Raw genomic sequence first — 144,179 nt, 5'->3', positions numbered from 1 at the left:
AAAAAAAATTGTTCTGTTACTCCAGGTGCTGACTGTTCAAGTCTCCAGGAAGAGCTCAGTTGATCATCTATTGAACATGGAATTAAACATTTTTGAATATTTTTATCCCCCCCCCCCCCAAAGGAAGCTATTGTTTTGCACCTGTCAGTTGGTAGACCATGTGTTGTCTGCTCATCATCTTGAGAACCCTTTGCCTGACAGCCAATAAACTTGGTACACTGGTACCCCTTGAAGTGTAGATGACACCTATTGATTTTGAGGTCACAAGGTCAAGGGTCAAATGAACATGGGAAGATATTGTCTGCTTTATATCTTGAGAACCCTTTGCTAAACATAACTTGATACACTGATAACTCCCTGAAAATTAGATAACCCCAGTGATTTCATCAATCTTGGAACCTTAGTTCCCTTTGAGGAGTAGATGACCACTGTTGATATTGAGATCAAAGGTCAAGGGCATATTCAAAATAGGAAAACTATTCATCATTCAATATCTTGAGAACCCATTGCTTGATAGATGCTGGCTACGATTGCTTCATAAATAAGTACTACAGATTTTGAGGTCACACAGGTCAAGGGTTTAATAACAGCAATAGGCATAGGAAGGTTTGTTTGTATGTTGTTTAACGTCCCTCTCGAGAATTTTTCACTCATATGGAGACGCCACCACTTGCCGGTGGAGAGCTGCAAATTTTGTCCTATACTCGGCACTTACGGCCATTGAGCAGTGAGGGATCTTTTTCGTGCCAGCACCTACTGCGACACGGGACCTCGGTTTATACGGTCTCATCCGAAGGACCGGTCTCCACGTCCCACAGTGGGATCAACTCCTTACTCCGCGACTCTAGAGCAGACGCTCTAACCACTGCGCCACGCGGGCGACGGCATAGGAAGGTATTGTCAGCTCAGTTTCTTGAAAACCATTTGTTTACAAACATCAATTTTTATATACTGGTGCCATCTAAGAAGTATTTTACACCTAATGATATTGAGGTTTGATTAAGGTCATATTTAGTATTATGTTTGCACCTGACTAGAAGATGATCAATTGTTTTCAGTAACATTACACACATTCCAAATTTAAAGTTGTTTCCTTTTCAGAATTGCCGCACGGGGGGGGGGGGGGGGGGGGGTATATATTTCTCAAACATTTATTGTTTTCTTTAACATTTAACAAACGACCAATTTAGTTAAGCTGAGGATGTACCTTCAGCTAAAATTGTGAAATTTATGTTCCATTGGTATATATAGATTAGTTTATCATAAAGAAAATGATTTTATTATTTTTTTTTTAAATCTGTTATTTTTCATCACTTCTAGAAGACACTGTCTACACAGCAATGTGTCTTATCCCAAATTATGAAATATGTTTTAATAAGGTCAGACGGCAGGGAGTGGCTAAATAATCGAAATACTGTATATGATCGAATTTACGCGACAACTTAGTTTTGCGAGATAGTTATTTTGGTATTTGATAGCGTCGAAAAATCAAGAATTTTGGTTGTTGTATATCATCTTTAATGATACAAACATATGCAAGATTAAAATTTTTCATAATTATGCGAAAATAAAGTTCTCTCGAACAAAAGGGATTTTGAATTCTTTGCTATTGGACATGTAACAGATATTACTGTACATGTAATTGTACAGGGAAATTAGGTTCCGTAGCTATATTTCATAAAAGTATTTTAAAAAATCATGTTTTTTTATCAATAACTCAGGGCGATATATCAATTAAAATCCATTTTAGTTATGGTATTCCTAAGTACCTTGCAGGCAAATTGTTCGGCATGTCTTCTAACAGTTAAAAATTCTCTCCAATTTTGTTAGGGGGCGTCTATACTGGAAATCGAAAAATAAAAGAATCAGTCAAATTGCCATAACCTCAGAAATCTGGTAAATGATAAAACCTATTCTATTCCCGGGCACTTGTTAATGACGATAAGAGATGTGAATATGTATGGCCGAGTTTGGGTGATGATTTAGAACTTTAGAGGTTTACATCACACTACTTAAGACCAAGGCTATGTATATGAGAGTCCTGACACAGCCATGATCGAGGTCATCGGAATAAAAAAAAGTACGACGATTTACTTAGTAACAGTGAAGCATTCAAAACTCATGCATGCATGCATGTGTGTGCACGTAATTCAATAAAATTTATCAATACCACTTTGAGAGAGATATGCTTTTTTTTCTGTACAACTAACAGAAAATGATTTGCAAGTCTTGTCTTGGAAATGCTAATTATTTTTCCACTAGTATGAAAGGTCAGTTACATGACATCAAGAAGCAAATCCGGAAGGAAAGTCCCTCCTAACATCTAGCATCTCGTTCAAAGGCACCACACTTTTTTTGTAATAAATTACATTCCGAAATACCTCGACATTTTCAAGAAGTTTTTCGTGTGATAAAAGGTAACTGTAAATTTCCAAGGACATAATAGGACCATGACACTATTGCATATCGAAAGCGTTACGCGTATTAAAGAATATGTTAAAATACTTTAGATATCATCGAGTGCAAAGGTATACAAAAGCTTATTCAATATTAAGTTCAAACTATGGGATTTTTTTTTGAAAGGTGTTATAATGCAAAGAACAGAGGAAAGGCGCCAAATAATGCCTAAATTTTCACTTTGCTTTATAAAGTCTTGTATTTCAGCGTTATAAAGTCTTGTATTTCAGCGTTATGAAGTCTTGTATTTCAAATATTTTCCCTGTAGTTTGATTCTAGTAGGATTTCGCACAAAGCGTTACATGTATCTATATGATTTGTCACTGGCAAGATTCAGTAGAAATATTCGGAAAAAAAAGTTTGGGCACACGCTTGGAAATTGGATGTAAACCTTGCACTATTTTAAATGTGAACATAAAACTGTGCAATTAAGAAAGAAAAACAAAAACAAAATAAATTGACGGTTATATCTGTTTAATTCGCTGAAAGTGACACAATTAATTTACGATATGGCAACCTATTTAAAGAACTGTCTAATGCAGATTGGTGTATTTTGATTGGTCATATTAGCATATATTATTGCGGCCTGTACAAGGCCGTACAACCTCTGGTTTCTTGGAAATGTTTTTAAAATTATTTTTCATCAAGTACAAAATCTAGCTTGAATTAGATGTTAGATTAGCTCGCATGCTCTCATATGATGTAATATTAAAAACAGTGTGATTTAAGGAGGCCGACTGGGGTTTTCATTGCGCAATACTTCGCGCAGCATAGTAAAATAAAGCGTATTTACTCTTTTAAAGCAACTAGTTTTACATAATTTATAAAAAATAACAAATTTAGGAAATATGAGGTCAAAAAATCTAATTACGTTTTTAATTAACTGATTTTTTTAACGATTTTTCAAATGATGGGTAGAAAGACGTCGTAATAGTGTGTTTTTGACGTTATGAATAACCAACAGTGGCTGTCAGCTATCATCCGCAACTGTACTCGGCAATGCTGGTACCGGACATCCATGACTGTACCTGCTCACTAATATCAAAAACGGAATGTCAGAGCAAGATTTTCCGGATTGTTCAACGTATTAAACTATATGTTGTTGATTAAGTATGGATTGTTTTTTAATGAAAAATACGAAATGTGTTAATATGGAGGAAAGAAAATTTCTGATTTTAAATAAATCTACTTTATGGAAGGCTGTAATCGCCAAAACGGTAACGATAACTGGCTTAGTGAATATATGTAAGCTTGACTATGCCTAAATCCATTGTATGAATCGCTATTATCTCTAAAAAGTAACATTTACTACAGCGTACATTTTGTATATCTATGACTGTATCCTGTGCCTGGTATACAACATCTGCAACTGTACCTGTGCCTTATAAACAGCATCCATGACTGTACCTGTGCCTTATAAACAACATCCATGACTGTACCTGTGCCTTATAAACAACATCCATGACTGTACCTGTGCCTTATAAACAACATCCATGACTGTACCTGTCCAGTACACACACTTTATTCTACATCCATGACTGTACCTGCGTCTTATAAACAACATCCCTGACTGTACCTGTGCCTTATAAACAACATCCCTGACTATACCTGTGCCTTATAAACAACATCCATGACTGTACCTGTGCCTTATAAACAGCATCCATGACTGTACCTGTGCCTTATAAACAACATCCCTGACTGTACCTGTGTCTTATAAACAACATCCACGACTGTACCTGTCCAGTACATACACTTTATACTACATCCCTGACTGTACCTGTGTCTTATAAACAACATCCCTGACTGTACCTGTGCATTATAAACAACATCCGTGACTGTTCCTGTGCCTTATAAACAGCATCCATGACTGTACCTGTGCCTTATAAACAACATCCATGACTGTACCTGTGCCTAATAAACAACATCCCTGACTGTACCTGTACCTTATAAACAACATCCATGACTGTACCTGTCCAGTACACACACTTTATTCTACATCCATGACTGTACCAGTGCTTATAAACTACATCCATGACTGTACCTGTGCCTTATAAACAGCATCCCTGACTGTACCTGTGCCTTATAAACAACATCCATGACTGTACATGTGCCTTATAAACAACATCCATGACTGTACCTGTGCCTTATAAACAACATCCATGACTGTACTTGTCCAGTACACACACACACACTTATTCTAGATCCATGACTGTACCTGTGTCTTATAAACAACATCCACGACTGTACCTGTCCAGTACATACACTTTATTCTACATCCCTGACTGTACCTGTGTCTTATAAACAACGTCCCTGACTGTACCTGTGCATTATAAACAACATCCATGACTGTACCTGTGCCTTATAAACAGCATCCATGAATGTACCTGTGCCTTATAAACAACATCCATGACTGTACCTGTGCCTAATAAACAACATCCCTGACTGTACCTGTGCCTTATAAACAACATCCATGACTGTACCTGTGTTTTATAAACAACATTCCTGACTGTACCTGTACAGTATACACATCTTACTCTACATCCGTGACTGTACCTGTGCTTATAAACAACATCCATGACTGTACCTGTGCAGTACACACACTTTATTCTACATCCCTGACTGTACCTGTGCCTTATAAACAACATCCCTGACTGTACCTGTGCCTTATAAACAACATCCCTGACTGTACCTGTGCCTTATAAACATCCATGACTGTACCTGTGCCTTATAAACAACATCCCTGACTGTACCTGTGCCTTATAAACAACATCCCTGACTGTACCTGTGCCTTATAAACAACATCCATGACTGTACCTGTGCAGTACACACACTATATTCTACATCCCTGACTGTACCTGTGCCTTATAAACAACATCTGTCCAGTACACACACATTATTCTACTTCCATGACTGCATCTTGCTTTATTAACAACATCCAAGAAAAGTTATTCAAGGTTCTACTTAAAGTTTGTTCTTTTTCGTTTGTGACCCGAACCCCCACCCCCAATGCAACCCCCACCCCGTCAAAAAAATTGAATCATATGCCTGCAAGAAAGCGTGGGATTTAGGCTTTTGTTTTTAAGAGGAAATACTCCTTCTTTCGATATACTCCATCCTCTCCTTCACAACTTTTGCCAAGTTTTATTATTATTGTAGAAGAGTTTATAAGTAATGGATTAATTATTTTAAAACCAGTGTCAAAAAGTTAACTGCTCATTTAAAACTCTTCTCATAAAGAGGGGGAAGGGTTAGACAATTTTATAAATTGAAATCGGGCTTTAAACATAACGAGTGAACCAGATTTTCAAATACTCATGGAAATGGATAAATAACCATCAAATCTCTCCGTATGTTTAACTTATGTAAAAGTCAACTGACATATTAGATTCATTGGCAATAAAATGACTATTTTTGCTGCTTTTAGACTGTAAATATATGTTCTACCCCCTCCCCCCCCCCCACCCCCAAATAACTCACTCCCCTGAAACAAAAAACAATTGGTATAAATTTGAAGTTGTGAAATAACAATTCATAATACTTGAAAAAGGAATTGTTGTTTCAGTGAGGGGGGGGGGGGTGGATAAAAATATTTTCCGTTGATTTCTATAGAGATGAAGTTTTACCAAAATTATAAACTTATCTCTCTTTGTTTTCCCAAATAAGTTATGTTTTCTGATAAAATTCACATAAATATTCGGTATATAAATATGAAAAAATCATTCCAATATGTTAACTTTCTAAATTAACTCTGCGATAGGTGGCAGAATTTTACTATCATTCTTGCTATCATAAGGTTTATTCAAGCATGCGTATTAAAGCTATTGAGACAAGCCTTCTGCATTAGCAATACTAGTCCCCTACCGGAAAGTGTAATTTGGTTCCCATTAAAAAATTGAAAATGCTGGAATTCTGTCAAAAAATCATTGAAGCGGAACATAATGCAAACTTGATCTATAACTCATCAAGATACACTGACATACCAAACATCAACACTCAATATCTGCAAACGTTTTTAAAAAAGTGTGGTAAACCCTTAAAAATTAAAAAGGTTGTAATTCCCTCAAAAATCAGTGAAGCGGAACGAAATTAAAAACTTGATCTGTAACTCATCAATACACACTAACATATCAAAATCAGCTTATCTGCAAGCGTTTAGAAAAAAAAAATGCGGAAAACCAAGTGGGACAGAGTGACAGCTAGGCGGACAGACAGACGGACGGACAGACTCAGAGGAAACCTATCGTCCCCCCGGTTTCAATTTATTTTATTAGTTGTTTATAGAAACCGGAGGGGACGATAGGTTTCCTCTGAGTCTGTCTGTCCGTCTGTCTGTCAGTCTGTCCCACTTGGTTTTTCCGCACTTTTTTCTAAACGCTTGCAGATATTGAGCTGATTTTCGGCATGTGAGTGTACCCTAACAAAAAAATACTATAGTAAACTATAGTTAACTATAGTTTACTATAGTTAACTATAGTACAAAAGTAAAAACTTTGGAACTTTGATTTACTATGGTGAAAACTTTGGAACTTTGATTTACTGTAGTAAAAACTTTGGAACTTTGATTTACTATAGTGAAAACTTTGGAACTTTGATTTACTATAGTGAAAACTTTGGAACTTTGATTTACTATAGTGAAAACTTTGAAACTTTGATTTACTATAGTAAAAACTTTGGAACTTTGATTTACTATAGTGAAAACTTTGGAACTTTGATTTACTATGGTGAAAACTTTGGAACTTTGATTTACTATAGTGAAAACTTTGGAACTTTGATTTACTATGGTGAAAACTTTGGAACTTTGATTTACTATAGTGAAAACTTTGGAACTTTGATTACTATGGTTAACTATAGTAAACTATAGTTAACTATAGATTACTATGGTATTTTTTTGTTAGGGTATCTTGATGAGTTACAGATCAAGTTTGCATTTTGTTACGCTTCAGTGCTTTTTGACGGAATTACGACCTTTTCATTTTTTCAGGGTTTTCCGCAATTTTTTTCTAAACGTTTGCAGATATTAAGCTGATTTTTGGTATGTGATTTACCATGATGAGTTATAGATGAAGTTTTTATTTCGTTCCGCTTCATTGATTTTTGACGGAATTGTGGCATTTTCAATTTTTAACGGGAACCAGATTACACTTGCCGGTAGGGGACTAGTATTGCTAATGCAATACTCTCAGAATGCTTGTTCTTGATGAAAGGGCAGATTAATTACTCTATTTGCATAAATGTACCACAAAATTAGAACTCTTTAGTGTGCAGTGTATAGAGGGCTCTTAAGCACATGAAAAAAAAATCCAACTTTTTTCCTCATTTTCCTCTCCTGTTTATGTCATGTTTCATCATTGGCTTATTTCTTAATTCTTTTGAATGCCATTTAAACATTGAATTGTGAAGTGTAGATACATGTAGCATTACATGTACTGCAATAATTATTTTCAATAGGTCTTTCTTTGTTAACACGATAAAATGCACTATTCCATCCTAAAATGTTTTCAACTATGAAAACATTTTTACACCTTCTTCTGTGCCAATCCCAAAGTTGCGGGGTATTATTATCATAGTTTACAACTGATTATACGTCAAACGTATACGACAAATGTTTATTAAAATTAATTAAAATTAATAATAGTAATTGGCTATGAGTTGACTTATAGCTTTGAGTTTTCCACCTGTACACTGATGATTATTCGTGTCTCGAACTTGATTCTAATTGATTTTCAAGGTCAAATTTTAAGAGTCAATGACACACTTAAAGATCAAAATTTGTGAGTGAAATAAAATGTTTAAATATTGTTGTTTTTATGGTAGGATGGTCCAAATACAGTATACAATACGTACCTCTTAAACCCTGAGAAGTTTATTGTGTGTAAATCTTGATTATAAGGCATAGGTACAGTCATAGATGTAGTGTGTGTCATACACAGGTACAGTTGTGGATGTTGTTTATAAGGCACAGGTACAGTCATGGATGTAGAATAAAGTGTGTGTACTGGACAGGTACAGTCGTGGATGTTGTTTATAAGGCACAGGTACAGTCAGGGATGTAGAATAAAGTATGTATATATGCACAGGTACAGTCGTGGATGTTGTTTATAAGGCACAGGTACAGTCATGGATGTAGAATAAAGTGTGTGTACTGCACAAGTACAGTCGTGGATGTTGTTTATAAGGCACAGGTACAGTCAGGGATGTAGAAAAAATTGTGTGTATTGGACAGGTACAGTCGTGGATGTTGTTTATAAGGCACAGGTACAGTCATGGATGTAGAGTAAGATGTGTATACTGCACAGGTACAGTCAGAGATGTTGTTTATAAGGCACAGGTACAGTCAGGGATGTAGAATAAAGTGTGTGTATTGGACAGGTAAAGTCGTGGATGTTGTTTATAAGACACGGGTACAGTCAGGGATGTAGAATAAAGTATGTATATATGCACAGGTACAGTCGTGGATGTTGTTTATAAGGCACAGGTACAGTCATGGATGTAGAATAAAGTGTGTGTACTGCACAGGTACAGTTGTGGATGTTGTTTATAAGGCACAGGTACAGTCAGGGATGTAGAGTTAGATGTGTATACTGCACAGGTACAGTCGTGGATGTTGTTTATAAGGCACAAGTACAGTGTTGGATGTAGAATAAAGTGTGTGTACTGCACAGGTACGGTCAGGGATGTTGTTTATGAGGCACAGGTACAGTCATGGATGTTGTTTATAAGGCACAGGTACAGTCGTGGATGTTGTTTATAAGACACAGGTACAGCCATGGATGTTGTTTATAAGGCACAGGTACAATCAGGGATGTAGAGTTAGATGTGTATACTGCACAGGTACAGTCAGGGATGCTGTTTATAAGGCACAAGTACAGTGTTGGATGTAGAATAAAGTGTGTGTACTGCACAGGTACAGTCGTGGATGTTGTTTATAAGGCACAGGTACAGTCATGGATGTTGTTTATAAGGCACAGGTACAGTCAGGGATGTAGAGTTAGATGTGTATACTGCACAGGTACAGTCGTGGATGTTGTTTATAAGGCACAAGTACAGTCATGGATGTAGAATAAAGTGTGTGTACTGGACAGGTACAGTCGTGGATGTTGTCAATCAGACACCGGTACAGTCATGGTGTAAAATTTCTAGAGTTGTCTGGACAGTACAGCAGAATCTTAGAGAGGTGGATCTAATAAAAATATTTACTTATACAAATATTTACTTTGGATGTTATCGATAATTTTAGCATAAATTTCCTTTAATATGATCAATTATTTTAATACCATACCCTGCATATTTCAGGTATCACACCACGGTTATCGACCAGTCAAGATGTTAATTGTTCCATGCATATAAAATTAATTTTTATTTCTTTTAAAATTTTTTTTTTTTGGGGGGGGGGGGTTCTTCCAGCCTATTTTTACAAGTTTGATGCCTGTGTCTAGTAAATTTTATGTACTTTGTAAATAAATAAAGGTGTTTTGTCAGGAACTATTCTTTTTCAGGGCATAGGAGGCTACTTCCTGGGGTGCACTTGAGAGGTTTATATATAACACATTGAAAACGGGTGGATCAGCCCATTCCACCCGTATATATCGTAAGACATACAAATGTATATTTAGGCCATTCCAAGTTTTTTCTATGTTTAGCGTCCGCGTGCGCCTTGGTTTTTGGCACCCAATTTCAAAAAAAAAAAAAACAAACAAACAAATTCTGGAGTCCTAAAATTGATTATTTTGGTCAAAATCTCGGAAATTTGTCAAGTTCTTTAAATATTTCTCTCTAGTATGTCATATTATGTATATTTTAAGCATTTAATACCTTAATTTTACAAAACAAAAGATATTTCTATGAGAAAAATAGATTCATGAAATCAAATTTTTTTAATGGTGTCATTTTTATTACTGTAAAGTCTGTGTTATATTTTTTGGCTTGTGTGTTTTTTGCGCATAGGTAGGTAGGTTTTTGAAAGATGGGTGGACGCTAAACAGAGAAGAAACTTGGAATGGCCTTATGGGAAATAAAACCTGTGTTTTTCATTGACACCACTTGCATGTGTGATCAATGAAATGGGTGAAATTAATAATATTGTGACGTACTTATACTTTCTAACATAAAATTAAGGATTACAAATTAATTCCGATATTTATTTTAATTTCCTTTTTTATTTTACTTTGTTTATTATTTACTCGTATTTTTTCTATAATTATACTAGCATGTTTCATTTTTAAATTCATCATTATTATTGAGCACGTGGGATATTGAAATCATGCCCCCAGCCCCCCCCCCCCCCCCCAAAAAAAAATAAATAAAGACCTGGTTCATATTGTTCTCTGAACATAAAGCTTTAAATTTAAATCTGTAAAAGTTTTGGATCTTTCCCTAATCACTGCTGACATCGTTTGTCTCGGTATCACTGTCATGGGTAATACAAAGATTAGCGTTAATTGCGCTTTGATTGAATTCAGTTTAAATCTAAATCGGAGAAAATCCACAGAATTTTTTGTTGTGGATGTTATTAATCAAGCGCGGGTTGAGCCAGTGGTAGTGTGTATGTACGGCACAGGTACACTCGCAGATGTTGTATACCAGGCAGAGGATACAGTCATAGATATACAAAATGTAGGCATAGTCAAGTTTACATATATTTTCCGCGATATATTCACTAAGCCAGTTATCGTTACCGTTTTGGCGATTACAGCTTTCCATAAAGTAGATTTATTTAAAATCAGAAATTTTCTTTCCTCCATATTAACACATTTCGTATTTTTCATTAAAAAACAATCCATACTTAATAAACAACATATAGTTTAATATGTTGAACAATCCGGAAAATCTTGCTCTGACATTCCGTTTTTGATATTAGTGAGCAGGTACAGTCATGGATGTCCGGTACCAGCACTGCCGAGTACAGTTGTGGATGTTAGCTGACAGACCCCACTCTGAATAACCGAAGTTCTTTAAAGCGACAGTACGGCTGCAAAATGTGTGCTATTTCATCCAAATTTACCCAATATGTCATTAAGAAATAAGGTATAAAGTTGATGTAAGCAGTTTGAGAAACAGAAATATTCTCTACTCAAACAAAATTAACGTAATTAGAATCTGCCGGAAAATCAAGGGTCGTACGAACTGGAGCAATCTTAGATCTGTTTATTTGTACCACGTGAATTCTAAAACGGCACGTGCCTACACTGTAGAGTTTACAGTTATAATGAATATTAGGTGAAAGCAATTTTCAAAAACACAAATTATCATAACTTTCTGATAAAATAATCTAAAATAATAATCGTAAAGATTTTAGTCTGCATTCAGGCGAATTTAACAGAATTAAAAGTACAAATGTTTACGTTTTGTGTATTGGGGTCCGAGAAAGGGAAAACCAACTAATCATACGTTATCGCGGCAAATGTCAAACAAAATATTTTTCTGCACAGTTAAAAAAATTAGCATTTCAAATGGCAACAATGTTTATAAGTCAAAGATGTATTTTTAATGTTGAGTTTACACTATTTTTTTTCTTTGAAAGTGACGGGAAAATGAGAAATGATAACAAGTATCAACAAACCTGTCGAATAGAACCTTCGAGAGCCCTGCGTGAGTGTCGCCGAGTTCCCGTTTCTTCCTTATCCAGCGATTTTATTAATCCCCAAACTAAATTTTAGTCATGAAAGTTGCTTTTTCAAGTTCTATTTTCAGTTCCTTTTTCTTTTTGGTCGACTTTGTCAATGTAGCAGGCCTACCGGGATTCCCTCTCTAACCATGCTGTTTTGTTTATGAAAACTACGCATGCGTGCATAGCATGGAATGTGGAACCCCGAACACGTTGCGATATATATATTTACGTCCCATAAATAACTATTAATTTTAATGAAATAATCCAAATTATTTAATTGTAAAAGTTGTAATTTTCTGAAAGTTTATACATTTATGAGTAGTAAAAAAAATTCCAAATCTTGTCGGAAAATTTTATCTAGTCAGTTTTTTGATGAGATGCGCCGTACTGTCACTTTAAGCGGGGTCATTAATTATGCCATAAAATAAAGAGTATAAAATGTATGCTCTTGGAATTTTAAACATAGGAAATTGAGAATATAGCAATCATTGTTACTATTTTTTATGTAAATCTGTGGTATCTCTCATGTTTTGTTTTACTCCGTAAAAACAGGAAAATATCATGAATTTTGACATTTTGAGATGCCCCCTTCTGGAAACCAGACGGTAGAATTTTGTGTTTCTTGCACAAAATGTACAATATAGTATTACCCATCAAATAGTAAAAATTGAGCAAAAAGTCTATAGTAGTATTTGTATAATTTGCTCCGAAGTGCGAAAAAATGGTATTTTCCTATATAATCCTATAGTAAATGTACCCGTATTTTGAGACGGTCCCTGAAAAATAAGCAGACGGTAGATTTTCACTAAACTTGGCATGTATACTGAAGTCAATGTAAGGTATATAGGGTATAAAACTAATGAGTTTCTCTATAGTAGTTTTAACACAATAAAACCCCAGTCGGCTCCCTTAAGTGATTCAACTGTTTGATTGCTTTACTTCGAAAAATAATGTACTAATATACATTGTACCGTGCATTTTTTTTTCAAGAGTTAACGTTTTTGGGTAATTGTGCACGTTACATTAGGTTAAAATTATTAAATATGTTGTAGGGCTGGTCTGGTAAAAAAATATTCAAATGCTGGAAATTAATGCTAATATACGTTTGTGCCTCCTCATCCTTTCAGTAATAATATGTCAATTGGTCAGGAGACTTTCTATTTTGCTTGTACAGGAAGCTCTGTTCGATTGCGCCCCCCCCCCTCCCGGGCTCCCAACAGAAATTTCTGAATCCATACATGCCTGTATCATGTTTATCCGTCTGTTAACAAAAGCAGCCAGACTGAGGTGTGATGAATTTTCTCTAGTCGTCCATCATCCTGGCATCCAGTCTCTAAATTGTGTGCACATATGCTGACATATTTATGCAATCAAGTTTTTTTTTCCGAGAAGTAATTTAAGATCTACATAAATTAATTATGTAAAATAGTAGCTAAAACAAGCTATGTTTTGTAAAGACGTTTCCACAAGTTTAATTTACTAAAATTAAAATATCAGAAAACTTTGTCTTGTACAGTTTTTGTTTCAACAGAGGAACCAACCGTACAATGAATGCTAATGACGGAACTATAATGCGTCTTGGTTTTTGAAACCCAATATCAGGGGGAAAAAACAACAAAAACAAAACAAAATATGGAGGCTTGAAATTGATTATTCTGGTCGAAATCTTTTAATTCTGTCATTTTTTAATTACCTTTCTACAATACATCATAATAGATGTATTTTAAGTATTTTTAAAATACCTTGATTTTCTAAAGAGTAGATTTTTCTATCAGAAAAGTATATATTGATGAAATCAGTCCTTTGAATGATGTCATTTTTATGACTATAAAGTCTGTGTTTTATTAATTTTGTTTTATTTTTTACTTGTGTGTGTGTGTGTGTGTGTGTGTGTGTGTGTGTGTGTGTGTGTGTGTGAGGGTGTGTGTGTGTGAGGGGTGTGTGAGGGTGTGTGTGTGTGTGAGGGTGTGTGTGTGTGTGTGTGCAAATAGGTAGGAGGGTTTTTGACAGATGTGAACGCTAAACAGATAAAAAGCTTGCAATGGCCTTACCAAACTCTACTATACTGTTTAAACATGTTGACGCAATTACCACACCTGTTTTCTTTTAAAAGTACACAAATTTTCATCTGTCAATACCACAGTCTGATTAAAACCAGATCCTCGGTGCTCCTTTTTTAACGACATGTTGCTTACGATATACACTTTTATTGAAATAATATGATTTCTTTTCTTTTTTTTAATTCTTAAAAAGAAATCCTATGTTCATTCAAATAATAAAATGCTTTCTGTGTTTGTTAATGCTGGGATAAAGGTTGCAAAAATGCGTATGTAAAATTTTCTTGCAATGTTTGCAACCACTTTATCCTTGCACTTACAAAGAAAGAAAGATATTTTATCGTTTAAAATGAAATATGGGGATAACAAACAGTATTCAAGCTCAAAGTCCATTAAAACAATACAAATGGGGAGCAAAGCAAACACGGACCTCCAAAAAAATCAGAAGTGGGATCAGGTGCCATGGAGGAGAGAACATCCTCTGCCGACCGGTCACACCTGTCATGATCGGGAAATAACGGAAAAATCCGTCGACAATTCAGTGTGTAAGTAATGGCCTAACAATTAGTATGAAAAACGTCAGTCAGAATATGACTTAATGATAGATTGTATTTGCTGACAAGGTCATTGTATCGACCATAGAACTTACGGAATGATGACTTTAAACGAGACTGCTGATATTCTTGTTTCATCAACTTGTTTGTCCATAACTTACCTCGTTTTAGAAATTGTTCATACGTAGAGCATGCTCTTGCGTATCGAATCAACTGAGAGATATACATCCCATTTGCAGGTGATAAGGGTATATTGCTGCATAAGTAAGGGAACTTGACGATTGAAAAGTTAAAGTCATCACGTATATCATTAAGCTTTGTTGTTTGATTACCATTAACGTTTTTTACTAGTAAAATATCCAAATATAAAGTGTATGTATTTGGCATGTTCTGTGGTATCTTTTATTTCAAGCTCAATGGGATATTAATTCATAATACGTCGTCGATATATCGAAATGTCGAGTTGAAGGCCACAGAAAGATATTTCTTTTTCTCATGTATAAGATTTTGAATAATTTATATCTGTATATTTCTATAAAATGGGTGAAAGTAAGTATATATATATATTTGGATATATATCTGATGAGGAATACCATTTGTATTACAGTCAGTTGAAACAAGTTTTAGCAAAAATGGGATAATAAACCCAAGACAGCCTCTCAACTTTTGTGTATTTCAAAGAAATAAACGAGTATTTAAATGTAAATACATGTATTAGTAATTGTATTCCATATTTGAAAGTTTATGTGGATATGACTTGAAACTTTTAAAGTTATACATTCATGAATGTTAAAAACTGAAATACATTTCTTAAATGACTGGGCGTGACGTCTACTTTGTACATAGGTAAAAACTTGATACTGAATTTCAAATGCTCTAGGTTCGAATCGTTTCCTGTCCCATTCCCTTCCAAATTACATGTATGTAATTGAATAAGCTTAAGAAATCAACAATCTCGAATTAAGCCACATACAGATCCGCTTTCCTTGCCGAGAAAGATTTCTTTGTAAAATGCAAAATGCATGAAACGCTTTTTAAGGGTTTTTGTGTAAGGTGATAAAAATTTGATTCAGAAAAAGATTGCTTGAAAGGTGAAGCAGTCTGATTAGTATTCCGATTAGCAATACCAATTAATTTTTGCATGGGTGCTTCATTATTGCGCAACTTGATAAAGAACGTGAAAAAGGAAAGATATTTAAAAAAAAAAACTATTGCAAAGCTAATTCAAGTCCCGCTTGGTACACAAGCATCCAATACTCAGAATTCTCCCTGTTATATCTCTAATTAATAAAGTAACAATTTCATCTTTTGTTGATAAACAAGAATAAAACAAATACTTTAAGGATATTTTTGCTGTCAATTAAACTATGAAATATCGAATATTGAAATATGTACGTATGTATTAATTTTTAGATATCAAGAACATTTTTTGATTCATTTTTGTACAGCAGAAAAAGATAACAACACATGTTCAACGACGGGATCGAACCGCATAATTTACAATGTATGAACACCTCATAGAGGTTTTGTAAACATAATCACCTATAATGTTCATATTTTTTAAAACAGAAATCCATATAATCATAACACATACAATACGGAAGTATCGCCATAAATATTTTCCTAGCAGTAACATTTAGTTATTATTATTTTTTTTATTATCATTACTTTTTTTTATATTTTCAATGGGTTTTTACAAAAGCTTAATCCTTGAATGCGTTATAATCATCCATTTGATGCAAGAACTTATGTTGCAGTTTGGTTGTTTTATCTTATCTAAAGAATGATAAAATACATGTAGCTGTTGCATTTATTGTACTTTCAAGTTTTTACCGGGAAAACAGAATCATTAAATTACACATATCTTGATTGTTCATACATCATGTAACACTCACATTTATATAACTTAATTTGATTGTACAATATAATTAAAAATACGCAGGGTGGTAAAAAGTACTAACTTGTAAATTGTTCTCAAATATAATTAATATACATGACATACAATAAAAATACAAATGAAGGAGACAAACATTTAAATCCGCATAAAAAAATTGAGATTCATGAAAATAAATGTTCACAGAAACTTATTGACTGAATGGCTAATCTCATTAGATACCCTTCGGCTGATTCAAAATATGTAAAACACGATGTATCAACACATGGTAGGACTGCAGGCAGTAATTCAAAATATTCAACACAAGTGTGAAGCTAAGATTTCATGACTAAACTTAAAATTTCTAACAGCAAAGTGATCAAACAGCAGAAGTGAAATATTGAGATAGGAGTAATTACTCATATAATGTATATATTCAGAGTCCAAATAGAAGTTTTCATTATTGGTAACATCTAACAACAGATTGGATGCATACTGCAGATGGACAATCCTTAGAATTAATGTACGTCTCGATAATGACTCAGAAAAAGTAAAAAATTCGATGACAGGTTATAGGTTCTAATGGTCACTGGAATCTTGTTATAACAGGTGAAAATGATGCCAGACGACGAGATAGCTCACCTGTCCTCAGAATGGACAGACTGACTTTTCTAACTTACGACCATTCAGTTAGTAATAATTCCATAGTATAAATGAACTTCAATTAAGTAAACAGGAGCATATACCGGTATTTAAGTATTTGTTCGATACGCAATGTTTTGAGCATGTAGAATATTAAAGCGATCATTTCATTCAGAGACAAGACACAAAAAACTTATCTCGTCCTGATTACATTGTTTGTATCACAAAAGTAAGCGTAACAACATATATAAAATTACAATAAATGATCAAATGGAACACTGGTGGTATGCTAGACTTTCTCCTTGTCTTCTATACTGTAGTTGATTGTCTGTGACGCACTAAGCCCTGGTCCATTTGAAGTCTCTGATTGCAACAAACTTTGTGCGTCCACGTGTGAAGTAACAACTTCCCCATTTGGTTGCACCTCTGACGTAACTACCGCCAAAACGAGGAATGGACTAACCTCTGAACTGTACCCTGAACTACCCGAAGAATTTCGACTGCGTGAACCCATCAATGATTCGATGTCCGATTCTAACTGTCTTTGTCCATGAACACCTGCTCGCATTTGGCGCTGGCGCCGTCTTTCACGCCTACGGCGTTCACGATCGGCTTCGGCGCGATCACTTGGAATATAATGTTGCGGAAGTTGGTTTGGCATACGACACATTTTCTTGATTTCGTCCGCAAAACAGCACACTATGAATAGCAACAGAAAACAAACACAGAATGGAATCAGTAAAATCAAGCCTACTGATTCCATCTCCCGATGACGAGGATGGCTAATCACTTGGATGGACAGATGATAATGGATTTCTTATTACGAAGTACGGGATTCCAAAATTGAATATACTTCTGTGCGACAACCTGAGAGAAACGATACATGATACTTATATGTATGACGCACTACCCGTCGGGTGCCTCAGATATATACATCTATACATTTAAGTACATTTAAAAACACCACACTGACTTCAAGTTTAGATTAGGCAATAACAATTAATAGCAACATTTTTTTTAGATAAATACTCAAAATTATATAATAAAAAAGTTTATATTATTATCAATTATGGATACAACCTTTTCTGCATCACATGGCTTGCATTGTTCAAGTTCGTTGATTTGGATCCAATTTATCTTCTACAATAGAAATGTCTTGCTATATTTTTGCAGTTTTCAATAGATCTAAAATACACCAGTTGATGTCGATCGTGGCTAGACTTTCGGGATAACTGTCACTTCACTGTACATTCCTTCAAAACATTCACTTACATGTTTACCGCTTGACTCTGTGGGTAAATTTCCATTGACCCGCCGATCACTTAATGATGTATCCTAAAAATAGACCTGGATGTAAACATTGAATGCTAACGCTGACGCTACGATAACCATTAAGTATGCAGTTACATCAATCTGTGTGAAGTCCAGCAACGTTGACTTTCTTTTTACTTTGTGTGCTTGTTTCATTGTCCTAACTGCACGCAACTCATTTAAATTGTTAAAGAATACGAGGGGGAATTCCAATTTGTTGAAGTGAGGTTACAAAGAGGGGATTTCAAAAATACGCAATCATACATCTCCTGAGTTGTCAAAATATAGCAAAACATGATCAACTTATATATTTTATATAAACTGCATATTAGTAATAAAAAAAAATTATGTATATTTCTAATTAATATTTATTAAGATTTTTCATTTTAGGAGATGTGCGCATGTGCATATATAGGTATATATATAGAGATCCTCAAATACTTCACGTTTTTTAAAAAATCGTATCACGCACTGATCACTTGGGGGTTTTTTTGTACGTCGATGTCGGTCAACCTCTGTAGGTCAAACTAAAAGGTGAGCTATACTTAAACTAATTAATTACACAACGAACCGAAAAACAATAGTAATAAATAATACAACAGGGACACGAGCACTAGCTATTCACTACATTGTTTAATATGTTGCAAGGAAAATTGGTTGTCTGGAAAAGGGAAGCGGGGATTTGAGCTTCCTCTTTCAAAAGAAAGGGGGGTGGGGGTGGGGCAGCACCCATACTTAATGGATTAAGGACCCTCTATACACTGCAAACTGAAGAGTTCCAATTCCACGGTAATTCTATGCAGTTAGAGTGCTCTGCCCTTTGATTTAAATACATCCCCCAATAAAGTATATCCCCCCGTAAGATTTACTTTATGTACATGTAGTTAACCTTCCCCCATTAGGGAAATAAAAATTTTCCGAATAGTAAACCTTCCCACATTGCCCTAAGCAGTTCGGATTTTACGTATTCTAATGGGGGAATAATTGTACAATTATAGCCTTTTGATAAGGTCAATCCCTAGATACATAGACCTAAGAGAAGGCATTGTTATGTCATTCGCATTATTACATCACAGTAACGAATAGCAGCTGCAGTATCTGTTTTTAGAAACGTCCAATTTAAAAAGACTATTGTGACGTCAGCACTATTGTTGCTTCACAGAAGAAGCAGGTTTATATATATATATTTACATTTGCAAATGTTTTCTTTTATATAACACTATTGAAGGCAACGCGTATCTATGTCCGTATAAACACGGGTTCCTCGCGTCATAAACGTTCGACGTAATTTCTCAGTGACGTCATAAAGAGTCGACGCGCAATCAGTGGATCAAACATGTGCCGTTGGGTTTGAAAAATAAAACGTTTCACGCGTTAAATATTATAATCAGGCAAATATAAAATATGAATAAGTCACAAATGTAAATATAAGTAATAAGGTATCATTTTAAAACATCTATCGGGCTATAAATACGGGTTGGTACGAGATCAAATTTACCATAAAGCCCTTCGGGCTTTATGGAATTTGATCTCGTGACCAACCCGTATTTATATCCCGATAGATGTTAAAAAATGATACCTTATTTCTTAAAATATATTTTAGAAGCTTAAAATGGAAACACCCAGTTTATAAGACTTTTTATACTTGATCATGTGATCTAGTTTGAGCCAATCAAATAACTGGCAACAAAAGAAAATAATAAAACCTTTTATAGTATGTTTATGTCGAATTCATGTATTAAATAAGTACTAGTGTTGTGAGTTTCATTTCTGTGAAATTAATAGTATTGCGAGTTTCATCTCTGTGAAATTACTGGTGATCAAAATCTATCGTGCTCAAGTCCAATTTAAAAATCTGTAATCAAATTTTAGTGAACATCCTTTTACTACCCAATTTTTATTCAAAACCCCAATTCATTATTCTACGATAGCATACATGATATTGATCTGACTATGAGGGGAAATATTAAAAGGCGTAAAAGGAGAAGTGAAAAGGCGTTAAAACACAACGATACGTTATTAAGACTTTCAAAAAGCATAATAACGCGAAGTAAAAAGGCGTTAGAAAGCAAATGAAATTGCGTTATTACGCCGCCTTTAACCCTTTCGACGCCGAATATAGTTACGTTTATAACGTCATGAATGCCGTACTATGACGTCAACTGAGACGTAAAATAATTTGCTTCAGAAAAAAGCGTCAAACTGATAATGAAACAAGCACCTGTTTAAGCAAAGTAATAGGATGTTCATAGTTTTCAAGGAAAATGTGCATAATATATAGTCATATTCATTCCCATAATTTTTAATCGCCATAAAGTAAATTTAGCATATATATATCCTGTAGCTAGAATTCACAAGGAAATTCTTTACATACATGTATAACAAAAGCGACGTTTAGTCTTTTTCAAATAATATTTTTAGTAAATGTTATAAATGTATGACTGCCGTCACGAGAAAAGGGGCCCTTAAATAGCCTGGCCCTTTCTGAGTGCAAATATATATAACTTTTAAAAATATCTGATTTTTTCAGTATTACATACGCATTTTAGAAAGGCACTTTAAAACAACGTTGACGTTAGTCATAGAAAACGTACTGATGTCGCGTTCAGCAATTTCTTTCTAAACATTCTTAAAATTATTTAATAATCCTAATCGTTTTGACACATAAAAACTTGAGAAAATATTTGATATCTTTTTCTAAGCTACTAGTATGTAATTATTCCTAAGAAAAGACGCCTTAGTTCATACTTCTAGAGGCAGACCCATTAATTAAGGAGGAGGGGGATCTAGACATTTAGGATCTGGGAACGGTTTATATTCAGTCGAAAAATATTACAATTTCACACAAAATATTCTTTTTATATTTTATAATCTAGCCCAATTAAAAATGGATATAAAGCAGGCGCACTTGAAACATTAACCCCCCCTCCCCCCAAAAAAAATCGCAGATGCCCCATAGAGAAAAAAAGAAATCCAACCCAAACAAGGGGTCTGCGCGTAAAGCGGGCCATCCCCTCGCAAAAAAGCAAATCGATCTCGATATAAAAAAATTATTACTTTCGGTTAAAAGCACGCATTCACTCTACCATCCACCCACCCACATCCACAAGCGCGTTACTTTTCCCCCCTCCAACTTTGTTTAAAAGAGAAGATAATAACACTCCAAGTATTTTATGTATCACCGATGAATTCTAACGGGAAATTGATTCAGATGCATGATGTGTAAAATACGGTAGTTGTTTGTTCGTTTGTTTTTTGGTTAAGTTTATTCCGTTCATAAAAAGTAATTAAAAAAGTCTGTTTTTCTACTTCCAAGCGGATTTTTTTTAATTTAATATTGACCATGTTGTTCATACAAACCAATTTCTTCCAAGGTATGGAATACAAACATAAAAAAAGAGGCACATAATGATTCAAAAGATTGTTTTGTGAAAGTTTATTTCATATACATGAAAATTGAAACTATTAGTCAATTTTTTAGTTTTTCCCAAGTAAATCAGGTTATATCCAAAGCTGTCTTCTGGTTATTTTTTTTAACCTGTGCTCTCGACGCTTATCACTTGGACACAGCAATCGTACAACATTTCTTAAAAGGGCCGAAACTGTAATCTCAAATGAAACACTAAGGAAATTGGTTTCTTTAAAATAGATTTCTAAGACCGCACGACATTAACTGGCAAGATTGGAAATATACAGCTTACATGTACCTCATTTCCATCTGTTACACTAAAAATATTTGATGATCGAGACGACACTGATATGGGCTGTCCAAACTCAAAAACTTTCTGCTTATTTCTAAGATCTAACCCCCCCCCCTTCTCAAGAAACAAATGTTCGTCCTCTTATTATTTCTTTTAAACAAAAACATTGGACAGAAAACTCTGATTATAAATTATTATATAATATAATTATTATATAATATATATCAATATATTATATTAATTATTTCGAAATTGGCATTATTTATCTTCTGGATCTATCACTAACACTGTGCGCACAAGAGAAGCTGAGGTGAATTTAAAATGAATTTCGAACTAGAATTTTAATCCATGTATTCTCAGACGCCCGCGCTAAATTATTATAATTACCCGCTCAAATGTTTTGACTCTAATACATGAAAATGACGTAATCTGCATATTTCCAAACCTTGACAGTAAGTGTTCCGCGGTCTTAATGTCGGAATGAATTGGAAATTCGCGATCATATTGCCATATACTTACTATCACCTGCTGGACATAGAAATATAGCCGTCAGTCACGTGTCATGTTTAAGCTTACTAAAGTTCGAAATTTCAATCCTAGGAAAAATAGAATTCCTTGTAGCATTGCGCTTGATCTGAAATAATGACCTTTCTGGATTCCTGGAATTAAAAAAAATCTCGCGAGAGATTTTATTGTCTGGTTTCCAACTCAGATTTACGGAAAGTTCTAAAATTATTTTTTTTAAGTAGAGTTTGATCAAAGAGATGGTTGTTCTGCTCTTGGAGCTTTTCTATATTATGCATATTTAACATAGCTGGACTTTTCTGAGCAAAGTGAGATACAGCTGCATTACAATTTTGACGAAATCTGAAATTGAAACTGAATATTTTGCAAGACTTGAATATATTTTTATGCAGTCATCTTCATCCGTGACATCAGCTAATCTGACATCTTAAAGCTTTTCATACTTCGATGCAATGAAATGCACATATAATTATGTCTCAAGCAATAATTAAATAATACGTTCAACACATGTTTATAACTTTTTGTATAAGGCGATGCAGGTAAGCAAAATCCATTTAATGTTTGAAACTCTCCTGCTCTACTCGACTCTCTTCATAGGCTAAGTTGAACCTTGAAATTACAGAACATGACGGGTATTTTTGCCTGTTACCACAGGACAGGATTAAAAACGTTTTTTTTTCCTTTAAAGGCAGAAAGGTGTGTGTATATACTTTTTCCTCAAAGTCGTATAATTCAACGGAACTTTCAGAAAATGTCGAGATATCCGGGGTGTCGAGATATCAGAGTTGAAACTTGACGTTCAAGTTTTCAATGCTAAACATGGCTAAATTATTACATACACGAATCAACAGTCAATTTTTAAAAAATGATTCCTGACATTTTTCACGTTCATCAAAGTTTTGAACGAATCTCAATTTTTATTTTGTTTATTCGTTTGTTTGTTTGTTTTTTTTTGGGGGGGAGGGGTGTTTTTGTTTTTTGTTTGTTTGTTTTTTTGTTTTTTTTTTTGTTTGTTTTTGCTCAAAACATCAACGTTGCTTTTATTTTTATTTTTCCCATAATGTACAATTTCCATACTAGTGTTTGGTTTATGATTTTGAACTTTTTCATATCATTTGAATGACATCCATAACCACTTGATATATGTAATAGTACATTTTTTCTTCTGTCACTGATTTATTCTCAATCGGTGTTGCCGTATAAACATTTGTCAGAAGTTTAATAATAATTTCTTTACAGCCTACTCTACTATTTAATCTACTGTTTGTTCTGTTTCATACATATTTTTAAAGCAAAAAAGTCACTGTCGATTTAATTCTTATTTTCTTCAACTCTGAGTATAATGCTCTTTGGAAAAGTCCACATCTATTTAGCTGTATTCAATTCCTAAACAAGTTGCAAGTTCATTTCAAACTGGCTTTTACCAGAACAATTTCATATTATTTTCAGGGACTAATATTCTTTAATGCATTTAATTCATTATTTCAATTTTTTATTTAAACAAAATTTAGATTTTTTGTACCCACTCCTCCGTTTTATTGTGTGTTTATTTAGACATAGTTGTGTGCCCCTCCTCTTTGTTGTTGTTTAATGTTTAAACGTAGGTTCAAGCATCCCATGTTACCGGTATTTACATTCAAACAACGATGATGTCTCTTTTTCAGTTTTAATTATTAGCGGTTGCCTTTTCATTCGGAGAATTTTTTTTTGCTTGTCAATTATCTCTGCATGCTTAACCCCCCCCCCCCCCCTCAACCAACACCCATCTGGAAATCGACGCTATACACCCTGAGCTTGTCTAATCGAGTATATCAATATGATTAACTATGGATTAAAATTAAAATGGTTAAAACATTTTATAAGGTGTTATTCATATTAAAAAACCACTTATATAAAAAAAAATGCTCATATATGTGCACAGAGCTCTCTCTCTCTTTCTCTCTCTGAAAAAAAAATATGTGCATGTAAATGTATATATTACCGGGGAAAATCAGTGTAAAACTTTCCGGCAACAATGAACCATAAGGATGCTAACGGAAAGTGCGCCATACTTTATTTACAGTTCTAGCGTACTCCTTAACTGACGTCATAATTTAACTTCAACGTAAGAAATATGACGTCATGTTTAGACCAGTACCTATGTACAAATAATGACCTATATTTTTGTCAAAATATAGATATTATTGTATTAAATTACACGTAAGGTATATGGTTAAGAAAAGAAAATGTAAAATTATTGCAAAACGACATTTTTGTCGGTTTGGCATTGACACAGTAAACGACATTTATGTCGCTTTGGCGTGGAAAGGGTTAAAAAGGCGTAATAATTCGAAAAAGGAAAAGATCTTTCAAAAAGTGAAAAATATGTAAAAATGTAAGTGTAAAAGTAAAAAATGCCTTTCAAAAAGGAGTTGTTACGCCTTTCAAAAATACGTTATCATGCCTTTTAAAAAGGCTTAATAACGCAAAATGGAACCGATATTGTAAATGTAGGAAGATCTTTCCTAAATACAGTAACTCCCACATGGGTCAGAATTTACTTTATAGCAATTTAAGAGGGGATGATTCTTTGCCATTGGGGAAGTTTTGCTCTACAACACCGGAAAAAGGGGAAATGTTTACTATGTAATAAAGAAGATCGGCGAACAAGGCGAGTGAAATGCCTATGGTGGGAAAAATATGAAGGTGAAAAATTTTAATTATAACAACTTCTTGGATATTGCATCAACAGCATGATTATTGGACACATTTTTATATATTTAAAAATATTAACGCACGCTGTCTACAGTATACATCTTTCAAAATGATGTGCGAGGTGCACTTGCCATTGATTGTGCTTTTTATCGTTCTAACTTTTCTCTTGCAATATGGCGACAGTGACCATAGATGTGAAAAAGTTTACTTACAGGTCGTCAGTCTATGTTAGGAAAAAAACTATGCATGAAATAAACATAAAATGTTTTGTTATAACAAGCTGGACATACCCGTCATATAAATAAAGTCATCTACGTAGCATTATTTATATTTATGTGTGCGTGACGGGTATTGAAACGTCCTTCTCGATTTAGGGAATAATCGCGAGTTTTTGCCACAGGTACTTGTGGACAGGAACCCCCCCCCCCCCTTTCCCGCTATTCAACCCCGGGGCTTGTTGGACATTTTTTTCACAAATTATATTTATTGCACTTATTTATCATGTGTACCAAAGGAAAAAATCGTGAAAACCCCAAAATAATCGTTCCACACAAAAAATACCCCACTATACATTATAAGAGAGAAAGGTATGCCACTCCGGTTTGTTTACGTTGTACCCCCACTGGTCTTTCTGGGTTTAAAAACACGTATTTATATTATTTTAACCTAAAATGTCGGTTCACACTGTCTCTACATATATTTCTGTCTTAGTTCATGCTGTCGGATTGACTCTGCATCTCGTAAGAATCCCACAATTTCTCCTTAAACAGCATTGAAGTCAGTGCGTTGAAAAATTAATCCTTAGGTAAACGCAACGGATGTTCAACAAGCCCCGGGGTTGAATATCGGGGGGGGGGGGGGGGGTCCTGTCCACAAGTACCTGTGGTTTTTGCAACACCCTCTTTACAATGGAATATGTCTGCCTTGAATTTAACAATAGAATATGTCCTCCCGGAATTATACAATGAAATACGTCAGAATTTTATAAATGAATACATACGCCTGGAATTTTACAACGGATTTACCCCTCCCTTGTTTTTTTTTTTTTTCACGTCAGGAATACACGTCAGGAAGTTTAATGCATATGTCTAGAATTTTTTCATGTAAAAGTCTGCCCGAAATTAAAAAATGGACTGTTTTTGCATGAAATTTTACAATGGAATACGTCTGTCCAGAATTTTACAATTTTATGACTGTCAACAATTTTACAATGGAATACATCTGCACGGAATCTACAATGGAGTACGTCCGCCCGAAATTTAACAATGGGATATACATGTATATCCGTACGGAATTTTACATTGAAATCTGACTGCTCGAATGTTTACAAAGGAATACAATCGTCCGTCCAGAATTTTACAATAGAGTACGCCCTTCATTGATTTTGCAATGGAATACGTCTGCTCGGCCTCGGAATCTGCAATGGAGAACGTCCGCCTGGAATTTAATAATGGTACATATAGCCGTACGGAATTTAACATTGAAATATGTCTGCTCGAAATTTTACAATGGATTGTTTACAATAGAATATATTTTTGTGGAATTTTACAATTAAATATGCCAGTACCTTATTTTACAATGTAAACATCCTCCGGAATTTTACAATGAAATATGTCTGTCCGGAATGTCAGCTGAATTACCTGTACGGAATCTTACAATGGAATACTTAAGCGGAATTTTACCAGGGGATTCGGCCGTACAGAATCTTAAAATGAGATTTGCAATTCAATTCGTCTCTACTGAATTTTAAAGTAGGATTCCTTCGCCTGAAATTTTACAATGGAATAAGTCCGTCCAGAATTATATAATGGGAAACGTTTGTCTTGAATTTTGCAATGGAATACGTCCGTAAGGAATTTTACAACGGAAAACGTTCGCCTGGAATGTTACAATGGAATATGTCCGTTCGAAATTTTAAAATAGAACAAGTTTGTTTTTACGACTTTTTACAATGAAATTGGTCCGTGCCTAATTTTACAATGGAATACATCCGTCCGGAATTTTACAATGAAATACGTTCGCCTGGAATGTTACAATGGAAAATTTCGTCCAAGATTTTGCAATGGAATACGTATGCCCGGAATTTAGCAATGGAATATGTCCGTCCAGAAGTTTACAATGGAATACGTTTGGCAAAAGTTTACAATAGTCTATCAGGAATTTAATAATGTAATACGTCCGCCGAAATCAATTTTTCAATGAAATATTTCTGTCCGGATTATTACAATGGAATACGTCCGACTCCGTCCGGAATTTTACAATGGAATACTTTTTAAACTAACTTTTAAAAATTCTTATGTTTCAAAAGGCAAGGTTAAATAATCTTACGCAGGCCTCGCAAGTTGCAAGATACAGTATAATCGGTATACGATTCGATTTACGCAAAGCCAATTAATTTCTAAAATTACAGAGATTTTAATGACTATTGTCGAAGTACAAGGAAAAATATATATTACATTTAAAAAAAAAACATTCTACAATTAAACAAAAACCAGCATAGCTTAACCCATATAAATATTGAAGGTTTCTTACACCAATTTTCTTCTATTTTATGCATTCAAAAGGTGCTGATTCGCATAATTTTGACGAAGAAACTGTCAGTTAAAAAAACCCATTAAATTTCAATTTCACTTGCACAGAAATCACAAAGTATCTCAGAGTTGAATAAGAAAGTGCTAGTCAAGATCTAAGATTAAATGAATTTATCAAAGCCAGAAAGAATACTCTACTTCCTTAACCATAACATTTTATTTAACCATATTCTTGGTATAAATATATAATTCCAGTTCTAGAATATTAATTTAATATCAGTACTACTAGTATATAAATCTAAATTTGATTACTATTGATTCAAATTTGATTATCAAGTACATATTCTAGTACTTATTACACTGTAAATATCATTTATTTTTTTTTTTAAATGTTTATTTATTTAAAAAAAAATCAAATATCAATATCATAAAATCTCTTTTACATTGATCAGTTTTTCTTGTGTAATTATCAATGTCGAACAACACCAGAAGTCTCTGATGAGACTGTAGCTCTACTGGTCTGTACATATACATGTAACAAAGAAAAAGTAGCACTTGGATTTGAAACTTTGCAACATGCAGCAATAAATAGAATTATGTATCTTAATGTTGTCTACCTGTGTGCCAAGTTATATTGAAATCAAACAAAAACTGTAGGAGGATTAGGTTTTAAAGGAATTTCACAGAAATTTCTATTTTTAGTAACCATGGCAACACCGTTCATCGAAATCAAAAACCGAGGCACTAAATTTTGTATCTTAGTCTAGTCTACTTTTGTGCCAAGTTATACTGAAATCAAATAAAAACTGTAGGAGGAGTAGCGTTTTAAAGGAATTTCACAGAAATTTCTATTTTTAGTAACCATGGCAACACCGTTCATCGAAATCAAAAACCGATGCATTAATTTATGTATCTTAGCGTAGTCTACCTGTGTGCCAAGTTATATTGAAATCAGACCAAAACTGTAGGAGGAGTAGTGTTTTAAAGGAATTTCACAGAAATTTCTATTTTTAGTAACCATGGCAACACTGTTTATCAAAATCAAAAACCGATGCACTAAATTATGTATCTTAGTGTAGTCTACTTGTGTGCCAAGTTATACTGAAATCAGACCAGAACTGTAGGAGGATTAGTGTTTTGAAAAATTGTTTACAGACAGACGGACGGACGACGGACACCTTACTATCACATAAGCTCTTCTGGTCTCTGACCAATAGAGCTAAAAAAGCAGAATCTCATTTCCTCATCTCTCCCCCTAGAAAAGGTTATAATTACAGACAAATTGAAAATCATTTTATCAAGACACTGCTTAACAAATATCCTCAGCAAGGGGGCGCAATGGTCAGAATGCATGTTCAAATCTTTCTTAAATAACATCCTCATCCAATCCAGTTGAAATGTTCTGATTTCATGTCCCAGGCAATCTTGAGCATACCAGCATTTATGTATGCATTGTTACTAATCTCATCCCAGAATTCATTGTCGGGCTATTTCAAGTATTACATCCTCCCCAACCCCAAAGACAAAATTTTACTATCTATAACTTTCAACATAGGCAGCCGACATGGATGCATCACGTTCAGGCGCGTAGCCAGAATGGAAGTGAAGTGTACGCAGAAAACGTCAGGGGTCTGGGCCCACAGTAGGTCTAGGGCGAAGCCCTGGTGGGCACCCAGGGGCGAAACCTCCGGAAGCTCCTTGGTTTTACCAAATATTTCAATTACTTTCTTGCAGAAAATATGCTATTTTGCTTTTCGTTAGAAATAAAACTAAGTAATAACTTCCACGGAAAGTTATTGTACTAGTACTTGAGGCTGAATATTTTACTGATATATTGGTATATCGTCTGCACCTTTATTTTTATAATATTATTTTCGGGGACAAGTATAACAAATTTTAGTAGAAAAATAAATATTGTATTTTAAATCATAAACTATTTGATTAAGCCATTCAACGACATGTTGAAATTTAATTCCTCAAAGATCTTTAAAAATTATCAATGTGTTATAGAACATTTACAGATTAAAGAATGATTTATATGGATTTGGAAATGATTTAAAAATAGATTTCAAACTTGATTGTATAAACACGATAATATAAAATCCGATTCGAAACAATATGACAAACAATAATTTGAAACAAAAATATTTGCTGGATGATATTGAGATTTTTTTTCTCTAAATAACTCTCTCTCCCTATATATATATATATATATATATATATATATATATATATATATATATATATATATATATATATATATATATATATATATATATTGAAAATGATGTGTACGCACTTGCGTATAGGCAGCTACGCGCCTGACGTTCAATAAGCCTTACTTCGTCTATTTGTACCACCTTTAGCACGACTGCATGACCCAAAAACTGGTGGTATTACCTTGCAGGACCTATAGTTCACCTTTTGAAATTCACCAGTTGCCATACTCTGTTTTGTAATTTTCAAGCGTTCCAACTTAGTCGCAGACCCTGCATGAAAGGGCTTTATATAGATTATTAGTACAATTATCAGTTAAGAAGAATGAAGGATGTCTCATATATCTTTAAGATATATATATATATATATATATATATATATATATATATATATAGATAGATAGATAGATAATATAATATATAAGTGCATGGCTATGATGAGAAAGGGTGCCTCTTTTAAAATTGTGAAGATTGATTGATTGATTGTACGTTGTTTTACGTCCCATTCGAGAATTTTTCACTCATATAGAGACGTCACCATATACCGGTGAAGGGCTTCAAATTTGGACCTTTACTCGGCACTTGGGGCCATTGAGCAGTGAGGAATCTTTATCGTGCCAACGCCAGCCGTGACACGGGGCCTCGGTTTTTAAGGTCTCATCCAAGGGACCCGCAACTTTCACTTCAAAGTGCCGAGCGCATGGCGAAGGATCAGTTGCTACCCATTTTTTATCGACTTAGGTCAGTCGCGGCCGCGATTCGAACTCACGGCCTCCCGATCACGGAGAAAATTGTGAAGAACTACGCATGCTAACTCTCTATTCCCGGCTACATTTTACGCCCATTTAATTCAGTACTAATGACAATTTGGCCATTAAAACTACTTTGAATGCAAAAAAGAGTTCAAGGGTAATTAATTAATAATTTTAATACCAGTGTCAAATAATTATTTACTCTTAATCACAATTCTTTTTATAATGGGGTAGACGATGTTTCCCATTGATTCAGGCTTTAAAACATCAGCAGATTTTAAAATATTCTTGGATATGAATATTAATATGTTCGTACGAATAACTCCTGTAAATTTAAACATATATGATTGAGAAAGTACAATTTCTTAGATGTGAAGCCCTTTGAAATTTGTGATGAAATAATCATTTTTTGCGTTTGTTATTTGTCTGTAAGTATATGGGAACCCCCCCCCCCCCGTGAAACAACAAAAGTTTTGGTATGAATATGCTAAATAACATTATTCTTAACATGTAAAACGGATTTTTTGTTTCACGGGGGTATGTTTTAAAAATATTTTCCGTTTTCCATTGATTTCTATAGTGAAAAACACAAGTTTTACCAAAATTATAGAGTTATCTTTCTGTGTGTTTCCAAATAATTTATGTTTTGTGAAAAAAAACCATATAAATATCTATATAAATATAAAAAATCATTCAAATATGTTGACTTTTGAAATTTGACTTGAAGGTAGGCGGGAGAACAATATTATCGTTCGCAGTTCTTTCACGGCCACCTTTCTCAGGGGTTAAGGTGTTAGGATGGGGCTGTATTGATTGTATATTGAAAATCCTTTATTTCTTTGAAAACCGTCTCTGCTTCTGGGTATTAAGCGAACAATTAAGTTTATGGTTATGATGAGCAAGGTAGCCTCTTCCAAACTTGTGAAATTCATGGCCCCTGGGTCAGGGTTAAGGTTTTAGGACAGGGCTCTGTAGAGTTCATAATGCACATACGTTATTTCTTTGAAAATCTTCTCTGCTCCTGGATATTAAGCAAACATATTAAGTGAATGTTTATGGTGAGCAAGGGCGTCTCTTTCAAAATTGTGAATTTAACGGTCGCTAGGCAGGGGTTCTGGTGTTAAGGGCGGTGCTCTATTGATTACATAGTGAAAATGCATTATTATTATTATTTTTTTTTTTTTTTGAAAATCTTATTCTCTGCTCCTGGATACTAAGCAATCAAACCAAGTGCATTGCTTTGATGAGCATTGGTGCCTTCTCCAAAATTGCTAATTTAACGGTCCCAGGTTTAGGGATTCTGGTGAGGGCGCGGCTCTATGGAGTAAATAGTGAACATACATTATTTCTTTGATTTTTTTCTCTGCTCCTGGGTATTAAGCAAAAATAACTAAGTGCATGGATATGATGAGCAATGTAGCCTCTTTCAAAATTATGAATTTCACGGCCCCTGGGTCCGGGGTTGTGGTGTTAGGGCTGTTCTTTTAGATTATATAGTGAAAAATCTTAGTTTCTTTCTAAATTTTCCCTGCCACTGGGTATTTAGCATATAATTGTTATGACGAGTAAGGCTCCTCTCCAAAAATTGCCCCTGGGACAGGATTTGAGGTATTAGGGTGTGGCTGTATTGATCACATATTAAAAATGCATGATTTCTTTAGAAAAATTTCTTCTCTGCTCCTGAGTAATAACCAAATAACTTAGTAAGCGGTTAAGATGAGCAAAGGTTTCTCTTCCAAAATTGTGAAATTTAAAGCCCTTGGCACAGGGGGTCTGAATTCATTGATTCATTGAAAATCTTTTCTTATCCTGGGTTATTAGCAAATAAACTAAGTGAATGATTGTGATGAGCAAGGGTTCCTAATCGAAAATTGTAAGTGCAAGGACGTTAGTCCTAGGTCGGGGGCTCTGGCGTTAAGTTGGGACTCTATGGATTCCATAGTGAAAATGCATTGATTCTTTGAAAATATTCTCTGCTCTTGTCATGTAGGAGGCAAACAGATTATAAAGTTGTAATTATTAAAGTGTTTTGTGAAATTATGGACAACTGGGTTAAGTGTTTTGGTCCTAGGCAGTGCTGTTTCGATCTTGTAGGAAAATTTGTACTGCACTGAGAGAAGTTATTCCCCTTTGCTATTCACCTATAATAATTAATCACTGAAAAATATGTAAATTATAGGAATAAAAGAATTACATAAGAATTTTTAATGTATTATATACAAAAGTTACTTTCATAGTTTTAATACCCATGTAGATTTGTAATTAATAGATATAAAAAATGGGATAAAATATCTTTGTAGACTAAATATTCTTTAAAGACTAAGGGAGAACAATGTTAGAAAATATGTTGAGCTACTATAAAGCACTATTGTAAGGTGATGGTGACAAATGGGAGTGTATTAGCACTGGAAAGTGCAGGCAAGTTAATTGATCTTATTTACGATTTGTTACTGAATGACTCTTTTCTTCATCCCTGATCATCCTATTTCTCTTGCTTTTTTTGGTAACGTATCTTCATCTATCAGTTTATTTTAATTTATACTTCTATGGATTTTCACAGTGTTGTATTATACACAGGTGACCGTTAAGGCCCTTGGACCTCTTGTTTTAGTATTGCTTGCACGGCAATAAGTCGCTACTTATATTCGAAGAGTTCATTGATATTGTGCTTTTTAAATGAAAGTTTTAAGTTCTCTGGAATTTTTCAAACATTTTATAAACATACAATCAGCCTAAAAGAAAGCATAATTTGATACAAAATTTAAGTAAAATATTTTCTAGAGAATGAAAAGAAAGTCATGCCGAAGGAACAGTCACACCTTTGTTTACTCCCCAGGTTTGACGCAACGCGGGCCTCCCGATTATAACTACTATGTGATATAAATGCATGTACTTTTGCATCAGCATTGTCTTCCATAAGAGACGAAGAGTTATAAAAAAATCTTTAGAATATATATATATATATATATATATATATATATATATATATATATATATATATATATATATATATATATATATATATATATATATATATATATATACAGTGTATATCATTGGGGTAAATCATAAAAAAAAAATCATTACAAGAAGCATAAGATGCTTTACAGATCATATAGCATTGTAAACGCAATGTATATTTTCTATCAAAGGTTCGCTCGAACGATAAGCGAGTGCGTCAGAGGTTAAAATATTTTCGGAGTCACGTGGTATTCATTTCCACTTCAACAGCAGCTTCTTGTTATTAAGGAAGATGGAGGTTTTCTTAAAGTTGTTTTTTGTGTGTTTAATGTTCGTATCCAGTATCTTTGGGGTAGAGATTATTGACGTAGTAGAACAATCAGTCTTTGGGCAGGGCAATGGTAAGTTGGAATAGAAAACAACAAATTCTTTTTAAAAGTTCTTTTTTGAAAGATGAGGTGAATGGGTTCCATTGAGCTATTTTTAGGACATTTGCGTACAGCAGGTTTTATTAAGTACACAATCATTTCATAGTTACTAATGTCCGATAAAAGACTTGAATTTAGTAAAATAAAATAGTTCTTTCGACATCTTGAATATCAAGTGTTAAATAAATTTTTGTAGTACAAAGCCTTGACTATAATGTTACATGATACGAAGACATTTAAATCCATTGTGTCTCTTCAAGATGTACGAGTATAATTTTTCAACTCTCTTTTTATAATAGATGTGTATTTTACCGGTAATTTAACTTCTCTCTGTTTTGTTTCCCGTTAATTACAGAGAAAACTTTTAGTCAAAGCTGTATTTCTATAGTACAACAAAGCTTTGTAAATGGCGAATGTTGGAACGGTATCGACCACATTGAACATATGTACATAAAAAAATAATAATACAGATTTCTTCAAAAGTTTTAAAAAAGAATCGACTGCTGTTGAAGATGATGAACTGTTTACTGGTTCTTGGCGGCTTTTTTGAAGAAAAAAAATCATAATGATCCGACATGTCACATGAGATACATGTGTGTAATTGAAAAGGTGGTCATTGTTAAAAGTCACGTAAGTTGGGTGGTTTAATTGTTATGTAGGGTGTTAGGGAAAAATATTTTTCGAATCCCATTCAGCAGGTCAAGGGCAACTTTAATGTTTTAAATGTGTCCTTGAACCCAACATGCATTCTGGAATATTCATAATTTTTTTAAAGGTGTAAATGAATGGGGAAAATATTGATGACGCCAACCGATCAGCACTGCTATTGTATTGCTTTATTATGCCCTTGAAAAAGATTTATGGGAGCATTGTACTTTATTGCCCCATATATGTCTGTTTGCGACCATACTGATCCTTTGGACTCGATATATAAAAGAGTATTTGACCATTTAATCCCAAGCTTACTACATAGATGTTGTCTGTGGGTTAATAAAGAAAGAATCTCGTTAAGAATTTGGTGAAGGAAAAAGCAGTGAGAGGTGTTAATAATTATATGGACAGTTTACAATTTAATCTCTGTACTTGCTACCTTCAGAAAGGCAGAGTCTGGGAAGAAGCCATAGAATGAAAAGGTCCATGCCAAACACGGCGATGAACAGTCTGAATAAAGTTTACAGTATAAAAGTTTAATCTTTTATTGTCAGGCAAACCCGTATTAGAAAGATGCTAGAGAAAAAAGCAAGAGGAACAACTGCTAAATACCAGGTCAAAAGTCAAGGTCCCAGGAAATTATTGCTGTCCGCAATACTTTTGGTCCAATTTAAAGAGCACCATTTGATTCTTTGAATTCATATTTTCTACAGAGACGTTAAATGAAGGACAAAAATTAAAATTACGTCAAAGACTCAATGCTAAAGAAAATGATCGGTGTTGACGATATAACATAAATTCTAAGATGTAAAGTTGCTAAGATTAATGGCAGTAATGATCATTGAGATATTACGAACACCGAAACCAGACTCGGAATGCTTCACTTTCCTGTGTCTTTGTTGTCAGTTTATGCCGATCCGCTAGAAATGAACTTTGTTGGACATTTCATTTAAAGCTCAACAGGACAGAAACATTTTAGTGAGATTGACGGCAATTTTTTAAAACTATTACAGTATCTGAAGCATACGGCTGAAGGTAACTGTTTTTGCTTGAGGGTTTAGACAAAGCAAAATCCCTTCTTCAATGTCTAACGTTAACTTCTTTCAAAAATATTTTGTACTTACAGAATGTTATGGCACCCATGTTGGTTTTGGTTACTCTGGAAGTGCTGAGTTCCACTATGAATCACTTTTAAGGCGGTACAGGGGATGTAAACATGTAGAGGGAAATCTAGAGATCACAAACCTCCAGTCCTCAGCCAAAATCTCGTATGACCTTTCCTTCCTTTCCCAGATCGAGGTTGTGACGGGTTACGTTCTGCTTGGTCTCTTGGACATGGAGTCCATACCCCTAACTAACTTAAAACTAATTCGCGGTGACAACATGTTCAATATCATGGGAGAGGATTATGGCCTCGTTGTGGCATTCACAGATTCCGCGGGAAAAGATAATCAGAAAGGACTAAGAGAGTTGCAGCTCCCAGCACTACGGGGTATGTTCTGTTGGCAGAACAAGATCGTTGTTCTGATGGTAGCTAGAGAATCAGAGACTAATGTTCTTAACAATGAAAGATAATGACGGAGACAAACTATCGTGTTCATTGAATCATTTTATCTACTTGAGAAATTCAGAATTAAATCGATGCTATAGACCAACTAATAGATTACAATTTAGAATTTTTTTTTCATAAAAAAGGTTTTAACGAACCAATCGATGTTTTGACAAAATTTTATTTACTACCACCAGGTATATATCTCTTAAAGCATTTGTTACATATTTGTTCATACTTTTGTCAAGTAATTTTCTTTTAAGATACATGTACCAAACATACCAAATCTGCTATTAAAACTGGAAAGTTATAGTTCTAAAAGCACCTTGAATGTTGGTCTTGAAATATTAATTTTGTAACAGTTTATCAGCAAGTATGCTGTGATCGTTTTATTTTTTTCTGCCTCAGAAATCTCTAGAGGACGCGTGTTGTTTCTGCAGAACCCACTACTGAACTTTGTGAATACTATTGCCTGGAATGTAATTGTCCCAGGGCTGAAAAACCCAGTTACGTACGGAGAAAGCGCCTACAATATGACAAGTAGGTGATTTAATATTATTTGAAATCTAATGTGCCACTATCATCTATACATGTAAGTGTGTGTCTTAATTGGAATTTGTAAAATGATGACCGCACTGCATCTTGGAATTTTATTAATTCTACAATGATTTCAAATTGTCGCACAATATATCAATAATAGTGGTTAATTTTAAGATGTTTTGGTCGCTTTATATAAATTATATAATAATGCAACATCTTTTTTTTTTTTTTTTTTTTTAAAAACTCATCTCGTATATAGTGGCACACTCATCTAAAAAAAAAAAAAGAGACCGGGTCAAATTCCTAAAATTACACATGGCATTAACAATAAGAAGCATTTGAAATCCTTAAAAAAATCTAATAATTCTTAGATATAACGACATACATGCGTATGTAATTGACAGGTCTTGAAGTGTGTGACCAGGCATGTGTAAAAGAAAACGAGGCTTACTGCTGGGGAAAGGGGCCTAATATGTGTCAAATCGGTACGTACCACAGCAGCCAACTTCCGACTTATATCAAACATGTACTTATATAATGTGCTAGTAACTTCCTTTTTATAAATTAGACTGAAATTTTTAAGAGGAACATTTGTTCATTTATCCGTAATAGTTTGCGCAGATCAGCATGTAATCTAATTTCTTTAGATATACTTTTTTTTTTTTTTTTTTTTTTTTTTTTTTTTTTTTTTTTTACAATTTACTGATTATTTTGAAATTCTCATCTGTAAATGGTATCTACCTTTTACAGTTTTAATGTTAATAACTTAAGTTTTTAAGTTCGTCATGACATTAGAACTTTGGATATACTCATGTATAGTCATATGTACATGTATACAAGGTATTACAGGGTGTGTGATATGCATTAAGAACTTAACAATTACAAAAAATGCAAAGTATGTCCATAAAAGACTTATAACTTAAACTTGAATCATTTCCTACAACCATTTAGTCCCTTTTAGTCCGTGTAAATTAAGGTGTTGTAGGACTTTAATTTTGAAGCTTTGTTGGTCTTTTTTCCTCCAAAGTATTACTAAGTACAGTTGAGCTTCGGTATCTTGAACACTGATATCTCGAATACCATGGATTTTTATGTCGAAGTGATTTGAAATTCTCAACCACATATGCTTTAAGTATTTTACCCTCGATATCTCGAATCCTCGGATATCTCAAAGGTTTTTTCTCTGTCCCGTCAAGTTCGAGATAACGAGGTTTGACTGTACTTTTAAGAACCTCTCCTGTTCAGAATGATTTGCCTTCAGTACAAGTATGTCCACAATACACTTAATAATGCTTATATATCTATATATAAATTTCCTTCACAAGTAAAACCCTATATATCACTATATACCGACAATATGGCACATGGCTTTTTATGCATTTCTTTGTGTTGCCCTCAATAAAATATTAGGTACTTGGAATCAGAAAGTAGTATTGTGTTGTCGAACGATTACACGGCTAACCGCCAAACGATGCGAGTATCTGTTGGTAAAACTGCTATTCAGCATCTCGTTTTTATGTATTATAAAGAAAAAAGGTACAGAATTATTGACTTCTTTAATCCCTGGTGTTTCACAGATGCATTTAATCGGCTTGATTCGATTAGTTTTCACAAATTATTTAATTGATGGCCTTGGTCCTTGTACAAGTACAGTTAGCTCTGCAGGGTATAAAAAAAAATACCGGCTTGGACATCACCAAAGTTAGCATTTTTTAAACATTTTTTTAATTACAAACAAATTGCCAGTGCTCAAGTGACGATCGAAGTGCGAAATAAAGTTTCATAACATGTTTACTCTATTTTGGACTATGATCAATTATGATTATACTCTTTGTTTAAAATAAATTGTGTGTTTGAGTTTAAATGCAAATAAAGTGTATACTATAATAATAAAAAGAATGTTACAAGAGATTAAATACAGTAATATTTGTTTCTGAAAAAAGGCCACGTATGCCGTGATTAAGATTAAGAATTCTTTAAAAACAAAAACAAAAAAAAAACAGCCGATTAATCGGGTACTCGATTGAAAAACTTAGCGATTAACCGGGTACTAAAAATTTTCCCATTTGACAATACAAAAAATGATATGAAATATTAATATCTAAAACGTAAATATAGAAATAATTGTCCCCGTGCTTCATTCTACTTAATACCTTATTAACCCCACCCACCCACCCCAAAAGAAATTCAACACAATCAGTAACAACTAGTGACATTTAGATTTTAAGAATTAAAGAACATCGTCAATATCATCACCCACCTGAAGCGGTTTTGGATACATTATCTTAGTATTATTTTTATTTTAGTGCACTTTCCAGTCTGTGATGAACTTTGTCCAGGGCGTTGCTATGACAGCACAATAGTGGGATGTTGCCATCCAGAATGCGCAGTGGGTTGCACGGGACCAAGCAACACTCAGTGTTTAGTAAGTTATTAATTAATACCCCAGGCCAGGAACATTAAAAGTACATGTAAATTTTTTTGAGCACCAGGTAAGCTCACCGAATACAAGTTTAAAACTAACACATCATTCACATGTAGTGAGTATTCCACTTTATGCCACAATATTAATTGTGATATATTTTCAGATGTGTAAATACTTTAAGTCTGGTGACTCCTGTGTGTCCAGCTGTCCTGGGGAAGTCTCAACACGCAATGGACAGGATTGTATCATGAAAGACCCTGACGCAACGCCATGGAGTCAAGACCTCAACGTGTAACACTACTCACGTGACAAGAATTGATAAAAAAAAAAAAACACTACTGTCATTTGCTGTACCTTTGTGACTTTTAATATTTTTTTGTATAAAAGATTCATTAATATTGTTTAAAGTCATTTTCCCACGTGCCAAATTTTATGTTTCTCATGATTGTACATTCCCCATGGATAGATGATTAATAGTTGCAATTATATATTGTTCGTAATTCTGTGTGTACGTCGATCAAGAAAAATAACTGGCATTAAAATTTATTTCCTATTCGTAGCTGAAGTTGTGGTAATATTGAAAACAGCAAAATTTAAAATTTCATTCATCTCCAAAGGGAACATTATGCTAATAAATGAACTACATGTATATAAACAGTACATTTATTGCTTACACTTATATTCAGAAGAAAATGATATCTCAGATATATGCCAGTTCAAAAGAATCGAGTTGATCATGAAAAATGGCATACACCAGAGGTCGGTAGTACCCCAGATCATTTCTGCAGCAAAAAGGTTTGGTAAAAGGATAAGATCTGTCAATGTTTTCTGGATTTATTGAAAGGTTCGTTTTTATATTACATTATGTAGAGAGAGCAAATGTTCTGTTTTCATGGCATAAAATCATTTCAGAAAAACTATCAGTTGTCACAAGAAAGAAAAAAAAAACTTTTATATCAAGTGGTTTAAAAAATGGAGAAAAAAAGCAACCGCAAAATTTGCTGCACATGAGAAAAGTAATTGTCTTAAAGATCTGAGGCAACAGAAAAAGAGTTGACAATTAAGGAGGAGGTTAAAGATTTTGGAGAAGCTCTTTTAAAGACGCGTGAAGTCTTGAAGATGTCTAACCGAGAGAACTTGCTTAAAATCACCGACATTCGACAGTTTCTTGCTGGACGGAAAATTTTGCTGTTCGCGGTAACAAAGACGAGAAAGATTCAAACTTTAATCAGTTTCTCTTGCTTAAGGCTAAATGCAAACCCAAGCTTCAGGTAAGGCTAAGAAGCAAGACAAATAAATACTGTAAATTAACTTCGAGACATCTTTCATTCGTGATTCTTCAGTTTGGAATCCATCCATAATTACTTATTTTCGCGACTGGGGCAAGATTCTGCATAAAACTGGTTTACGACGAGAAATATTCGCGAGTAAAATAAGATCACGAGACTCGCGAATAAAACTTAGTTATCAATATGTTGCTTAAGATATACAACATTAAATTCTGCAGGTGATGGGGTTGCAGGTTTTGCGATAAATTGTTGCCTGCATCAATTAATTTTTTAATCGACTGGGTTCTTTTCATTAATGGCAGACGAAACACGAGACATCTCCAACAATGAGCAACTTAATTTGTTCATTCGATGGATAAATAAAAAATTGAACGCTCATGGAGATTATATGTTAGGGGTGTATTGTCTTGCCGACATTGGAAGAAACGATTCAATAACCCAAGCATTAAAGACGCCCTCATGCAGTTCTATCTGCCTGTCAGCAAAGCACGAGGCCAGTGTTATGACATTGCTGTTCTATGGCAGGTTCTAAGACAGGTGTTGCAACACAAATTCATGCACATGAACTCTGAGCCCTTTACATACACTGTTATGGTCATGCTCTTAAACTAACTTGCAATGATTCTGTTTAAGGGTGTAAGTTGCTTAGAGAAACCCTGGACATTGCAAAGGATATACCAAAGTTGATTAAAGAATCTCCACGAAGAGAGATGATTTTCAATACATTGAAAATGCCCAAAAATCAAGAGAAAATCATCGGGAATAAGGGCATTTTTTCCCTCAAAATGAACAATAAAAAGCCGATAATTGTTTAGCAATTTGTCAAATTATGAAATTAAAGGAAATATATGGGATGAAAGCCTCAAATATGTGCGTGAGGTAGAATGAGAAACGGAATTAGAGGAGTGACTACTTATTTGGTTTGATTTCTTCTTTGGGTGTTTTCTGAGTGAAAAAAAATTACATTATGTAATTTGGCGAGGACTCCTGTCTCCAGAAGTCTCGGCAGCTGATAGTCAAAAACTGGCATTAAGACAATAAATACTTCAAAAGTCTTAAATGAATTATAGAGATAACGAACATGCAGTACTCAAGCTTGAAAGTCAATTCAAACAAAACAAAATCAGGAGCAGAGCAAACACGATCCTCTAAAACCTCAGAGGTGGGATCAGGTGCCATGGAGGAGTGAGCATCCCCTGTCGACCAGTCACCCACCATGTGCTCCTTGTCATGATCGGTAAAAACGGAAAAATCCTTACACAAATCAATGGCCTAACAATTAGTATGAAAATTTTCAGTCAGCATTTGACTTAATGATGGATTGTATTTGCTGACAAGGTTATTGTATCGACCACTTGCGAGATGATGACTTTAAATGAGACTGTTAATATTCTTGTTTCATTAACTTGTTTGTCAATAGCTTGTTTTGTTTTAGAAATTGTTCGTACGTAGAGCATGCTCTTGCGTATCGAATCAACTGGGTTTGTCAATAGCTTGTTTTGTTTTAGAAATTGTTCGTACGTAGAGCATGCTCTTGCGTATCGAATCAACTGAGAGACATAAACCCCACTAATTCTGGTACTTCCTGCATCTAACGCCACCAGCTCATTCAGATTGAAAACATCACTGAGATCAACAATGAGCCAAAAACGAACAAATAATTTGCTTCTGTTACATGCTTATAAAATTGAGACAGATGAAGTGAATCAAAAAATAGCTGATGAGTTCCGAAGTGAGAGTGAACACAGACTGGCGATTTTTGGAATGTTCACTCAGTCATTATCAATACCTTATGGTTCAGAAATGAAAGAAAAGAAAAAAAAAATGATAAAGAAAAAGCAAAGCAAAAACCCCAACAATCGTTTGTTGGTCTCGAGCACGGAGTTTCCGGAGTGTTCAGACAGAACTAATTAAATTATGTTTAGCTCTGACTCCGAGAAATAAACGTTAATGTTTATCCTTTTTTTTTTTACTTTTATTAGAATTTTCATTAAAATTAAATAAAATATGTTCAAAACAATCTTGATGATCCCACACAGCCAACAATACATATTAATCCCTTGAAATGTTCATGCAATCGATGATCGATGTCCTGTACACATCACTAAAGTACACACAAAAGTGTCCCTCCAATTACTACTGAATTTATTCTCTTTAGAGAAGGCGAAAGCCTGTCCACTTCTCTAAAGAGAATACTACCAAATGATGTTTTACTGAGCAAATTACAGAAAACTAGTAATCAGGTAACCTATCTGAAATATGTTAATTTAGAATTAAAGAAAAACTGGCACTTGCATTATTAATACACAATTTCCATGTTCAATGATAGCGGGGATGGATTGTGAAAAAAATAAATTTCATCGGGATCGATATTCAAAAACGTGAGGTCATGGTCAAAGACTTAGCAGAAGTGATTTTGTCGCTTTGAAGTTTGAGTTTGACACGAAAAGAAGACAGTTGGATATCCTTCTTTTCAAGTAAGTAATTATTTAATCATAATTCTAAATATTTTATGTTTATTTCTTGTACAGAAAGTTTTCTTTCCTTTTTGCCTCTGTCCCCGGATAGATGTAATAACGAGAATGTAGAGATAATTCTAACTGGAATAATTACCTTCGTCGACACACTGTTTGTCTGCTTCTTGTCTACTTGGATTAAGAATTAATCTTATTTTAGGAAACTTTCTTTTGATTGTATTTTTCTATAAAGCTTCGTCTCAATTGTTTTCCTTGCTGTCAAATTACATAATATTAATATAACATCAGTTGAAAAATATCCTGTTTATTTAGCACTGTGAAAACCGGAATTTGTAACTTAACCTGTTAACAGTGTTGTAAACGTTGAGTAATCCATGTCCTCTAGGTCCAACACTTGGGGTGGGGCTAAGCTCATCAGATACTGAAATTCATTTATATTTAAATATAAACATTGAAGCTGGTGAAACTGAGCATTCTTTGATGTAGGCAAAAGCCTGTCCACTTCTCTAAAGAGAATAGAGTTACTGGTGGAACTGAGTTGACTATAGCAAGAGAAGCTCATGATACTCTTGAGCTCAGATGACCATCAAGGCCCATGGGATTCTTGTTTTGAGAACATCCTCATTATTAAAACCTGAACATTTTTGACAATTGACACTTGATTGCTTCATGTCAAAATGACATTGCTTCAGAGGGCGGCCCTACTGTAGGGTCATCAAAACCAGGCTTATAAGTACAAACTCAATTGGAAGCAGAGTTCACTTTTGATTTCATGCTTTGGTAATTTGTCGTTGTTTACTAATCAATACACTTTCCTCCTAATTTTCTGTTTGTCTTCTAATTAAAAAAAAAGCTATGAAGATAATTCAAACTTCAGAAACAGTATCGGGAGATGGGTTTTCAGCAATGAACAATGTGGCTCAAAGGGGATTTGAGGTGGAATTGCTTAATTCAAATAAGGCCATTCCAAGTTTTTTCTATGTTTAGCGTCCACGTGCGCCTTGGTTTTTGACACCCCATATCACAAAAAAACAAAGTCATGAGTCCTCAAATTGAATATTCTGGTCAAAATCACCGAATTCTGTCAATTTCTTAAAATATTTGTCTACAGTATGACATATTAGGAATATTGTAAGCACTGAATACCTTAATTCTGCTGAAGAATAGGTTTTTTCTACGAGAAAAATAGATTAATGAAATCAAATCATTTGAGTTACGTCATTTTTATGACTATTAAGTCTGTGATTTATTTTTTGGTTTGTGTGTTTTTTGCGAATAGGTAGGTAGGTTTTTGAAAGATGGGTGGACGCTAAACAGAGAAAAAACTTGAAATGGCCTAATATTAAAAATGTTGACATGTGCTGGACAGGTATATATTATGTCTGCAAGCTTTTAATGCCTATGGAAGTCAGTACATGTATTTGGAATTAAGAGGTGGTTTAGGTATAAAAGATTATTGGAAATTTACATCATTTATATATATATATAGTTATAATTTACAGATATTTTTCTCAGTTTGTATTACAAATCTGTCAAATGCTCAAGGGATAAATAAAAACAGATTATAATAAATTTTCATTTCATGAAGTACCCTTTCTGCTTGACTTATTTTTCAGCGTTGACAAAAAGAAATGCACCGTTTTAGTAAGACATTGCGCAGGTTGGCAAAGTATGGCATTGTCATAGGAGGTGGAACATGTATCCTGGCTTGGGCTTCAATGTCAAGTCCTCAGGTTTGTAATACTTCAGACATAAAACTATTAATTTGTAATTCTTACCTTATCATTGTATATCATGTATTCAAATCTGTAACCTGTAATTTATTTAATTATATATATATATATAAAAAATGTTACCAAATTATAGTAAAAAATATGCATAAGTGTAAGATATATAAAAAATGTTACCAAATTATAGTAAAAAATATGCATAAGTGTAAGTGCTGGGACGATACAACTTTTTCTATATCGATACGTATCACCATATTTGAGCCACGATACGATATGTATCACGATATGTTGAATTGGTTATAAAATGTTTGTTTATATTGGAATGAATAAATGAATAATTTCTTCGCAAATAAGAATAATTTATTCAAAGTTGTACATGTATATCTGTTATAAAACAAAATAATTTTACAAAGTAGTGTTAATTATCATGTATTTCATAATTATATTCATATTTAGTATATTTATTTTATATAATTATTTATCCCAAAATGATAAGTAGACAAAGAAAAACATTAGCCAGAATTTTTTTTGCGATATTTCGATATTTCTTCATATGTATCGATATGGGTATCATCCTCACAATGAATCGATATTATCGATATCTCGATATATCGTCCAAGCCCTAATAAGTATTGTTGATGGCAGGGGCTGACAAATCCCTAGTGAATTTTAGGAGAGGGCAAGTGAAATTTTATCAACCACTTGCCCGTGGACAAATGACTTTAAAAAAAAATAAAAATGAATATTTAAGTCATAGATTTAATTTTGGGCATAGGGGATTGCATGTTCAACTCAGTGTTTTTCTTCCTATTTTTTGAAATGCATGTATATATAAATACAGTATTAGTTTATGGTTTGGCAAGCCAAAATTCAGGTAGGGCAAGTGAGATTTCACTTGGACAAGTGCCTAAAAAATCTATTTGTCAGCCCCTTTTGATGGCTTACTTACTGTCATCATCATTATCATCAGTGTGATTATGACCATCCCCCTTCTCCTGATGAGCAGAATTATAACTTTTTTGTGTATAATAATTTATTGAATCTGCTTTGTTGATAAAAGGCTCAAGAAATAGATGGAACTGCAATGAAGACATTTTGACATTTGAAATTATTTCCATTTATATTTATGTTTACAGGTGCCAAATGTACTAGCTGCAGAGGATCAGATGAAGTATGCGTGGTCCCCTCTCCCTACTCGCCAGAACATGATTGACTCGTTGAAAACGGAGGAGTTTGATGTTTTAGTTATTGGAGGGGGAGCAACAGGGTGTGGAGTGGCCTTAGATGCTGTCAGCAGAGGTAGTGTTTTTTGTTTAGTATCAAACAAAACAACTCTCTATAAATAACTTTTTCTGAAATACAGTTTATTAAATTTGGTTAACATGTCTCACTCATATTGTGAATTGATTTACAATGTACATGTATAAAGATATAATTGATAAATTTTAGCTGTTATTTTTTAGGTCTGAAGACAGCTTTAGTAGAAAAGTTTGACTTTTCCTCTGGAACCAGCAGCCGAAGCACCAAGTTGATACATGGAGGGGTCCGTTATCTACAAAAGGCTGTTTTTGGATTGGATATAGAACAGGTAGCACATCTTCAGTGATTGTTTTGGCAGAATTTAAACTGAAAAAGTTTCTTTTTTATTCATATTAGTTAATACTGTACATAATTTTGATCTGTGAAAACAAACCCTGATTAATTGCATTATTAACATGTGCTTTGTTTCTTATAGTATCGAATGGTCAAAGAGGCACTTTCAGAAAGAGCAAATTTGATCCAGATTGCCCCTCATCTAGCATATCCGTTTCCTATTATGCTACCCATTTACAAGTTAGTTTAATTATTGATAAACAAATTGCTCAGTACAAGAGTCAAGAGACCAGTAAACATTTGTTAATTTAAGGTATAATATTACCATTTTCAGCTGTTTTTTAGATGTTAGATACACTAAAAATGTTGCATGTATAAGTAATGAAATTTAAAGATTATGAATATACACCTTTAAAACAACATTTTTAAAAAAATAAAACAAGTTAATCTTTTAATCAGATACTGGCAGGTCCCCTACTTCTGGGCAGGAATTAAGATGTATGATGTGATAGCTGGAAAGCAACTCCTCAAACCAAGTTATTATTTATCTAAACGTAAAACACTGGAAATATTTCCCATGCTGAAGCAGGAAAAGCTGGTGGGGGCATTGGTTTACTATGATGGTAAGACGTTCATCCACATGACAGCTGTGTGTGTTTTGTATTAATTTTTTCTGTATTTACCATGAAATATTTGAATTCAAGTATGTCTTTCAAAATGTAACAAGCACTCTGAGAGTATTGCGTAAGCAATGCTACCGTATAAGTGGAATTTTTAGCAATACCCAAATTTAGCAATTTGTCCGTAAAAATAAGTATTTTATTTTATCAAGAAGAAATTTTAGTGATTCAATGACACCTAGAAAGAGTATGGTTACCTCCAATGCAGTATGGATTTTAGCTATCTCAATACCTCGTAAAAATGCCAAAATTTTAATCCTTGCTAAAATTTCTATTTTTACTGTAGTCCCCTACTGGCAAGTTTATTCTGGTTCCCCTTAAAAATTAAAAAGGTCATAATTCCATCAAAAACCATAGAAGCAGAACAAAGTGCAAACTTGATCTATATCTCATTAAGATAGACTCACGTACCAAAAATCAGCTCAGTATCTGCAAGCGTTTAGGAAAAAAGTGCAGAAAAGCAAGTGGAAAATCTGGTTCCCATTGAAAATTTAAAGACTGTTACTCTGTCAAAAATAATTGAAGCTGAACAAAATGCAAACTTGATCTGTAACTTATCAAGATACACTCACATGCCAAAAATCAACTCAATATCTGCAAGTGTTTGGGGGAAAATGCAGAAAACTAAGTGGGACAAACTGACAGACAGACAGCTATAGTCCCCTCCAGTTTCATGGGTAGGCCACTAATAAAGATATACATGTACATGTAGGAAGATGCAGAATAACTGAATAAGCTGTGAAATGTTTTGTTGTAACTTAATTTAAAGACAAATGTTTAGAAAGATGACCATGTTCATGGTACAGTTATGTTTGATTACATTACAGGACAACATGATGATGCCAGGATGAACATTTCCATTGCTATTAGTGCTGCACGTATGGGAGGTACCATAACAAATTACACAGAGATCTTAAAACTTTATAAAAAGACTGATGAGAATGGGAAAGAAGTCATCTGTGGAGCCAGAATCAAGGACAGACAAACCGGTAAATACATATAGAGCTGACTAGAATGAAGAGATCTAACAAAGGCTATACTGTGTGTAGTGTGGTGATACAACACATATATGTAAACCGACAGTAGTAAATTCCCTGTGTTCATCTTAAGCTTGTTCAAGTGATGATGTGATCATGAACGATATCATTACAGAAATGTTTTAATTTTTCAGATCAAGAATTTGATGTAAAGGCAAAATGCATAATCAATGCTGCTGGTCCATACACTGACAGAATTAGACTAATGGATGACAGCAGTCAGAGGAAGATCTGCCAGCCGAGTCAGGGTGTACACATAGTGCTACCTGACTACTACAGGTATTGACTGATTTTCTTGGTTTTTTATGCTAATTTGACAATATTTTAGGTGTAATTAGTAAACATTTGTTATAAGGCTGCACGCTTATTCACTGTTTTGTTGTAAATGTTTAAATTACAATTGAAAATATCAAGACAAAAAAAACTTTTGAGATAATTCAGATACATGTAAATATCATAAATTGTATTCATATTTACACATGGCCTGACATGGGTGTATAAGCATAGTCAAAACCCATGAATGGCACCTGAATGGCAAATAAAATACATTTACACAATGCAAGCAATACCTTCTATTACTGTGAATGCATGTACGTAATGCACAAAAATGTTGCAGTCCAGACAAGATGGGACTATTAGACCCTTCCACTAGTGATGGTAGAGTGATTTTCTTCTTGCCATGGCAGAATCACACTTTAGCAGGTAAGTAAGTAATGTACCAGACTTCTGAGAAATCATGGAATATCAAATTATTTTAACAAGGATAACTAGAAGTTTTTTTTTAATTTGGCAGTCATTGCAATCCATGTATTTAACATTAAATATTTTGATGTTCATAATTTAGGAACTACTGATTCCTCCTGTGAGCTCACAGATTACCCAGCTCCAACAGAGAAAGAAATTCAGTTCATCCTGAACGAGGTCAAGAATTATCTTCACCCTGATGTGGAGGGTAAGCTATTTAACATGTATTCCAGTCTTCTCATACTCTCTTGTTTATTCCAACAATAGCAATCAAAACTTCTAAAATCTCTATTGAAAATATCATTTATGTAGGAAGCTGAAGTATTTTTAGCTCACCTGAGCTGAAAGCTCAAGTGAGCTTTTCTGGTGACATTTTGTCTGTAGTCCGTCTGTCTGTCCGTCCATCTGTAAACTTTTCACATTTTCGACTTCTCCAGAACTACTGGGCCAATTTCAACCAAACTTGCCACAAAGCATCCTTGGGTGAAGGGGATTCAAGTTTGTTCAAATGAAGGGCCACACCCTCATTCAAGGGGAGATAACTCAGAAATAGTGAAAATTTGGTGGCATATTTTAAAAATCTGGAGAGAAAAAGTTGAAATGTATAGGAAACCTTTGTTATATAGTGTACATTCAAGTTTGTTCAAATCATGACCCCTGGGGGTAGGATGGGGTCACAATGGGGGATCAAAGTTTTACATAGAAATATATAAGAAAATATCTTTAAAAATCTGCTTCTCAAGAACAGCAAAGCCATGATTTGTCATATTAATATGGAAGCATCCTCAGGTAGTGTAGATTCAAGTTGTTCAAACCATGACCCCTGGGGGTAGGGTGGGGCCACAAGGGGGGATCAAAGTTTTACATAGAAATATAGGAAACAAGATGTGTTTGTGAAACACTATGCACCCGGCGGCAACAAAGTTCAAAAAAGCTATTTTTAGCGTATAGGTCACAGTCAAGGTCACAAGCTCATTGACCTTGGTGTCATTTGAAAGAACTTTTAAAATTAGTGGAGTATGCATACCAAATATGAAGTCTCTATCTCCTATGGTTCAAAAGTTATGGCGAGGTTTGAAAAAGCTATTTTTAGCATATAGGTCACAGTCAAGGTCACAAGGTCATTGACCTTGGTGTCATTTGAAAGAGCTCAATTAGTGGAGTAAGCATTCCAAATATGAAGTCTCTATCTCTCATGGTTCAAAAGTTATGGCGAAGGTTAAAGTTGACAACAGACAGACAGGACAAAAACAATATGCGCCCCCCGATCTATCGATCCGGGTGCATAAAAATCTTTCTCTCAAGAACAGCAAAGCCATGTTCATCATATTGATATGGAAGCATCCTAGGGTAGTGTAGATTAAAGTTTGTTCAAATGATTACCCCTGGGGGAAGGGAGGGGCCACAATGGGGTATGAAATTTTTACAAAGGAATATAAATATATAAATATAGGAAAAAATCTTCTACTCAAGAATAGCAAAGCCATTCGTTATATTGATATGGAAGCATCCTCAGGTAGTTTAAAATTCAAGCCCCCCCCCCCCCCCCCCCCCATAAACTTTTCAATACTAAATTGATTTGTGCTTTTTCCTAGCCATTGTGCTCAGGTGAGCAATGTGTCCCATGGGCCTCTTGTTTTTTTTGTGTTTTCTTTTTTTTAGAATTTTGACCCAGAATCAGCAGCTTTTAGTTCTTTTCATAAAACCTTTTGTATAACCTTGAAAAAGGTTGTTATGCAAAATTAACTTTAAAAATAGAATGAAAAAGTAGTAAAAGCCTATGCTACCCTCAGATATCAAAAGTGATAAATAAAGTTATGTGAAAACAAATTCATTTGGATGTTAAATAATGTTGTCTTCCTGTTTACAGTTCGTCGTGGCGATGTGTTGTCAGCCTGGTGTGGTATCCGTCCCTTGGTGTCAGATCCAAACAAGAAAGACACTCAATCTGTAGCCAGAAACCACATTATTGAAGTGGCAGAGGACCATCTCATCACTATAGCAGGTATAAATCAGAGGTGCCATGAACAATGACAACAGTGACAAGAAGTAAATCATGAGCCTCTGAATTAGAATCTCATTAGAATTTGAATCGTTTCAAAATTATTATAAGAGGGGAAAATTTAAAGCATTTGAACTGTGACAAAAACTTAATTAACTCTATAAAGGTATGAATTTGAAGTTTTTCAACAGTAATAAGGACTAAATTATGACTCTAGCAGGTATGAATTTCAGGGATTTGAACAAGTACAAAATCATCAATTTAGCAGGAATAAATGATAGGTGTTTGAACAAGGGTTAGTGTATCATTGGACACTCCACCTCAATTATATGAAAAAGCAATAGAACAGTGACAAAATCATTATTATAGAGGTAATTTGTTAGAAAACGGCAACAATAATTGTAAACGTAGAAACTTCAGTAAAAGGTTGACAGATTTGATGAATGATTTATTATCATTATAGTTTCTACTAGTAATTTTCTCATGGTTTTTAAAGAGCATTCTTAAGTACAATCATCTTTGCTCTCCATAGGGAGCAAAGTGGATTGAAAACTCTTGGCTATAGTGAAGATGAAATACAGTGTACTTGTTTCAACTTGCCATTTTTTTTTAAATTCTGAAATTTTCATATTTTCAAAGTATAACCAGTTTTACAGCAATTGACCTGTGGAAGGGGGAGACTTAATATGAAAGCAGGCTTAAGTAAATAAATAATTTAACCATGATTAACAACACCTTGTCAGACTAGCAGGTAAAAATTGAAAAAAAAAACATTGGAAGGAACTTATTACAACCTGTGTCAACAGAGAAAAAGAGATGTTCAGATAGTAAATTTTTTTTTTGATATTTTGCTCTTTTTGGCATTCAGAAGAATGAAGTTTGATGTATCATGTTAAGAAATTAATGATCTTTTTCACTATCTGTAGTAAAAATGTTTCTACTGATCATATGAGTAGTATTCTATAAACACACTGTTCCTCTATATGATAGGAGGAAAATGGACAACCTATCGACACATGGCAGAGGAAACATTAGACAAAGCTGTGGAGGTCTGCTCATTGAAGCATGCCAAGCCCTGCCAGACCAAAGGGTTATTACTGGACGGTGCACATGGCTGGACACCAACACTATTTATCAGACTTGTACAGGACTTTGGCCTGGAAAATGAGGTTAACTCTCTCAATAATAACAAGACTCTTCTTTGTATTGCAAATTTTTTATGAACTTTCTGTCATGACTGCTCATGTTATTACATGTATTTGCAAATACACTGTAATATGACTAAAATCAGTTAGCAACTTTTATAAAAGTAAGTGACAGCGTAAGTTCATGGAGAAATAATTTCTTGCAAACAAAAAAGTTTTTTTTTCAGTACATTTATCTAGAGTCAATCAACATTAGTTTTATATATTGATAGAAGCAGACAAGATTACAGATACATGTGTTTTTTAATCATGTGATATTAAAATACTTGTATTATCGCTTAGTGTTAGAAATAACTATGATTATTTGGAGACATTTTCTAAATCAAAATATTTGGAAAAGTGTTGCAATTTTTGTTCATTGATTGATTAAAAAAGAATTTGTTGTAAATTTCTTACAGGTTGCTCAACATTTGGCCAATACGTATGGAGATAAGGCCTTTAAGATTGCAAAAATGTCATCATTAACTGGGAAGAGATGGCCAGTGGTTGGGAAGAGACTTCATGAAGAGTTCCCTTATTTAGAGGCAGAGGTAAAGAGTTGTGGGGAAAGGTCCTCAAAATACACTGACTTATCTTGCTGGAAAATTATTGAAAGGAATAATGTTTTTAATTAAAGTCTTTCTTTATAAATTTTTGTAGGTGAGATATGCTGTTAGGGAGTATGCCTGCACTGCAATAGATATCATCGCCCGCAGGACCCGGCTTGCCTTCTGTAATGCAAATGCCGCAGAAGAAGCCTTGCCCAAGATAGTGGAGATCATGGCCGAGGAACTGAAATGGAGTAAATCAAGACAACAGGTTAAACGAAAGTCATAGAAATTAGATAGATTCCTTAGCAAAGTACAGAGGTTTCATTAATTTTTGTGGGATTCAAATTTTGTGGTTTTGGGAAAAATATTCAATTTTGTTTATATTTAAATTCATGGACATCCACCCCAAACTATTTTATCATCAGTAGAATTTGAGGCTAGTTGATCTGACACCCATTTTCATGGTCTGGCTCAACCACAAAATTTGCTGTTCAGCAAAAAATGATGAAACCAACCAATGAGGTCTAGTGAGAAGAATCAAAGAGATTGATACTATAAAATGGAAAACAATGCTAAGGAATACAACTGCATTGTACATGAAGAATTCACTTCATACATATGCATGTATATACGTGTAATTTGTTGATTTGTTTTTTGAAGCTTCACCTTTATCTTTAAATGCAGGATGAGTTGACCAGAGCGAAGACTTTCCTTAGGAGGGAGATGGGACTAGATCTTGGTAGTGGAACTTATAATGTTCCTATCAACTTCAATAAGGATGAGATCAACATGTATGTCAAGCGATTCAAGAGTCTGGACAGAGACAATAAAGGATATATAACTGTGAACGATTTGCGACGTTATTTCAAGGTTAGTGTGATGTAGGAGACAACAAGCTCATTTTTAATGTTCTTTTTGAGAAAAAATTTTATTTTTGCTTTTTTTATATTTTTTTCTTGTGCTTGTTTTACTTCTAAGAATTTTATTTAAAAAAAAAAAATTAAGCCTGAGTAATTACTCCAATATTAAATTTCCTCTCTGATATGTTTCATTTACATGTGTTTACTTTAGGCATCGGTGAGTGATTATGCAATAAAACTTTAATTTTTTAAAATATTCATTGTGTAGGAATCCTAGTCAAATTAGCCTACAGCATTTGCATTGTAAACATTCTATAGTAATACTCCCTCTATATAAAATAGTCCTAGCAAATCATAAACTATCACATGATCAAAAATTACGGTTATTTTTGAATCTGGTAAAATATATACATGTAATTACCATAATCATTATTACAGCAGAATCATTATTGACATTGTAGGATGATTTACACTTTACAAGTACCAATTTATTTCTCTCTAAAAAAAATCAGTTTTTAACTGAAAATGTAACAAGTGGAAACTTTATAAAATGGCATGTCGAGCCCTATTCAATCATTTACATGTATTTTGTTTGAAATTGAAACTTTCTTTACAGTAATTGTAAAGTTTCATGAATGTAGTCAATGGCTGCATAGAAATTGAACATAGAAAAATCAGTGTTCAAAGGGCTTTAGTAACCAATAGTTTATTGCTTGAAAGCTTTAAATTTTCCATTTTTACTGAGTTGCTTTTGACTTAACACTTTTTGATACATTTATCTTTTGTACTTTTTGCCAAAACAAAAAACAACAGCAAAAAGAAAATCAAATGAAATTCTTTAAGATTTAAACAATTTGTTTCAATTTTGTCTTTACTGTCCAGAAGAAATATCAAATTGAAGGATGTCTCCTTAGTATTATTGAGAAGAAAATTTGTACAGTATGGAAATGTGCAGACATAAATGCATGTATTAAGTGATGAGAAAAAAAAAAACAAAAACAAAACTCAGTGCCAGGAAAGGTCAGTGTGAACTAAAAGCAAACACAGATGGTGCTATTCACTTAAACCATTTGTTAGATGACTTTCCTTTTATATTTATTAACCTTTCTGAATTTACCTATGATATTTAAATCATTTATTTAATATATATATAGAGGGTCCATACATTTACTATATTTCATATACACACACAAAATACACTGTACATAATTATATACAATAGCAAAGGGGTAAATTCCTTGTATTGCATTTTCTTGTTTTTATATAATATGCATTTTGTCTTTTATAATTTGTAATTTTCTTGGCTTAATAAAAATCATATTCATTGGGTTGATTTACCAGGGAAAAATATGATATTATTTGTATTGTACACAGTTTAAAAATTTGTTTACCATGGCTTCATATACCAAAAAAAAAAAAAGTAGATAAATAAAATAAAATTGCCAATTACATAGTAAATATTGGTAATCTTACAATCCTATAGATTATAAGCAAGCTTTGTTTATATGTTTACAATTTACAGTGTGTGAATTGTGTAAGAAATGTATTTTTGTTAGTTGACAAATTTTAAGTGTGGTTTTTGGTTATTCTGATTGATTTTAATTTTAGCAAACTGGAGAGAGAGTCACAGAGGATCAGTTACATGATATTCTGAGTGAAGTTGATCTCAATCGCAATGCCCAGGTAGACATTGGAGAGTTTTTACAGGTAAGAAGCATTAGTACAAGAATGTACAGCAATGTCACATGTTCAGGTATTCATTGTAAAACTGTGTTTCAAAGCTATTCATCTTCTGCATGTATATACTTGTTGTAAAAAGACTAGCATCTACATGAATAGTTTGTCATTGTCATGTATTTAAGAGCATTCACCTGTAAACCTGTATTCATTGTTTGGTTGAGTTGATTTTTCTACTACTCTTCTGATTTAATATTCTATCTATAAAATCCATATCTGCCTCTATGTGACTCACGGCTCACATCCATGTAAATGCATGCATAAGTTTCAGTGTGAACGTTTGCCAGCTTCAGCACCCATAGACATGTATAGGACTTGATTAAATAAAGTTGGGGGTGTTTGTTTTCCAGTTAGTTTACTGTGCTCACATAGCAGCTGAGATAAATAGTCAAGATGAATATGATCAAGACCTCCACAGAAAACATCAAAGGGTACTGAGCACCTTAAAAATACATTATATCTGTGTGCCTTGGATTGAAGTGTGTCTATCTCTTGCTGTTATACCTTTAGATTTAGTATTATTAAAAAATACACAACATTTGCTATTTATTATTTTTTTTTAATTGTACATATCTTGCAATTAATCATTTGCTAATCCACAAAAATAACAAGACATGTGATCTTCCTGCCTTGATTGACTAGGGGTGGTTTCTAATAGTAGCCAGTACAATGCCATGTATAATCACATTAGGGCACCTGACCTTTACATTTGTTTCATTCTGATAAATTTTAAGTGTTTCCTGTTTACAAATTGATGTTTGTACTTTTAATTTATTATGTGTGAGCTTTTATGGGTGCAGTTGTGGTATTTACTATATGATATATTACTATATATACTTGCCTGTAAGTCAGGTTTTTGGGAGTTAAATTTTGGTTCAAAACTCTGTGTCCGACTTATAGGCAAGTCATAGAAAGATTGGTATTTTTCTTGATGACGAAAAGTAGTATTTTATAAACAATCCTGTCGATTATCGTTGACCAAAGTCTTTACATATTTATCATTTATGCATTCAAAGACTATGCATAAAGTAAAAATATTTATAAATTTTAATACATGGGTAGTTTTATTTCTATTTAAAGTGTGCGTTACTTATTTTTTAATGATTTAAAATTAGATATCGACGTCATTTTGTAATAAATATTGATTGAAACAAGGTTAAAAAATGAGAGCATTGATTTGAAATTGTCGACCAATTCTGGCAAAAAGTTGTACCGACTTATAAGCGGTTCAATGGAAAATCTCCCAAAAATAACTGCAAAAAATACAACCGACTTATAGGCGGACCGACTTAAATGCGAGTATATATGGTAGCTGATTCTATGATGTATAAGCTGAATATACATTGAACTGTATCTGCTTCCAATATCTTTGTTGCTTATTTTGTTGAATGTTGATATTTTTGTCTATGAACTTTCTGGGTAAGACTATAGATATCCAGAAATACATATGTTTATGGATTTCATTTCTTTGCTTCAGCTGATGAGTGCATTGAAAAGTGGAGCAGTTTCCAATTCACGATTTGCTAAGGCTGCTGAAATGTCAGCAGAGAAAATTCCAGTAGATAGGAGTGGAGGAGGGGTATAGTCAATCCTGAGGAAAAAGATTAATTCTCTTATTTCATTTTATTGTAGATTAATTCTCTTATTTCATTTTATTGTAGAATACAGTGTAGGATTAGTTTTCTTATTTTATTATATAGAATACAATGTACGTGTTACTTTATATACTGAATTTTGTGTTTTACACCTGTTGACACCTGATAGAAATCCTACTCACTCATTACCGGTTTGTTAGATACCATATAGATCCACAGATACATATATAAGCTGAATATTTAATATGACGGAGAGATTTTTATGGTTATAAGTAGAGTATAGGTATATCAGAATTAATACTTAAATAGTTGTTAAGTATTGTGTACAAATGTTTTTGCATAATTTCCATGGACATGTATTTTTTATTTTTATAATCTGTGATCTTGTAAGCTAATCTAGGATGTACTAAAACAAGGATTTTTAAATATGATATTTTGATATTTACTAGATTCTGAAGTACACTTATGTCTCAGTACCTTTAATTGTCTTATTATATTGTATGTGTAAATTATTTGCAAAAGTTTATTGAATATTTTGTTGCTTAGGGACCTGTTTTCAGAGTTGTTCATTTTTAATTTTTGTGGCATATATATTTTTCTAATTAGGCCTCATGATTTAATAGATAATTAATAACAATTAATTCCATAGAGAAGTGAACTTAGTGTTTACTTTTTATGTCAGATTTATTTTATCTGTGCCATTATTATTTAATTATGTATATGGATGAAATATGTATTTGCATAAGCTTCATTATAAGCATACCTTTATTGCTGTTAAATGTGCTAATTAATATATGGATGTATCTCGATCCGAAGAATGAACAAATACCATACTTAACTGTTACCTTTAATTGGTTATAAAACCTTTCAATTACTTGCAATAAGGAATTTTCAAATATTGGATAAAGTGAACACACCATTGATTTCAATATTTAAATTTCTTGGACACAGGCTAGAGGAGACCAGGGTAAAGTGTCCCTTTGTTCTATAAACCATTTTTCAAAGTGCAACACAATTTTGGTCTGATAGTAATAAAATGTGGTTCTAATGTAGACTAAATTAAGATACAGTGTACATGTACATCATTCTCAATGTGTATTTTAATGTTGATGAATAGTTTTACTGCTGGTATTAAACACCCAATAGGTAATTAAAGATGACAAAACTCACCTCAACAAATGTAAACTCTGAAGCAATGTCTTATATCAAATGAATGTTCAAAAAGTAATAGAAGTTTATCATGGAAAGATTTAGACCTTAATAAAAAGGTAAATATAGTTCATTATTAATTGATCATTAACACTGAAATCTATCCAAAGATACATCATCCATATCAGAAGGAGGAGAGACATAAACTTACATAGGAAGAGGTGTACAAACATCAGTCTGACCCTTCAGTTTAGGAAATGTTGGTCTCTTGCTGTATCTGATAATTATGCATCTTTTAATGCTTTGTTGTCCCGCACTTTCACAAAAGCGAGGAGACTTTAAATCTTATTTGTCAGTCTGATGTCTATCTATCAGTCTGACACAAAAACTTTAACCTTGGTTATAACTTGTGAATAAGAAGAGATACGGTTTTCATATTTCACATGTACATTCCCTGTGACAAGACCTTTTCAAATATACTTTTGATTTTTGACCCCGTGACCTTGAAGTTTGGCCTACTTTTCGAAAATTTTAATATTACTTTAAATTGGTCATAACTTTCAAATGAGAAAAGATAGAGCTTTCATATTAAACACTGTACATGTACATTACCTGAGACAAGACTTTTCCAAATATACAATGATTTTTGACCCTGTGTCATTGACCTTGGTCATTTTTATGTTGATTACTTTTGAATGAGATATGATAGGGCATTCATATTTGACAAGTGCATTACCTGTGTTAAAATGTTTATGAATGTGCTATGATATTTGACCCATGACCTTGACCTTCAAGTTTGACCTAATTTTCAAACATTTTGTCAGTGTGAAATAAAATGAAAGCCCCCATCTCTTCTGGAACAAAAATTATGGCTAAGGTTAAAAAATTTTGATAAGTAGGTCAAACTTCTAGGTCAAGGTCGTGAGTCAAAAATGATATACTTTTCTGAAAGGTGTTGACATAAGTAATGTACATGTAAATGAAAGCCCTATCTTCTCCTGTTCAAAAGTTTTTACCGATGTTAAAAAAATGAAGAAGACTGTAGATTAAACTTTAAGGTCAAGGTCATGATGATAAAATTCAGAGTACATTGGGAAAGGTCTTGAAACAGGTAATGCACATGTCTAATACAATGCCCTACCTTCTCTCATTCAAAAAATATCAGCAAAGTTAAACTTTTTTAAAAATAAGGTAAACCTTCTAAAGTCAAGGCCATGGGGTTAAAAATCAAAAGTACATTTGGAAACGTTTTGTCTCAGGTAATGCACATGTCAATTATGAATGTCATATCTTTTCTCCTTCAAAAGTTAGCAATGATGATAGAATTTTTGAAAATTAGGTCAACCTAAAAGGAAAAGTCATTTGGTCTAATATTATAGCATATTTGAAAACTTATTGTTACAGGTAATGCACTTGTCAAATATCAACACCCCATCTTTTGTCATTTGAAAGTTTTTGTAAATGTTAAACTTTTTGAAAAATAGGTCAAAGATCAAGGTCACTAGGTCAAAAATCATAGCATGTTGGGAAACCACTTGCCACAGGAATGCACATGTCAAATATGAATGCCTTATCTTTCCTTCAAAAGTTATAACCAATATTATTTTGTTTTTAAAGTAGGTCAAACATCAAGGTTACAGGGTCAGAAATCATAGTATGTATGGAAAGGTCTTGTCACCTGTGATATACATGTGAAATATCTCTTTTTTCATTCAGAAGTTATGATTAACTTAAAAGTAATGTTAAAATTTTTGAAAAGTAGATCAAACTTCAAGGTCATAGGGTCAAAAGTCATAATATATTTGGAAAGGTCATCACAGGTCATGTACATGTGAAATTTGAAAAAAAAAATTTCTCATTCAAAAGTTCTGACCAAGCTTAGTAGAGTTTTTATGACAGACTGACAGATGAATGAGATTTAATGTCCTTAGCTTTCACCAAGTTTGATCCCCTATTGTGGCCCCACCCAACACCCTGGGGGTCTTGATTTTAACAATTTAGAATATACACTACCTCAGAAAGCTTTCACTTAAGTTTCATTTCTCTTGGACCTGTAGTTCTTGAGAAGAAGATTTTTAAAAATAATTTCCTATGTATTTTAATGTAAAACTTTGATTCCCTTTTGTGGCCCACCCAACCCCTAGGGCAATGATTTGAAAATTTTAGAATCTACACTACCTCTGAGAGCTTTCACATAAGTTTCATCTCTTCTGGCTGATTGGTTCTTGAGAGAAGATTTTTTTAAATGACCCCATCCTATTTCTACTCTTGATTATCTCCCCTTGACTTTGTCCCTCATTTGAATAATTTAGAAACTCATTCACCCAAAGATGCTTTGTGCCAACTTTGGTTAATATTGGCCCAGTAGTTTTTGAGAGGAAGTCTAAAATGTGAAAAGTTTACAGACAGACCGACAGATGCTGGACAATTAACTTGAGCTTTCAGCTCAGGTGAGCTAAATATCCCAAACTTTGGGAACACTTGCATAATTAGGTCACCTGAGTCCTTCAGATGACCTATAGCTATCTGTTTCTGTCTGTAGTTGTGAGATATGTTTGTCCGTTAACATTTGAACATTTTCAGCTTTTTCGGTGCCACTACTGCACCTATTTCAACCAATTTTGGCATAGAGCTTATATGGACAAAGAGGAACAATTTTTTTTTTGAATTTCATGGTCCCTTCTTCAATCTGACCTATTAAACAGTCTTTCTGTTGATTGTACATGTAATAAGCATTGAGCCTCTACCAAAATTATGAAATTCATGGCTCAAGGGTCAGAGGGTATGGTGTTAGCTTGGGGCTCTATAGATCATTAAGTGATAATGCATAAATTCTTCAAAAATCTTCTTCTCTCCCCCAGTACATTTAGCAGACAAATTTAGTGCATTGATATGATGAGCAAGAATGCCTTTTCCAGAATTGCTAAATTTGTGGCCACTTGCTTGGAGTTTTTGTTAAGGGTATTAGTATAGTGAAAATGTATTAATTCTTTGCAAATCTCTGTGCTAGGATATTTTGCAGAGAAACTAAATGTATAGTTATGATGAGCAAGAGTATTTCTTCTGAAATTGTGAAATTCATGGCCTCTGGGTCAGGGAGTAAGGGCAGGGTTCCATTGATATTATGGTGAAAATACATTCTTTGAATATTTTTTTTTCTCTGCTCCTTGGTATTAAGCAGACAAACTAAGTACATTGCTATGATGAACAAGGTTGCCTCTTCTAAAACTGTGAAATTCCTGGCCCCTGGGTCTGCCATTCTGGAGTAAGGCCATGGTTGTATTGATCTTATGGTAAAAAATATTAGTTCTTTGAAAATCTTCTCTGCTCCTGGGTATTAGCAGACAGACTTAGTGCATGGTTATGATAAGCAAGGGTGCCTCCTCCAAAATTGAAAAATTCATGGCCCCTGGGACAGGGATTCTGCAGTTGGGTAGGACTCTATTGATCATATAGAGAAAATGCATTTATTCTTTGAAAATCTCTGCTCTGGAGCATTTAACCGAGAAAATAAGTGCATAATTATGATGAGAAAAAGTGCTTCTTCAAAAATTGTGAAATTCATGACCCCTGAGATGGGACTTCTGGTATGGAAATATTTACTCTGCTTTAAAAGACGTTATTCCCCTTTGTTATTCACTTAATAAATAAGTAAGTGATATGCAAGTTAAATAAAAGAATTATACAAGAATTTTTAATATACAAGGGCTGATCCAAATGTAATATACAACTGCTATAAAATCTATAATAATGAAATTTTATCAGCAAAAATTGACATATAGTAATATTCCTGTCTGTTTTAATTCTTGTCTTAAAATTTCATTTCATTATATGAAATACTTTTTAAAATATTAACTAAAATAAATACAGTGAAATCATTAATTTATGTGGGGGTTTAATTTTCAGTGCTTTTGAGGAATGAAGAGACCCATGAATTAATGTCCGCCACTAAATGTATTTTTCACATATATTACTACTCAACAACTCTTCATCCATGAAATCAAATCCCCACGAACCCATATTTTTTCCTCAAACCACGATTGACCCCAAGAAAATATGTGATTTTACAGTACAATGTAAGGTTTTTGTCAATAGCAGCATGACAAGGTTACCCATGTTGTATATGACGTTGCTTTTCAGCACTCATATTCAGTTCATCAGCATATCATTTGCTTCTTTTCAGTAATCTTAACTGCCATTTTGCTTTAAACCTTCTAGTTTTGGGTTGTAGTATGAAAATTATCTGAACTTGGTCCAAATGCTATTTCTAACTTCATTCCTTTTTGCATAAATCTTATGTATCATCAGAATCCAAATTAGTGTCCAAATGCCATAATGACGTTAGTACATTCTTGTTGTGCGGTGATAGATGAGATCTAACATTGTGTTTATTTCAATAATTTATATAGTATTGCATACATCTGAATAAAGTTTTAGGGCAAAAGTCAAGATAGTGGTATAAGTATATAAAGCTTTGTTGAAAACTTTTGATTATTACAGATTTTATAGCAGTTGTCACATTACTTTTGGATTAACCCCCGTATATTTATAGTTTTTCAAAGTCAAGTAGATCCTCCATTATGGCCCCACCCTATCCTAAAATATGATTCCACCCTATTGTGGCCCTACCCTATCCCTGGGGGCTAGGATTTGAACAATTTATAATCTACACTATGTCAAGAAGCTACTGTAAATCACTTTTTATTCATGATAACTTTATTTTAGTGTAATTACTGCTTGCCAAAATTTAATTCTCATGTACATTTGTATTGTAAAGCATACTATACAAAGGAAACCACAGCTAGCGAAAATAAGGTGTCACGAAAATATAGTGATCTGCAGTATCACATAAGTTAATCTTGTCTGGCTCAGTGGTTCTTCAGAATTAGATTTTTAATTACCCCATCATTTTACCTTCATTTTCTTTTGGAGCCGGGGTATAATGAACGGAAACTGTTGGTGGACTGACAGACAGACCGACCGAGAGACAGCAGCAAAGCAATATGCCCTCCCTTCTTTGAAGGGGGGCATAAAAAGTCCAGCTTTCCAGTAAAAAGTTAAGATTAGTAGAGCTAGTGTCATCACAGACTTCTAGTGTTATATTCCTTTTGTCATTAACAGTATTGCACTCTCTTTCCTCTTGTTCAAGTGCAATGTCATATGATCAACATTATTAATGTTTTGTCCTAGAGGTAAAAAAAAAGATGCAATAATTCACATCTTTTAATGCTTTAAACATGCTGAATAATTCAATTTTAAATCACCATTTCTAACAAAATAATCTATTAAAGAGTTATTTTTTACAGAATACTATTTTCACATTATTATATATAAATCCAAAACAAGATATCAAATCTTAATATACATATAATCAAAACTGTGACATTTTACAAATATACATAAATTGCACATTTTATGCACCCATCATATACACAGGGAAATACTAACAAATTTATCCCTCTTGAAATGAAACTTTGAAGTCAATGAAGAAGGTAAGGTTTCGGCTCTATTATGGCCAAAAAATTTGATGTTTTCAAAAAGTTCTGAAACTGGTTAAATTATAAGTTGAATATATGAAATAAATGTGATAAATCAGGAAAGAATATGGCATAAGGGAGGACCAAACCAGAAATATGACATCAATAAATTGTTAATATCTAAAATTTAAATAGAAAATGACTCGTCAAGGGATGATTTTCATAAAAAAATAGTGTCCACAGCCATCGCCCACTTCTGTTTTCCATTATGTTTTATAAAAATGTTTGAGAAACCACATTTCTTCAAATCTTTTCGGGTGATGCATGGGGTCTATATTGTCTGAAAGAAACTTCCACTGAAAATTGATGTCTTCTGCAACTTTTTAAGAAAAAATTGGAAATGCACACTTCATAACTGAAGTTGAGGTCATATACAAAAAAAATTTGTAAGATCTTAATGCATGGATTTTGAACAATTCAGAAATTGATTTTTAATTTCTCACAACAAATTCTTGTTTTGAAAAAATAAAGGGCTTAATATGCATTGAAACCATACCTTCTAGCTTTGTAGTGAAACCAAACCTTATAATTATATAGTCATGTTTTTAAAAAATGAGTTATTAACAAAGAAATGGAAAAATGCAACATCTAAAATTTAAATCTATGGGGAAAAAGTGGCACCTCAAAAAAATTCAAAACATCAATGTGAAAATTTAGCATCTGCTATGGCAACTAGGATTTAAAAAAAAAAAAAAAAAAAACATGTAGGGGTAATATATGTGCATTTTTTTTTTTTTTACAATTACTGTTATATAAAAAAAGTTTTTTTTTTAGCAGTGCACGAATAATGTAGCACTAGTGATTAGTTCATAATTAGGTAAAACAAATAGGAACAAGCCACTTTAACCTTTGAAATAAACATGATAAATGTACTGTAATGTACAATTCATAAACTGACCGATGATTAGTACAATGAATCCACTTCATTGAGGCTTACACTCTGCTAGATTAGTATATAACACAATATTTGCACAAAGGTCAGCCCCCAGCAGATTACCACCAACACTATTAGATATTTTTTCTTATAGAAAAACTTAACCCCCCCCCCCCCCCCCCCCCAATGCTTTTACGTTATCTTTACTGTGAGAGATTCAGAATATGGATTACCAAGGGGTATATGTATGCATATAATAGCTGTGCTTTTTCACAAAACAACAAGCATGTACATGTATTTTTAAAATCTAGATTCCTTTCTCAAAAACATTTTTACAAAACAATTGAGCACACTTGATTCAACAAATTAGTTCTTTTAATCTATCACGATAATTTTACCCTTTACAATATTTATACTCACTAACATGTAAACAGTAATCTTTGAAAGATACAGTCTACTGTGTACATATTTACAATGTGTCATGTAATAATAGGGTATGTAAACAGAGTTTCTTTTCATCAAAATCTTTTACTTTAATTGCTTATCAAATATTTGAGTTAGAAATCAAAAAGCAAAGAAAAACCTGCTTCGGAACATCAAGCTTGAGAAAGTCCCACTCATAGGTAAGAGTCAAACTACAGTACAATATTAATACAAATTTCATGTTACAGGGTCTCCATCCTCTTGTTTATCAGTTTCATTCTCCAACTCATCTTTGGCATCAGCAAAGCTCTCATTATCACTAACATTTTCCTCTTCTTCTTTCACATGAACCATTTCTGCACTCGATTCCACGAAATCTTTCTTCGTCTCATACTCCTCATCAACTGGCTCCGTTTTGATCTGCAAAGTTTGTGAATCCTCACTTTCTTCTTTCCTTACAGTATCTCCAATGTCTTCAGTTTTTACACTTGCTTCTGGTCGAATTTCACCAGCATGTTCCACACTGTCTTGATCTACACTACACTCGGGCTCTGATTTGACCACTACTGAGCTCTCGCTGTCATCAATTTCTCTGTCTGTATTTAAAACAGATTCTGAAACTTCTGACAACACTGTATTGTTTGAATTATTAATATTATTATCTATCAAATTTTCTTCTGTTTTTACAATATCTGTATCCCCTGATGGTGCTTCATTGTGACCTTGTAAGTCCTCAAGACCATCAAATTCCTTACTGTCTCTGGAATTTGTGGGGTCCTCAAAGGGCACCTGCTCCTCAGAGGACACAAGCCCCATATGAGGCACCTGTTCTACATGATCTTCTTGTGATACATTTTCCTCCTCTAGATAGCCTTCTCTGTGAAATTCTCTTTTCACTTCCTACAATTAAAAAAAATCAGAAAAAATGTATATATAATTAAATAAACTGGACTACCTGGTATTAGAATTAGTCAACTATAATCAGTTGTATTTTCACTAGGATATAAATTTGCTAGAATTTGCCCAACCATGTGTTGATTCAATTTTTCGGCAAGCATTGAGCAGCTGAAAATTCTAAGATTTCACAATGAAAAAACAGATTTGAATACCTTAGGATTGACAATGGGGATGGCAGCCTTTGCTCTCTTTGGTGTTGCTCTTGAACCTCTCATTTGTAACTCGGGAGGATAATAGACCGTCTGGTTTCGGAACATCTCCTGAAACAGTGAAGAAAAAACTATTTATTCTATATCCTAATTACATTTACTACTCTCTGAATATAAACAGGTATAAATCTACCTCTTGAGTCTTACCTGTGGTCCAGCCTGTGTTGGACTTTGTTGGGCCCCCACTGATGTTGGCTGTGTTCCTGGGGGTGAGGGGTAGCCTTGTTGATGGGTAGCTAATGCTGGTGGGTGATTTCCCATGGGAGCAAATCCAGCTAATGGAACAGGGGGCACCGGGAAATTGGGGGCTGCTGGATACAGTACCCCTGTATTGGTGTACTGAGGGGGGATCATTTGAACTTGTGTTGTCATGGCAGCTGGCTGGTTCCCAGGGAAGATGTGTTGAGGAGTGGACATTGCAGCACTTGGTACAGCTAAAAACACAAAAAGTATCAGGTAAGACTATGTCCAGAACACGTAGGCTAAAGGACAGTTTCTTATAATCTCTTAAATAAATGCAATTTATACTTGTGATTATACTCATTAGGTCACAAAGCCCCCGTTACATTTTACTTTTTATCCAATTTGATGTAAATCTTGCTTCAGAAAACATAAGAGTGCAAACTAGCCTATCCATGAAAATTTGGAAATTTACCATTTTGCTTTTTTTTTTCCTTGTAATTGGTAAGCATTGCCAACAATAAAGAAATGCACAGATAAAATCAATCTGAAGAAAACTCTTGATACACATGTACCACTTTTCAATGCCTATAAAGTCTTGCATCTCTTTGGAGTTTATGGCAGTGCAATGTGACGTGAAAGCATTTTTGGTGGCTTTCTGCTTACCATTCATGGGGAATGCCACTGTAGCTATTGGGGGGCGGAGTATAGCAGGGTTAGGGTGTGCAGGAAAGTTGGCTTGGCTTGCTGTGGAGAGAGACACAATCATGTACAATTTACATTTTTTTTTATACCAAATACATAATGTATACTCTATATGTTTTAAGCAACATTCATGTTGTGGAAAGTAAGTGAAACACAAATATTACAGAAACCAATTGAATTACAGTTCCTTAAACTGAAGCTTTTAATTTAAACACAAACTTAATACTGTATATGGACATTAATATGAAATACATGTGTGCATTATTGATACTGAAACCAACTTTCTGTCAAGTGAGAAAGTTCAGTAAGTTTTGCAATAAGCTCCTAGCTTGTAAACATGCATGCATACTTAATTTTATGAAATTTACACTCAATGCTCAATCAAAATTTTACAAAATAACAAACAAATCATTTTTTATTATTGGCCTTACAGAATTTAGTTTTTGGGGGTCACTGCAGACAAGTTGGTTCACAGCATTTAGAAACAATTAGGTGTTAGTATGTTTTGTTTGATCAACTTTCATGAAACCTACTTAAATATTATGGGCATTGGCAGTGTTCCTTAAATTCATATAGAATTTCTTAAGGAATCATAAAAAGATGTAATCAACATCAATTAAACATTTTTTTGATGCACTTACTCCCCTTAAGACAGTCTCTGAGTCACTTATTTTTTTTTTTATTTATCTACATTTATATTTATTCATTATTTATTACCTGGTATCCAATTTCACAATTTGTAACGAGTTTCCATATATGCAATGTAAAATGACTAAAATCTTTCAACTACATTTTTAAGAAGACTCTTTTTTTTATTCCTTCCTTTATTAGTAACATTTTCTTTTCATTTTTTTCTTTTTTTTTTTGCATACTGTGGAATCATTTAAATTTTAGGGTTCAATGTTCGTACACAACCATAACTTTACTAGTTCATGAGGAAAAAATTTCAAGGGTAACTCGCATACACAGGAGATTCAATGAAGTAATATGTTGACAGTTATCGTTTGTCGCAATGCTAATTTTGGGTTTAGGGTGACAATGAAATCCATGTTCTCCACTAACAATGATGATTCCACAGTATTTTTCAGATAATTCAAATTTACTGCATTTACATGTAAAATCCTTTAAATAGATCAAACTCAAATAAGTTCTGTTTTTAACTGAGAAAACCCTAGGAATTGAATCTCTCTCTTTTTTCCAGATTAGCATGATAACTTGCCAATGCAAGTATGAAGGCTGATCTTATACAAAACAAAACGACATTGCATTAAATATCAGGATGTGCATGTGCAAACAAAAAAGATGTTAAATTTACACATCTGAGCCCTTGCTTGATCTCGGACTTCCATCAACAGCTTGCAAAACATGTTTTGGCCATTGAAGTTTTTTCCAGTTCCCCAGAATAAACTCGCCACATCATGAGCCAGTGGTTTGGTGCCAGTTGCCAGAAGGGCAGTACGGAATGGCTCCACTTGTTTAAATTTTTCTATAAGAATATCTTTCATGACTCTACATCTGGTACTCATCCATTTTTCAGAGGGATTTATGTTCTTTGACAACATTTTGACTTTATTTGCAGCCTCAGTTTTTCTCATCTCCTCGGCTAGTTCTTTTTGATTATGAAAAATGGCCTTGCTGAATTGATACGCATGTTCCGCGCTAGTGAAATGATTGTTATCCCATTTAATTGCACAAAGGTAAAAGTTTGAGAGAGGGTTTTCATGTCCCTTGATGAAAACAGTTTCTGAAAAATAGTTACATTTCATTAACTGCATATTTTTTTTTTCACTTTTAATCACTGAATACTTGCTAAATAAATGTTTCTTTTAGTTTTAAGTTAATTATACAGTAAATCCATGTAGCTTTAACTTTTTTCTTCCACCTACAAATTATATTTTTAGGCCATGTTTGTTAAATATATGGGTGTCCAATAGTGTGTAATAAAATGAAAAAAAAAAAACAGTCAAACCTGCATTGAACAACCTTTCAAGGTAATCTTAAAACTGTTGTATCTTGATGGATCACTTCCTCATGTATTGATTATGTAAATGGTAATTAAATTTATCATAATTAAGACTTCTAACAGCAGATCTTAATGTAACGACTAGCAATAATTTATTATAAATATAGACAGGTACACTTAGTAATATTCAATATAAATGCAAACGGATTGAAAAACTTGAATTTTCTGCCTTCTCTGTAGTAAAATGCAGGCAATGAAAAAGGTAAACTACTGCTCTGTTTGTGGTCCTGTCACACGAGAAGTTTCTTTAATCCAGAAAAAAATGTCATACTGAGAGGACTTATTTAAACCACAGATGACAGAATGTCACTTAAAATAATGTGATGTTAAGGCAGGTTTGACTGTTTTCACCTAATCAATACTCAAGTAACTTGATCATGTTCCCTAAAAATGCTACATGCTTACATAAACATCTGCTTTGACATTGGTTAACTTGTCTTGACACCAAAGATGATTTTGCCAAATTGCGCTAGTCATGCTAAATACATGTACATGTATGAGGAATTGCAAATATCATTCAAGGTATGCAATTTACAATATCACTGCTATTATTACTGATGTAAATTCAAATGTAATGCTCTTACTAGCAAGGTTTATCAATATGTGTAACATTAACAAAGATAACCAGTAAATTTTGTTATTCTGAACACAGAGGGAAACATCAATTCATGCAAAGAATACATACACCAACTAACCCAAGAGTGCTGTATACCATGTGTTAATATATTCCAGGCATCAGAATTCTTAATTATACCTGGTGGATAGAATTTCTGGCTATCTATAGGCTGTTCTGTGAATCCCCCCACTTCAGGTATGTTGCGCTGTCGCTGGGAGGAGTAGCGCTTCGGTTTACCTCCCTGGTCCTGTTTACTGTACGCCTTGTTGTCAAACTGCTGGGACTGGATAACTTCTTCTGATAAAACAGACCCCAAACATGAATATGTAATCTCTTTTAAGAAATAGATACGTGAAAAAGCCCAAACATTAAATCACCTCATCTTCACTATCAAGGTTTAAGAGTCAGTAATGAGTACTGTAAATGCCTGGCAACAAAATATTCACTTTTTTGAAGCAGAAGGAACACAACTTGATCCTATTATCCAAAAAGACAAATTGAAAGCAATCTCATCCCAACTCCTTATCAGACCATCTATGATGTAAAAGTGACACTGCAACCCAACCCTTCTCAATTATTGCATGAAAATCAAAATCTACTTTCAGCAATGGAAGATCAACCGATGGTGCAAACATTCCATCCACACCTTCCAAGGTTATCATGCAAGGAAATCAACAAAAATGATTCAAGACAAGAGTTCATTCTCTTTGACCTTGAATATTGCTAACAATTTATTCCATATAAGCTGTTATTGCTATCTTTCTTGACGTTATAAAATCACTAAAATTACTTCTCGCTAAAAATTTGTACCATTATTTTGGGATAAATTGCTAAATTTTGTCTCACTGAGATTTCCCCCTATACAGAATGAACACAACCAATACCACTGAATCAGTGCAGGTGAGTGGTGACTCTCAGAAATACTCATTCAGAACAATGAATTTCTAAGAGATTAAATTCCCTTAACCCTATACATAAATTCTACTGAAAATGTAGTTTCAAAACCATAATTAACCATAAAAAGACAAAAATTTCATAATCTTTCAAAGTAAATAAAAACAAAAAAAAAGATAGTCTCTCGGATCAAATTTTACATTTAATTTATCAGAACTTCTCTTTCTGTTTACACTTCATATACCCATTACCCATTTTTCAGTAATTTAAAATTATTTTCAATTAATAATTAAAGTACTTTTTACATTTTTTCTCCTCTGACAAACCTTGTTTTCCCTGTGGCTCTGCTGGCGCTGTCTCCTCTGGAACCACTGGAGGGGGTGGCTCTTCTGGTCCTCGTCCTGATTTTACACGTCGCTCCTTGGAGTAAGATTTACGCTCCCCAGTGTTCTGTACAATTAAAGATTCTGCTACAGGTGCCACCTGTGGCTGACTTTCTCTCTGAGGGGGAGGGGGAAAACCCTGCTTACCCTCAGGAGGGGATTCAGGTGGGGACATATACACCTCTTCATCTCCCCCTGTCCCTTGCTGAAGTGAGGGATCACCCTCTGCAGCTGCCATATTTTGCTTCATTCTCTGAAACCTTGGAGGGAAATTCCTTTCTGGGAAGTTCCTCTCAGGTTCTGGTTTTCTTCCCCCGGGTCTCCTATTACCCCTGCCTCCTCTTGACCCCCTTCCTCGCCTATAACTGTCATTATACGACTTTCCCTCTTGTTCGGGACTTATCCTCTCTTCTCTAGGATATGAAGTCCTTTCCACACTTGATCTATTATCTTTGCTTGAACGACTTTCATAATCACTTTTCTCGGGATGAATTTGTTCATTGTTGTCTCTATTGTAATGTGAACGATTCTCTCTTTCTGAACTACTTCTGTTATCCCTAGGACCCTTATTATCTCGATCTTGACTGGAACGTTCACCTCGACTGTGATATTCTTGTTCACTTCTCCTGTGATATTCCTGCTCATTCCTCTTTTCACTCTGAAACCCTCGATTATGATATTCTTGATCACTGCGCCTATCATTCTGAAATCCTCTGCCTTCATCAGACCGCCTGGGCTTTTCCTTGTACCCTAATTCTGGAAAATCTTCCCTACTGTTAAAGTCTCCCTGACTAGACTTATTATAGCCTCTGTTTCTGTTGTTGTAGTAAGAGTTATCATTCCTGTATCTGTCATTTCTCCGATAGTTGTCTCCCCCTCTCCTGGAGAAGCCCCACCCACCTCGTCCATTTTCATCATACCCCTGTCTCCCACCTGATTTTAGATTGTTGTAACTATTTCTATTTTGTACGTAATCTCCTTCATGTATAAAATCTCTGAATCGTGATTTCTGTTTGGATCGGGGGCCTCTACAAAAAAATTATGCATGTATATCGGAAGTAGGTATTTCTTTACATAAGAAATGAGCAAATCAAATGTATTTTTTATTGAGTTTAACCTCCTCCCATTTACATAAAGGAGGAGCATCTAAAATGCCAGTTTCAGTGATACATTCCTAGAACTTCTCAGGCCCTTAAAAACATTTACATGTATGTCTATTAATATTCATTTTTTTTTACCTGGGTTGATTGCTCCTGGGAGGGGCTTCTGGGGCTTTGTCACTCCTTGTGATATCATAACCATACACACTGTATAATTCTGCCCTTGTCTTTGGTCCTTGCATGGATTCATTGTATTTATCATGCTGCCATTTTCCTTCATCTTTCCACAACTTTTTCTTTGGTCTATAAATGGCAATAGTACATTTGTGTATACATACATATGTACTTTAATGTACTTAATGAACTTAAAACTAAAATACTGTTCTTAAAGGGCTTATCGCATGTTTCTAAATTATTTGAAATTAAAAGCGTATTACGTTCCTCATGTCCACAATTTATAAATTTTGTGTTTTTACTGTGGATAAATTGCGGTAATTAACCAATTATTGACTCAAATGGAAACCCCTGAATTAAAAATCTAAGTTAATTAGATAGTGATCACGTGACCCTGTGACGTCAAAGGTGACAATGGCTGATCAGCTCTTCATTAATCTTACTAAAATATACACAATACAACCTGAATTTTCTGCGTTGTGGACAACCAAATCACTTATTTTATCAATATAAAATTGAATATTCAACCTTATATGTTAGAAATGTCAGCAAGAAAAAATCTGAAAAATCTGTTAACATTGTAAAAATAGCAGCGACGATAGCGAGGGAGACTCAGTGAAGACGAAGAAACTTGCCATCACAATACAATTTGATTTGTCATCTTATCACAAGTATTAACTCATTTGATTCACAAATTAAACATTATATAACTTTGTTACTCTTCGTTTTGTATATAATATTATGCAAGTCTTCATATGTTTTTCAAAGGATGGCAATCTTGAAAAATAATTTCCCGATCACGAAACATTGCTGTAATTAGAGCTACAGATTCTAAATGTTTTGAATAAAAAACGAAAATATCTTAAAAGCCTTATACCTTAGAACTAATTAATATGTCTATAGTAATTGAAAAGCATATAGGGAATTAATTTTTTCAGCATTTTTCGCGATTTAGCTGCATTTGTCATTGATAACTCCGTTAACATATTCTAATCTCTCAATCACCGAATTGTCGCCTATGACGTCAGAGCAGTATTTCACCGAAAAACGACTGAAATATGCATATTGCCGTATTTGAATTTCAACTCTCAATATCTCTTACAATATGCTTTCAACAACGTTTATTGTATTCAGTACTTCAATAAATAAGGTTATAGATAATATTTTTCATAAAATTACAATTTTTGAAATATCATGCGATAAGTCCTTTAAGTTTCGGTACATATTGAGAATGGAGCATAATCTGATTTGATGGCTCTTATATCCTGTGTAATCTTTATGAAACATTATGATAAGACAATTTTTTGTTAACTATTTATATAATAATATGTGTATAGTATGTAGTTACGAATGCTGTGGAACTCCCCCTCCAGATAATTTTTATTGGGGGAAAAAACATGCTAAAAGAATTCATACGATACTGTGGCACTTTACATGTGACAATATCAAAATTATGATAAAAATTTGCCAATAGAAGAACTCGGTTCAATTATTGTACTTCTTTTCATCTTCCTCCTGTTCATCCATTGATATCCTCATGTCATGTTCATAAAATGCCCCCTGCTTGGGGACATATGCTGGATTCTTCTTGTCTTCATCATCATCAACAGCTTCATTTCCCTCTGGCTGCTCCTAAACATCATAAAACAAAACATTTTAACTATCTTTCTTTTTACCCTTTCCACTGGTCTTTTTCTGTCTGAATGAAAATTATGGATTAAACATGCCATATATTTACAATTTAAACAGAATCAAGATTTATAACCTGCTATTGCAGTCGCTCAATGTCTTAAAGGAAAAATCTTCTGAAGAACACTTTCTATGGTTTATAAGAATTACTAGAGTGTAAATGATCTTACCTCTCCATCCCCACTCTGTCTTTCCTCATCCAGCCCATCATCACCTTCGATGATGACACTCTCATCTTCTTCATCATAGGATTCATCATCTTCTTCCTCGCTTTCCTCTTCTTCATCTGTTTCTTCTTCCTCACTTTCTTCTTCATCCTCTTCTGCATTCTTTTGTCAAATATGTAGGCAAAATAGGCATTAAAGTTAGAACAACTAAGATGGCCTTTTCTGGATATCTCATGAAAGATAAATAGCCTAAAAGTTTAAACTTCTTTGTCATACATAATTGCTACCATGGAGTAATATTTTGATTATAAAGGGGAGTAGGCAGTTTTTAGAAATATGGTTGCAGAATTAAAAAACTAAAAGTTAATTTTATAGGACAGCATACTGATACAAAAAATTTATAAACTGACTTTATAGAATCAAAACACAGGGTTGCAAATAACATTTAAAACCTCAGGGTCATGTGGGCTCCCTACTTTACAAGGTTTTTAATAGCCAGCATTGATATTTTAGGCCCTTGATTTTCTGCCCAGCTGGTAAAAAAAATGTCCATCAATTTGTATCATAATTCTGAAAACTTTAACCTTTGCGGTCCAGTCAGTGAATCAGCAGTGGCTGATTTAAGGGGGCATACCCCCCTAAAATTGACAAAAGTTGGCGTAAATCATAGTTTCATTGAGAAAATGTAAAAATGTCTACTCGGTTTTACTCTACTAAAATCTATAGAATTCAGGAGCTACCAGGGGGAGGGGGGTTGCCCGCTGGGCTCACCAAGGCTTCCCCCAGGACCCACTGGGGGCCTCAAGGTGGCCCCCAGACCCCCTGCCTACTTTTTGTGCCTCCCCCCCCCCCCCCTTCACCTCAATTTCTGGAACCATGCCTGATCAGTGTAAAAAAAGTGTTTAAATGACATGTACAAAACTAGAGTCAAACCATAGTCTGTTCTCAAAAAGTTACAATAAAATTTTTACTTGCTATGTGGGCAAGAAAATCCTCAAGAGTTTATCACCAACAGACAACATTACTCCCATTAATAGATTGAAAGGCTTACCCCCTCAGGGTTCGACACTAACGGTGGACCAGCAGCCCAAGTCCACCAAAAAATTAGAAGGTCTACCAAATGTTCTGGACTAGGTGGACCGTTGGTCCACTTAAAACACCTTATTGAAAAATACACAATAATATTCCATTTTTTTCTATAAATCGACATCCGTAAATCAAACAATTAATTCATCCATACTTGTATTTTACAATAAATAAATATGGTAAAATTTGTTTTAGGTAAATATTTAGATGAATGTATAATTTACAAGTAATATTGATGACTACAATAACAATAACATTGAGATGCAAGAACATTCAACACGGACCTTGAAAAAGAAGCATGTAAAATTCGTGCCAAATTGGTCAGTCTGTCCTTCGTTTATTTAATGCACAGAAAGGTATGAAAATCTACACTGGGTAACAGGAAATCACTTCACGCCTGAACGCACACTGATGGCCAGGTTTGGAGATAATTAGGATTGATTGACAGCTGCATTTATGCATTGTTTATTTTTTTTATATCTTCAAATAGGCATTTTATGAACACGTTACATGCAGTTTCTTTTTTTTCTGCTATACATTAAATCACATTTGAATAAATAATAATTTAAAAATAATAAATAAAAACATATACTTTTGTCCTTTTGCATCGTAGTAAAAATTGTTCTAGCCATAGATACATGAAAAATTCACTTGTTTATATATACAACTTATTTACAGGGATTTTAAATTTTATCTACAGTTGGAAGCAAAATAAATGCTGGTTTTTACCATTGTAAATAAATGATATTAAAATAACAAATTGTTTGAAGGTATAGATTGTGTTCTTTTTCAAAATACTGAAAATATATTTAAGAATATTGCTGAAACACTCCTGACTAATTGATTTGTTTCAGTTGACTGGTTAAACTTACACTTTATTAGTATGACTGGACTTGGTACATAAGTTAGTTTCAAGCCTTGTGTAATGAATTCATTCATTAATTCAAACATTTATGAAGGTCCACCAGAATGTGAGAAGGTCCACCAATTATTTTTGACAAGTGGACCCGCGGTCCACCAAGGGAAAAAAGTTAGTGTCGAACCCTTCCCCTATGATAAAAACAAAAAATAGAAAGCTTAAAAGAACCTTTAAGAGTACCTTATGAACTTTCACTTTTACATCTGTATGTGTTGAATGATCATCTGCTACTTCAACATCATTATCCTGAAACATCAAATACCAGATTTGATGAAAATTCCACATTGTGAATGAATGAAACGAAAGTTAAAGAAAAACATACAAATATATGAATACATAAGAAATGAGTTTTGTTAAATTATCAATATCGCTTACTCATTTTTATGTTAAGCATACTACACTTCTAAACGGCAAAGAACGGGAAGAAAAAGACTGAATTGCTCTAATGAGAAAACTGAGGCAATTCGGGACATCATCCATACATTCAGTCATGACATGTGATCCCTTCCTTCACATGAGATACAGACCACGATTCAAAAGTAAAAAAAAGTGTATCTTACATCATGTATTCGATCATGTCTCGTATCCTCTTCGCTCTCGGCTTCTGAAATCCTTCGCCGTCGCCTGTCCGCCATTTTCTTAATAAAACCCTGTGAGGTACCCCGTGTAACTCAAAGGAATTTCGATCCCGATTCCTATTCTTCTACTATTCACATTAACATTGTCATAGTTCGATCTTTTCTTTATTACTTAACATATTCATATTGTTCCTGATATACGAAAAATTAAGGTGGTGTTTTATGCACATTTCTTTTTCAACTAATGAATCTTTAATTTTTATGCAAATCCTCTCAAAAGTATACCAGTCTGCTGCTGGTAATCACCTGTCTCCCCCTTCGTTCTCACCTTTATCACATAAGTTTACTCAGCTTTAGTGATAAAAAAGATGTGTTTGTGAAACACTGATGCCCCCGTATGGCAGCTTATGGCAAAGGTTAAAGTTTCTCAAATGCAAGTCAAACTCTAGGTCAAGAGATAAAAAATGTTTGTACCCAAAGAAAGGTCTTGTCCCGAAGAATACACCTGTGAAATATGAAAGCCCCAGCACCAACCGTTGAAAAGTTATGGCAAAGGTTAAAGTTTTTTAAAGGAAGTAAAACGACAAGGTCAAGGTCAAATGGTGCCCAAGGGAAGGTCTTGTCACTAGTGTTACACATGATCGTGAAATGTGAAAGCCCTAGAACCAAACGTTCAAATGTTATGACTAAGGTTAAAATTTTTTAAAAGTAGGTCAAACTCCAAGATCAAAGTCAATGCCAAAATTGTTGGTATCCAAAGGAAGGCCTTGTCACTAGGAATATATATATATATATATATATATATTTATATATATATATATATATATATATATATATATATATATATATATATGGTTGTGCCATTTAGGAGACCGCTCATATTTATATATTGGCATTAAGTAGCCTCGTAGAATAAGTAGACCAAAACCGGTCGCCTTAACATTTTGACCCTCTCTGAACAGAAAATTAATGACTTTTTAAAATTAAATTGACAATAGTTAAATTTAGTTTAGTATATTTTTGTCCCTTAAATACAAAAAATATGCCAAAAATTTATGATTATAGAAATTTTTTAATTTAAATTTCAAGCAACGTATATATTGGTATTATTATATATCGTCATTATGTAGACCAGCTAAAACTTGCAAAATTAAGTAAGATCTGCTATATATGTCTTATTTCTCCTAGTATTTAGTTTTAGATATTGTTCTCCCACTAATTTTGGGTATGTACAATTTGCTAAATAGAATAAAACTTTTTACGAGAAAATGAGCTTTAGAGTTTCGTGTTCATCAACTTCAAGGTTTTCGTGCGCAATGCCTTCCGAAAATTTTCGGAAATCCTCGGTATCCTTTACGACCTTCGGAGAAATAGGAGTCAGACAAAATTTTGGTAAGTAATAACAAATTATGATTTTTTAAAAATACTTATTCATGATACATTGACTATATATTATGCACCCAATATCTTGCGGTTAACGTCTGGTATTTATTCATTGATAAAGACTTGCGTATACTTATTAGCATGGAGGAAATTCGAATTGTAGTTTACCAACAGCGTGGTTTCAACAGATCGTTTGTTTGTTTTGAACATATTTTATTGACATAAGCAAATGGATCAGAAACAAGTTCTTACAACTTACTGGTTCGTAACAATTGATTACTTGAACAAAATAATTGTAATCTGTGCTTATTCATAAATATATACTTAATATTAGGCTGGTGGTATCGTTCTTGCGGAGATAAATTAAATATTTGATAATTTACCTGAAATACTAACTCTAATTTCCTATTATACAAGGGGTAGGTAGGGCTGGAAATGGGAGAAAGGTGTTTCTAGGTTCAAACTTTTTTCACAGCCTAATCCAACCAGCCTTTCCTGAACAATTTTAATAGTAAAAGATTAATTGGGGGAGGGGAGGAGCCCCCCACCCCACCCCCTCCAACCACGATACCACATCTCTGATGTATATGGCAGCGGATACATGCATGCATATATGTACATACAAATTTATGTATCTGACAGCATCCCTCTTAGATTTCTTGTACATAAAACATAAAGTTGATTTGGACAAGCCCAATATAGCAACAATTTTGAAATATCTTTAAAAATAAAGAGGAATTAAGGGCTACAAACTGCTAAAAAATTCAAAGGGACCAGATTAATATTTTTAATCGGGTTAGAAGTGGGGTTTGGGTGCAGGATGTGTGGAAATATTTTGTGGTGTTACCGTGTATATTCCATATATGTAAAAAGGCTGTAGGCTACACATCATTTTTTTTAAGGATAGAAATTTGGTTGAAAAGGGGGGGGGGGGGAAGTTGATGATAAATGTTATCTATTAATTTCATTTTGTTGCAAATGCCAAAAAAAAAAAGAAGCATTTTTGACAATGTGCATTTTTGTACCCATACTTACAGTCTAACTTTCTGTTTAATGACAAAAATAATCCTATAACTGGAAATAAAAATTAAGCCAAAATTCAAGTGTTATATTAGACTAGTTCTGCATCAGCCTCCTTGCTTACCCATTATTTGTGCCTCAAGTTAAATCTGTGACATCACACTAGCCGACACATTACATGTAGTAGAAAGTAATAATATTATTATACGCCAATGATATTCTAATCAATCTATTACACTGTACCTTTTGGCATGAATGGAGGATTAATTAACAGGTTATATCAGAGATGAGCATATCAGTTAATAGTTATATGTATTACACTTTCCATGATTGAGTAACAACAGATATACTGTATAATTCTTGCAATATTTTTTCTATAATAGTAGACTCAGTTAACATCACCACCGTCAGCACTGCTGATTTGATTTCCCAGATTTTATTAGAGATCTACAAGTACCTTTACAGGTCACTTAATTAGTACATGTACATGTACATGTATCTCAAATTCTCATTTGGGCAAATGAGAATTTTGCCTTTAACAACTTAAATGACTCAAAAATGTATTGCATGTTCAACATGATCAAGGCAAATTATTTCTTTTATCATGAATTTATTCTAATTTTATGGGAGAATATATTTATAATTATGAAAGTACTAGTAAATCAGTCTACACATAAGTAAGAATTACCTCAACTTTTTTTCCTTTTTTTCTTTTTTTTAAAAGCTTGTCAAGGAATTTTTGGTTGTTAGTGCCCCCCAAAGAAAATGCATGGCTGTCCCTCCTCCCCCAAACTGAAATTGCTTCTTACGGGCCTGTATTTATTGATTTTTTTTTTAATGTTTCATTTATTTATAAACCTATTAAGTGTTTCATTTTGAAAAGAAATATTAGAAGATAATCTTAATTTGAAAAAGAAGTTGAAATTAAATAATAAAAGAGACCCGAAGAAAAATTGCTTGTTGTCAAGCTTGAACAAGTCCTGATTCATATGAAACAGATCCTGATCAATTTAAGCATTTTTTTTTTTTTTTTTTTTTTTTTTTTACATATAATGAAAAAGATATTGTTTATCTTATGCAGTTGTCATGGAGAAATTAACTTGCTTATACTCTCAATTTAATTATAAAACCATATAACAAGCAATATTTTTTTTATTTTAATAAAATTGGTATGCAGAGTCTACATGTATTACTTGTATATCTACATATGTAGATTAGAAACTTTCGGTCGGGTTCAGTTTAATTTTGATCGGGTTAGTTAATACATTGTTGAGTCTTTTGATCAGCATGGACATGGTTTGATGGTATGATAATATTTTTACAGTTTCAATTTCTAAACTTTCCAGGAACGCAGCTAGGTTAAGGACTCCCATATCTACGTCAGCCTATGCAGTGGTTTGGGAGAGCTATTATGACGTCACGTTAAAACAATACAAATGAATCTCGATGAATAAATACTATAATGTTCTTTTTAAAACACACGAAATACTTTCGTTTCTCATAAATGTTATAAAGATAAATGGATGTGCAACTTATCTTGCCATAATAGCACTTAGCGTATGCAGAATGAAAGCCAGCTTGATCTCGCTGTACTTACTAAGATGACGTCATTTCTTAGTTTGACACGCAGTTTCTCTGTATTTGAGGCGTGGATCAAACTTTTATCGTGGCTTGTAAAAATAAAAATAAATACGAAACATGCGTAGTTAGACAAAAAGAGAGACATATATTGAAATATGTTAATCCACATTTTATTGTCAAACTAAATTGATAATGTGTAGACTTTATATATAGCCGCATGGAGCACATTTGTACAGTAACGTGCTAGAATGAGGGGTCCAGCCCCTCTAAAATATCAAAAGTTCAAGGATATCCGTTTCACTATAAATTCTGAATTTTTAAACACATGTAGCCATTATTCCTACTGTTCCGAAAAGTGCTGGGAGCTGGTTGTACATTGTTTATTTATTCCGTAATCTAACATTATTCCAATGCGTATTACATTTTTGTCTGGGGTTTATAGAAAGACGGCTAAATTTTAAACAATTCTCAAGCATGAGGAAGTTGCTCCCAGCACTTTTCGGGTTAAGGAATTTGTCTCAAAGAAAACAAAATAAATTTTATAGCGGAAGAATGTCCGTATATCGTTGAACTTTTACGATCTTTGTAGTAGTACATATATGGTCCAATTTTAAACCTATCACGTGACAAACAGCTGATGTAAGCGATGTCACTTTGGCCGAACTCAGCAGAGACCCGATATATACAAATGCAATTACCACAATTCACATTTATCAAAACTACTGCTGTTAAAAAAAATATTAAAAATTGTATTTATTTTCCCTGAATATATAAATGCGTATATTTCATGGGCGTCCTTAACCTAGCTGCGAAAGTTTCCTGCATTTTGTACAATGGCTATTTATATGCCGTATATTTTCCCATGATATTTTTTTTTTTGAAATTATGTTTTAAAATTCTGACCAGATTTCTGAGGAAATTTTTAACTGCCTATGGTGCATCTTCGCTAGCCAAGGGTTTCTGATACGCTACCCTCCTCATAAGTTTATGAGGAGAGTAGCGTATCAGAAACCCTTGGCTAGCGAAGATGCCTAGGGTGAGATTTATGACAGTCTGAGACATATAAAACCAAGTCTCTGAATAAATTAGATTTTGTTGACTTGTTTGCATTTATGCATTTATTTTTATTATAGTGTGTTCGGTACCACATTACATGCGAGAATACCTTCTCCAGTATGTTGGAGAGAAGATTAGCAAGAAAAAATCGCGTGAGAAAATGAGAAGTTGACAGAAAAAGATTTTTTTCATTATCGAAAGGGACATGTACAACATCCATAATGGTAAGAAAAGAGAATTATTTATAGTCATATTTATTTGTTTCTATGACGTTTCTTTCGATAACTTTTCACTCATATTGAAAAGCCAGCACTTGAGAACCAATACTCTGTACTCAGGACCCTTGAGCAGTGAGTAATTTTGTTCATGCCAGCACCTACTACAACATGGGACTTCAGTTTCATTTGAACACTGGTCTCCACATCCTGCAGTGGGATTCGAACCCCTTGATGTTAGGATCAACTCCTTTATCTGTGACTTTAAAGCAAACACTTAAACCACTGCTAGTCATATATGTATTCCTTATGATGTGAGCTAGCATTATGAAAATTACATGTGCTGTAGATCATAGGTTGCTACATAGTTCTTTGTATGTTGCGCTAAAAAATATGGTGTTCATCAATGATTCATTTTGGTGTGCGTCCTGCGTTAATTATGCACAAATTTTGCTCAGGACGCATTATTTTAATAAATGTGCATCCCAATGGACGCAGTAAATTTATAGAAGAACGTGTATTATTTGGTATAATCCGATTCTAGACTTGACTCATTGCATCATATCCATGTGCTAAGCGATATGCATGAACAATTTTAACAGGTATATATAAGGTTTCCAACAACAGGTCAGATTTCACAATTGCAGCCAATTAACCAGCAATTATCAGAAAATATTTGAAAGTTAGATAGCATAGTTCGATTATCACTGATTATGTCTATACTGTGAAGCGAATACTATACCTTTGTAAAAGCTATACATGTAACCTGTATCATTTTTTTTTTCTTACAAGCTAAGAAGTTTAAAATTTAATCATTTTTATTTCTGACTGTTTTTTCATTTCTTCTTAAAATTTCTTTGCTTCATTCTGCTTCTCTGCATTTTATGACTGATACATTACAATGTGTGAGATCATATGTACGATCTAAAAATAGAACCAAAGTGCACAGTTGACAATATAATATATTATATTTATGACACAAAATCATGTAGTCTTACTTGGACAATTGATAGTAAAATTATAAAACTACTCACAGCAACAATAAAGCATTTGCTCTTTCATGCAATAACTTTTTATATTTCACCAGAATTTCCTCTGTAATATCTAATATATGACCCTTGGATTTGGATGCACTGATTTTGTCATGGGATTCATTGTTGTCATTAAGGGGGGTCTTTTGGACCCATGATAACCATTTTCAAAATGAATCACTGGTTCATAGGTCTGGGACTAAAAGTTTATGAGGGCATACTATCTTAATATCACCCACCCATTATCGTCTGATCAGCATGATCAGTACTATTAAGCAGGAAAACAAATATTTGAAGAGACATACTGTAAAAATAATTTTGTAAGATCTTGGAAAACATGTAATTTTGGAAGTAGATTGACATATAAGTATATAATTTTTTTTGTGGATAACAGTTGATTAGGGTAGGTGCATGGTCACTGGTGTGATTTTGACCCATTATCTGATTATTTTTCATACTTAAGTTTTGTTCGAGTATATGTCAGTGTTTGTTATGTTACAACGTATTCTGGGTAATTTTCTCTATGGAATACCTTAATTTTTACAAGATTTCTTCTTTTTTTTAGAATTATTTACTGAATTTGCAAAATACATGTGTTCGACTTACAAGATACATGTGTTGGGTTATTGCTAGTTAGAACAATCTAACTGTGTCTAGAAACAAGCCCTCGATCACCACAGTTTATATGTCCCATATACTAGCAATGTAACATATTGGAAAGGATCCCCTCAGAAATGATTTTGAAGAATACAAAAAAAATTGCACTGAAAATAACTATCAAATTAATCATAACAAACCTTTTTGAGATTTTATATGCCTTTTAACCTAAAAAATAATCCATATAAGTAAGAAATTTCAACTCATTTTCTCAACCTTTTTTCCTCACTTCAAATTTACACGCCATGTTGAATTCGGAACTCTCTGGATTGTTCATAGAAAATGCAGTCAGTTCGAGTTATCAAACTTGCTTATTTTGCTACATTGCCAATACACGGAACGAATTCTATCGTTAAACCAGGTCCGTAGGACAATATCATTTTAATGATTAGAACGTTCTATCTAGGTTATTGAGATCACAGCAACAATATATAAACAAAATTAAAATTGAAATTATAATTCGCATCATCTCTTTTAAAAAAAAGAAAATTCATATCATTTTGTAAAACCAAAAAATATTGGTTTAAATATACTGACAATAAAAAAAGAGACAATAATTCTCAAATTATGAATAACTTTAAAACATTGAGTGCACCTACAAGCACAGATCCCATGATTTGTAATATAATGCACACACAGGCATGTAAACTGAAGTAAATCAAACATATAGATTTTCACTGATTAGCTAATATACATGTAGAACTAGTTTGAAACTAAATACTTGTACAAATACAAAAGAAAAAAATAATTATTTTCCAAGCAAATAAAATGAAGAAATTAAAAGTTTTTGATTTTATTTTGATTTAAAAATTATAAAAGAATATTTAAGTCGAACTTCATGAAAAAGAAAAGCTGAAATCAAAATATTTGTATCAATTTAAATGTCATGCTTGATAAATTTTGGAAATACTGACAGTTACACCCTTGCATAACACATATACATGACTAAAATTGTAAATTTTTAGAGACTTTGGATATGCATGGTGTCAAACTTTGTCTCATTTTAATATAAAATGAAAAAATTATAACCGATTAAAAATATTGTGATCTGTATTGTAGCATAAATATTGTGATACCTAATATAGTATATTTATTTAGATGTAGAATAGTAGACGGAAGTGTATTATCCCAGCCCTTTATATTTGCAGTGCAGTATAAAACAGTTCAATTATATAATAATGAAGTCAAGAGAATATGGACATGATTATATGTAAATTAATAGATTTTGTTTTCATTTTTGCAGGTGTGTCTGACGGAATTTGTCATTTCATTAATAAATAATGCTGATAAAGGTGCAAACTTAGCAATTGTGCCTAAAAAGTGACAGCTTTGACAAGGAAATATATCCATATATAACAGTTACTGGTACTGTCTGAATGCAGTGAAAGGATCCAGATGAACAGATGAAGAGATTAAGTACAATGTACATCAATTACTTGGATGAAGAGAATCTGCAACATGGGGTAAGGTATATTTGCTGCTTTATTAGTTATAAACTGTAAATAAATTGTTAGCAGAAAATAGACACAAAAGCTTTATTTAAAGGAAATCAGGGGTAAATACTAACTTTTAAAGCATGCAGATACTCAGTGATAGACTGATAGTTTGATAGTATCATAAAAACCAAAAGTACTTCAGTGACTTTGAATTCCTGATAGCCCTAGCTGTTAATGAACTAGCTGCCCATTACAGCCTTTGGCTGCTTATGGAGTCATGACTTGATTGTTGGGGGGGGGGGGGGGGGGGAGGAAATGAATTCCCAGTGGAGATGGGTATGAAGGTTAAAAATAGGGCCACAAAGAACCAGGTTATGGTGAGGCAGACTTGCCTCCTTACATTTTATTGTAATTATTTAACCCTTCACTCTTTATGAGTGAAATAATTCTCGAATGGGACATAAAACAACACTCAATCAATCGGTCACACTTCACTCGCTGTTTACAGCACTTGTTGCTCTGTACTGGGCACTACTGGCTCACTTAAGCAGGTTAAGTTTAGTTTGGTGTTTACTAGTCATTCCAATGATAAATAAGTCACAGGGATCGACATTAACGGTTGTCCGATTGCCCGGGACAAGTAAATTCTCAGTTCGGGCAAGTGAATCTTACGACGTACTTGTCTGATTGGGCAAGTGATTTTTTTTTCATAGAAATGTACATATTAATTTAGTTTACATTAATTTATATAAAAAAAAATAAAGAAGAAGGTACGGTTTTAGCTTTATCGTGCCCTAAAAATTTAATGTTTTCAAAAAATTTTGAAACTGGCTTAAATATTAGCTGAGTATATGACTTTGATAAATGAGGAAAGAATATGGCATGAAGGAGTGCCATTCTGGAAATATGATGTCATTAATTTGATGCATTTCTCTATTTAAACAGAAAAAGCCTCAAAATGACCCATTTCAAGGGTTATTTTCCTTAAGAAAATAGTGTCCACAGCTGTCGCCCACTTTAATCTTCGGATATGTTGTGTAAAATTCTTTGAAAAATCACATATCTCAAAATCTTTGTGGGCGATGCCTGTGGACAATATTATCTGAAAGAAAATTCCATTGAAAATTGGTAGTCTTCTGCAACTTTTTAAGAAAATACGGGAAAATGTATCAGTTTATGACGTCACAATTAGCATTTAGAAGGTCATGTGAGAAAAATGATTTGTATGATCTTTCTCCATGAAATTTCAATGATTCAAAAAGCATGAGCTTTAATTTTTTAACATCAATTTCATTTTTAAGAAAAACACAGGGCAAGATTTGTATTGAAACCGTACCTTGTTCTTGAAGACTTGATTTCTGCCAGGTACCTGACTGACAATGTTTTTGCATTCGGAGTTCCTTGTCAGCATTTTTAGCTCACCTGAGCTGAAAGCTCAAGTGAGCTTTTCTGATCACCCTTTGTCCGTCGTCCGTCCGTCTGTAAACTTTTCACATTTTCAACTTCTTCTCAAGAACCAGTGGGCCAATTTTAACCAAATTTGGTACAAAGCATCCTTGAGTGAAGGGGAGTTTAAATTGTTAAAATAAAGGGCCAAACTCCCTTACAAGGGGAGATAATCAAGAAAAGACAAAAATAGGGTGGGATCATTAAAAAATCTTCTTCTCAAGAACCACTGGGCCATAAAAGCTGAAACTTATGTGGAAACATTCTGGGGTAGTGTAGATTCTAAATTATTAAAATCTTGACCCCCGGGGCAAGGGCGGGGCCACAATAGGGAATCCAAGTTTTACATTGAAATATATAGAAAAAAATCTTTAAAAATCTTCTTCTCAAGAACCACTGGGCCAGAAAAGCTGAAACTTATGTTGAAGCATCCTGGGTAAAGTAGATTTTAAATTGTAAAAATCATGACCCCCGGGGGAAGGGCGGGGCCACAATAGGGAATCCAAGTTTTACATTGAAATATATAGAAAAAATCTTTAAAAATCTTCTTCTCAAGAACCATTGGGCCAGAAAAGCTGAAACTTATGTGGAAGCATCCTGGGGTAGTGTAGATTCTAAATTGTAAAAATCATGACCCCCGGGGGAAGGGCGGGGCCACAATAGGGAATCCAAGTTTTACATTGAAATATATAGAAAAAATCTTTAAAAATCTTCTTCTCAAGAACCATTGGGCCAGAAAAGCTGAAACTTAAGTGGAAGCATGCTGGGGTAGTGTAAATTCTAAAATTGTTAAAATCATGACCCCGGGGGAAGGGCGGGGCCACAATAGGGAATCCAAGTTTTACAGTGAAATATATAGAAAAAATCTTTAAAAATCTTCTTTTCAAGGACCACTGGGCCAGAAAAGCTGAAACTTATATGGAAACATCCTAGGGTAGTGTAGATTGTAAATTGTAAAAATCATAATCCCCGTGGGTAGGGCGGGGCCACAATAGGTATTACAAAAAGATCATCTGGTGAAGAACAGCAGGGCCAAAGTTATTCAGGTGAGCGTTGTGGCCCATGGGCCTCTTGTTGGATTATACGTTTCATTTGAAAATCAGGTTCGTTATTCTGTTTTCCCCTGGTAAATATGCTGTTCGTCTATTCACTGTCTAACATCTTTCTTAACTTCTTATTTGGACATCAGATTATTTATTTACTCAAAGAATATAAGTACAGTGTAACACGATGTATCCTGATCAAGGTGTGTTACGTAGCAACTATCTTCCTTCAGCGTTGTTTCACAGTTATCTCAGAAAATCACAATTCACAAAAGAATCCTACCAAAAAAAATTTTTAAAAATATGAATTTTATTTATTAAATGGAGGGTTATTGCTACATGTATATGGCAGTGTGTGTTAACAGGTTAAATTTACAAGGACAGTGGTATACATTTATGTACAAAGGCAGCATTTAAATTTTTTCAGGTACCTCACCTTGCCAAATTGACGGTAGTGTATTTGGTCGCATTTTTTCTTGTCATAACATTTACAGTAATAAAAAATTTCTTCTGAAGTTCTTTCCTTATTTTGGGCAACCAAGTTTTGAGTTCGGACAAGTCAAAGTTTGAGATCACTTGCCTGAAGGGCAAGAAAATCTGAAAGTTAATGTCTATCCCTGTAAGAACATTTTTTGTGAGTCGACTGCACAGCAGTGCAACACCTAGGGATCAATTTACCTGGCATCTGTCTGTCTGTCTGTCCATCTGTCACACCTTATATCTCGAGAATTGTAAGAGGTTTAATTGTTTTTGATATTTGGTTAATATTTTGCTTGGCACTGTGACTTTTCTTAAATACCATGGTTGCCAATCTTGTGACCCTTGAACTTACCTTTGACCTACTTATAAAAAAGTCAGTGCCAATATTCAGCATATTTTTGATAATTTAAAAGAGGTAAGTCTTTGCTATTTAGCATGTGCACAATTTGTCATAAATTATAATGAAAAATACCAGCATTACAGTTCACTTGACCTTGACCTTTGTTTTACTTTTCAAAAAATACTTTGAATGGTTAATTTAACTAAAATGTTTTGATTTTCTAGAAGTAGTGTTTTGATAATTAGCATTGATGAGCTCATGACACTCTACTTTGAAACTTTTTGATATCCAGTTATCACACAAACTAAAACTTAAATCCTATGAAAACAAATCGGGACCAGTATATCACAATGGGTGGTAATGTAGACTGATGACAATTGCAGTAAAGACAGCCTGAAATCTCTTTAGAAAAAAACTGTTGAAAAGATTGTTGACCATTATATGGTGACGTCTCTATTTTAGTGAAAAATTCTTAAACGGGATGTAAAACGACATACAATTAAACAATCAACATACAATTAAACAATCAATCCAACTACTGAGTGAGCTTTCTAGCTTGTGAACTACCAATTATGTCCAATTGGAAGTAATATTTGAATGTTTTAAAATGTGATTGTACATTGTAGGAAATAATGTTCCTGTAGAAAAGTCAAAGAATGTATACATGTGAGATTCTGAAGTAGCCGTACATGATGAGTAGGAATTTGAAGTGAATTATGGGAAAAGGTATGTAATCCATTAGTTTGCTTTAAAGTTAGTGATTTTAAATCTGAACACACTGTGTAAAAGGAATTTTTCCGCCATATTCCTTTATTCACGCTATATTGTAGGGTCCCTATATAAGCCACTCACTTAGTCACTGTTCAGTGTAATCTGTTGTCACCTGTCTGTATAGACAGACTGACGTATGCTACATAGCTTTCGGTAGCGACAAAAAATTACTGTGTACTTCTTTCACGGCAGGAGAGAAAGATGCCAATGAAACTTAAAACAGTTGCACAGGTCAGTGCAGTATACAAACATACACAAGTACACGCAACTGCAATAAAATAAATAAACAAAGGCAATGCAAGATAACCAGCATGAGCATGTGTCACCATTCCACTCCGATACCTGTGACAATAAAGCAGTCAGGTGTAACAAATGCGAAGAGTATACCCCGGTGCTGATATAGTAGATGATATATAATCGAATATGGTGTATGCCTATTTATGAGATGTGTTCAGCTTTAATTGATTGTTTTTCTCTGACAATATGTACCATAGGTCATAGTCTTTTATGGTATATACAGTGGCGCCATGTTTATCTGAACACTTCACCTTCCAGATGCTATTTTTCGGGAATAGATTTTTTCCATGTCATTCTGTCTCATTAATCCAGAAAAATGTGTTCCGCATCCGGACGGTCGATTTCTACTACAAAACGTAATAGTTCATTGAAAAATGACTTGTTTATCCGGACGGTAATTTTTCAAGAAATGACCTTTTCACACTTATCTTCAGGGGTTGAAATTTTCCTGGAAATCCCACTAGCCCAGGGGCTACTGATCAGGAAAAAATTACTAGCCCAAACTAACTAGCCCAACAATTTTTTTATGCAAAATGAAAACAAAAAGTTAAAGTTTTGAATGTTTTGGTGACAGAAACAAATTAAACTAGTTCTCAGTCAAAAGAAACCAGTCTTCATAGAAAAATGAAAGTAAACTGACGAGAATTTTTTTTCTGTTCTGCTAGTCCGACAGACTATCATTACATTTAAATAAGCTAGCCCCAGTCTTAAAATAACTAGCCCCGGGGCGTCGGGCTACCGTATATTTCAACCCCTGATCTTGCAGTAGTGTTAATTGTAGTAAAAACGTTGGCCATGCAGTCAGTTTGAAGGCGATACCTATGACCTACAAACAATAGCATCTAAAATTAGCGTGTATTTACCCCAATTAAATTACATGTCTAATATGAAGCTCGAAGAATTTAGCTTACACCAGTACACTGTGCATTAATTAAATAAGAAACAGTTCAAAATTAATCAATATTATTTTTAACAAACTTAAGCCAAAGAGGCATCCGGATCAACAAGGCGCCACTGTATATATTATATAATACATGCATATAAATGTACTTGCTATTAACAGTGAGTACAATAAAATTTTCCCATTAAGTATATTGATTTTTATCTGTGTGGTTTACTTTATGCCCAATTATCAGCAGTTTCCTTAATGGCCATATTTAAGTATAAGAACTAGGTTGCTATAGCAGACAAAAGGTAAATATAAAAATCTTAAGTGCAAGGTACTTTATCACTCATTGAATGTTAATTAGGGCCTGCATGAAATGTTAAAGCTATATAGGATTCACATTGTCTATCTATATGTCTTTCAGCCAGCAATTAACACTTCAGTTGTGACACAATAAACAAGTTTTAATTTATGCAGTGTAATACTATACAGGGTATTGATGCATACAGTAAATGAGATCATTAGAATGGTGTATTTATATACTGTATATACTTGATATCAACAATTTTTCTCAGTGGTCTACTTTATGCCCGATTATAAGTGGTCTCCTCAATGGCCATATTTAAGTATAACATATGTATAAGTACAAGTTGCTATAGCAGACAAAGGTAAATATAAAAATCTAAGTGCAAGGTACTTTATCACTGATGGAATGTTAATTAGGGCCTGCATGAAATGATAAAGCTCTATAGGATTCACATATTGTCCATCTTTATGTCTTTCAGTCCAGCAACACTTCAGTTGTGACGCAATAAATAAGTTTTAATTTGATATGCAGTATAATATAATACAGGGTATTGATGCATATAGTGAATAAGATCATCAGAATGGTATATTTATATATAGTATATACTTGATATCAAGGGTTAATTCAATTTACTCAATTTTTCTCACTGGTCTACTTTATGCCTAATTATAAGTGGTCTCCTCAATGGCCATATTTAAGTACATGTATAAGTACAGGTTACCATTGAAGACAAAATGCATATACAAAACTCTAAAGACCATGATACTTTGATACTGATTGAATGCTGATCTGGACCCTTGAAAAGCACTTACTCTTAGTCTTATTTATATGACAATGTGTGGTTTTGATATAAGTTAACTGAATTACTTAGGTAGCCATGGTAACATACAGTCCCTGAAACGTTCTACTTTCCCACTTGAACGGTGAGCGAACGCTGAACGAACGCAGAGCGAACGGTGAGCGAACGCAGAGCGAACGGTGAGTGAACGATGTGTGAACGCTGAACGCAACTTGGTGAACGGTAGGTGAACGCTGAACGGTGAGCGAACGCAGAACGTGAACGGAGCGCGAACGCGAGCGCAAAGTGAACGGTGAATGAATGGTGAACGCAAAATGAATGATTTATTCGGAATGCCTCTGATCTTTTCCATGCATTGTATCTATTCTATTGTATTCTAATGTCAGGCGGAAAATAAATAAATATTCAAAAATTGTCCTGAGAAAGATGAAACATGCACATTTAGTAAAACTATTAATTAAGTTTCTTAAAATATTTTCTGCACATATGTATGATGTTTAAATTCAGTTGTTTAATCACACGATTTTTATCGCTGTAAAACATTGTCATTGTTACCGAACGCTGTAGTTTAAAAAATAAAATCATTCTAGTTGTAAAATAAATATGTTTATTCTCATTTGATATATAAAACCATTACAAATAATGATTTTCGAAGAGTACATTACTGACTTATAGAACGAATTACAACGGTTGTAACAACCATACATGTATTTCCGTGTCAAGGTATTTCCGTGTGAAATAATGAGAAAAAAATTTAAAAAAATATTTTACTAGTCTGTGGACGTATTGCATGTATACCCTCATATTTAGAAAAAAAATTAATGCAATAATATATTTATGTGTCTTTTCATTTTTTTTAATGATGATTTATTCAGCAGACTTCTACATGTATCTATAAACAATTCCCCGTGATTATACTCGGACAAGGTGATACAAAGAAGCATTCATATTATTTGTTATAGATTAAAATTTCAGAACTTGGTATTTAAGTAATACGTGTTATAGTTTTGATTAAACGTACAAATGAGAGAGAGAGAGAGAGAGAGAGATAATGTTTTAGCCCCCCTTTTCACAAATGCATGTACATGTACCTGTATAAACGAAAACTCTTAATTTTTATCTAAATATCTCAGGCAGTGAAAGTAACCTTTTTTTATTTATCAACAAATTCACTTTGTTTGACAGTCATAATCGTTTTTTTATTTTCCTGCTTCAAGTTCACACGAAGTCCACGCGCTTGTCCTGTCAATCAAAATCATTCGACACTGTGCAGCCAGGTGTGAAAGTTTCGTCACACCAAAGGCGAGGTGCTACACTGTAGTATTTCCAAGAAGTTTTACATGTTTTATCATTTCTAGATCTGATTCAAATTTTTCCAATAAATAAATAAATTAAATACATTTGGCATAAACACTTCGAACGAATTTGAAACATACTCCCTGGCGAATTTAAAATACCACCGTCAGCGCGTGTATAGTTTGAACTACTATTGTTTAATGACTTTTTTAGATGCATGTTTGTTCTGAGACTGAAATTTTTGTGCTACAAAACGCGTTAACTTCTTTTTAAATATTAATTCAAAATATACTGGAAATACTGACTAAGTGACCGATCTACGTGGAAAAAGGGGGGGGGGGTCTTAATCATATTGAATGGCAAACATATAAAGTTATTGTGAAGAAAGGATTTTTTTCTCTCTAACAGTAGAATTTATATATGAATTGTAGTATACTACATTAAATAAATATTTTTTTAACCACACTTAATTTAATTCGTTCCAAAGATATTTAATTAAGTGGATATCCGCAGTACTATTTATAATTCTCAGAACTAGTTCTAATAATGTATTTCTATAATAATTGAAAAAAAAAAACGTGTTAGTAATAAATACTTTCTAATTTTCCTGCAGTTGCTAAATTAAATGACATGGATTATTATCTCTCCATTAACGACTTGTCGTCTTTAACATAACAGTAAAATGTTGCAGTGCTTGAAGTACCCCTATATTGCCCGTATTTAAATTAATTTTTCAGCATCGTTCTGCAAAGGTACATACTTATAACAACATTTATTTTCCAGAGTAATTCAAATAATAACCTAGCAGCTAAGTTAGAATAATAATAATAAAGCATATTGTAGATAATTTATTCCAATAAAATAATGATCCTTTAAAAACGATATGTGAATTATTAAATTTGAAATCCCGTAAATCCTTACTTCCAAAAAAGATAAGTCCTTTCACTTTGGAGTTCCGAATGACAGTGAAGACTGAACGATAAGTGAACGCTGAACGCAAGGTGAACGCAAAGTGAACGAACGGAGAGCGAACGCTGAACGCTTTGTGAACGGTGAACGCGAGCGCACGGTGAACGCAGAACGCAAGACTGTGAACGGAGAGCGAACAGTGAACGCACGGTGAGCGAACGGAAAAATGGGAAAGTAGAACGTTTCAGGGACTGTATTTCTATCTGTTTTTGTATGTTTTTGCATGAGCAAGGGCTTGGGTCATGCATAAACTTTTCACATTTTTCAACCTCTTCTCAAGAACTACTGGACCAGTTTAAATCAAACTTGTCACAAAGTCTCTTTAAAATAAGGATGGCAATGATTAACTGGTTTATTAACTATTGAGAAAGATCATAACCAGTTGAAATTTTCATAACCAGTTTTGTAACCAGTTACAATTTACATACTAACCACTTAGTAGATAGTAGGGATGGCAATCGAATACAGAATTGCAAATCGGTTAACCGCAAAACGTTCCGACCGATTAACCGGTTAATCGTATCAAACTACACAATGTCATTTTCTTGACTTTTTTCAAGTAGCTCTGTTCCTATGCCCAAGAAGTCTTAAAAAAAGATGTTAGAGGTCAAAATCATTCTATTTGTCTTTAATCTTGATCATAAAACTACGCGCATATTTTTTTTCAATAGACAAGAAAAAATTCAGAAAACCATGAACCATGCCTGAGATATCGTGGATAATTTTCCAGAGTGGATGTCACACAAGTTCATTCTTCATTATCACCATAATCAAAACTAAGTCTAAAATGTATCACTTAATTTACAATGTTTGTATTATAATTTAATGTGATAGATAACTGCAAAAGATACACACACACCAATTCACGGTGCTCAACGGTGATTATTATCATTAAAGATTAGAGGACAGTCAGGGTAACGACATGATGTTTTAACAGTAATTAACATATCTCAGACTGACCAATTACCCGCAGTTGTAATCTGGAGAGCCATAATGATCTCCCAATCAGCCTAAATAAATAAATGAAAACGCTAAATTAAACGTTTAGGTAGGAATTTCTATTTTGAAAATGAATTTTAGTACATTGCCTTCAGATTTACATATATTATAATATTTTTTTGACTAATCGATTGCAGATTTTCTAACCAATTGCCATCGTTCCGACCGAGTTATCGGTTAACCAGTTAGAAATTGCCATCCCTAGTAGATAGTTTTTGTCAATGAGTATTTGTATTTACTTTTTCAATAATATTTTCAGTTTTTGAAATAAAACTTGTAACATGTTTCAAACTGAAATGTGACAATCAAGCAGTTACCATACATGTATCTTGCCGAATGTAATATGCATTGGTTTAAATATGCACCCCCTTTTTCAGCCTATAGCTTGGGGAAAATTGCAGCTCGGTTGTAAAGATTATTTGCTACAAAATCTTATTTCCTACAGGGCACAAGTTATTTAAACATTAAGATTTTAACAGACTTGAAATTTCTTTGACAATAACTTAAAGATAAGTCACTTGACATATGATAAGCGTTTGATATGTTGTAATCAACACACACCCAAAGCTTAAAAAAATGAAGAAATAAGGTTATAAATCGACCTCTCAAATATGAAACAGGGCTCTCAATTGTCTATAATTGGGGCCGTTCAAGGGCCCCACTCCCAATTCAAAAAAGGTACCTTTTTTCCCAATTAGTGTGTTAATTTTCCCAATAGTCATTTCTCCCAAAAATTAAAGAAAATATAGCTGGATATATACCGGTAATAACTTAACTTGCTATTCATATTCCTCTGTTTTATAAAACAAATTTAGTTGATAGCGAAGACCGGAAACCCAATATATATGATTTTAAAGTACGTATAATGGTTATTCCAAAATTTCCTAAAAGGTCTTTATTTTCCCAATCTTTACAGCCCGGCCCCATTCCCAAAAAAGCAGTGTTAGAGCCCTGTGAAAATGAAAACAATTATATGTACAGCAAATAAGAAGTGCCCTATCTTGTAAAAAATGTGATTGGAATAGATAGACCATTTCTTTATCCAGGTGAATATCATTACCGCTACATTTTCAAAATGGTAATTATTTACCGCTACATACTCATTACCGCTGCAAAAAATGTACACATTACCACTACATTTAAAAGTTTAATTACGAATACATTGCCTCTTTCATTAGCCAATGGATTATGCATGTACAGATTGATACAAAGTACATGTACAACATATCCAAGCATAAGACCTTTTTCCACTGCTCACCATGGGAGACAAAAGTACGGCTTAACAGGGTGGCTTTTTCCCACTTTTTTATTAGTCCCCTACCGGTGAAACCAGAGGGAATTATAGGTTTCTTCTGAGTCTGTCCATCTGTCCCTCTTTCAGTCTGTCCCATTTGTTTTCCGCACTTTTTTGTAAACGCTTGCAGATATTGAGCTGAGTTTTGGTATGTAAGTGTATCTTGATGAGTTACAGTTCAAGTTTGCATTTTGTTATGCTTCTGAATCAATGATTTTTAATGGAATTGTGGCAATTCAATTTTTAGTGGGAACCAGATTACACTTGCCGGTAGGGGACTAGTATTGCTAATGCAATACTCTCAGAATGCTTGTTTAATCTTAATTATAGTAGGTATTTAAGTATGCAAGTACAATACTGTACATATAAATGCTTGTTCAAAATAAAGTTTTTCTCGTAATTTCAGCCCAATGCAACAAAAACTAAAAATTCAAGAACCTATTGGTAATTAATCTGATGTTTTTTAAATAGATTGATCGAAAGTACATGCAATATAATTCGTACTATATAAAGGTACAGTGTTTAATTGATTTGTTCCAAAAAAGAGCAATGACCATATCACCAATGCTAATGTAGTGGTAAATATTTTTAATATTTAATAAGTTCCACATTTTTTTTTCACAGTGAAATGGTAAAAAAGAAACTGCTAGCGCTACTGTGCAGACTACCATCAATCAACATGATCAACAAAATCAAGTAATCCTTCTGAGTAAGTGACCTGTAGTATTATCTGTTTTCACCTAGGCCAATATGAAAAGGATGAAAGTTATTAATTACTCAATACACAAGTTTGGAGATTATAGCTCTCCAACAAGAGAAACACAAAAAAGTAGCCATATCAGCGTGAAAGTGGCAGAGATTGTTCATAAAGTATACACAATCATGCATAAATAAATGTCAGAATGATGGCTTAATTAGGGCCTTTTAAAATGTTTTTGATATTAAAGAAAGATTATACATGCATATAATGTCAAGCAATGATGATTTTGGTGATCATATTGAGCTATACTTTAGTAATACAGGTTTTTGGATGCTTGAGTCTCTGATTGACAATAATCTATGTAGTTTTTGGAGACCAGGTCTTCCAATAATCTGTCAGAATTCCCATAGGTACCAATTGCAACCTGTTATTAGGCTAGCAGACCTCTTTTTATATTCATATGAATCAGAATTTATTCAAAATCTTACACATGAGAAGAAGAAAACACTTGCTGTGGTCTTGAACTCGACATTGAGATATATCGATGATGTATTATCAATTAACAATAGTTATTTCCATTCATATATCAACTCTATATATACCCCAGTGAGCTTGAAATAAAAGATACCACAGAGTCTGACACATCTGTTTCATGTTTGGATATTATTTATTTCCATCCCTAATTAAAATTTTATAAATTGATTATGTACATGTAATATTAAATGCATGTTTCTTGGAAAGTAATGTTTTAAGTGTTTCCTTACTGCTCTTAAGGATTTTCATGGTATATCAGATTCTTGTTTATTATCCTTTTCTAAGTGTTACTTTTCTCTAAGCAGTAAACAGTTTTGCCCTGACGTAATAATCTCTCTCGGGTGTTTTCATAAAAGGTAATATATTCTCTATGCACTTCCGTTGCGTTTACCTAAGGATTTTTTCAACGCACTGACTGCAATGCTGTTTAAGGATTAATTGTGGGATTCTTACGAGATGCAGAGCCAATCCGATAGCATGAACTAAGACAGAAATATATGTAGAGACAGTGTGAACCGACATTTTAGGTTAATTAAAATAAAATAAAAACATGTTTTTAAACCCAGAAAGACCAGTGGGGGTACAACGTAAACAAACCGGAGTGGCATACCTTTCTCTCTTATAATGTATAGTGGGGTATTTTTTGTGTGGAACGATATGGGGGGGGGGGGGGGGGGGAGGCCTGTCCACAAGTACCTGTGGATTTGTTTACGTAAACACAGACACCTGCTTGGAATGCATTTTCAGCACAATATCGTAAAATGCTTAGGGTTATAGGGAAAATAAAATAAGGGACTTAATTTTTAATTTATACCAATCAAATAACAATTAAAATACAGACTATACTTAAATACTTATAAATAAAGCTTATATGTAAACTGAATTTCCCAAGAAAATTAAAAGTTGTATCCTACTTTTGTTTTTGAAATAATACGAATATTTTAACTTTTTAAACTTTTTCTTTGGAATAGTTGTGCTGTGAAAATAAGAGATACATCCGCATTTTTGGGATAGGGTTTTATCCATAGGAGCTGCATTTTTCTCGGGATTTTCCCCCCAAAGGATCACTTCCAGGTAAATATATGCGTTGACCTATAGGGCCGATATTGGTTTCATTCTTTAGAAAAAGCTTATCGATATCCGTTCCGGTCGCTGACTTTAGACCACATGCGTGTAGTTTCTTGTTTCTCATGTATCGTTTTAGTTCTAGTCAACTGTGTGTTCATATGACCCTACATCGGTATTTACATATACATCCTTTGTATGAGGGTCCTTACTTGATGCCTGGGTAATGGCAATGGGAGATAAAACGTTAACTGACCTTACCACGTTCTTTTCTAATCTGTAAACCTTCCTCCTGCATTTTTGACATAACATGTTGCCAATGCACTCAATTTTCCCGAGGAATGAACTGCATCTACTCTGCATAGCGCAGTATCTCTCCCACTGGCACAACACTACTACTAACCTGAGATGTTCTTGAAAGACAAACACAGCAATTTTTGCTCGTCATGATTTTTTTTTCGTGACACCTGCAGTATCGAGTAACACAAAGTGAATGATTCGTGTCCTCGAACAAAGTGTGCTTACACTGAGGTATACAGTTCCGGTTGATTGCGTTTAATTAAAGAGAATTTATAATCTGCATTTCCATAAATGTCTTTTATATCAACAGCAAACACACATTTAAAGAAGAAAGTGGAAGTAAAATGCAAAAGCCTGTATAAAAAATTAAAGTTCGTGTTTATACAGGTGTAAAATTTGAAAAAAAAAAATAATAAAAGTGTGCCAACAGGTGGATTTGAACCAGGACATAGAAAAAGGTCCATTCTAAGAATCTGCGGCCTATTTCTCTGCGCTATAATGACTATGAAAATGCACTCCATAAATGTAATCCAGTATGATAGAACTAGGTTTTTCGCATTTTTTTGTAGGTTTTTCACGAATTTCGACCCTAAGGCAGGGGTGCCCCTAAAAAAATCTTGTTTTAAATCATTCTTTAGATCAAAATCTATCAAAATTTCATTATTTAATTTAGGGGCAGGCCTGCCCTGAAGGACTTCTATGCCAAAATTCACGTAAAAATTAGTGCTTTAACGGACAAAATACTGTTTTGACCAACTTTGGAGGTTAATTTCAAAGTTGCAAATAAAAAAAAATTACGTTTAAAATGCAAATTTGAAAAATTTAGACAAATATACAATAGAAAACAACTAAAGAACATTGATTTTTAAATGTGACTTTTTCCGGAAAATAGTTCTTTCCTATAGGTCAAATCTTTTGTTATAATGAATACATCCTTTGGGGGTGTGTCTATTACAAGACTATGGCCTTTACACGTGACAATATGGTACTTCGTCAATATATCTAAATGTTAAAGGCAACAGCATGTATTTTCTTCTTCTCATGTATAAGATTTTAAATAAATTCTGCTTTGTATGAATACAAAAATAGGTTTGATAATAAAGGAGTACAATTGGTACCTATGGAAATTCCAAGAGATTTTTGGAAGACCTTGTGTCTAAAAACGACATAGATATTGTCAATCAGAAACTCAAGAATCTTTTTAATATCAACTTCAGAGTACTTGTGTGTACAATCAGTGTTTTTTACATCCATACAAAAAACAAAAAAGCATACCAAGGGTGATAATCTCAAAATTTAAGCATTGATCTGTTCGAAATAATTTTTTTTATTGACATACGTTTAAGGATAAACAACAATACTTGATATCGCGATTACTGAAATTAGCGGAACTCTTTCACAGAGGTAGGAAATGTCTGTTGGATGGGGGCAGTGTACTATTGAATGCAATGCATGATTGATCATTGTGGAATTTATAAGGACTGATAAGAAAGAAATCCTAGAGAAATATCTTGCTAAACATGCGCTGAACCAGCCTAATAAATTTTTGAGAGGAGCTAGTCCTATATGTTACATTTTTTACAATACTTTTTACTAAGCGGACTTTTCTTATTAAATTCTAAATGAAAATCGTTACTTTTGAAAGTTGATAAAATACTCTAAACTTTCCTTATTTGACAATCTACTATTTGGAGTTCAACTCTTGGCAATACATTGTAGTTTGGGCATAATGATTGTTCGAATCATTCCATTGTCACCACTGTAATGTTATGCCCCAGAAATCTTGTGAGATTTAGAGCTTCCTCGACTCCCATGCTAAAGAGCGGTTGTAAGTTAGAAAACTGCGAGATACTCGCAATACTGGTACTTTTAATTCAATTCACATGTGCTTTGAAATGCATTCACAATTCTTTATAAAGTTGGTGACATTATGTATGAAAATATCATAAAGTCTAGTTACATGTTTAAACTATGCTTGTGGTATGCATTTTTTTTTTTCTTGAACAGTAAAGGAAGGGATGAGAGAGTTCATTGAGTGCCATAAACTTTCATTTATATGTTATTTTTTAGAGATGGAGTACTACACAAGCACAATTTTTTAAAGAAAGAAAAGTCAATGGAATGAAAGCCAAAGAAAAGTGGAGTGAATTGTCACTCATTATATTTTAGATTTAATGTGGACATGGTCATTGTTTTAGTTATGTCATAACCTTCTTATCAATTTTAAGCAGTGCAGACAGATACATTTCTTATTGCTTTGAATAGAATAAATTATCAAAAAAGTTTGTATATGTTTTTTGATATTGAATTAAAATTAAAAAAAAAAAAAATCAATTACTGCAGTTTTGAATTTCAGTACCCTAGAAATTTTTCTGCCCTGCCATGAATATGGCTGGGGCATATAGAGTTTGTCATGTCTGTCTTCCGTCCTTCCAACCTTCTGTCTGTCCTTCCATTCCGCTTTGCTTTTAGCTCAGTTCAAAACTAAGTTTCAAAGAAACTATTCAAGATATTTTTATCAATCTTCATATGCTGATACATATTGATGAGAGGTATTCAATTTCATCAACATTTTTTTTACCTTGACATTTCCTTTAACTTTGACCTCACTTTTCTTAAATTAGTGTTTAGCTCAGTTTTAAAGAAACCATTCAAGATAGTGTAATCAAACTTCATATGCTGATACATACTGAATCAACATTTTTTTACCTTGACCTTTCTTTTGACCTTGACCGTACTTATCTTAAATAAGTGTTTAGCTCAGTTTTAAAGAAACCATTCAGGATAGCATAATCAAACTTCATTTGCTGATACATACTGATGAGAGCTATTCAACTGCATCAACATTTTTTGATCTTGATCTTTCCTTTGACCTTCACCTCACTTTTCCTAAATTAGTGTCAAACTTCATATGCTGATACAGACTGATGTAAGGTATTCGACTGTATCAACATTTTTTACCTTGACATTTCATTTGACCTTGACTTCATTTTTCTTGAAATAGTGATTAGCTCAGTGTTAAATAAACGGTTTCCATTCAAAATATTTTTATCAAACTTATTTTGCTTATGCGTATTAGTGAGAACTATTCAACTGCATCAAAAATGTATGACCTTGAACTTTCCTGTGACCTGGACCTCACTTTTCTTAAATTTGCATTTTGCTAAGTTTTAAAGAAACCATTAAAGATAATTTTATGTGAGCTTATGCACTTAACAGAATTTGGTGAAAATTTATCATCTATATCCAACTTCTTTGATTTCAATGTTAAAGAAACTATTTTAAAATATTCTCATCAAATTTCATACACTAAAAATATTTTTGTGTTGCATTACTAATATGCCCACATGGTGCAGTGGTTAAAGCTCTAGAGTTGCGGAGTAAGGAGTTGATCCTTATGTCGCTGGTTCGAATCCCACTGTGGGACGTGGAGACCGTATAAACCGAGGTCCCATGTCACAGTAGGTGCTGGCACGAAAAAGATCCCTCACTGCTTAATGGCCCTTAGTGCTGAGTATAGGTCAAAATTTGCAGCTCTCCACTGGCAAGTGATGGCTTCTCCATGTGAGTGAAAAATTCTCGAGAGGGATGTTAAACAATAAACAAGCAAATAAAAATTAATATACCCTCAGCGGGGCATTCATGTCCTATGGACATATTTCTAGTTTTGCCTTCTTGTACATTTGTACATGGATATACTTTTTATTTTTGCTCTGTAAACAACAACAAAAACATTATACCATATAATATGCACAAAATTATATGCTAGGAATGTATTGTGAAAGATGCATTTCAGCTGACAAATGTAGCATCTTTAAGCCAGCTTTTTAAATTTTTTTCTGAATGACTTTCAGGTACTTCTTTTATATTTGCAACTCATTTATAGGGATGTATCAGTATGGTAGCCTGTCTGCCAACACCTTGTAGATGAGATTCTAGCACAAATTGTGTGAAATGGTTCTCTTAATTGACATGAGAAGGTAACCATTTTTTATCAAGATAAAAATTACTTGTATGTCTTGTAATAACATTATTTAATATATCCCTTTCATAGCACACATGTTCCTTTCAAAGAGAAGAAAACATTTATAATTTTTCAAGGTCAATAATCTCATGGATGAAATGCAAACTGTACTATTTGAAATAGGTGGTATAGGTATTTCAGAGTCTGTATTACATCTTGCCAGTTTATTGTTCGAGGGAATATTCTCATCAAATAAACTATGTAAAGATTTGCTTTTTAATGCAAAGTATTTTTATAAGTAATAACTTCATTTCAACTTACAATGAACAGTTAATCAATGCATCTCACTTTGTATATAATGCATTTTAGAACACAGTTTTGTGGTTTAAAACATGTTGTAATAGTTTAATAATGCTTTTCATTTTTTTTAATTGACAAGAAATGAAAATGTAATGATTATTTCAAAATAGTGTTTTATTCCTCTTATGTATATTTATAGATATGTAAAAGATTGTTATTTTTATTGATGTTATGTTTGTGTACAAAATACTAGTTATTTATTACTTTATACAAAACTAATGTTGTGAAGATTGATAATTAAGATTGATAATAATAGAAGTCCTTATGCATATATTGAACAGTATACAAATGTCACCAATGTAATTTACAAATAAAATGAAATTTTACATGACTTGCACATATTTGCATTATTTGTTACAGTTATAACAAATCTAATTCATTGTATTTATGGTTTCCAATTTTTATTGTCTATTCAAACATGGAAAATTATATGTGTAATGATGTTAAAGACACAAGAATATGAATTAAAATAAGACTGTATGAACTACCTTTAGATTTATGAATTCAGTAGACAGTGACTGTGACAAATGTGTATTTAGGATAGAGATCTTAGACATGAGAAGAAAAGGGGTTGTTTTACAAACTTTTTTTTTGCATGGGGAAATATTGACATTTTTATACAACAACAAATGAAGTTACTGGAATTGTGAAGTCTACGTGTCTTCTGTGAGTAGACATCTTTTGAAACAAAGGTAGCTTGTGGCCAGAAATATTCTAGACCCAGTAGTAACGGTCTTTTGCACAAGGTCATAGTCACTGTATATCAAAGTATTAAATACTTACCAATAATTGTTTGTAACCTCAGAGTATGGTCCTAACACAGGTTAATACAGGTCAAGGCCATAGGGTTTAGAAATGTAATAAATATTCAGATAAACACATAATTCTGTTTGTTTGTTTGTTATACATCCTTTAAGAATTTTTCACTAGTATTGAGACACCACAACTTGCTGGTTGAGGGCTGCAAATTTAGACCTGTACTTTTGAGCAGTGAGAGGTCTTTTCTTGTCCCAGCATATACTGCAACAAGGGAATTTGGTTTCATTGGAAGAACCGGTCTCCACGTCCTTCAGTGGGATTTGTACCTATGACTTAAGGAACAAGTCCTTACTCCACTACTCTAGAGCAAATGCTCTGACCACTGTGCCAAGCGGGCAATCACATTATTGTTATACTAGATGTAAATCAAGGCAAAGGGATAATTGTGACTTGGGAATGTATAACAACCCTGCATCAAGTTCAATTTTTGTCCACTATAAAATAACTTCCAAAGATTATATTATCTTAGGGTTCATTATGCTCAGAGTATATGACAAAAACTGGATATATAAAATTCTAAAATACAATTTTTTTTTAGAAAAGTACAAGGTTATAGTTTCAAGAGGTCATATCTAGCATGTACAGGTGATTGTGGCTTAGATGATGATTCTATACCATAAGTCATCATGTGAGTACGAAGTTTTAAATCAATGTGTTTCTTTGGTGTTGGATGAAATATTTTTCTTAACGTTACAATTACTATCGGTCATTTACTATATTTCCATAAGATTCAGGACATGAAAATTTGTCTACGAATAGTTATCACCCAATTAGTTCCTTCTAGTTAAAATAAGGAATCATCATACTGGGTTTTAAAGTGCCTAATATTTTACTTAAGATAAATGCAAATTGACCAATAAATACTGGTATGAGAAGTACATTTATGCATGTGTAGTTTTTTATTTAAATAATTAGAAAAAAGAAAATGGTCTACATAATCATGTATATATATATATTCTGGTCTCCTTTATGCATAATATATACTTGGTCTACTTTAACCCTTCGGGATCCTCATAAAATATATACATGTCTACCTAAAACCTCCAATGTATTTACAAAATATTAAGGAGACCAGAAATGTCGTATATTTTTCAGGAAGCAACATTTAGGGCTGAGGGGGTAAAATTTTCATTTTTGAAGCCTATTGGAATAAATTTGGGTGAAAGTGTGAATCAGAATGTCTCAAATAAAAGAAATGAAAAATGTCTACTTAATGCCTCAAAATAAGTGCGGTCTACTTTATGCCAAAGTCCACCTTATATATATATATATATATATATATATATATATATATATATATATATATATATATATATATATATATATATATATATATATATATGTGAAGTATGAAAGCCCTAACATAAACTATTCAAAAGTTACGGCCAAGGTTAAAGTTTTTCAAATTAAAGCAAGTCAAACTCCAAATTCAAGATCAAAAAGTCAAAGTTGTTGGTGTCCAAAGGAAGGTCTTATCAAAAGGAATACACATGTGAAGTATGAAAACCCTAGCACTAAATCTTCAAAAGTTATGGCCAAGGTTAAAGTTTTCAAAATTAAAGGAAGTCAAACTCCTAAGTCAAGATCAAAAAGTCAAAGTTGTTGGGATCCAAAGGAAGGTCTTATCAAAAGGAATGCATATGTGAAATATGAAAATCCTAGCACTAAATCTTCAAAAGTTATGGTTAAGGTTAAAGTTTTTCAAAATTAAAGTAAGTCAAATTCCAAGGTCAAGGTCAAAAGGTCAAAGTTGTTGGTATCCAAAAGAAGGTCTCGTCACAAGAAATACACATGTGAAGTATAAAAGCCATATCATAAACTGTTTAAAAGTTATGGCAACGGTTAAAGTTTTTGCAACAGTAGGTCAAACTCCAAGGTCAAAGTCGTTGGTATCCAAAGGAAGGTCTTGTTACAAAAAATACACAGATGAAGTTTGAGAGCCCAGGCACCAATTATGGCCTAGGTTAAAGTTGGGTAAAATTTCGCAAAAGTGGGTCAAACTCCAAGGTCAAATATAATGGTACCCAAAGAAAGATCTTGACACAAGGAATACACATGCGAAATATGAAAGCCATAGCTTCAACCAATCAAAAGTTATGGGCAAGGTTAAAGTTTTTGCGGACAAACGGACAGAGAGACAGACAGACAGACGGACGGGGCAAAAACTATATGCCCCCGAATCTTTGATTACGAGGGCACAAAAAAAAATTGGAAATATACATTTTATAACTGTTTTTAAATTTAATGTTTAAATATTAAACATATTAAATCACTATCTGTGATATCTGTGTATAATTTAATTCTGGTTGTGAAGCGATAATTGGATAGAAAAATTCGTTTAAATTGTATAACCTGCGTTGCCTTCGTCATAATTACGTAGTCAAAAACGTATCAATCCGCTTGACGTTCCATTTAAAATATGTACATTTTGAAGGCATCTCTAAAGGAGAAATTGTCTTATTAACTGCTTTATATTTTGAAAGTTGTTGTTTTTTTTTTTTTTCAGAAGTAGCAGACTGTCATATATACATCTGCATAAAAATACCAACATTTTTACACAGGGAACTACTTTGAGTTACATGTATGTATAAACTATTCATTAAATTATCAACCACTGCGTGTACATAAACTATTGTGTCCTTAGTTATATATATCCGGTACACTATAATTATGATAATGGTTAATTGGACTAATATCCCGCAACATCACTATAAACGCCCTGGACCGGAATTTAGAACAGAAAAGGGCATGTGGCTGTATCCATGCAGGAGATGGAACCTACAGCTGCAGATCTATCATAATGTCCTGGGGAGGTATATCATGCAGCTCAAACATAACACAAAGTACCGTTCCCTGTATAAAAATGTTGGGTTTTTTTATGCAAATGTATATATGACAGTCTGCTACTCCTGAAAAAAAAAACAACTTTCAAAATATAAAGCAATAGTCACTTATTATAGCTACTTATGAAGGAATAATTAATATAACGTTTCAAGAAGACTGAATAGAATGTGTTTATAATTCACAATTTGATAAAAATCGACGAGTATTTATGCATTATGCTACACTACTTTGTATAGAATTATAGCCATTAGTATTTCAAATTGCCTCGAGTGTGTGCATATGTGTGTTTGCTTGGATGGGGGGGGGGGGTCTTTTCTTAATTTTATTATGTTGTAAATTTTACATTCACTTCCAACTAGTAAATAAAAAAAAATCTTGTTTTATTTGTTTCATTTGGGATGAGGGGGGTTATACTGTTTTGGTGCGTATGTGCATTCACTTTTTTGTTATCATTATTTATTTAGAGAGAGAACGAGATAAGGCGCGGAAATTTTCTCCAATATAAATATTTATCAGCGGGATTTGTATCGTGAGACAGGAAGAACCCGGAAGAGACCTGACTGAGTTACCGGTAACGATCCGACAATTTTGAATCGAATTTTCCTAAAGGACATGAAAACCATACTGCAAGTCTTTTATTTTGAATTGACAATAATTTATTTCACCTCAGGATACGGTAAGTATTCTTTATTCATTCTAAATATAGATATTGTCAAGAAGTCTTAGAAAAGGAACTGATATGAACTTGCATTTTTTCCCAACCAAAATAAAAGTTACAGATTATATCTATGCCTACCAAAGATCTAGTTATTGTAATATATCTCATTTTAAAAATTTTATCTGAAAGCGGTAAAAGCAAATAAAGCAGATCAAGAAATGACATAATCTTTCATTATAGTACCTGTTGTATGACTCTTATTCGATACAATGGAATTCGTGGAGATCGCTTTGGTTGCAAATTCACACGTATCCCAGTTAGCCTCCACGGAGTTCCTTCATCTGAATAAATCAAGATACCCTTAAAGAAGAAAGAGTTTACTGAGACTAAATGTTGTGACTTAAGTAATTATTCTGACATTAATTAAAAAGAACAAGTCCCAGTAATAAGACAAATCCTTCCTCAATTTCAACTGATGTTGAATTAAAACATGGAACAGATGACTCTTCCATCCCTAAATCAATTGACCTTGAACTTTCAGATATGACTTTCAATGAAGACGATGATATATCTTAATATCAAGAGCATCAACATACTGAATTTTAAAATTGATCAATGTTAACCTGGATACAGTTTTGAGACAAACAAATACCAAAGTAAATTCCCCCTATATGAAGGGGACAAACTAAAAAAAAGTCTTCAAAATTAAATTGTAATATACTGGTATCTCATAATATAGCGGTACTTATTTTTTTTTTAAATAAAAAAAAAAAATAAAAAGTTATTCCAAATTCTGTTTTTATCTGTTTATCAAAATGCTATTCTTAAACATAACAATGAGCCAACGTTTTAGTGGAAACTATTTTCCAAGCTTGCTTCGTTTAATTTGTAGTCTATTTTTAAAACAGAAATCTTATTTATCTCCTAAATTTGATAATGAAATGTAAAAAAAAAAGAAAAAAAAGGGGTTTTGTTGAAACTTTTCTGCATAGTGATATAATATTGCATTCGGATGAAATTTTGAATTATACATAGTTGACTTTGACTTTCACCTCAAAATTGTTAGAATATTTTGCAAATGATATACTGTAAGTTTCAAGTGCCGATAAATCGCCTATTATACCATGTTGTAGACACATAAGTTTGCATTTTCGTTTTGTTTACAATTTTAATTTTTTTTTCTAAACTATCTTTAAAAAAAAAACAAACAGTTTATTAATTTGAAATTACATGAAAGGTAAAATCAGTCACAAAAAAAAAAGGAAAAATGTCAAGGAGGTATTTACTCATTATAGATGACCTGTCCTTCAGAAAACCTACAAATCAGAGTGATGGATATGACGTCAGATATACAGTTGATGGAAACCACTCTACATGTATAAACACCGTGAATGGGTTCCCAGTCACGTGGTATGTGGATTTACAAGAGGTCAAGAGTATAGCCAAAATATGGATTTTCTACAAGACCTCTGGTACGTTTGACATACTTTTACATTGTTTAAAAACTTTTCATTCCGTATTTTAAATGGCATATATCAATGGAATTATCTGTGAAATAGGAAGCACACCCTATTTCTATCGGCTTGTTCGTGGATTGTTTGTTTTCTGTTTAACATCCCTTCGAGAATTTTTCACTCACATTGAGACGCCATCACTTGCCGGTGGAGCGCTGCAAATTTAGACTTGTTCTCGACACTTACAGCTTTTGAACAGTGAAAGATATCTGCGACACGGGATCTCGGCTTATACGGTCTCATCATAAGGACCGGTCTCAAGGTCACGCATTGGATTCGAACACGCTACGTAAGGATCAACTTCTTACAACACAACTTTAGAGCAATCGCTCTAACCACGCGGGCGACTTCGTGGAATCTGCATATACATGTATATGTCATCACAAAGCTCCATCATTTTTTTTCTGAATATCTTTGATTCTTTGTTTGACAGACGTTAGACTTGGTACACCTGTACACTCTAAAAAGTCGATAATCCCTATTGATGTCGAAGTCACGGGTCAAGGTCAATTAACTCTTGACAAAAGAAACATTGTCATATCAATATCTTGCGACTCCTTTACATAACAGACATCACACTTGAAACAGGAGTATTAGTTGGGTTTCAAGTCACATTACATATATATTCCTAATTCAAACTTGATCCTTTTCAATATTGCAGGATGGGGGAATGCATATTTTTTAAAAAGAAATATTTCTTTGTTTTCTTTATTTATGATTTTAAAAGATATTATCGTCTGCTGAAGTAATAGCAACAATTGATTTTAATCTAGTTAGATCCGGTTTCTGTTAAAACAGGGATTAACCGTTGCAACTATTGAAGAAGAAAATTTCTTTGCAATGTAGCAACCGGTTATCCAAGAAATATTATTATTTAAAATTAATCCCGTAAAACACAACCAAAAAAGACAGTATCTAATTGTTAAAATTTCCAACCACTGCAAAATCAACTATCTTTTCAAGTAAAGGTTATTTATTAATGGATATATTGTCTTGCCATATTATGAAATTCTTTACAATCTTTCTTTTTCTAAATTTTAGCTGTGAATAGACATCTTGTTTACAATTATAAGGTGTATCTGTCCAACACAACTCGATGGAGAGACGGTTTTCCCTGCATCAATGAAACTGGGCCAAGTTTTGCGCTTCCAGGAACAGTAAAACCATGCCAAACGTTTGCACGATACGTAATATTCCATAACTCAATAGGATCTGGTAGTATTCTCAAATTTTCCAGCGTTTGTGATGTGAAAGTAGAAGGTATACTTAAAAGAAATGAAATTTTGTTTGTTGCATGTTTTTTTTTTACTGATTAAATAGCATCTCATCGAATTTCAACAAGTGACACTAATGAAATAAAATAAATAAGAACACACAGTAGAATATCGGAGAACTATAATTCTGCGTATTGTGAGACGATTTGAAATGCATCTAAAAACCTGGTGATAAAACTTTGATCTATGAGCATGGTGCTTTTTTCAATAAAAGTAAATAAATAATCAATAATTAAATTGTATTTATTCACTGATTGTTATACTTTTAATACGCCCATTTTTATGGTATGAGCTTTCCCGTTTCACGTCTGTCTATCCGACTTTCCGCCAATCTATTAGCTTTTTTTATGTCCCGTCAAAATCCCAAAGTAGGTCTTGGCGACCTTAATTTGAAATTTTATGGCTATGCATTTGCCTGGTCGAAATGCGTGAAAATCATATCTTGCACATACAGTCCAAGATCTACATTCTTCAACAGTACTAGTGGATTCTTAGAGGAAAGTACATGTATAAAATGACCCTAAAGTAGATCACCGTGTTCCCAGTTTGAAATTTTATTGTTATGCAAGATCATATTGTGCAGAGATATGAAACCTAGAATTATACCAAGCCTTGTCAGTTGTGCATCTTGGACAGGCAAGTAGTGTCGTTTTTGAAAGTGGGGGCTAGCCAGAAAAAAGTGACAACTTACCAGAACCCCCCCCCCCCTAAAAAAAAGAAAGCGTCCAAACTCGAAATTCTATTTCGTTCGGGTGGGGGTGAGGTAGGTTCCAACTTTTTTTCACAACCAAATTTTATAAATACATTACCCCGTACCCTCATTTGACTACACTGTAACAAAAAGTGGGGGAGAGGGGCACCAGCTGTCATGTTGTAACATGACACAGCCTTTCAATTAACATTTTCAACAATAAAAGGTTATGGTTGGAAAAAAACGTAGCGCCCCCCTCCCCCCCCCCTTATACTATGTGGCTGCTGGAGAAAGTATTTCACGACCAAAAAAAAAAAAAAAAATAGATCACTGTGACCCCATTTTGGAATTTTATAGCTAATCATACGCGGTAAATTGTAAAGCATAAAATCATCAAGCCTTGTCAGTTGATGCCATTTTAGAAAGCTTTTAGTCACCCAAAAGTAGGTCACTTTGACCTCCTTTTGACATTATATTGCTATGTGAACATTACAGAAATACGGTAACTTTATTCCAATGTGGTTGCAAATGACAGGAATTGTTTACTAGTATGCATAAATATGCATCATGTAATACAGACGGGCGTATCATGTACCTCAGAGGTGCACTTCTTTTAAAATTATGCTTGACAGGATGCCAAGAGAATGGCGTGTACGGTTCTTACTGCGACAAACAGTGTCCGAAGAATTGTAATGGCTATCGATGTCATATTGAAGGCGGGGACTGCTACAGCTGTAATAATGGCTGGAAGGGAAATAAATGTCAATTACGTAAGAAAATTAAATCCGTGTATAAAATTATTGTGGCGTCTTAGCTTACTATAGTTATTGTTTAAAATCGGGAAGGTGGTTAACAGCAATGAGATCTACATCGTTGCAAGCCAGTTTTTGTGTGTGTGTTTTTTTTTTTGTTTGTTTTTTTTGTTTGCTTTTTTTGCTCATTCTATTTCCTCAACGTTTGTGCTTAAAAATAAAATTTTTCTTTTTGTGAAATTCATTCAAAATTTACGCCTCTTCTCCCAAAAATTTGATCTAATTTCAACCAGTAGCTCTACTGGTTTTTACTTAACATGTAGCACTTGGACTTGAAACTATAACAACAGCAATAAATAATACTTAGTATAATGATCTTTGGTTTAGTCTCTTTCTGAGTCAAGTTTAATTGCAATTGGAAAGAAAGTTGTAGTAGGAGTAACATTTTGAATGAATTTCACGGAAAATTCTATTTTTAGTAACCATGGAAACACTTCAACAAAAGCAAAAACCGATATACACTATAATGTATCTTAGCGTAGTCTACCAAGTTATATTGTAATCGGATTAAATCTGTAGAAGGAGTAGTGTTTTGAGAGAATTTCATTAAAAAATCTATTTAAGTAACCATAGCAACACTGTTCATTGAAATCAAAAACCAATATCTTAATGTAGTCTGATTGTGTACCATGTTATATTGAAATGGGACAAAATAGAATTATGTATCTTAGTGTAGTCTTCTTGTGTATCAAGTTATATTGAAATCAGACCAAAACTGTGGTAGGAGTAGCATTTTGAAAGAATTTCACAGAACTCTCTATTTTTTGTAACCATGGCAACGCTGTTTATCAAAATCAAGCCCCCCCCCCCCCGATAAAAAAAGAATTACTTATCTTAGTGCAGTCTACTTGTGAAATTGGACCAAAATTGTAGAAGAAGTAGCATTTTGAAAAAAAAAAAGTTGTTTGCAGACAAACAGTCAGAAGGACGGACGGTCGACGGACATCTTACTATCGCATAAGCTCTTCTGGTCTCTGATCAGTAGAGCTAATAAAACTAAGTGCACAAGCAGTCTACCATCTTCCCAAGTCCAGGGTTTCTGATCCACTCCGCTCCTCATGAGCAGAGTGGATCAGAAACCCTTGACTTGAGAAAATGGCAGTCTACATAACGCATGATTTTATTTCGACATAATATGTTGCCATGGTTACTTAACATAGAATTTTCTTTGAAATTATTTCAAAAGACTACTTCTTCTACAGATTTGGTCCGATTTCAATAAAAACTTGTTATCTAAGTAGACTATACTAAGATTCGAAATTTTGAATATCGTTTTTTTTTATTCAATAAATATTTTTTATTACCCCAGTACATGTATGTGTGTCCTTATAGCCAAGGTTGGGGAGCCTTGGAGTCTAATTTAACATAGTATTTTTTTTTTTACATATACCTTAATGTAACATGAGGTTATATTTTTTACATACATTCATCTTTCATACTCTATTCATTCAGTTGCATGCATATGCATATATCATTGTCTACTAATACTTCAGATAAACAAAAGTAAAGAATTCATTGTTTTGTAACAACTAATGTTGTAGGGGAAATAGACTTAAGTATCAGTATTATTATCTATGGAGAGCCATGCCCATCTACTATTAAATTTTTCTAATTCACAATTTTTTGTATAAATGAATTTTTCACATTTATAATAATATAATATTTCAGATTTAATTCCCATTAGTAATGGTAGTTCTTTTTTACTTCTTTTTCTATAAATATGTCTTTTTGCTATACATATTATTACATTAAAAATGTTGAAATATTTGTAAAATCTACCAAGTAAAACATCAGTTTTGTTCAATGTGATATCTAAATGAAATTCTTCTTTTATCCATATTAATATATTATCCCATATTTCACTTACATAAATGCATTCCCAAAATAAATGGCCTAAAGTTTCTACATTACATTTACAAAAAGTACAAAGTTCGGAGTCTGCAATTCCAATTTTATATAGAAATGTGTTAGTTGCAAGAATTCTATGTACAATTCTATAATGAAACCACCTCAACTGGACATCTTCAGTTATTTTAAAAAACAAAATATTTTGCTTTTTCCACCATATATCATTTACATTCAAGTCAAGTTCATTTTCCCATTTCAATTCCCATTTTGGCCTTTTCCATTTCTGGTCAATAAAGATATCATAAAAATCTCTTGAACCTTGATCATGTTTCTTAATTTTTTGTAAAAATTTTGGATAATAAGGTATATTTTGAACAATATATTCTTTGTTATAATCTAAATGTAACTTTTTTATGCATTCTATTATTCCTAAAAATTGTGTAAAAGGAGGTTTTAAAAATCGTGTTGTTGACAAAAATGTTCATAGTTCATCATTGTACCGTCACTGTTAAAAAAATCTAATAAACGATGCACACCATTGACAAACCATTGTTTGTCTTCCAAAAAGCACAATATTTGCTACATTTGGAAGAGTACTTATAAGCAAATCTTTCCAACTTGACAGACAAGTATCATTAAAAAGTCTACGAATCCATGTAATTCTTAGGCTTTTACAGAAAGAATCAAGACATATCATTCTTAAACCTCCCTTTTCATAACTTTGAATAATATCCTTTTTTGATACTCTTGGAGTTTTATAATTCCATATATAATCATAAAAAATTGTTTCAATTTCCTTTATCTTTTCTCTGGGAGGATTTGGAAGACTAATCAGTAGATGTGTGATCTTTGGAAGAATCAAAGTTTTAATTACAGTAATATGCCCTGCTGTAGATAACATTCTTCTAGACCATGACTTAATTAGTGATTGCATTTCATTAATTTTTGGATTAAAATTCAACTCGTACATATCTTTATTATCCAAATTCACACAGTATATGTAATACCTAAAACTGTAAATGGGTCTTGGGACCATTGAAGATTTTCAATATCTGTAAGAAATTCATTTGATTCATTTGATAAGGATCCTATTTTCACACATTTAGTTTTTTCATAATTTGGCTTTAACCCTGAGTATTTTGCGTACTCATCTACTAGTGACAATGCTGACTTTAGTGAATCCTTGGTACCTTTTAATAGTAATACAGTGTCATCTGCATATTGCAATAATTTATATTCTTTATCATTTACAACTATTCCTTTGATTGATACACTATTTCTTATCATTATGCCCATTATCTCTGCACAAAGAAGAAAAAGATATGGAGAAATAGGGCCACCCTGTCTGCATCCCCTGCCAATGTTAAAGAATTCTGAGAAAAAGCCATTTTGAATAACACATAATTTTGCCTCTTTAAATAAGGTTCTTACAGCATTCTGAAATTTTTCACCAAAATTAAAGAAGGTTAAAACTTTGAAAATAAATTTCCATGAGACTGAGTCAAATGCCTTTTCGAAATCAAGTAACAGTATCATTCCTGGTGTATCATTATTATGAATATCGGTTTTTGATTTCGATGAACAGTGTTGCCATGGTCACTAAAAGAGAAATCGCTATTGCTCCTACAGGTTCGTTCTGATTTTATAAAAAAAAATCAAACAAATGCTACTGTATAACAGCATGTACAGTTAAATTCAACCTGGTTTCAAGACACATAGGTTTATTTCCACTTACCCAACATTTTGAAAAATCCTATATACCCACGTAGCCAACATTTTGATTTTTACACCTGAGTGATCAGCAGGTTATAGTCTCTGAAAGTACAAACCAGTAGAGCTACGTCTAATCAGAGACTTCTGTCTTAAGTTAAAATACTGTGGCTTTGAAGAATTCAGCAAATGAATAATAAATAATATATTGTTCTCTTAATAGTGGAATGATTTTAAATAATTTTTAAAACAATTCCAAATAAATAAATGAATGTAAGCTCTACAATTATTTTTCATTTTGCAATATGTATACACAATGCAGCATGTCCCTTTGGGAAATACGGACCTGGCTGCCATAACCGTTGTATAGGGCACTGTTTTAGAAATTCCACATGTAACCCATTTACTGGTCTGTGTGAGGATGGATGTGCCCCGGGGTGGACAGAACCTTGTAATGTATGTAAGTAAAGTTAAAAGATACATGATAGACATTTTTAATGTCTAAATTAAAATCACTATTTCATTTTTTTGTGACACATAGAGACAAAAGTATAATTATTGACTGAGTACAATGTTTTTCTAAGAAAGTTTGGCAAACAAAAATGTTTATTTTGAATTCAAAAATATCCTCAAAAGTTACATGATAAATAAACCCCCCTCACAATTACATGCATTGTAAAATTTAAAAAGGGGATATGGTTATGATAATAATGAGCTCAAAATAACTGCATTAGTCTGTTAATCGTGTTAATCGTTAAAGCATTTTATCTTATTTTTAATTAAAGCCTGTGACCCAGAATGGTACGGGATAAACTGCTCTAAGCCCTGTAGTAAGAATTGCTTGAATGGTAGATGTAATGCCGTCGATGGCACATGTAGCAGCGGTTGTAAGTCGGGATGGATGAACAGAACATGTAACCAGGGTAAGCTGACCCGAATTAAACGTGTGAAATTGTCACCCTCTAAAAATTCATTGTTGATCTCGACTTCGCCTCGACAGAGACATTATGTCTAAGGCTTGGTTAACAATGGTTTATCGCGAAGTGACAAGTTAACGTAACTTTCAAAACTATGCAATATTTTTTTTATTATTTTGTTTTTGTTTTTTTCTTAAATATTTTAACATTTTCTCACAATTTTAACCCCCCCCCCTCCCAGGCCATTTAAAGTACGTTGATGTTTCTCTAGAATGAGAGTGTAGTACACCATCTTTTCTTCGCGGCTTCTTTCTTTTGCAATGTTTTAAATATGATTTGTCCGCCGCAACTGTTTTTCCATATCATTGTCCATGTTGTCTTTGCTTTTACAGCTACAAACTTCTACAATTTCCTCGTCATCGCTAAAACTAGATCGCTAAGTTCTGACATACGCCCAAGAGAGTAATGTTGGTTGATAGATCCTGATGTTACTCTAAAGTCAGTGTGAAGTACGCTATAAACCATCTTTGCTTCGCGGCTTCTTTCTTTTGAGATTTATTAAGTACGATGTTGACCGCTGCAACTGTTTTTCCATATCTTTGTCCCATGTTGTCTTTGCTTTTACGGTGACAAACGTATACATTTTCCTCGTATTCGCTAAGACTAGACTGTAAAGGTCAGTCGTACAAGAGAGTCTTGGTTTACGAGTATAGAGTATATCACATACTCTAGAAGTTCTTTTCAAAGTCTTTTTATCAACTTCGTCTATTGCTTGACAACTCTAAATATACCAATTATTTGTTTTTATAAAAATTACATAATTGAATTCTTTTTCTTCGAAGCAATGTAAAAGATGAAATAAACTGCTTTGTAGATTTTGGTCCTCTGCGTTTGTTCTTTTTTTTTTAATCTCATTTTCTGCCCAGCCAATTCTTTTGAAACATTAAATTTCTTGCGATAAGTCAAACTGCCAAAAAATGGAATTGGTTAAACAAACTTTTTTACTTACCAGGGAAACTTATTTAGATATTTTCCTCTAAAGGGGTATCAAAGTGCATAAAATTAATGTGCAAATATCTCCCAAATTTTCTAGATTTTAAATTTCCAGAATGGCTGCCATTGCAATCCCAAAGAAATATGGGTAAATTTCAGAAAAGTTGCAATTTTTTAAAAAGTTAATCGCTCACTATGCTTTCAATGCCAATACTATACACCGTCGGGGTCATTTCGGTTATTATTCGTCAAAATTGAGACCATATTAGATCTAGATGCCATAAGAATGATTTTTTTTTGGGGGGGGTTAGAGGAAGAAATTAAACCAGTACTATAATCCAATAAAAATGATGCACCTACTTCATATTGCCCGTTTTAACAAAATTGTGATAAAAGTGATTTTTTTTTTTTTGAAAATGTGCTTAGAACTAGACTGATTGACTGTGCAATATATTTTCGTGCTTGAAAGCAACCTGTACATATAATTACAAAATTAATTACTTTTACGCATAAGTTCAATAAAATATAAATAATATTTTTTCTTCGATCTAGTTTGTTCTTCTGGGTTTTATGGAAAAGATTGCTTACACAACTGCAGCGGACATTGCTACAGAAACAAAACATGCGACCCAGTAGATGGTTCGTGTAGAATTTGTGCGGAGGGATACATTGGGAAGAAATGTGACAAACTAAAAAGTAATTTGAAAACCATTGCTTTATGATTCATTGAATTGTGAGTTGAATTTCATATTTCAAGCTATATATGGTGTATCTGAGCTAAATTGCATTAGATAATCTCAACTCTTGGTCATTTAAAAAATCGTTGGTAGGGGAAGCTAGATCCGAACATCACCAATTATATGCTATCAATCAAAGAAGACAATATCTACATTAAGATTTTTTAAAAGAAGAGATGTGCTACTTATTAGCAATACAGATAGTCTGATACCAATTTTTAATCAATTGTTGTCAAATATGTCCGACATCATAGTTATGGATCAATTCATCCTAGTTTTTATTTTAATTATTTGTGTGTTATACAGGAGTAGAGCGGCATAGGGATTCGGACACTGTTCCACTGGCTGTGATGGTTGGTGTTCCTACATCAGTTATAGCACTAGTGGTCATAGTTATCACGGCCATTTGCTCCAGGTGATACACATAACAATCCTAACCTTACTGAACAACCAGTTACACTTTATTTCAGTTCATTTTATATAATTTGTTTATTTTTATAAAACAGACGAAGATCACCCAAATGCCTTGAGAAATCGCACAAGCCAGGCAGTGATGAAGATGTTACAGTGCCAGGAATAAGAGACGATTCCCATCAGTATGAAACTTTAAACTTTTCTCAAAAGCACATATAACATTCCTCATTACGTTCATTGCAAAGAAAGTGTTTTTTTTAAGATTTGAAGATATAAATTGAAACTAACAATGCTTAAGGACAAGAGGCCCATGGTCCACAATGCTCATCTGATCATGAGTAACTACGAACTTCTTGTTCTTCATCAGTAGATTTTTTCCTCTATATATTCCTATGAAATTTGATTGACCATTGTAGCCCTACTCTACCCCCGGGAGTCATGATTTGAAAAAAATTGAATCCAAACTACTTGATGATGCTTCCATATAAATATGACTGTTCATGGCTTTGCTGTTCTTGAAATTTTTTTTTTTTTTAGATTTTTCCTGTTTTCCTATGTAAAACTTTGATTGCCCTTCGTGGTCCCACCCTACCCTGGGGTCATGATTCAAACAAAAATCTACACTATGCCAAGAAGCTTTCAGTTAAGTTTCATCTTTTCTGGCCCGGTGGTTTTTGAGATTTTTAAATTACCCCATCTTATCTTTCTCCCCTTGGAAGAGGGTGTGGCCCTTCATTTGAACAATCTTAAATCCCCTTTACCCAAGAATACTCTGTGCCAAGTTTGGTTGAAACTGGACCAGTGGTTCTGGAGAAGAAAAGGAAATTGTAAAAAGTTTACGACAACGATGACAACAACAACGGACAAAGTCTAATAAAAAAAAAGTTCACTTGAGTCTTCGGCTCAGTGAGCTTAATTAAAATGTGCAATTTGCAATTATTGAAGTATTTTGATAAAATGAAAAAATATATGAATCAGAATATGTAAACCGAATCCTTGAAGTATCACTCAAATTGACATCGTATTTTTTCTAATTACAATAACCTTATCCTACCCAATAAACTTAAAGGTCATGAATGTAGGGGTGTTATTTAATTAAAGGAGAAGGAATGACTGCGCCATTTCAACATATTATTTGTTACTTTGCCAGTGACACTAATGTTGTACCTTTTACTTAATGAATATGTATGTAAATATGCATGCTGTATACTACTTAACTCTTACTTGATGTGTATGTATGTAAATGTATATGCTGTACTGAATTTTACTTGGTGTATGCAAGTACAGTAAAACACGCTTATAACGAAGTACCAGGGACAGATGATTTTGCTTCACTATAAGCGTACATGTGTAATTCATTATATCAATATATTTATATATAAAAGGTCATGGGGAATGAAAATCACTTAGCTGTAAGCATCAATTCGTTATAGACGCTTTCTTTATAAGCCTGTTTTACCGTAGATATATGTTGTCTGTAAAGAAATTATATTGTGCCTTCATGGATTTTAAGGCTGCATTTGATAAAGTATGGCGAGTAGGTTGTGGGGAAAAAAATGTTGAATATCATGTTACAGGAAAATGCCTTCAAGTTATTGTTAATATTTATAATGATTGTAGATCTACAATATTTTATAAATAATGATTTTTCTGAATATACATGTATTTTCTGCCGAAATGGAGTTCGTCAGGGAGAAATTTTGTCTCCTCTTCTTTTCGCACTGTATCTTAATGACTGAAGATTTTTTATAATACAAGATGTTATTGGACTAAACAACCTGTCTGAAAAATTATAACATTATTGATGTTATAAGTGGATTGAGGCAAGGTGATGTTTGGACGATCTAGAGAGTGTGTAAAAGATATAATTTAATGATAAAATGGCTCTTCTCTGAACGTTGCTATTAACTCTTCAGTACTCTGGAAATATTTAAGCTAAGGGAAAACTGCAATCTACTGGACAGTTATAAATTAGTAGTAAAACTGCTGAAATGTAAAGAGACAAAGTTGTCTCATATTTTGTTTGTTTTTTTTTTCATATAGCTCACTGTACAACAATATTGATTTTAATTTCAAATGGATTGTAGCGGAATATTTTACAAAAATGTGGTTTAAAAAATGTCTGGATGACGCAAAATGTGGAAAATGAAAAATGACCAAGTGTTTTTTAATTTTTCAAATTTATATATAGGTATATCCATCATCAATAATCTTATGTAAATTCATCAATACACTGTATAGTTAATAAGAGAGTTACCCTTCCAGGTTAATGTAAACTGTACACTCTTGCATCATGCACATGTATTTTCCTTGATGTCATTTTTTGTATTTTCTCTACGTTGTTTTACACAATGTGAGAATAAATTGAATTGTTTTATGTGTCTTTAACTCAATGCATGACTATTATATCCTACTGTTTTTAATTGGTGAAATATATAGAGATAATGCTCAAAGTTAAATCCATTACACAATATAAATTTTGGAGCAAATATTGGTCTAATTGCTTTAAAGACCTATTGCTGTTATTATCTTATATAAAGAACCCTCTCTACACTGCACACTAAAAAGTTCCGATTCTGTGGCATTTTTATGCAGTTAAGAGTAATCTGCCCCTAGAACTAAAATAAAAGAAATTGAAATCAACCGTGATTTTACTCAATTTGTAATCAATTCAAGCATTCTTATCATTTTAATAGGCCAAGATAAATTAATTGAACACTATATTGGCATGAATTTTCCTCACATAAGTGAACAATAGTGATTTCTGTTCATCAATATTTCATAATCTTTAAACATTTTTTTTCCTGGGGGAAATGCAAGGTATCCTATGTTAAAAACGAGATAGATATGGCCAATATCTACACTTTTGTACAATATAATTTTCTCATTCTCTAAAAAACATTTTGCTCAAGTGTAGAGAGGGTCCTTAATTAAATGTTGATTGTACAAATAAAGGAACTTTACTAAAATGTTTACACTCATAAAATTTACTCAAAACAAAAAATCTTAACACATTTTTTCGACCAAAAATAAAGGATTTCTCCCTCCCTAAACAATTTCCTTGACCGTCATTATATGACCTTGATGACATATTCTTGAATCAAAGGTTTCAACAGTGAAAAACACACAAGAGATTGAATATATTTTAATGAAAAATTACAAAATTAACATATTAAGCAAGCATTCTGAGAGCAATACCGAGTCCCTCACAGTATGTGCCATTATTCTGTCAAAAGTCATTGAAACAGAATGAAATGCAAACATGATCTGTAACTCACCAAGATGAACCCATACCAAATATCAGCTAAATACATGTACATGCATGTATCTATATAAAAATTCAGGAAAACCAAGTAAGATAGACTGACTGACAGCTATCCGTCAATTTCACCAGTAAAGGACTACTACGCTGTAAAGTTGATGGTCCATGTTACAGCCTATACACATTTTCAATCTCTCATTGCCCACCGACATTGATCTTTGAAATACATTTGTACACTGTATAACATATCAATATTATGATCTTACTAGGAAAAAAAAAGTTTTTAACAGGTAATGAAATGATCAAAACAAAATGTACAAAACCAAGTTAATCATACAGAAATGAGGTGGATGTTAAATACCACTGCAAAACCCATACACTGTCCTCATTTGAGAAAGACAATACACCGGCACAATAATTACATGTAAATATTTTTTATGGAAATTCAAAATGTTTGAAGTATTCTAGTGAGTAGTAGTTTGCCTTGTGTGTTTGCTGGTTAACTTGATTTGGTACAGAACATGTTTTTTGTCTGCTATATGACCAGGAGTTAAGACAGGTTTGAAAACATGATCAACTCTGCCTTAACCTAGATCACAAAAATGAATTCGAATTTTTAAAGTAGCTTCATATATGATTCAATGCAGGATTGTCCCTAAGAATGGAAATACAGGGGACATTATAAAAGGAGACTGGGGTCTGGGGATCCTTCCCTAACAGGGGGTTGAGGGGGAATACCAGAATAACCAGGGGATCATGTCATTATAGGTGGGGAAATTCCCTGGCCCCTGGGTCTTAGGGACAGCCCTGCATTCAATGCATTTCAAACTTGGCCCACCTATAGATAGTTTTCATGACGTATTTTCTGAGTTATTTCCCTTGGCCGCCATCTTGGTGGTCAACCTGGTAATTTTTCCTCTTTGTCTTACCAAATCTAAGAGGATGTAGCAGAAATATTAGGGGGAAAATCTTTATAGAATAAAAATTATGAAATAAAGGAGGCTTTAACAAATGTATATTTTTCAGAAAAACAATGCTTCTTACCCCACAATGGCCAGTATAAAAAGTTAAAGTTGGTTGAATAATGAAGGAATATGAGCATGTTGACCTCCAATATGGCGGCCAACGGGAAATAACTTGCTAATTTGGGCCTACTGAAAACTATCTATAGGGCCAGGAACTAAACCATCATACATGGATTTCATTACTGATACCTTATAATACGGCTCACCGCTGAGTAAAGTAAAGCGGTTTGTCTCCTGTAAATCTTGGAGTAAATATAGGTCAAGTTTAATGTATTTTCATATGAGCAATTTAGTCCACCTGGTAACCTGAACTTGTGAAAAATGGCTTTTACATGATTGGTAGAGATCTCGGTGATTAGTGAAATAAGTAAATATATTTCTAAATATCCAGCACAAACAAGTTTACATATAAAATACTTTTCCTAACTTAGCCCTATACCCTTGAAACCCCTACTGTAAAGATGGGATGCAAGATTCACTCTGTGAATTGAATCATTGCTTGGTATAGTTATCTGAAATGGTCAAAGACAAGAGGAGCTTATGTGAGAAGACCAAAAACAAATAAAAAAGTCAAAGTTTTGTAGCCCTTGAACCATTTTTTTTACTGGATTTTAGAGTCTTTATATTTTCTTTGGCAGAAGTATCACTTTTGATTTTATAACTGTAGCAGGAGTAGCCTTTGAACGAATTTCATTGAATTTTTAATTTAAGTAAGCACAATAACATTGTTCAAGGAAATTGAAACCCAATAAAAAAGAATTATGTATCTTGTGGACTTCAGTCGCTTACCAAGTTTTCTTGCAGTAAGACTAGAACTGATGGCGGGGTAGCTTTCTAAAAATTTGTTTACAGACAAAATAACTGACAACAGACACCTTACCATCGCATAAGATTTTCTGGTCTTAAAAACATGATTGCTGTAGTAAGAAAACAAACACTGATTCGCCTTATAGGTAAATGTATTTGTTCTCGATGATGAAAACTAAAAATTGACACAAAATGTTTCTGTACAACACTCTAAACATGGCCAACATCAGGAGCCATAAATAAAATCACTGTTTTCTTATGATGTACATCTACACTAGAACACAACATGTGTCCTGTTGTTCCAATCTGCTCACTTTTTACTTCTGTAAAATGTGTTTAAAAGTCTGCAGTTCAAATAGTCAAGTCCTATTTCAGCACCCCTGCTCTGAAAAATTGAGAAACAGTATTTAGATATCCCAGATCGTCACTATCTTAATAAATCTTACCACTTATCTGAATGCATATTGATGAACACCAATTAAAATCTTACTTTAACATGGAGAAACACATGTAAATTGATTTGATAGATAAAACAGTTCACTACTGCATGTATTGTTTTTTATTTAAGCTGTATTTATATTTTGGTGCCTGTGTCTCATTTGTTACAAGCAAAAATTTATAAACTTCTCATAAATATAAAAGTCTGTCTATGACTTGCCTCTGTGCCAATTTTAAATTCAAATATGCTAAAATAAGAACACGTACAGGATGTGAACATTCTATTACATGAGCATTTTACAGTATTTTTTTGAATGTAGCTACAAAAGTAGTTTTGAAATGTTTAAGAGATTTTGTTGTGGATGATTAGACGTACCTCAATCCCCTGCATCATCCTCTTCTCCTCCGTCACTGTCCTCCTCGTCACCACCCCCATCTCCATCCTCATTTTTCTTCTTCTTGTCCTGTTAGACAAAAATACAGTGTAATTTGTGCATTATCAAAGATGCTTTTATCAACCATTTCCTCTAATTTTACAATTGCATAATTTTTTTCACTTTCTGATAATAGAGAGGTTAAGCATTTGACCGTGTACGTCTACATGTACGTGTAAACCTAGAAGTGTTTTTGCATAACTAAAATCACGTTCTGTTTAACAAACTGTACGTGTACCGGTACACGTAAAACATCATTTCAACAAGTCAATTTACAATCCTTTTGTATCAAATAATTCTATGACTTTGATTAAAGGAGATACATAAATGTACGTAATAAACTCTCAACATCACAACAAACACCGCCTGAAATATATATATTCTATAATTTGAGTTTAAGAAGCTACACATTCTTACCTCCATGTACTTATGAATCTAATCGTTGTGTACAACTTGTAGAATTACGCGGTATGCAAAACTGATGACATAAATCGGGGATTTCTCTAGCTACACGTACACGTAGACGTACATGGTCATCTGCTTAACCTCTCTAATAATTCAATATATCACAAAGAAACATATGATCTAGTGCCAAGCAATTCTAAACACTTCTTCCATTGGTATTTTATCATTTTCTAAGAACAGACACCTGATTGGGATACTTACCCTGGGTCCTCCGTGACCTTTCCCATGTCTTCTTTTTCTGTATGCCTTAAAGCGATTGATACTATCTGCTCTTTCTTTAAAAATTTTCCTCCAGTGATCCATTTCTTCATCTCCTAAAATTGTCATTTTTTTGCATGAAATTTTTCTGTGGGGAACTTAAACTATTTTACAATGCACTTTTTGTCTGGTAAACTTGAAGATCTTGCCCAAAATCCGCAGTACAAAACTTATTTCCTATTTTCCTGATTTTCTTAAAATTATCTTAATTTTCACATATTTTTGTAGGTTGTTTGCTTATTCATGATCTCTGCTAAAATATTAAAGGGCATAAAAGTAATACATCTATAATCACTGAGCATATTACTTGACACTGAGTATAATTATTCATACCAAACATTAATGTTGGTTATTCTATAAGCTGTAGTAACAGAACAGTACCTTCCAGAATTCTTCCTTCTAAAACAAGATTTGAAATCTCAAGTTTTCCATCATGGTCTGCCATTGCTTTCTCTAGTGTTGATTTTGCTGTGTTGGCTTCAGTAAATCTGACCCAGGCCTAAAAATTAATGCAAGGAAGTTTAATTATGGAAAAAGTTTTATGATGCATAGTGCTGCATACAAGCATGTGAATATTGATAATGAAAAGGGTGAAAAAACTACCATAATATGTGCTTGTTAGTAACCAATTTATTTTTCAAATGCTCATCCCTTAACTTTAGACATCAAAACATCAAGTTTTACATTTAGCTGAAATGAAAATTCTGTTTTCTGTGAAAATAAGAAGACTAATATATGACTAAACTTGATGTACACTATATTGTTAATAGGTAAACACCCTACACTGTTCATACTTCTGATACTCTTCTACTCATTAGACATTCTCTTATAGAATACAATGAATTTTACCTGGTTGTCACCTTTCTCAAAGTCTACCCAGGCCACAGGGGTGTAATCATTGAAGTAGGTTTTGAAATCCTCCCTGGTCAGTTCCTCACCTGTGATACCTGTCAGGTGTAACACAGCACCAGGTGTGATGGAACCAGCAAGTTTCTGTTAAGTTTGTGTAAAGAAGGCTTTAGTTATCACATGAGAGGACGAGGTACATGTACCCGGGTACTTTTGCCTATTCCCCAGTCTTTTCTAATTTTATTGAATAAACTATTAAAAAATATATACAGTCAAACATTGTATCTTAACTCGATGGGGCTTAGAAAAAAACTTTCAAGATATTTGAGAATTCGAGAAATCCAAGGTAAAATACTTAAAGTAGTTGGGACTTCCTAAACACTTCGACATATCCATGGTATTCAAGATATCCGTGTTCCAGATACCAAAGTTCAACTGCATATCAAAATTGACATATCAACAAAAATAGTGGTTAAGTCTAAATCTATTTTCACAAAATCATAATCAGTATTAAAGTATGTCCCATATGGTATCAACGTCATCACTTTTTGCATTATATCTCAAAATACCTGACATTCAAACTAGGTTTGATCAATAGTTTTTTTTTAAACTTTCTGCATTGGAAACATCCCTTACATAAAATACATAAACAGCATAGTAATATACACTTATTTTAATTCATTTATATTTCAGATCCGCATATTTACCTGATCAATATTTTTTTTAGAAACAAATCTACTAAAGTGTACTAATGTACCAAATTTTAAGTCTGCCATGCAAAGGTTTCTCAAGAATTTAGTGATACTATCTTCTTATGTCCAGAGTAATTTGACCTTTGATCATGTGTCCTCACATCTACTCCTTAGCAGGTACCATTGTACTTAGTTTGTGGTATGTCAAGCAAAGGGTCCTCAAGATACATGCATTGTGCAGAAAACAATTAATCTAATGACCAACAGATAAACTGACCAATAGATGCAAACCGATAAGCCCCCTTTTCCAAAGGGGACATAAAAGCAACCCCAAGGAATGTTATTGTTAAAATACATGTGTAAAATTTTAACACTGTTGTGAAAATAACTGTACACTAATCAAGTAACCCTGAATTTTCAGCCTCCTGAAAACTCCACTCTTGATCTGTCAAAGTTTTAACATAGTCCCGAGGAATTCAAGTTAACTCTATGGATATCTGTAACAGTATTTATTGAAACAATATATGTTGGTAACTTTTAAACAATTACTCTGTAAGGTATGGATACTAAGTACCAGTGTCCAACCCTGACAAGGTCTTTCCTGAACTTTGTTTGGAAAGGGGTGGGGGGGAGGGGAGGATAAAAAAAATCTTATTTTAGACTAATAAATTTGGTCTCATTTACCAAGGCAAAGACAAGAAAATTTCATAGATAACAATGTAAAAAAACACCAACCTTTGTTTCTTCTTCCTCCCTTCTCTGTTGGTCTCTATAAGACAATAATTTGTGTTAAAACTCTACCTTTTCTTATAAACCTAACCAAAGGAGAATCTGCTTTAAAATCTACGCATATTATCTTTCCTGCAAGAGAGATGATCTATTGTACAGATTAAATATTAAAATCTTTATTTTAATTATGAAAATTATCTGTAATTGATCTGTATGCCAAAAACATCTCAGAGATGTTGTCATAAATAGGATAGGAAATTTACTTACTCTTTCTTTTTACGTAACTGTTCCAGTTTTTTCTGCTTCTTCTCATCTTCTCTTTTTTGAAAATATTCTTGTCTAAAATCACAGAAGCACAATCAGTCATGAAAAATTCCAGTTCATTCATATTAAGAAAAACAATATGACCCATCTGAAGAAAATTCTATATCCTAATAACAGTCTGTATAAAATATTCTGATATTCATAATTCAAAAACATTTTCAATATAAATGTGAAAGCAAGACAGAAAATTTCTGACAATGCAGCAGAAAACATACACATTGTAACTGAAGAACTTAATAACTTACTTAGACTTTTTGATGAGTACTGCATCTTCATACTTAGATTCCGGCTCTGCCAAGAACTTCTCAGTATCCTCTTTTTTATGAAATGTGATGAATACTGATCCCTGTAAATCATTATAATGCCATTAAGTCAAACAAACTGATTTAAAACTGTTCACAGCAGGTATATTCCGTGGAGATCTGAAATTTATTATCCTTTAATCTTCATTTTACTAAATTTTTACACATAAAAAGGATCTTTTATAAAATTTAAACAAGAAATCAAATAGGAGGTGCAACATGGCACAATGTAATGAAGAATCTCTAAAACTCTCATTAAATTTTATTTGTTGGCATAGTAGGAGTTGCAGATAAGAGATGGGTACCCTCAATATTTAACAAAGACTAACACTGTCCATGTTCTGCTGTAGGACTTCCCAGATATCTGTCTGATCGAAACATAAAATAGGTCACAATGGCACTACGTAACAAAGATTCTGTGAAAGTATCATTAAATTTCATTCAGTTAGGAGGAGTTGTGGATAAGAGATCGATACCCCAATATTATAGAAAGAATCGCAGTGTCCATGTTTTGCTATGGGAAACCCAAATATCTACCTGATTGAAATGTAAAACAGGTGCACAATGGCACTGTGTAATAAAGGATCTGTGAGTCTCATAAAATTTTATTCACTGATATAGACACTTTTCAAGCAAGGGTATAACAATTACGTACAATTCATTCTCATTTTAAACAGTTATTGTCCTCTCTTTATAGATATCAAAGTACTGATTTTCTTGTATAACGACTGTAAATTTACTAAATAAATAGAACAGCATCCTAAACCAACCTTAAATTTCTTCTCCTGATCTCTTCTCATGTACACTGTATCCACTGGTGCTATCTTCTCAAAGTAAGCAATTAATGAGTCCAGTGATGCATTCAATGGAAAGCCTTTCTGTAATGAAATTAGCTTCACACATGATTTCAACCTCTGAAGTTTACATAGAAATGTATAACCTAGAACAAATTTTAAGTACACTGTGTGATTTTGTTTTTCATATGGAAGTCGATCAACATACTAATATCATATTCTACAAATGACTTATTGTTAATTCTACCACAGTTATTGCCGAGATCAAAGGACATTATTCTCCAATAAATCATGAACATCATCAAAAAATTATCAGATCAGAAACACATGTCAAACCTGTACAGTTGAAATAAATAATTCACTGTAGAATCTAATACTTATTTAGACCATATTGATGTGTCTAAATGTGTCTTATGCAGTCTAAACAGTGTGTATTGCCTAAAACAGCTAATAAATATCCGTTTCTATAGCCATGCAAGTGAGGCTGTTCCACAGACCTTCCCACAACATTTACACTCCATGATTTTACAGATAAAGCAATGAAATAGACAACTGATTTTGTTATTTCACATCCATAAAAATTAATCAATATATGTTACAAAAAATTTATAAATAATTAAAGGATATTTTTAATCCAGCGAAAGCTGAAATCATCTGCATTTTATGCAATGGATTCTTAAGTAAACAAACAAATTGACCCTCTGGTGTGAAATGGAACTGCAAAATCGCGACATGGTGACCTAATTCGTTTCTCTATAGAGGAAATGATCAGCCATTTTTTAGAGCTGTTAGTAGAATAGAAATAAAAGTCCTTGTTGTCGTGAATGATGCAGGATAACCTCCTCGGTCTTGAAATGTTGTCTGAAATATAAAAGCCTCAACTAACGCCTTGGCTTTTATATTTCAGACAACATTTCTTGACCTTGGAGGTTATCCTGCAACATTCACGTTAACGCTGACTTTATTTCTTAATTAACCTTTAACAATTGCTAAATAGGTAGCCATGAGATACTAGTACGTACAACATAAGCAGATCTGTCATTAAAATCATTCCGCCTTTCCTCTGTGTTCTCTGGTATTGGAATGTCAGGATTACGACGGATGAACACATTATCCTTGCTAACCTGAAACGGAACCAGAAAGGTAGATTTTATTTCAACAATTTTTGTATAAATTTTACAAACTACCTTTCAACTTTTCAACTGCTAAAAATTATATGCAGTCATATTAATGTCACTGGGAAAAATCAATATTACTTTATTTTTTTGTTGTTGTTTGGTAAATTGAATAAATTTAACTTTGAAAAAATAACTTGTTCATCTGGTCATATTTTCAATTATGAACAATAATGTCCTTTGTCATATGTGATTGTTAAACAGTTTAATTCATAAATTTACAATTAAGACAAGAATTTTATATATACATGCAAATATTGGTACTGGCAAGAGATGTATCATCAAGGTTAAATACCTGAATAAGTCCGGAGTCAGATTTCCTTAATGCTGTGGCAATAATTTTATGATTTGTGGTTAGTTGTTTCAGTCGATTGAATTTGGTCATTGTGGCAAGAGATACCCCTAATCACTGTAAAGGAAGCTATTCTCTCTATTGTATTATATGATTAATATAAACTGATGCATATTCTGATGTATGCTACATGACCTTTACTGCACTCAAAATGTATAACTAACCATGCTTCAATAGCTTGCTATCTGTTAATATATCTAGACCTATTCAATATTTGTGTTGTAGATTTTGAATTTTCTTCTAAATTGATATACAAATCAGATACTAATCAAATCTCTCCAATGTATACCTACTGTTTTCTGAATTTTTTTTAATTGTTAACTAGATTCCTACATGAATATTTTGTTTTTGTCATGTTAATAAAAAAAAGGATACAGCCATCTTCTAATTTCATCTCATCTTGAAGAAATTTGTCCCTAGGTAGATTGATATCTCCAAAGTAGTACTTGAAAAAATATATAAATAAACTACATTTTCATTACTCAGAAAATCTTACATTATTGTGCATATTGTTGAAACCTCAGAGGTATTTAGCCAGCGCAGCAAGCGGCTTGAAGAGCCCCTCGTCACTGCAAGCTCTTAAAGCAACACCTGGGTGAAGAGAAAATTCGGACTGGGCACAATGATCCAAACATTTTTTTCCCCGCAGTTAACTCAGCACCCATAATGCTCCATAATATTGCATATGGCACCCACAACAAATTCTTGCAATAAATAAGCAAAAGTTTACAAATAAACTAATCTTGATTCAATGGGTATTGTAGATAGATGGTAGATTTAACATTCTTTTGTTAAAAAAATTAAATATTTCAGACTTTGTTACTGAAATATGCAACTAATGTATGATGTCATGCGACTTCACAGTTTAGACCTTTCAAATGTCTGTGCGGTTTGAAGAGGTGGATGTAAATTAAAAGTGAATAGGCAGTCTATCCAATAATATACACAACTGCACTTGCCCCAACACTTGCACTGTCAATATATTAGCAAGAAATTTTTGACCATCTTTAGGCATGTCTGATTGTCATAATGAACATAGATGCATGTATCAAACTTCAGTTACATCTGTAAAAATACATGAAGCAAATATAAAATCCCTCCTATAAAGTTTAAAAAAAAGGCTTTCTCTGCTAGAACTGCATTCAAAATAATAGCAAGTGCAGTGAGTTCTATAGACTAAAAGTAAGAACAGAGGAAATTTGAACTGAAATCTTTACCTTCGTCAAGCAAAGAATGAGTGCACTTTAGAGTGTCATTTGGAGCCTTTCGGCCACCCATTTTAAGCCTTAAATAAGACTATATTGCTAAATTAATCTATGATTATTGTGCATACATATGCTCTTGATATTTATACTTCGAATTTTTTGTTAAACATATTGCTATAATTCCACACAACGTCATTGAAAAGAACATGTATAAGCCTTAAATTCCGGAAATTTGAACTGGACCACTTTCGAATGTAAGGTACCCGCAAATGGGCGGAGATATTTAAATCGCATGGAAGTGGAATGTAAACATTTGCACATTATTTAAATGGAGGAGAGAAAGATTGTGTAGTTTCATGATTCACACAAATAATAAATGATTCATGGCCATACATATTGATCATTTTCATGATTCGTATCCATATGTTTGATGCCTAGCACCGAATTAGATCAATCTTAAGTTTTTCGTATATGATAAAAAAAGCCCCCTCTTTTTTCTTTAGCTTTATTATTTTTCGTTTTATATGCTGAATGCTTTTCAATTCAAAGAATGAAAGTATGTTTTAAGAAAGATTCACATGTACATGACTTAGATGTCACACTACATTTAATTGTAATTCACTGTACATGTAGTACGTAGAGTAATACTGACAAACAAGTAGTGAAACAAATTATACATGTATGTAGTACTCAATGGTGATACATATTTTATCATATGTATGTATAGATAAATAACATTCGGAAATGAAATATAAAATTTTAACTTAAAATTTGAGTCGCTAGGTTAACATGAAAACTCCAAGAAATACAAACTATCTATAATTTAAATTAACATTTTATTGACGGAACAAGTATATTTCAGATTAAATAACATGGTCAACGAAAATTCTACAACGTTACTATATCGATAATCACTCGCTTATGTCTTCAATATCTCTTTCATTTCGGCAATCCAAATATTCTCAGATATGATACTAGTGTTTAAGAATGTGTCTGTAGATGCCTGCAGACCATAATACAGAGGCGACAAGATCTAACACAGCTACATACTAATCGTGCATTGGCAATACCAGAATTTCCTTCAAAATACCATGCAAACGAAAAACACAATTTAGTGAAAGAAGACAAGGTAAACTTTAAGACCCTAATAAAATTTTCGCAAAATTCTTCATTATTTTGAAGTTGTTCAGGCCGGTACAAACGGTGAGATTTGTAGTTACTGTATAATACAAGTATTATATTTGTATTATAATACTTTCCTGTACACTCGTTTGTACGTTTTATTAGATTGTTAATAGACTTTAGGGATTTCTACGTGTTTCCCTCGCAATATTTCTCTCTCTTTCTCTTTCTCTCAATAATGAAAAACGAGGTTCTGTTAGCAGTATCTGTTATCGTATTATGCATTGCAATAAAACTGAAAAAAAAAACAACATTGTAATGGAAACAGCGGCGGAACACACGTATATGTACTTGGTGCACACAATGCATCGCTAGATGAGGTGCAAAGAGAAGACCCCAGTAGTTATAAAAACTTCTTTAGAATAGATAACGCTGCATTTGAGCAACTTTTACAATTACATGTAGTTACTCCTTTTGATCTTCTTCCCATAAAACAATGAGTTTTTCGATATTTTTACTGCTAAAATCGACCATTATTTACCACGTGCTTTTCTTTGTTATGATAAAAATAAGATGACTACAATGTGAGTACTTTTGATTGGTTTAAAAATGAAAGGTAAGTTAAGACTTGTATTAAGAAATAGAGCATTGCCCTATTCTTAATACAGTTTTATAAGATTCGAAAAATCTTAGGATTCACCGTATTAAAAGTCTATATATAGTCAGATTGTGTACTTAAATACATATCCGTGTGTACAGCCCTGAAATCCATTGATAGACACAATGAAAGCATATCGAATAGTGGAATGTCACGTGAGTAAAGTGATTATAATATCAAACAGGTCAAAATAGGTTGACACTCGGTGACCTGTTAATTTAGTAGCAAACCCGACCGTAGTTTGGAGAATTTTTTTAAAAATTACATATGAGCCGCAAATTGTCCAACATTGCCCTTTGGATATGTATAAGTTAAAATCAAAATACACATTCTGTGCAAATGAGAAGAATGGACAAGTTGCGGCTCGATGTAAACAACGTCGTTGAAAACTGGTATGCATATGAATAACAATAGAAATGTGACAAAACTGCTAGACCCCTGTCGCAAAAACCAGTGTCGCTCGGCATTATTTAATATTTTTATGTGATATAATATATCAAACCCTGCTCTTAAGATATTGTTTAATAATTCTGATTCCAAAAGTTTATAAATTTCGGAAATTTATTGGTGGCAAAGCACCGGGATCCAACTCTCATAGCTTAAGTGCACTGATCCTTTTTGTGTGAAACCTTTCCAGAATTCTTGATGAATACTGAATAGCAGTTTCACAGTTATTACGAAGATTTATTTCTTAGAGAGAGCTTCAAGGCATCAAAAAAATAATTGCATCTACTAAAGCCCTTTGTTAAAAAATTTACAAAGTTTAATCAACATTTAGAATTTGTTATGGAAGTGCAACTAACATACAATGTCATGCAGTGATGATTCTGTGAATTGGCCAAAATATCTGAAATAGTTTGGAAGCAGAGGGGCTGACAAAATTTGGGATTTAGCAAGTCCAAAATAGGTTTAAATGAGGGACAAAAGTGTAACAGTTTGTTCAACAACTTTTACATCTTGACCTGGCTGAATGAACCGCCACACCATTGTAAGGAAGTCTCAATCATCCCTGCTTTTGTGTTTACTTTACTTGGAGATATACGAAAACGTCTGGATGATGCAGATTAGATCAAAACAAGGATGAAACAACTTGAATTTCTTACCCGACAAAAATGGAAATGGATCACTGCAAAAATCGAAAGTATTGAAATATTGGAAAGCACTTGTGAATATTGGATTCTTGGATTCAAATTAGCGGAATTCTGCTAAATATCGGAAAAGAATCATCACTGGTCATGTGATATCATAGTCTAGACTGTGCTCTTTTGTTTGAAGAGGCGGACATAAAGGTTTTTCATGGTATCCAGTAATATTATAAATACAATTGCTCCAACCCCAACAGATGTACCTTATAACACACTGAATAACTTTTCTCTTCATGAGAGACTATGTAGTGAGCTAGAATATAAATCCCTTTTGCTTATACTATAAGATCCCTTTTGCTTATACTATAAGATATATAAGTAGATTGACTAAATCAAGAATATAGCTATCTTTGCCTATAACATCTTTAAATTGCTTTGAGCAATGTAAAATAAAGTTTAAACAACTGCAATACCTCTATTTGTTTAATTATCTTTTTCTCCAGCGCATTTGGTGGTCCTAAATCCTCTTTTACATCGTCTACAACTTTTGGTTCCTTTTTAACGTCGTCGTTCTTTTCAGTACCGGTACCATTTGTAGTTTCTTTAGATTCTTTAACTTCTACTTTCGCTTCGTCAGACATGACGGAATTTACTAGACAATAAAATAGCGTTCCGTTTTAATTATATTAGGAACAATTTTTTAAAATGATGTTCTGCTCTAACAACACATAATGGTCAGAAGACAAGGATGCTGATTTTTTTTCTTCACACAACAGCATGTTACAGTACTTCTAATTTGATGACTGGAAAAGTCATCATTAGTCATTTTAGATCGATAAAGGACACATACTGAAAAAGATATACTAACCTTGTTCAAAGTCCTACAGCTTGATTATGATGTCGTCTAGATTTCACTGAATTAAAACAGACTTTCCTGACAATCAACAACGCCAAAGCATTTCGCGTACTAACCACGTTTTTACATCACTTTCCGGTGCATGCGCACGCATGTAAGTACCTCCCTTGCTAAGTCGTTCACAACTGGATTCGCGAACAGGCATTAACTTTGCATTGGTCAAAATTTTGACGAGAAAGTATGTTAATTTAGCAATAATACTTTTTTCCTTAATTAAAATACAATTAATACTGATCACTAGACTTGTTAATTTCTATTTTAAATGTCCCTTTTAAAAACTTTTTCTTGTATATTACATGTAAAAGGTCTTACTTTCACCCCCCCCCCCCCTTCCCATACACACATCATTCTAGCAGAGGGGCCAGTAACATACTAGTTTGATTTCACGTCATCACTATATATATACAAAAAGATAGTGACAATGTGAAATCAATCATAGTACGTTACTGGCCCCTGCATGTGCATACTAGAGGATAAAATCAAGAACATGCTTTATTTTTGTTTAAAAAAGTTCAAAAGTAAAGGATTTTAATGCACCTGAAATTGAAGATTTGGGGCATATAGTTTTTGGTCTGTCTGTCCGTCTCTCTAGCTGATCACAGGAAACCTGAAGCGTGGATCCCCCCCCCCCCCTTACCCCCACTAACTAATAAAATATAATAGGTAGTCTTTATTTTCTCGAAAATATAGTTTGTACTTTTGTTAAGGTTTAAAAATTAATTGGCCATATACGGTATAATAATTCTTTTTTATTATTGTTACCGGATTTTTGTAAATCTGGAATTCCATACATAAAATTCTGATATTTTTTAAAATTTTTATAACCATAGCAGCGCCAATTTAAAAAAAAAAAACACCTCTTTAAATAAATACCAATATTTTCAATTCTGATTGATGTGCATATCAGCTGAAATGATAAGAGCAAATAATTGGTTTGGTAAGTAATAATTGAATTAATGATACTTTCAAATAATTAAAGATATTCTCATTTCTTTTTAAAAAAGATATTGTTTATTAGGTGCTCCATAGGAATCATAACAAACAAAAGAAGTCTACAAAGAGTTGCTCCAATGTCCCAACTCTTCCTCAGTTAAAGTGGATTCAAAATCGTTTTCTTTTTCTTGGGAATTTTTGATTTCTCCACTTAATTTTGAAACATTTAACATTTTCCAATTTATGTCATATGCAGAGCAGATACACCTGACCTACTAGTAATGTCATAGTGTCTGTACACATTTTTAATGATAAATGTACTTGTTCTTTGTCTTTCACTCATAAAAAAAAATAATAAAAAAGAATAATAAAAACTGTTTATATACCAATACCTGACAAGTGATAGCTGTGCAACTCAATTTTCTATTACACATGCATAACTGAATTTGATTTAGCTTTGCCTAGCATTCAATGGAGTTGATTCAAAGTAATTAAATTGATGCACAATAAATTAATTTGAAGTAAAATAATTTGCATTAAATTTTCCATGTGAATGTCACTCAAATTTAATGCACAGCAATTACTTTTAATTCAACTAAAACTCTCTGTGTGAACAGGGCATTAAGCATTATTACTAAACTCTACTTTAGATGTATAAGAGATGGCTCTACCATATAGAGATACAAACTAGGGCAATCATGCTTATCTCCCTTGTTGATATGCTTTTCTACAAAAAAATTTTTTAAACTGCTGGAATATCTTTACCTTGGCACTACAGCTTCTTTAGTCATAGAATGAGCCAATCTGATTAATATCAGATCTTTTACTCAGAAATTCTGATAGTCACTGAAGAAAGCGACCATCAAAATTTCGGAGTGGGTACATGCAGCTTCCCATTTTCCAAAATTATCAGGAATTGCTCCTTTTTACAATTCTCAACAGTTCTTATCTGCTGTTTTTAAAGTGTTTGCAAACTTGATGTTATGACAATATAGCCAAGTAATTGTTGTCCATTATACTTGCAGTATCTACTTCATTTTCTCTGTTTGTAAAGTTTAATTAAGAGTTCTGCATTTTCCCTTTTCACTCCGAAAATGCCACTCATTAGGTCAATGTTTGTATCATAGTCTAATGCACTACTTTCAGCTCATTATGTGCTTTGAGTATTTACAAAAAACTTAACCAACCCATTTTCATTTCAAACTGATCAAACCACTTCAAGTACCTACCACAATCTAGCTAATTCCCAACATACTAAGTAGTTTTCATTCAAGTCTGTATGTATTCTTGAAAGAAATTCTTCAATTTGTATAAATACTGTTCACTGTATCATGTAAATCAACAAATGAAATTTCAAGATTTCAAGGGCACAGTTTTTAGCATTCTAATAGTTATTTTCATTTTCTGAGGCATTGCATTTAGAACAAACTTTTCCTTTTCTCTCTTTGTTGGTAATGGGTGTACCGGTACATGTATCATCTATACAGATTAATAATGGATGAAATAATGTTAGGTTGCCTAGAGAGTTACTTCCATGGCTGATCACTAAATTTTAAACCACAGTTACATATACTTTAATTACTTGGTAGGAGAAAATTATTTATTGACTCAAAAAAATGGATCCGAAGCTCCTTAAGAAGTAGTCCACTTATAAAAGTAGGTCACATGCAAGTAGATTTAGCAATTGCTTTGGTAAAGCAGCCAATAGGTACAAAGATGATGGAAAAGAAAAATACAAATAGTCAACAAACATAATTTAATAACAATTAAACATACCTGAAAAACAGATTTCAAGTGTCCTATATAACAAAGAAGCATTCTATGATTTGACTTTCTCTATAGTTATGTAAAGTGTATAGTTAGTATTCATATTGAAATTGGGAATGCTGTGTAACTTCTTTTCTTTTCTTTTGTTGTAAGCAAGAATTTGAAAAAAAGCAGCTTTTACAACAATTTTCTACCTCATTCCTGGTGTCTAAAGAAAACATGGATTTTACAAAGCAATGAAAAGCCTGATACAATAAAAATGGACATGAAAAAAATATAACAATGTAACTTAGAGATCTAGAGAAATATAATGTTCTCTTGAAACTTTGAAGTAAATCAAGTATGTAAAAGAAAGTGGCTAAGGGAAATCTCACTCCCGGGGCCTCTGATCATCATGTGGAGGATATCAGCTGATTTAGTGTGATTTTGGGGAAGAACAGACTCGGACCTCTAGACAACTTGGACATCTTTGTTAAACTTTTCTGTAGCTTAGAGGTGGGTATAGCTTGCTTTATGTCTACCTTGGGTAGTGATGGCACATTCTGCAAAGAAATATTATCACAATGAATATACTGAATATAATTTACTGACTTTGGTACATATTAAACTTAAAAAGTTAAAAGTTCAAACTTTACCTTCCGGAAATTTTTGAAAGTACATGTATTTTAAGGCAAACTCTAGACAGCTCAGTATTACGTTACGCTACAACTCCATATCAATATTCGTAGGGAAAGCAGTCCCAGAGAATTGACACTGTATGGAGTTTGATTTTAAGGCTGGTATAAAGCACATATAATAGAACTGCAGAGCCAATCTTGATCAATAATATCTATAAGGTGGGTGTTTGCCTTATCTGACATATGGATATAATCGGCAAGAGAAATGTTGGACAGATATCGCAAACCCTGCAGGAACACATTCCCAATGCTTTGTAATATCAAGTTATATACTCGCTCAATTTTTTTTTTATTCACAGACAATAATCATTATTAAAGATTATATTGAGGAGATACGATCATATGAATTGAGATAATTAAGGTAGGTCGCGGGTTTACTGCTTAAAAATTCTTAGGAGAAAACATATCCTGAAAATTTGATATAATGTTCCCTAGAATTTATAGCATTTTATCTGGCGCAATTTTTATTAAATTTGTCTACGTAGTTTTAATGCTGTATTAACTGTAAATGCGGTATACATGTAGTTTTTAGTACTATTTTTACGCTTTACTATTGAAATGTATAGAAAAATGACGTTTTTAAGCCAATTTTGCGGAAAGAGTTTCTTTAAAAAAGGTTGGATAACTTTTTAAAGATGTAGACGAATAAGTCAGGAATTTCAAAATATCCAGATGAGGTAAAATTAAAACTACTGAGACAAAAAAATCAACATCTTCTCGCTAGTTTTTTTGCTAAATAATTTCAAGGTTTGCTTTTATATTGCCAAAATGTTGCATTTATGGCATTATTTATGACTACAATGTCATGTGTTGAACGTAATCACGTTTACATATGAGTATAAATATCTTTACATTTGAAATATGCAAGATCTAAAAGGTGACATATAGTTGCAAAATGTAATTTTATTCATCAACTCACTTATTGCAGAAACATATTAGGATGACCAGCAACTTATTTACACTAGTATTGTGAAATTCATATTCTGCCCACAAAGTTAGAATGAACAATATATATTAAACATTTCTTGTGTATTAGAATTAACATGCAGCGACAACATGGCGAGTGATAAAATATTAATTCATATATAATTTTAGGATGTTCATGCTCAGTAAAATTTCAGGCATAACACATGAATTTGATCACTTCATTCGAAAACGGTGAAGAAAAAACATCCCAATACTGAGAAAAATGGGGGGGGGGGGCATGTTACCGGCAATGTTCTTTCTATATGAGTCGCAAGCTGGTTTATAGCACTAACTCTCAAACATTACTTAATTTCGAATTCTCTCAATCAAATTTCCATACGCAAAATGTAAAACACTTGCAACTGGCTTATACACAGAGAGCTTTTCTTATATAGAAAAAAATGTACTTGATACTTGTAAATTGTTTACAGTGTCATATAGGTCTGATAGTCCGGGTGTTTGTTTAAATTTATTTTAAAAGCATTTCACAATTTGTTAGCCTGCATATACATAGTGACTACACGAGATTCAAATACAGAATAAACAAATAATAATTATGATGATTGAAATAATAATAATAAAATCAGGAAAATACATCTACTTTAGTTAAATTTCGTCCGTTTTTAGTGTTGAGGATTGATTCCATCCTGAAGAAGTTTCGCCCTGGCAATCATGGTGTAATACATGTACGCTCTTCCCTTTGAGGTGCAAATTACGTGAGCACATAGAACCCTTCAAGCTTTTGGCTAAGAGATTTACGATAATTTTCTTTTTGCATACCATAACTTTTACGCTGACTCATTTTGATTGACTTTTAGCAGTTTACTAACACTTACAATATAAATTATTCCTTTCATTTGTTATCGTATTAAGTTGTTCTAAGACATTACACATAAATCACATCAGAATTCAGACTGTCATTTAATAATACCCGATCTTGGTTCATACATGTACAAGGTTTACGTACAATAGCATGCACTTTGAATTAATCTACTTGATTCGTACCAGTAGACTATTTATGAACTTCAAGTTATTTTCAGAGAACTATACAGGAAACAACGCAATGTCGCCTTTGTGACGTAACTGACGTCATAATCAAATGTATACAAAACAACCACTCGAATTGTTGAAATTGTGTACCAAAATTGATGACAAAAGCAAACCCGTGACCTACCTTAAGGTAGAACCTATGTCGGAAAAGTCTTTGTCACAAGATTTTCAAACTTTTCAAAATGATAAATTAGCACTCGCTTGTCAATCAGATAAAAATATATGGTATGTTTCCTTGTAATTAAATGTAGTGCAGCCTGTGCAACTTGGAATGATAATTTTACACTGCGACTACATATTTTCAGTCATTTTTAGGGGTACTGGTCATAATGAGAATATAGAAAATCACAACAATACTTCTTCAAACATCGTCTTTTATAGACTTTATCAATTGAACCGTATTAAGCAATATTATTCAAGAATAAATTATTTTTTATTCAATTGACATAAAAGATTAAGTCCACATTTCAACGAATATAGGCAAATGTGCTCAATATTTTTTTAGTCAATTTACCACCTAAATTTGTATATATTTTTCAAAAGTCTTTGTCAGAATGTTTTCAATCTTTAATATATACATTTGTGGTATCTCTCTATTATATAAACATGCAGAAAGCAAATATCTTCATACCTGTATGAAGTTTTTCGAAGGTCATAGGTCATTACTTGACCTAATCACACAGCGCAGTAATATCTACATAAAAAGACTTACTCCACTAAGCAATATAGCATGTTTTTCATGCATAAAAATGTACAAAATACGCAAGTAAAATAATAATCATTTTATTTACAATGTAAACGAGTATTTAATACAGTTCTTGATCGATTTTACATAGAGAATGATAGAAAACTACGTGTTATAAGTTTCATGTCTGAGCTGCATAGTCTCTACGTTTACCCTTATTTTTCTCGCAGACCTCTGAATGCTATAATTTTTCTTCATTAAACTTCACTCACAATAAATTTGAAAATCTGTTGAAAAATATCAATGTAATGCAATCACGCCACAAACAGCTGACAAACACTGCACTTTGGAAGTTCGGTAGGCACACCTCCATCATCGAGATCGTTGTGACGTTGTCTTAACAATGTAAGCTGTTGCCAGTGTCTCCATGTCAACATCATAAATTAATAAATATGCCTTACTGAAATCGTAGATTTTTTGTTTTGATCAAATTTTGCACTTGATTTCAAGTTATCTGGTCCGGACAAGTGTCTCCATCCATCCCTTTCCGACCGCAATTCCTCCAACTTTTTATTATCAAACATCGGACGTGTTTCTTGTGTTTTTAAACATCGAATATGGGTTCTTATGAATACAAAAATTCCAAGACACCAATATGCTCACTATAATTGATCACAAGTAGCCTTTCAAAGAATAATCCCTTCAAAACAGAATCCTTTGCCAGATGAATTTGAAGCGTAACCGCTTTTCAAGCCGATTTACACCTAGCGTAATTAGTCAAAATCTACGACGTGCAGTTAGTGCAATATTTATATTCGATTACATTCGATTGTCCGTCTCAAATGTATATATAAGTAATAAATAACAAGTTTAAAAACTTCAATGGGAATTGAAGTGGGTCGGTACGTGATCAAATCTTCTGAGAAGGCCTTCGGCCTTCACAGGATTTGATCACGTGACCGACCCACTTCAATTCCCATTGAAGTTTTTAAACTTGTTATTTATTTCTTAAATATGGTGAAGAAGATACCCAAATAATTACAAAAAGTGATTAAAATATATACCTTTCCCCACAAACGAATGAGAGACACTCTATTTATCAATACTTCTTTTGTTGACCTTTCTGCACTAACACAGGATTTATTTATTAAATGACTGTTTTGCAGTTGCGTTCAGATTTACAATCTAAATATTTATCAAAAAATGTAATTTTTTTTATTTAAAAAGATATTTTACAGGAAACATTACATTATGAATAATTAACAAATAATTATGAAAGGGAATGTACGTCATTTCATGATAGACATTACAAAATTTACACACAATATTTAACAGATCTTTGACCCGGAGACATTTTTATCAAGATATTGTACTATTTAAATTTCTTAGGTTTTTTTGTTTTCCTTCAAAATAGTTGCATACCATTCACAGTTGTGTAACTTCATTAGGGTAGAGTGGGGTAATTTCGACCACTTTTGCTGATTTGTGGCTTTCAATCCACAAAACAAGACTGTTTTCAAATGTACTAGTTTAAAAAAGATTCAAAGTAATTGAGATTGATTTTTTCTTCATATTTTTCTGCTTTAGGAGTTAAAATTGCATAAAAAATAATGAATTGGTTAAAAAATAAGTAAGCATGTTGTATGGGTTAATTTCGACCGGCCTCGGGGTAATTTTGACCACAACAAACATCAAAAAGAAAGATAACTCTTGCAATGCAGGGATTTTTTTAGGGTCTCTCTGGGGCCAAAATTCGGCCCCATTCCCAATGCTGAAAAGTGCATGTTTTTCCCAAAATCATACCTAAAAATTCCCAATATGAAAAAAGTATTAAGTTGTAAATTATTAAAATACAATAATGACAAAAAGGTGTTTATGTTCTCTATGTGCGATGTACGAGCCATCCGAGGGCTTCCGAGAAGTTATTCAGAATACTACGGATGTTTGCATGCATACTTTTTAAAGCGGGATCGATGTTTAAAAATTAAAGTCGGGATAGTTATCTAAAACATAAACGTGCATCATGTCAGTCTCTCCAGTTTGCCTAAGACGGTAATTTTCAGGCTGGGTTGAATCGCTCTTATATTCTTATAAATTGGTCAAACAATACCGATTAACCACTCATCTGGAACAAACCCACTATCAAATGTTATTTTAAAATATTTACATTTGCAAATGTTTTCCCTTATATAACACTATTTGAACAAGGCGTTTTTACACCTGTGTAAAACACGTTCGTCATGTGACCATAAATTGATTGTTTAGTCATCAACGATCTACGTAATTTCATAGTGACGTCATAAGTGATCGACGTGTTCAACACATTCAAGTTATACCGTTGAGTTTTGAAAAAAATAAATCATTTATGGGTTTAAAACTTTAGTACCTTACTATCTGTTATAAATCAGTCACAAATGTAAATATAAGTAATAAGGTATCATTTAAAAGTTTTATTGGGATGTAAATACGGGTTGGCATGTGATCAAATCTACCATAAAGCCCTTCGGGCTTTATGGGATTTGATCACATGACCAACCCGTATTTACATCCCGATAAAACTTTTAAAATGATACCTTATTTCTTAAGAACTTCTTACATAAAGGTAAAAAAGATGACAATGTATAAATATGTTCATTTACGATGTTATCATACCCTGCGGCTTTGCCATTTTTAAGCTTCTGAACTTCAACAGCCATGCTATTATTTCATATCACTATAGTTGGTTTAAGCCAGCTTTATACTATAAAAAATAAGAAAAATGATTAAATATTTGACTTTTGCTTGTTTTTTCCTATTTATTTGTATGAAGATATTTTTCCCAATTTCAACCAAATATCGCTATTTTTCCCAATCTTGACGGCCCCGGCCCCTGGAATCAAAGGGTAAAAAAATCCCTGCAATGCAAGTAAACTGTAACTGTCGCATTTTATTCAAAGTTTATGGTCCGAGAAACTATATTGCCTTATTTAGAAAATACATGTATCTATCTCTATCAATAAAAAGATTAAAATGGATAAGTACTAGTATCCATACAGTAAAGAAATGGGTGGGGTTACTTAAGCTTTTCAATGCTGTCTTATGGACATCTAAATTCTTATTCTTTATTCTAAATTCTGCTTTTAATTCGCAAACT

At 33.2% G+C, this 144,179-nt stretch overlaps 5 protein-coding genes and 2 long non-coding RNA genes across 14 annotated transcripts in view; 3 read left to right on the top strand and 4 right to left on the bottom strand.

Moving 5' to 3' along the window:
* Positions 1–16,471: 16,471 nt before the first annotated feature.
* On the bottom strand, positions 16,472–18,685 carry LOC133179361 (uncharacterized). The gene is made up of 2 exons (XR_009720100.1): positions 18,271–18,685; positions 16,472–18,057 (listed from the first exon to the last, which is right to left on the bottom strand). It is a non-coding gene; the product is annotated as an uncharacterized LOC133179361 (long non-coding RNA).
* Positions 18,686–34,151: 15,466 nt separating this feature from the next.
* LOC133179360 (epidermal growth factor receptor-like) lies at positions 34,152–40,033 on the top strand. The gene is made up of 6 exons (XM_061314137.1): positions 34,152–34,282; positions 36,087–36,452; positions 36,918–37,049; positions 37,454–37,534; positions 39,356–39,474; positions 39,638–40,033. Exons 1-6 carry the CDS (start codon positions 34,174–34,176, stop codon positions 39,767–39,769), a joined length of 939 nt encoding a protein of 312 aa, XP_061170121.1. The 5' UTR covers positions 34,152–34,173; the 3' UTR covers positions 39,770–40,033.
* A 3,152-nt stretch (positions 40,034–43,185) lies between these two features.
* Positions 43,186–58,228, top strand: LOC133178952 (glycerol-3-phosphate dehydrogenase, mitochondrial-like). 2 transcript variants are annotated; one of them, XM_061313609.1, is made up of 18 exons: positions 43,186–43,240; positions 44,857–44,973; positions 46,107–46,269; positions 46,434–46,558; positions 46,706–46,803; positions 47,023–47,186; positions 48,071–48,232; positions 48,415–48,559; positions 48,897–48,982; positions 49,125–49,232; positions 50,895–51,029; positions 52,017–52,195; positions 52,630–52,761; positions 52,871–53,029; positions 53,446–53,631; positions 55,230–55,328; positions 55,709–55,789; positions 56,836–58,228. In XM_061313609.1, the coding sequence occupies exons 2-18, from the start codon at positions 44,872–44,874 to the stop codon at positions 56,941–56,943; spliced, it is 2,232 nt and encodes a 743-aa protein (XP_061169593.1). In that variant the 5' UTR covers positions 43,186–43,240; positions 44,857–44,871; the 3' UTR covers positions 56,944–58,228. The 2 variants fall into 2 exon arrangements, with proteins under 2 accessions (XP_061169593.1, XP_061169594.1); XM_061313610.1 differs by lacking the exon at positions 55,709–55,789.
* A 6,500-nt stretch (positions 58,229–64,728) lies between these two features.
* LOC133178951 (protein CASC3-like) lies at positions 64,729–76,696 on the bottom strand. 2 transcript variants are annotated; one of them, XM_061313607.1, is made up of 12 exons: positions 76,599–76,696; positions 76,219–76,284; positions 74,037–74,195; positions 73,676–73,809; positions 72,142–72,306; positions 70,847–71,931; positions 69,765–69,923; positions 68,303–68,731; positions 66,949–67,029; positions 66,250–66,536; positions 66,046–66,153; positions 64,731–65,836 (listed from the first exon to the last, which is right to left on the bottom strand). In XM_061313607.1, exons 1-12 carry the CDS (start codon positions 76,671–76,673, stop codon positions 65,174–65,176), a joined length of 3,411 nt encoding a protein of 1,136 aa, XP_061169591.1. In that variant the 5' UTR covers positions 76,674–76,696; the 3' UTR covers positions 64,731–65,173. The 2 variants fall into 2 exon arrangements, with proteins under 2 accessions (XP_061169592.1, XP_061169591.1); XM_061313608.1 differs by lacking the exon at positions 68,303–68,731 and having other exon boundaries at positions 64,729–65,836.
* Positions 76,697–81,778: 5,082 nt separating this feature from the next.
* On the top strand, positions 81,779–100,751 carry LOC133178962 (uncharacterized). Its single transcript, XR_009720079.1, has 5 exons — positions 81,779–81,880; positions 84,803–85,022; positions 88,931–89,030; positions 96,547–96,631; positions 100,592–100,751. It is a non-coding gene; the product is annotated as an uncharacterized LOC133178962 (long non-coding RNA).
* Positions 100,752–121,206: 20,455 nt separating this feature from the next.
* On the bottom strand, positions 121,207–135,044 carry LOC133178960 (lupus La protein homolog). Its single transcript, XM_061313619.1, has 14 exons — positions 134,921–135,044; positions 134,526–134,704; positions 130,358–130,427; positions 129,926–130,032; positions 129,478–129,579; positions 128,432–128,539; positions 127,605–127,705; positions 127,303–127,374; positions 127,042–127,075; positions 125,615–125,758; positions 125,147–125,264; positions 124,709–124,821; positions 123,985–124,072; positions 121,207–123,555 (listed from the first exon to the last, which is right to left on the bottom strand). Exons 2-13 carry the CDS (start codon positions 134,691–134,693, stop codon positions 123,986–123,988), a joined length of 1,224 nt encoding a protein of 407 aa, XP_061169603.1. The 5' UTR covers positions 134,694–134,704; positions 134,921–135,044; the 3' UTR covers positions 121,207–123,555; position 123,985.
* A 2,641-nt stretch (positions 135,045–137,685) lies between these two features.
* Positions 137,686–144,179, bottom strand: part of LOC133178950 (uncharacterized) — a 50,339-nt gene continuing 43,845 nt past the window's right edge. For all 6 annotated transcript variants that reach the window (XM_061313600.1, XM_061313601.1, XM_061313602.1 and 3 more), the window contains one exon: positions 137,686–138,210. In XM_061313600.1, coding sequence (XP_061169584.1) covers positions 138,061–138,210 — 150 coding nt within the window. In that variant the 3' untranslated portion in view covers positions 137,686–138,060. The remainder of the gene's footprint in view (positions 138,211–144,179) is intronic.

Source organism: Saccostrea echinata, unplaced genomic scaffold, assembly GCF_033153115.1.
Source record: "Saccostrea echinata isolate AGI-Se365-2 ecotype Australia unplaced genomic scaffold, CSIRO_AGI_Sech_v1 ptg000004l, whole genome shotgun sequence".
NCBI classification, from domain to species: domain Eukaryota; kingdom Metazoa; phylum Mollusca; class Bivalvia; order Ostreida; family Ostreidae; genus Saccostrea; species Saccostrea echinata.
Note: the sequence above shows the minus strand (reverse complement) of the source record. Positions and strands in the feature narration are given on the sequence as shown.

Excerpts from the sequence above, each read along its gene's own strand:
- LOC133178960 (XM_061313619.1), bottom strand. The coding sequence starts at position 134,693 with ATGTCTGACGAAGCGAAAGTAGAAGTTAAAGAATCTAAAGAAACTACA. Across the intron at positions 127,076-127,302 it reads CAGTTACGTAAAAAGAAAGA|AGACCAACAGAGAAGGGAGG; the intron begins GTAAGTAAATTT and ends ATTGTCTTATAG. Across the intron at positions 124,822-125,146 it reads AGAAGGAAGAATTCTGGAAG|GAGATGAAGAAATGGATCAC; the intron begins GTACTGTTCTGT and ends TGACAATTTTAG.
- LOC133178951 (XM_061313607.1), bottom strand. The coding sequence starts at position 76,673 with ATGGCGGACAGGCGACGGCGAAGGATTTCAGAAGCCGAGAGCGAAGAG. Across the intron at positions 69,924-70,846 it reads AGAGCCACAGGGAAAACAAG|AAGAAGTTATCCAGTCCCAG; the intron begins GTTTGTCAGAGG and ends CTGTTTTATCAG. Across the intron at positions 66,537-66,948 it reads AGTGGCATTCCCCATGAATG|CTGTACCAAGTGCTGCAATG; the intron begins GTAAGCAGAAAG and ends TTGTGTTTTTAG.
- LOC133178952 (XM_061313609.1), top strand. The coding sequence starts at position 44,872 with ATGCACCGTTTTAGTAAGACATTGCGCAGGTTGGCAAAGTATGGCATT. Across the intron at positions 52,196-52,629 it reads ACTTTGGCCTGGAAAATGAG|GTTGCTCAACATTTGGCCAA; the intron begins GTTAACTCTCTC and ends AATTTCTTACAG. Across the intron at positions 52,762-52,870 it reads TCCCTTATTTAGAGGCAGAG|GTGAGATATGCTGTTAGGGA; the intron begins GTAAAGAGTTGT and ends AAATTTTTGTAG.
- LOC133179360 (XM_061314137.1), top strand. The coding sequence starts at position 34,174 with ATGGAGGTTTTCTTAAAGTTGTTTTTTGTGTGTTTAATGTTCGTATCC. Across the intron at positions 34,283-36,086 it reads AGTCTTTGGGCAGGGCAATG|AATGTTATGGCACCCATGTT; the intron begins GTAAGTTGGAAT and ends TTGTACTTACAG. Across the intron at positions 39,475-39,637 it reads CAAGCAACACTCAGTGTTTA|ATGTGTAAATACTTTAAGTC; the intron begins GTAAGTTATTAA and ends ATATATTTTCAG.